Genomic DNA, 126,305 nt, shown 5'->3' on the forward strand with positions numbered 1-126,305 from the left:
AATCATTTAATTTGTTGTGTGCAACATTTTCCATCCAGATACTTTATTTAACTAAAGAATGCTTCATTTTTATTAAATCTCCTCATAAAATTAGAAAATATGCTGAATCTGCCTAGAAAAACTTGGTGCAAGGTAGTTCTATTGGGAGGGGGAGGAGGCTGGTGACGGACGGACGGGGTCACCTCGGTATGGCTCTGACTAGGACTTAGTAAGAAGTCACGCTCATTGCTGCTGACTTATCGTCACACACACACATGCACTGCATCTGACGCCATCAGCCACAGTTTATATCACAATTGTCTGTCAACTAAGTCACAGCGATAAGTCGATAATCCTTTCATCTGCTTTCCATGTATTATTTTTAGCTCAGACAGTGACTACTGCGAGTTACCTTGAGCAACTTCTCTGTTGACATAAGGTGTGTTTCTGATGTGTCTTTCAGCTAGTGATGCAACCACGAATTAAGGGTCAGACTCTAGAAGTTTATAATCGTAAGATGTAATGTTATTTTGAAGAAGAATCTAAAATACCGCTTGTCTACGCTACTTTAACACGCAGTGCACGAACTCACGAGGCAGGGAGGTAAACCAGATCCTGTTCAAACTACGCGCACCGAGCGAGGTGGGGAAGTAGTATACATTTCTGAACCGGCTCTCAGGAGGATGGCAGCTCCAGCCCCGTCCGACGATCATAATTTAGGATTTCCATGATCTCCGTAAACCCATTACGGGAAATGCCGGGAAACTTCCTCTGAAAAGGACAGGGCTAATTTCCTTTCGTATCTATCCCGTATCCGAGCTCGCTGTCCGACCCTAATGACCTCGTCGTCGACGGTACGTTAACCCCTCACCTTTCTTTCTTCTGATCACTCACGGATTTACGACCTTTTTTCTGGTATTCTGGTATACTAGCCATTCCGTGTATGGTTTTCAGGCGGTTTTCTGTCCTCATTTACGGGTACAGAAACAGAGAGGTGTGCGAATAGTTAAAACACAACACCACACAGAAACAGAGTGTACAGGTTTCGTAAACTACTTGCCTGCCTTAACTAACAGCAACGACGGCAGCTAAAATACATAACTGACAATTGTTGAAAACAAATAAGACGCGGACTCCATGATCATGGGACAGCGGTAGGACGAAGAAGTTTGACATATCAATGTTGATTACATCAGCGATAGTCAACCATCCACTAGTGGGCGTTCTAGCTTTCGGATGGGCGGTAGGCGGCAAGAATAAAAAAAAATTTCCTGAAGTTTTAAAAAAAATTTCCTGAAGTTTTCATAAAACTTTCACATGAAGTGTTTGGTAAGCAATTATTATTAAGTGTTGTAACTTGCTGTAGATCTCCATACAAATTTTATAAAGTAAAGTTACTTCCCTACTTTATAAATCTCTGTTACTGTGGGACTGGTGGGTGGTTGGAGAATTTTACTACTAACAGACAGCCAAATGTGAGCGGTAAGGTTGACTACCCCTGGGTTATGTCACACAGGAATATTTGAGGCATTGTCTGAAGTTCGATTCGTTAAGAGACGCACTTAGGGGCATGGATCCGTCAAATAACAACGTTTTCCATTACATATTCTGCATGCATCCACTTTAAATCAAATACACCAGCTATTTCGTATAATATTTCTGACCGCCTTCCTACACTAATGTTCAATAAGGAAAAAACTGAATTTCAATGGCTCCCACTTTGATTTTCAGAAAAGAACTCGCCAAAGAAGCCCTGTCACTTTTATTCGAAATGTTCAAAACATTAAAGACGACACAGGGCTCTTTATGATGAAATATTAAGTAAGTTTGAGCAGAAAAGATCGCTGAACAATATTAAAAAAGAACTCATTCTCTCTCAGTCATTGATATCTTTAAAAACCGTAACTCATTTCGAGCCTTTGAGGGCCGTCTTTAAGTGTATAACATCCTCATGTCACCGCTATTTGTTCATAACAGCTCGCACGTGTCCTACTATACTAATGCACTTTAGTTTGAACGTGAATTGACCGTGATTAAAGTAAAGATTTGTACAGAAGTTACTCACTAGTTTGTTACTATCTGTGGCGTCTATAAGTACAGGTAACTTACGTTGTGTAACAAATTCTCTACATCATATCGATTCGCTTACACTTGTTAACTTTCGAATACCTGGTTATGAAGAATAAGAAAAAAAAAAAAAAAAGGAAACATTTCGAAGAATAGCTGCGTGCAAGGATATTGCATTGTTTCCTATTCTGAGACAAGGTTATAGTTAAGATGATAGCTTTCTATAGATTTCAGAGGGACGCTTAGATTTAGGTTTTCTAAAATTACTGAAGAAACTGTGGTTGTTAAAATGAGTTTCTTCATTCATAATGTTCTAAGAAATTTTCTCTTGGTCCCTAAAGATTTAAAACCTATATCTATTTTTAGTTTTTGGCGTAAAGTCGACCCATCATTCAGCAGTATCTCAAGTCCACAACCAACTGATATAGACTTGTCTTGAGGTCGTTGATTTATGCAGAGTCTACGCTTCGTATCATGTTTGAGAAGATACTGACAATTGAAAAAACAAACAATTTTGTGTGATCTTCACTGGTTATTATTCAGAGCCAAAAATATCCAGACACATTAGTCTAATTGAGTGTGGCAGTAGTCGATGTTGCCACCACACTACTTATCAGAATCGAAGATGCATTGTGTCACCTGAAGCCGTCGCTCCCATTTGCCGTAATTCGCTGAAAAACTATTGGCTTGTGACGTCATTCTTATGGCCTCAATTAATCCATATGTCAAAATTAATATACATATATATTCAAAGTCTTTGCATCAAACGTCTAGAGGCTATAGTTCACGTTATGAGGAAAATCTTTTGTTAGATACGAAGTGTCCGCCGACGCTTCTCGAAGGTGCTAGGAGTCTTTTCCGGCCTGGAGACGACAAGATTTCACCTAACCAGCAGAGTCTACAAATCATGTGTTCCGCATCTGCATACCACCTATCCCAGTAAATTAACAGGGCGACTTTAACCTAGAAAACTTAAAAATGAGTCTAGAGGCTATAGTTCACGGAGGAAGACATTTCAGAAACGAATCATTAGCTCGTCCTACCCCTTTCACATAGGGCAGATGACTGCATTATAGGCGACACATAATGCATTCATACGCTGCAGAAGCCTACGCCCTGTAGCCTCTCGGGCCATAACAAATAATAAAAGGACGGCTTGTGTAGTAGAGGAGTTTCAGTGTTGCCTACGGCATGATCGCGTGATGCAAAGACATCGAAACACCCTTATATCGAAGATTGCATTTGATTAATAGATTTCTAATCTGGACACTGATTATGACAGGGTCAAGTGTTTTACAAGTATTTTGTAAGTCAATGTAGCATGTCCATATCGATGTTTTAAATAATCATGTCAGTTTGATAGCGTCATGTGTAATTTTTGTATCTGAACCGATTGTGAGCGAACAGTGATGTTGTAAAGATGTATCGCAGAAGTTAGGTTATTATTTTTGGTGCGCGCGGAAGCGCAGTAGCAGACAATGTTAAGCTGTGTTAGAGTGAGACCGCAATAACAATGTTACGTTTCAAATGTAAAGTCTCAATTTATCAATGCGTTTAATGAACACGATTATATCAAGATTGTAACGGAAATTGATTTTAGAAGGAGGAAGTGTAATGGAATGTCAAACGTAAATATAATGACGTAACTTTTTTTCCACTATTGCTGCGCCATCGGACTAACTTGGTTATTCTACTGAGAGTTGCTATATTTGAGAGATAGGAAAGTGTATTCTTGGGATGTTAAGACGTGCATTAACTTTAAAATCATCCATAGCACTTCTTCACAGTATACAAAAAATATTTGTGTTGTCATTTACGCGCATATTTAATTTTTTCCAACATTTCTCTTGCAATATTTAATTGATCATGGAAGCAAGTGTGTTAAGAAAATACTTCAGGGCCAACTTTGTCATTCATCTACATCTACATCCATACTCCGCAAGCCACCCGACGGTGTGTGGCGGAGGGTACCCTGAGTACCTCTACCGGTTCTCCCTTCTATTCCAGTCTCGTATTGTTCATAGAAAGAAGGATTGTCGGTATGCTTCTGTGTGGGCTCTAATCTCTCTGATTTTATCCTCATGGTCTCTTCGCGAGATATACGTAGGAGGGAGCAATACACTGCTTGACTCCTCGGTGAAAGTACGTTCTCGAAACTTTAACAAAAGCTCGTACCGAGCTACTGAGTGTCTCTCCTGCAGAGTCTTCCACTGGAGTTTATCTAACATCTCCGTAACGCTTTCGCGATTACTAAATGATCCTGTAACGAAGCGCGCTGCTCTCCGTTCGATCTTCTCTCTCTCTTCTATCAACCCCATCTGGTACGGATCCCACACTGGAGAGCAGTATTCAAGCAGTGGGCGAACAAGCGTACTGTAACTTACTTCCTTTGTTTTCGGATTGCATTTCCTTAGGATTCTTCCAATGAATCTCAGTCTGGCATCTGCTTTACCGACGATCAACTTTATATGATCATTCCATTTTAAATCACTCCTAATGCCTACGCCAGATAATTTATGGAATTAACTGCTTCCAGTTGCTGACCTGCTATATTGTAGCTAAATGATAAGGGATCTATCTTTCTATGTATTCGCAGCACATTACACTTGTCTACATTGAGATTCAATTGCCATTCCCTGTACCATGCGTCAATTCGCTGCAGATCCTCCTGAATTTCAGTACAATTTTCCATTATTGCAACCTCTAGATACACCACAGCATCATCTGCAAAAAGCCTCAGTGAACTTACGATGTCATCCACCAGGTCATTTATGTATATTGTGAATAGCAACGGTCCTATGACACTCCCCTGCGGCACACCTGAAATCACTCTTACTTCGGAAGACTTCTCTCCATTGAGAATGACATGCTGCGTTCTGTTATCTAGGAACTCCTCAATCCAATCACACAATTGGTCTGATAGTCCATATGCTCTTACTTTGTTCATTAAACGACTGTGGCGAACTGTATCGAACGCCTTGCGGAATTCAAGAAACACGGCATCTACCTGGGAACCCATGTCTATAACACTCTGAGTCTCGTGGACGAATAGCGCGAGCTCGGTTTCACACGACCGTCTTTTTCGAAACCCATGCTGATTCCTACAGAGTAGATTTCTAGTCTCCAGAAAAGTCATTATACTCGACCATTATACGTGTTCCAAAATTCTACAACTGATCGACGTTAGAGATATAGGTCCATAGTTCTGCACATCTGTTCGACGTCCCTTCTTGAAAACGCGGATGACCTGTGCCCTTTTCCAATCCTTTGCAACGCTACGCTCTTCTAGAGACCTACGGTACACCGCTGCAAGAAGGGGGGCAAGTTCCTTCGCCTACTCTGTGTAAAATCGAACTGGTATCCCATTAGGTCCAGCGGCCTTTCCTCTTTTGAGCGATTTTAATTGTTTCTCTATCCCTCTGTCGTCTATTTCGATATCTATCATTTTGTCATCTGTGCGCCAATCTAGAGAAGAAACTACAGTGCTGTCTTCCTCTCTGTGAAACAGCTTTGGAAAAAGACATTTAGTATTTCGGCCTTTAGTCTGTCATCCTCTGTTTCAGTACCATTTTGGTCACAGAGTGTCTGGACATTTTGTTTTGCGCTTTGACATAAGGCCAAAATTTCTTACGATTTTCTGCCAAGTCAGTACAAAGAACTTTACTTTCGAATTCATTGAACGCCTCTCGCATAGCCCTCCTCACACTACATTTCGCTTCGCGTAATTTTTGTTTGTCTGCAAGGCTTTGGCTATGTTTATGTTTGGTGTGAAGTTCCCTTTGCTTCCGCAGCAATTTTCTAACTCGGTTGTTGTACCACGGTGGCTCTTTTCTATCTCTTACGATCTTGCTTGGCACATACTCATGTAACGCATATTGTACGATGGTTTAGAACTTTGTCCACTAATCCTCAACACTATCTGTACTTGACACAAAACTTTTGTGTTGAGCCGTCAGGTACTCTAATCTGCTTTTTGTCACTTTTGCTAAACAGAAAAATCTTCCTACCGTTTTTAATATTTCTATTTACGGCTGACATCATCAATGCCGTAACCGCTTTATGATTGCTGATTCCCTGTTCTGCGTTAACTGTTTCAAATAGTTTGGGTCTGTCACCAGAAGGTGTAATATGTTATCGCCACGAGTCGGAGCTCCGTTTAACTGTTCAAAGTAGTTTCCAGATAAAGCACTTAAAAAATCTCACTGGATTCTTTGTCCCTGCCACCCGTTATGAACGTTTGAGTCTCCCAGTCTATATCTGGCAAATTAAAATCTCCACCCAGAACTATAACATGGTGCGGAAATCTATTCGAAATATTTTCCAAATTATCCTTCAGGTGCTCAGCCACAACACCTGCTGAGCCTGCTTTAACCGTGACCACCCAAATTATTTCACATTTCGGATCTCTGTCAATTTCCTTCGATACTATTGCACTTCTTATCACTATAAACACGCCTCCCCCTTCACTGTCCAGCCTGTCTCTGCGGTATACATTCCAATCTGAGTTTAGGATTTCATTAATGTTTACGTCTGGTTTCAGCCAACTTTCTATCCCTAGTACTATATGGGCGTTGTGACTTTATTAATGAGAGCAGTTCTGTGACCTTTCTATAGACGCTCCTGCAGTTTACTATTAGCACATTAATATTGTTATTCGCTGTTGCATTTTGCCTACTCCTACCTTGCCGCGTCTCAGGAGGCGTCTTGTTGGGCCTAGGGAGGGAATTCTCTAACCTAAAAAAACCCCATGTGTACTCCACATGTACTCCGCTACCCTTGTAGCCGCTTCCGGCGTGTTGTGCACGCCTGACCTATTCAGGGGGACCCTACATTTCTCCACCCGATAGCGGAGGTCGAGAAATTTGCACCCCAGATCTCCGCAGAATCGTCTGAGCCTCTGGGGTAAGCCTTCCACTCGGCTCCAAACCAGAGGACCGCGATCAGTTCTGGGAACGATACTACAAATAGTTAGCTCTGATTCCACCCCGCGAGGGAGGCATTCCGCCTCCACCAATTCCGCCAACCGCCTGTACGAACTGAGGATGACCTCTGAACCCAGACGGCAGGAGTCATTGGTGCCGACATGAGCAACAATTTGCAGTCGGGTGCATCCAGTGCTCTCTATCGCCGCCGGTAGGGCCTCCTCCACATCTCGGATGAGACCCCCCAGCAAGCAGACAGAGTGAACAATGGCCTTCTTCCCCGACCTTTCCGCTATTTCCCTAAGGGGCTCTATCACACGCCTAATGTTGGAGCTCCCAATAACTAATAAACCCCTCCCCCCGTGTGCCTGCTCGGACCTTGCTGAAGGAGCAGCTACATGTCCACTCACAGGCAGAGCGGGCGACGCCACACGGCCAGCCTCCACATTGACCCTCCGCCTCGTGCGCCGCGAACGCCGCTGAACCCGGCACTCCCCTTGGGGAGAGGGTGGCCCAACCGCGCCCGGTACCCGCGAAGATGTCTCGACAGCAGGGACAGTGGGTGAAGCATGTAACACCTGACACCTGGGGTGTACCTTGCGACGCACCAGACTCCCCACTGCCGCTACACTCCGTGGCAGCAGCCTGAAGACGGCTGACTGCGGCCATCAACACGCTCAGAGACAGTTTTTGGGATCAGTTTTCAAAAATAATTATCGTAAGCCTTATGTCAAACTTAATTATTCGGGCAGTTTATACTGTTCCGAAATTCTTGCAGTGAGACTGCTAACTTTCGCAGTATGAAAGACTTCCGTTCACATTATAACAATTGCTGCTTTGCCTTCACATTATGACAGTTCATTTATTATTACAGCTCAGAGCTTACAATAAGAAACAGTGCGTTAGTCATACTTTTTTTATTTAAAGAGAACTTTCAAGTTAGTCAGGATTGCTTAAGGTACCGTCTTTTTGTTGAAACGAGTTACCTGTACTAAAGTAGTTTGACCTTGTATGTCGACTAATGGGCCGTACAAACGTTCCCCAATCGCGCTGTCATCGATTGAGGAAACTTTAAGCGTCCTGCATTCGATTTGGGTAATAACACTTTTGTATGTGATGGGCGTGAAACGACTTTCAGTGAAATAATATTAAATAATTTCTCTGAAAAATACTTAGAAAAAATAGATCTGAAGCGCACTCGATTGCGTCACGTTGCACTTTGCCGGTCTGGGCTCACAGTGCGCATTTAAAGGTGCCTAGATCAATGGTGTCCCACCAAATGGGAAGTTACTGTCATTCAATTTCTTCACGCTGACAGGTTACACCTGATTTCATGCAGCGTAATGAACCGTGTAAATTTTACTTTTCATTATCTTTTCTTAAAGAATTTACTTTATTTACTAGCGATTCACCAACAACATTAACACATTTAATCACACTAGGTGAGCGTGGAAGTAGTTGCCAGGAATTAACTGATGGAAAATGAAAGTACCTTTAACAAATGTGAATTTTATTCCTAAAAGCCTTTTCAAAAACAGATTTAAAATTACAATCAGAAAGCACCCTCTAAATATCAAGTTACAATTATTCAGAGGCAGAATAACAAAATTTTATTTTACAGTAGGAGCTTTTGGAATGAGAATCTTCCGCTCCCTTTCAACTCGGCCGTAGTCACGACCGCTCACAACGACCTCTGAAAAACTACACTGGTGCAAATCTGCAACACACCAGATTACTTTAAACTAAAAATTTTAACAACTCACAGAAACACATTAACTATGCACCGCGTAAGAGGGATGGAAATGGTACAAACACTCCCACTAAGAAATTATTTGCCACCAAAACTGCAATTTGTTTTGAAAAGGTCTCTTACGGTGGAAGGGTGGAAACTTTATAAAAATGACTAAATAAAACCCATGAAATTCAGACTTACATAAAATGTACAACATGCTCTACATTACACATATACCGCCTCGCAAGATGATAGGCAAGATAAAAACATATTTCAGGAATTCGGCTTTACCTTAATTCTATAAATTCGTTAACACCGAATCCGACAAACATGATCGAGGCAGCTATTAACGTACGGCAGATTGACCCCCGGGGGGGGGGGGGGGGTTACTAAACAACCCGAACCGCAGATTGCACTAAACCTTCCCAATTCCACAAGGGAAAACCACCTAATTCATAAATAACCACCTTCTCGCGTATGGGCAAACGGAGAAGAATGGTGGGACCACCCAAAAACAAAGCGGCTGGTGACCTCACCAAGAAATCAAGCAGAATTTAACAAGTAAATGAAAGAACATATCTCCAACCACTTAACTTCTATTAAACTGCGATTTCTGGCGAAGACCTGGCGCAGCACTCCCAATGCTCTCCCGAACCATCCGCTGCCAGCCGCTTCCACGGACGCAGGAAGGCGCGCCGATCTCCCGTCTCACGGCGTCACAGCTCACCCCGGCCAGCTCGATGTCGTGGGTTCGCTCCCGTTGCTCTCGTGTGAACCGCGAAGCCACTACCCCCTTCTATACGGCGCTGCCCACTGGGCTCACGGGGGGACCTCACATGCGCCGATGCTCAAGGCCGACAAGTCATCTCGTGTCTCAGTGCGCGACCGACCAACCGATTGATCCAACAACCAATGACCGGTGCCCGAGCAACTTGAGCAGACTGGCGGCCTAACGCGCAGACTCAAATGCAGGAACTCAGACCCGACCGGGCGACCACTAGCTGAGTTCTGTTACTGGTGGAGTGGCAAGACTCTCATTTTCTGGCTTTAAAGTTGATCCAAAGGACAGACACTAACTGCCGCACAAATGCAAACGAGAGACAGACCAGCAACTGTTGATGATAGAGTGACCTAGCCTCACTCCGACCTTAACGTACGGCAGACCGACCGACAGACGGACGGACAGACACTGACTGCCCGACACTGAGCCGGATGACCAACTGACTAGAGTCTGACTGACAGACTGACCAAGTGCGGAGCTCATAGCACCCCTTAAATGCACGTGAACAGGCAGCTTTTCCCCTTTCCCACCAGAGGGAGACACTAAAGCTGCGATTTCCACAGCGACTCCACCGTCAACAACGGAGGGCGACTGCTTTACACTACGCGCTGCGCCGCGCTTTTCAAAACAGCAATTTTTACTACGGCTCTGTCATACATGTCAGAAAAGTGTGGCAATGCTGCACGACGTACAGACGTTCATGATGCAGGTAGTCAGGGAAGAAAGCAAGCGTCAACCGGTGGTCTTGTTCAGTGAGTGGATCAGGCGATTCGAGAAAATCGTCTACGAATGGCGATTCTTAATAAGAGAAGAGGTATGTTGTCATCAGGCATTGTCCTTCATGACAATGCTCGGCTGCACACTGCAGCTGCAACAAAGGCGCTCCTGCAGCGTCCCTTCGCTTTTCATTTCTTTGCTCACATGAATCAGTGTGTATGAGGAAAGCAATTTTGCACAGACAACAAGCTGAAGACCATCTTAGAGAAATGGCGGAAAGCATAGGCTGCCTTCTATGATGAGTCTATTGGAAAGTTGGAACAACACTACGACAAATGTCCAAGTCCGAACGGCGACTATGCAGAGAAGTATCTGGAAGATGTCGCTAAATGTTGAAAATAAAACAGTTTTTATTTTCACTGTAGTTTCCATTTCGCGACTGATCTGACCTTGAAAAAAAAATAGCCCTCTTATTTAGACGGACAGGAACATGTAGAGGAACTGTTACTCAACTTTAGAAGAATAGCTGACGAAACACTGGATAAGTTAATAGCTTATAGAACATTGCATGATGGGAGAGACCCTCGTTTGTATAAAGTCTCTGCATGGGACTTTCTAAAGAAACAGCTACTAATCCACAATGCGTATAAAAAAAAGCATGGAACTGTAGATAGAGAGATGGTAAATGAAACCCTTTTGGCTGACGGAAGAACAATGCATGAATTCTTCAAGGACAACCGTAGCAGAACGTTATCTAAGCACATCCAATAAAACTTAAATTCTAGTCACATGTAAAGACTGTCAGCAACATCAAACTTAATGTCCAGAAATGTATGACACAGAAATTGAAAGTGAGAGTAACAGAGCAAAACTAGAAATCCAAAAATACGTTTACAACAATTGCTTTACGAAAGAAGATCCACTTTCATTCTGGAACCACGGTAAAGAGATTTAGTGTCAGTAGTATTTAGAAATCGCTGAAGTTAAGAAAGGTGACAGGGACCGATAGAATCTATATAAAATTCTATACAAAATGTGCCACTTAGCATTTCAAAAAGAAAAAATGAAAACTGTGCCCAGTAATTGGAAGTAAGAATAGGACTTAAACTCTCTACGTGAAGGGTACTAGAAGAGATCCAAACCTATGAACCACTTTCATTGAGATACATCTGTTGCAGAATCTTAGAACAAATTCTAAGCTCCTGTATGATGTGGTGCAGGGGGTGGACAAAACTATGGAGACAAAGAAAACACAAGGTATTACCGTGCCTAATACGGTGTAGGAACTGCTGGCATTCAAAGCAGCTTCCATTCGTTTTGTAATGAATACGTGCAGGGCCTGCGTGGTTTACAAAGGAATCTTAAACCAAGGAATCTTAAACCATTATTCCTTCAAAATAGTGGCAAGTTCAGCTAAGGATGACGGAAGTAGATAGCGATCTTCTCCCCAAAGTAGATGGCAAACGGTCAGTAATATTAAGATCTGGTGAGACGTGACAATTCACCCGGGACGATGCGAGCTGTGTGAACAGGAGCCCTGCCGGCTTGTAACACGCCATCACTATTAGGCAAGAAACATTGTTCCGTGGGATGGACCAACGCTATGGAGTATATCAGCCAAAATGGTCACATTATCCTAGGCAGAGTAACCATAAGGCCAAACAATGTAACGATATGGCTGCCCATATCCTTGCCATGTTTCACTTTTCGGACGAGAACCCGGCCGGAAGTTGGGAACAGTGTGAAATAAGACTCATCCGACCAAATGATTTTCTTCCGTTACTCCACAATCCAGGTTTTACGGCCTCGAAACAAGTTCTCCCGTTACTAGGATTAGCATTACTGAAGACTCGGTTTGGATGTCCAGCTCGAGGTGCCTTTCGTCATCCTCTTATTTTTTTATCACAGTCCCCTTCAGTGACCTGTCACGATCACTTAACACACACGTTCGTCCGCGTTGTGACTTAGCGGATGATGTTTTTTCACTGTCCTATATGCAGTATAAATCTTTGATACGGTGATTCTTGAAACATCAAACGCATCGGCTACCTTGGTTAACACAAGCACGCACCGTTCAGGCACCAACAATCTGACCACGACGGGCGCTTGCAACGTATTGAGGACACTGTCAGATATAACAGCAGGCTTGGCTGACATCTGGATTTATGTTCAAGCATGAATTTCTCGGGGTATTTCCATATTTTTATCCAACATCTGTGTCTTGAATAGAATAAGCTCTTCTATGTCGTCAATCCATATGGATTCTGGAAATATCGGTCACGTGAAATCAAACCCGCGCTTTTTTCACTTGGCATCCTCAAAGCCATTGATCAGGACAATCAGGCAGATGCAGTGTTTCTTGCCTTTTGAAAAGCGTTTGACTCAGTGTCACACCATCGCTTATTAATGAAATTACGATCATATGGGCTGCCAAACGAAATCTGTGAATAGATGAGGATTTTTTGACAGCTAGGATATAACATTTTATCTTGGACGAGAGTCACTGACAAATTTGGAAGTAACTTCATACGTGTTCCTCAGAAGGGTGTTGGACATTTGCCGAACATTTTGTACATAAATTTTGTTAACCCTTGTTGATCCCGAAGGAGACCTACATGTGCACCTTGACGGATAGAAAAATTATGTAACGTAAATGTTCTCTCTGCTGATCCCTGGTGGATAAACGATTGTCAAATGGTGAATGGAAAAGCTAAAACCTGTTCTTTCCAGCAAATAACTATTCATTCAATGACTTGTGAGTCCCGACACCCATCAACACGAATAAAGAAATTGTAAATTAAAAAAAGCTCTGTTAATACGGCCTCTTTAACGTATTGTTGGATTTCTTAGTTATTGGCTACATTACAGTCCAAGGACTAACTAATGCACCTGTCACATTAACCCTAAAGAAATTCAGTCAGGAGTTTAATACATGCAGGCAGAAATCTGCGGTGAAGTAATGTTCGCAACTCACAGTGTTATAAGTTTTAACAAACCAAGTTCATTTAAAAAATAAAGTAACACCCATCACAATTAATACTCTTTTACTACTGCAGCTATAACCGTCTGAGCGAGGGCTTAAATAAACGACCGAAAATTCACGAAAAATATTTAATGTCCTTTAGGACAAAGCTAGAGTTAAAGTTCAGTAACCGCGAAGCAAATAAATTCCAGATCACCCTCAAAATTAACTACAGAAAAACCGAGCGAGGTGGCGCAGTGGTTAGACATTGGACTCGCATTCGGGAGGACGACGGTTCAATCCCGCGTCCGGCCATCCTGATTTAGGTTTTCCGTGATTTCCCTAAATCACTCCAGGCAAATGCCGGGATGGTTCCTCTGAAAGGGCACGGCCGACTTCGTTCCCCATCCTTCCCTACTCCGATGAGACCGATGACCACGCTGTCTGGTCTCATTACCAACCAACCAACTACAGAAAACTTTTTAAAGCTTAGACTAGATTGCCTAATGCAACATATTCAAAGTCCACAGGTAGAAATAATATTACAGTATTCGCTATCGACACACGCAAATATCACAAGTCCACAACACAACAGTTTTACCTGATGCAAAATATCCCCGCAAGCTGAAAATATTTCAGAGTGTTCACTACCGACACATATGTAAATCGTTAAGTCCGTGACCAAATACACACATCAAATAAAGCTTTGCATCACCCCGGTTCCGAGAACTCCTGAAGATAGACGTTGACTGTGGATATTGCATCACAGACACAGTCCCTTTGACTGTTCAGTGATGTCACTAAACCCGCCCAAAGTTGTAAACCACCATGCATGAGAAGCGCCTATTAGACGGAGGGGGTTCGAAAGCCGATAAGTTCCAGTCATTCCACCAGGAAGGAGGTACACGGCTCATGTTGCCTGTAGTTCAACCATGCCTGGACGGTCATTACCGCTGTTCGATCGCGTCCTAATTGTTACTTTGAGCCAGGAAGGTCTCTCAACCTAACTGTATTTACTTAGTGGTGCTGCTGCTACTTTCAATATTCCATATCTTACTTACGTAAAAATTCATGTTTTCTGCATTGAATGTACATTTCAGCCCGTAATTTAAAGCAGGTGATATTTACAACAAAATCTACTTTAGCAGTTCAACAGTGCTTACTGAGACCTGTCCGTAGACACTACGTTTGTAAGAATCGCTTAAGGTGCTATAGGGACATTAAATTTTGAAAGTCATTGTATACATATCATATTTAACATTAAATAACTTAGGCCGGCCGCGGTGGTCTAGCGGTTCTGGCGCTGCAGTCCGGAACCGCGGGACTGCTGCGGTCGCAGGTTCGAATCCTGCCTCGGGCATGGGTGTGTGTGATGTCCTTAGGTTAGTTAGGTTTAAGTAGTTCTAAGTTCTAGGGGACTTATGACCTAAGATGTTGAGTCCCATAGTGCTCAGAGCCATTTGAACCATTTTTTTAAATTACTTAAAAAGTACATTTCATAGCGAGGATGCACTTCACACACGCATTCATCTCAGTTTTGTCTTCGTAACCATGTTACTGTCATCCCTGTCGTTAGTTGCGCTTAGTTTTTGTTAAACTTAGTCTGATTTGCTATTTTATTCTGTTCAACTAATTCAGTTTTGGCAGATGCCCCTCCAAGTTTCACACCAACAGCCGGATTTTTCCGACCACGCGGACCTGAGCCTCCACCTAGCTGACCTGCCGTATAAATTTCCCAAAACCCAGGAATATAGAGCACCCTGTAAAATATTATATGAGTCATAATTGGAATGTATCATGTCATGCAAATAACTGTGTCTAGTGAAGATTGGGGATATGAATTGGAATGATAACACTCAGTTGTAAGAAAAACGGGTTCATTGGTAGTAAACTGCAAAAATCCACTTGAGATTGCTTACAAAATAATAGTGCGATCCATCCTAGAATACTTTTCAGGTGTGTCGGGTCCATAAGAATTAGGTCTAACATGTGCTATTCAACGTTTTCAAAGAAGAGTAATTCGAATGGTCACAGGTTGATAACTGTCTGATCATTATGCTTTTAGTATTGTATATGTGGCGTAGCGATCACGAGAATAATAGGTTAGGTCACATACACAGGCATTTTGACAGTCATTTTCACCTTATTCTCAAGATTCTAAAGCGAGATACACAACTGTGGCAGCGAAATGCGGCGACAGTTTACCTCGAATAGAAGTTCTCTAAATTTAACTAAATGGAATTTGTGAAAACATCTTCACATTCATCCAAAGATTCCTATTTCAATTCCCCTGAGCATCTCTGATACACTTTTGAACGTGGTACATCGACCTTCCAGCAGTTTGTCTTGGAATTCATTCGATGTTTGCTGTCATCAGCAGTTCAAATCATTAAAATGGCTCGGAGCACTATGGAACTTAACATCTGAGGTCATCAGTCCCCTAGAAATTAGAACTACTTCATCCTAACTAACCTAAGGACACCACGCACACCCATGTCCGAGGAAGGATTCGAACCTGCGACCGTAGCAATCGCGCGGTTCCAGACTGAAGCGCCTAGAACCGCTCGGCCACACTGGCCGGCCGTCAGCAGTTGACAAGGACTCCAGACTCTGAAGCGGTACTACAGGATGAGTCACACTAATACCGTGTATGCGATTTTCTGTACGGATGGAGCACATATCCACAGAACCCTTTTAACATAAGTAAGTTTTCCATTTTCCTTCCCTACTACTTATTCCCAGTTTGCCCCTTTTCATGTCACTTCTTACTTTACCTGGTATTTTAGATTTGATGAGTTTTCGAAGTTTGTTTCTGATGCTGTAATCGGAGATTATTAATTCCTTTTTAGGGTTTCGCACCTCAATTGGGAAAAAGACTGAAATCTTATAGGATCACTTTGTTGCCCGTCTATCTGACTGTCTGTCTGTCCGACTGTTCAAAACCCTTTTTTACGGAATGTAATTTATGTCACATGTTAAGGTCTACGGTCCCCTGGCAATGTAAAAAAGTAAAGCTTCTAAGTCAATTCAATGAAAGATACGGCCAGTTACGGCACATATTTTGACGTTCAAAAATTCATTCGTCAAAACCTGCAGGGTACTTCCGTTTGCCTAGAATCATGAAATCTGCAAAGAAGCAAGGTTTCACACTACAACGAAAAGAAAAATATTGAAAATCGTTAATTTGTTATTATAACACACGAAAAAACATTTTGTTGTAATTTGTTATCAGGCTGTCTGTGTGTCCGTCCGTCTCTTAGGACACCTTTTTCTCAAGGACAGATAGGTGTATCAGGTTGAAATTTGTCACGTACTAAAATATGTGGTCTCTTTGAGGTATAAAGAACGTCAATATTTAAGCCAATCCAAAAAAGGTACGTCCATTTATGTCACATATTTTGATACTCGCAAACACAGTCATTAAAACCTGTAGGACACTTCCTCTTGACGCACCATCATGAAATTTGGCAAGACGAAATATCTCACAGTACAACTAAAGGAAAAAATCATAAAACTATTAATCAGTTATTATATCAAGCGAAAAAATATTTCTTTTGTCATTATGCGACTTTGGACTTGAAAATAAAACAGTCTCGAAGATCTTGCAATCCATGGGACCGATATCTTGGCAGTGTCAATGTCGTTAACATGCTAAAATCGTCGAGATCCTCAGTTCCCTGAATAAATTAACTGTCTGTATTCACTGAACCCTCAGAGAGAGATCCTACTCGCACCTGGCCAATTATTTGTACCTGCATTACATTGCATTTGTCCTCATTTAAAGACAGCTGCCATTCATTGCAACGAGTGAAAATTATGTCCAAATCTTTCTCCATTTCCTTAGGATCGATTCCTGACGTACGATTTTTCGAACTCAATGATGTCTTAGACAATTTTGGGACTGTTGAGTGCGAGTATTATGTTTGAGAGTTGTACTTATTCTCTACATTTTGTTATTTCACTAGTTGAAAAGATGAAGAAGAACAAGATATTTGAGATTAGAACACCTGGAGCGTAATTGAACGACTTAACAAAATGGAGATGAACTGTAGTGCTACAGGCTGGAGTATCAGCCGACTGACAGAGGAAGAACAACAATGCTGCTGTAATTTGTTACTTGGAAAAAAACAGCAAAGACATTTATTAAGTGGGATTGCAGAGGGGAATTAGTACAAAGTTTTGTAAGGTTACAATGACCTGTAGTTCGCTGGGGTAGTTACGTTATCGTCAAATTATTTGCGTCTAACTCATAACTTATTTTCTCTTATTTCTATAGTTCAACATGCTACAGGCAAATATAGTCTTTGATCCAGTGTGCAATTCTGATAATCCATCCAGAGTACATCAAGAAACTGTACGTAAGATAAAAAAAAGGGAATGAAGTTTAAATACGCAAAATAGAGTCCATTTGCGTATAAGAAGTATTTCCCACTATTATGTCTCGCAAGATTTTTAAAAATGTTTTGAGTTCCTATTACGATCCGAAAGGTACGCGACTTTGGATGAAGTTCTCTCACGCACGCAAACAAAGATAACAAGATGCCTTGATGCGACTTCTGTATCAAGGCACTGCTTTTGTTGCTCACTTGGCGTGGCGACAAATTTAATTCCTCGATATCCGAAACCCAGTAAATAAACCGATGATACGAACGTCGATAGATTTATGGGAATGCCGGAGATACCGCCACCTTCTGCTACTTAAATGTGTACGTAGCAGTAAATGACGGCATTGAAGAGATTTAAGTTGGCTTTACAAAAAGACATTACCAGCTCTGCGTGTTGAAAACAATATGTTGGTGCAACACACCGAGTATAAATCAACATGTTGAGATTAAAAATCTGTCAATAGATTTGATAAGAGGAAATGTTTGGTGCCTCAGAGTCCATAGAGCGGGAGCCGAGATTAGTTGTGCAACTCCAAGTGGCAACAAATGTGATTCGTGGTAGGCAGCGCCATGTATTTGCAGTTTCCACAAATGCATTGAACTCTCATCGTTTATTTGCAAGGAATTGCAGTTTCTGAAAAAAAAGTCACCAGGAAACCAACAAAAAGCTGCTGCAGAGACAATAGTTTCTATTAACAATTACTGCCGTTAAAGTGATCGTTGTTGGTTGTCATAGGTAACAATTAATTGGCGTCAAATGATAATAGTTTGTGCAACTTACCAGCATAGTAAGTATAGCATGTGTGCAGTTTGCGGCCTTTCAAAAAAAAATAAATGTGATGGTGGTGATGTTGGGTGGCCCTCAACTACGCACCCTCAGACTCAGAGTTGAAATATTAAAAGTTTTCGCTGGTTTCGTTGTCTAGGGGCTGGGATACGTAGTTGCCGCATTACAAGCCATATACTGCTGAGCCTACAGTATACGATAAAAATACACTCATGAATCGAATGGTCGAAGGTTTCTATCACTTGGCAATTGCGAATTATGAAAGTAACATATAAATTTATAAATGAAAGATTGTAATTAAATAAAATCTGCACGTACTATCTTAACGACTTTAAATGATGAGTATGAAAGCAGAAGAACTTTTGAGAATGAGGTATATTTCTGCAAAACAGTTATTGGTGTCTATGGTCCAGCAATTAAATAACACCGAGCGAGGTGGCGCAGTGTTAGCACACTGGATTCGCATTCGGGAGGACGACGGTTCAATCCCGCGTCCGGCCATCCTGATTTAGGTTTTCCGTGATTTCCCTAAATCGCTCCAGGCAAATGCTGGGATGGTTCCTTTCAAAGGGCACGGCCGACTTCCTTCCCTAATCCGATGAGACCGATGACCTTGTTGTTTGGTCTCTTCCCCCAAAACAACCACAACCAACCAACCAACAACCAACCAATTAAATAACAGTTGAATAACAGAGAAACAATAGATTCCTACAGTATGTAATTAGTTATGAACAACAACTCAGCTCGCGAGTTATTCACTTCTAAACGCACACTATGTCTTCATTGCAGAAACCAGGGAAATCTCACAAGTGCACAAGTCGGCACTCCAAAGTATTTCTATCTACCGCTACCACGCGCAAACGGCTCCACTCTCTCCAAGTCTCTGCAGCGACCGTCGCGTCCAGCAGCTCCCCTGTCCTGTGCGTTACTCTTCCGAACTCCTGCATTGCTCGGAACTACCTCGTGTCCTCCAGAAACGATGCTCCTCCCCAACCTCCATACATCTCTCCTAGTAACGAGCGCTGTGATTGGCTAGAGCGCTCCCTCCATTTCTCCAAGCCAACGTTCACTCACAACATATTGAAACACATACGAAATACTGGATATACATGTAAATAACTTGAAATTAAATAAATATTCCTACGACTGGACCATAAACACGCTCTAACACACATTAGATACATAAACAAATTAAATAAAAATATATCAAAGGAATAGAACAAAAGGTAGGCCAGTAGCCTAATGTCTTTGTGCTTTCTAGAATACAGTAAATAATTAACCGATTTCGTCATGAATAGTGTGGTGTCACAGCCAGACACCACACGTGCTAGGTGGTAGCTTAAATCGGCCGCGGTCCTGTAGTACATGTCGGACCCGCGTGTCGCCACTGTGTGATCGCAAACCTAGCGCCACCACAAGGCAGGTCTCGAGAGACTGACTCGAACTCAGCCCAGTTGTACGGACGACAGAGCTAGCGACTAGACGTACGAAGCCTTTCTCTCTCATTAGCCGAGAGACAGAATAGCCTTCAGCTAAGTTAATGGCTACGAACTAGCAAGGCACCATTAGCCTTACAGTGATTGTAATTAAAGTCTCCTTTGTGCGATGTACCACAATGATTGATTAAAGATAAGTATTATACTAGCTACGTACTTTTCTTCATAGCATTAATTACGTATCCTGTTCCAGTACTTCACGCCCGTCTGCGTTAGTCTAGCGTGCCTTTTAAGCCACCTCTATCTACAAGGTGTTGGCCCAGCTGCCGACACATCACATGGCGACGAGTCTACAAAGGATCTTGTGTTTTACTTTGCCCTAATTTCTTTGTGTCATGGCTTCGCCACAATCTCCAGATGTACTGTCCGAATTTCATCGCTTGCAGAATCAGCAGATGCAGGCGTTATTGGATGCTCTTGGACAGCTCGTCCAGGGTCAACATGCGCTGCACACCGATGCGGCCGCCGCCGCTTCATCGCTACCGCAGCCACAACATGCTGTTGCACCTCAATTCAGACCCTTTGATGCAACCCACGAGTCCTGGCAAGAGTGGTCCCGTCAATTCGCCTTCCACCTCGCCGCCTACAGAATTCAAGGTAATGAGCGGCAGCCGTTTTTGCTTTCTTGTGTCGGTGTGTCCACCTACCGTGTGATAGTGAAGTTGTTTCCCCGGCGCGACGTAGCAACTCTGTCCTACGAAGAACTTTTGTCTGCTTTAGATGCCTATTTCAAGGAAACAGTCAATGTCGTTGCAAAAAGGTATACGTTCTTTCGTACAAAACGTACGGCTGGTCAGACTAATAGGGAGTGGGTTGTGACATTGCAAGGACTTACTCGGGAGTGTGCGTTTGAATGCGAATGTGGACTTCCTTATTCAGATACTATGGTGCGTGATGAAATAGCACAGAACGTTTCTGATGTTCGCATACGGGAACAGATTTTGAAACTAGTTAATCCCTCCCTTCAACAAGTGATAGACATATTGGATAGGCAAGACACACTTGACTTTGCGCAGGACTCATTTGCACCTTCGCCGGCAGTGTGTCACATTAACCGGCCTGCCGGGCCCGCTGCACGGGACGCTCAGCGGCCCTCGCGCCCGTCAGCGCAGCGGCAGCCTAGCTCGCAAACACGTGCGCCGCGTAAGCAAGCTAATGCAGTGAAATCATGCCCGCGGTGTGCAACTCGACATTCGCGTGAAAATTGCCCGTCACGCCAAACTATTTGCTTTTACTGTCATAAGAAAGGACATGTCCAAAGTGTTTGCCAGAAAAAGCTCAGATCACTCACACCAATTCCAGGCCCTTTGCTTCGCGCCGGAATCGAACCAAGGAATCTCAGGCTCGTGAACCTTCGCCCATGGATATTCATGTAGTTCATTCCACCCCGTCCGGTGACAGTGTTCATTCCACAGAAAGTGTGCGTTGCGGTCGACGGACGTCCCGTCACGTCGCACGTGATTCTGTCCCAGTGTCTGTTCCAGTTGCACAACACAGTCGCTTTTGTCGTCAGCAGGACAATAAACTTTTTGTCGACTTAGACTTTGCAGGCAAAGTGATACCATTCCAGCTCGATACCGGAGCTGCAGTTTCATTGCTCAATCACGACACATACAACCAACTGGGCAAACCTCCATTGCGTGCCGCAGATGTTCAGCTCAATAGTTACTCAGGCCAGAAAATACCAGTGTTAGGACAGTGCAGCCTTCTTGCAACATACAAGGGACAAACAAAACTTGTGTCATTTTACGTTCTTCGTTCTTCTACTGCAGTGAACTTGTTTGGTTTAGATTTATTTCAGTTGTTTAACTTGTCTATAGTAAATCAGGTCCTCTCAGTGATTCACACTGTGCCTTCCGCCAGTGTTTCTAGTCTATGTGAAGAATTTGCGGACATTTTTGCACCGGGCCTTGGTTGCGCTAAGAACTATGAAGCACATTTGGAACTGAAAGCAAACGCGCAACCGAAGTTTTTCAGAGCGCGCAATGTTCCCCACGCATTGCGTGATGAGGTCGCAAGAACATTAAACGATTTAGAATCTCAAGGTGTAATTGAACGTATGCAGGCTTCTCTCTGGGCCTCACCCTTAGTAATTTTGCCAAAACCTTCCGGAAAATTGAGACTTTGTGTGGACTTCAAGGCAACTGTGAATCCACAACTAGTAACTGCTACTTTTCCTTTGCCCCGCCCGGAAGATCTTTTTGACAAACTGTGCCCGGGAAAATATTTTTCAAAGTTGGACCTAGCAGATGCGTACTTGCAAATACCTGTGGACGAAGAATCCCAGCGCGTGTTGGTGGTAAACACGCATCTTGGCTTGTATCGCTTCAAAAGACTGCCTTTCGGATGTGCATCCGCCCCTGCATTGTTTCAGCAATATTTACAAAGTATTTGTGCGTCGGTCCCTACTGCTGCGAACTATCTGGACGATATTGTGATCTCCGGAAAGACAGAAGCCGAACATTTGCAAAATCTCCGAACATTATTTCAGGTCTTGCGACAAAATGGTCTTCGCTTGAGGAAGGACAAATGTGTGTTTTTTGCTCGAGATTTACCCTACCTGGGCCATGTCCTCAATGCCCAAGGAATAGATCCGAGTCCAGAGCACCTCCGTGCCATACAGGATTTGCCGTCACCGCAGAACTTGAAACAGCTGCAAAGTGTGTTGGGGAAAATTAATTACTACCATAAATATGTTCCCCATGCCTCTTCCATTTCAGCTCCGCTTCATCGCTTACGCCGTAAAGGTGTTCCGTTCGTCTGGACGACGGAATGCGAACGCGCCTTTCGCCAGTTGAAATCGGCGTTGCTTTCACATACTTGCCTTACGCCGTTCGATCCCCAGAAACCCCTTTTGTTGATGGTAGATGCATCGGATTTCGGGATCGGTGCTGCGCTTGCGCACAAAGATGGATCGCATGATCGCCCTATTGCCTTTGCGTCAAAATTGCTCTCATCTGCGCAAAGAAATTCTTCACAGATAGAGAAAGAGGCTTTAGCTCTCGTGTTTGGTGTTACCAAGTTTCACGATTTCTTGTATGGTCGTCACTTTACCATCATCACAGACCACAAACCTTTGACATCGCTTTTTCATCCGAACAAGCCGGTACCTCCGCGTACGGCGCAGAAATTCATTCGCTGGTCTCTTTTCCTCTCGCAGTACCGCTACAATATCTTGTATCGGTCCACTGCTAAGCACAGAAACGCTGATGCGTTGTCCCGTTTGCCTGTTGCTGAGGATAAAGCATTCAATTCTTCCGAACTTGCTTGCATGTTCATTGATGCGGAAACCGATGACGTGGACGAATCGTTTCCGATTGATTTTCGTCGTGTCGCTACAGCCATGGCTGCTGACCCTGTCCTTGCTCCCGTTTTGCGTTTTGTTGCTACGCAATGGCCCTTGTTCAAGTCATGGATCGAGGATCCGCTGGTTCGCCGATTTTTTGCTCACAAGGAGAGACTTTTTGTACGACGTGGTGTTTTGTTGTTGCGTTCGGATAATGATCAGTCCCGAGTCGTGGTCCCACGTTCGTTACAGTCCTCTGTCTTACGGCTTCTTCACCACGGACATTGGGGTATAGTGCGTACGAAACAACTTGCTCGTCAGCACTGTACTTGGTTCGGAATCGATGCTGCGATTACGAATATGTGCTCCTCTTGCGTGGCGTGTGCCGAACAACAATCCGCACCGCCGCGGAAATTCTTTGCATGGCCGAAAGCCACTTCCCCTTGGCAACGCTTGCACATCGATTTTGCTGGTCCATTCTGGAATGCTCGTTGGTTGGTGGTGGTCGATGCTTTCAGTAATTTTCCTTTTGTTGTCCGGATGTCTTCCACGACGTCTTCTGCCACAATCCAAGCCTTGTCTGCTATCTTTTGCATTGAAGGTCTTCCGCAGACTATTGTTTCCGACAATGGCCCACAATTCATGTCCGCAGAATTTCAGTCCTTCTGCAAGGCCAATGGTATTCAACATCTGACGTCCGCGCCGTTTTCGCCTCAGTCAACCGGTGCCGCAGAACGATTGGTCCGGACTTTCAAGTCACAGATGTTGAAATTGAAAGACTCGCATTCTCGGGAGGACGCATTATTGCTCTTTTTGTCCTCGTATCACTCTCAGCCCCGCGATGGTCGCTCGCCGGCTGAGTTGCTCCATGGTCGTTCTCATCGAACCTTGATGTCTTTGCTGCATCCGCCGCATCAGGTTCCTGTGCAGTGGCAGACTCCTGCATTTGCTCCTGGCGACGTTGTCTTCTATCGCACCTATCGCGGTTCACGGCGTTGGCTCGCAGGGCGCATTCTTCGCTGCCTCGGCCGCGCGATGTATTTGGTTTTGGGGGCCTCTGGTGAGGTGCGTCGGCATCTCAATTAGCTGCGCCTCTGTCGTCGCCCGGGTTCTGCCGCTCCCCGTCTGCTTTCAGCGACGGAGCCGTCAGGTCAGCACCCTGGGGACCCATTTCCTGGCTCGCCTCATCCCCAGGTGTTACCGACGCTGCCTTCCGTTTTGCCTCATGGCGTCGCGCCGCCGCCGCAGCCGCCGCAGCCGCCGCAGCCGCCTCCGGCGCCGCCCGCAGTGGACGCTTCGCTGCAGCCGCCACGCGCCTCTCTGGGTCACGCGCCGCCGATCGCTTCCCGTGACCAGCTGTCCTCCGCCATGGAACTCTTGCCCGCTCCGGACCAGATGTCGTCATCGCGCGTCGGATTCTCCGACCACATGGAGGTCGACCCTTCGGCCCCTCCTGTCTCTTTACGGGCGCATACACCGCATGTTGACGTGCACCCTGGACTAGGTTTTCAGGCGTTTCCTAGCTCCCCTCGGACCGAATGGCCGGGTGCGGGTGGCACAGCCTCGCCTGTTGTTAGGCTCCCCACCTCATCGCATACGTCAACATGGGGTCCTCCCCACGGCGGGCGGAAGCCTTATCTCACGACCGTTCGCCGATTTGCGGGGGAGGAATGTGGTGTCACAGCCAGACACCACACGTGCTAGGTGGTAGCTTAAATCGGCCGCGGTCCTGTAGTACATGTCGGACCCGCGTGTCGCCACTGTGTGATCGCAAACCTAGCGCCACCACAAGGCAGGTCTCGAGAGACTGACTCGAACTCAGCCCAGTTGTACGGACGACAGAGCTAGCGACTAGACGTACGAAGCCTTTCTCTCTCATTAGCCGAGAGACAGAATAGCCTTCAGCTAAGTTAATGGCTACGAACAAGCAAGGCGCCATTAGCCTTACAGTGATTGTAATTAAAGTCTCCTTTGTGCGATGTACCACAATGATTGATTAAAGATAAGTATTATACCAGCTACGTACTTTTCTTCATAGCATTAATTACATATCCTGTTCCAGTACTTCACGCCCGTCTGCGTTAGTCTAGCGTGCCTTTTAAGCCACCTCTATCTGCAAGGTGTTGGCCCAGCTGCCGACACATCAAATAGTATACAGGGTGTTACAAAAAGGTACGGCCAAACTTTCAGGAAACATTCCTCACACACAAATAAAGAATAGATGTTATGTGGACATGTGTCCGGAAACGCTTACTTTCCATGTTAGAACTCATTTTATTACTTCTCTTCAAATCACATTAATCATGGAATGGAAACACACAGCAACAGAACATACCAGCGTGACTTCAAAGACTCTGTTACAGGAAATGTTCAACATGTCCTCCGTTAGTGAGGATACATGCATCCACCCTCCGTCGCATGTAATCCCTGATGCGCTGATGCAGCCCTGGAGAATGGCGTATTGTATCACAGCCGTACACAATACGAGCACGAAGAGTCTCTACATTTGGTACCGGGGTTGCGTAGACAAGAGCTTTCAAATGCCCCCATAAATGAAAGTCAAGAGGGTTGAGGTCAGGAGAGCGTCGAGGCCATGGAATTGGTCCGCCTCTGCCAATCCATCGGTCACCGAATCTGTTGTTGAGAAGCGTACGAACACTTCGACTGAAATGTGCAGGAGCTCCATCGTGCATGAACCACATGTTGTGTCGTACTTGTAAAGGCACATGTTCTAGCAGCACAGGTAGAGTATCCCGTATGAAATCATGATAACGTGCTCCATTGAGCGTAGGTGGAAGAACATGGGGCCCAATCAAGAGATCACCAACAATGCCTGCCCAAACGCTCACAGAAAATCTGTGTTGATGACGTGATTGCACTATTGCGTGCGGATTCTCTTCAGCCCACACATGTTGATTGTGAAAATTTACAATTTGATCACGTTGGAATGAAGCCTCATCCGTAAAGAGAACATTTGCACTGAAATGAGGATTTACACATTGTTGGATGAAGCATTCGTAGAAGTGTACCCGTGGAGGCCAATCAGCTGCTGATAGTGCCTGCACACGCTGTACATGGTACGGAAACAACTGGTTCTCCCGTAGCACTCTCCATACAGTGACGTCAACGTTACCTTGTACAGCAGCAACTTCTCTGACGCTGACATTAGGGTTATCGTCCACTGCACGAAGAATTTCCTCGTCCATTGCAGGTGTCCTCGTCGTTCTAGGTCTTCCCCAGTCGCGAGTCATAGGCTGGAATGTTCCGTGCTCCGTAAGACGCCGATCAATTGCTTCGAACGTCTTCTTGTCGGGACACCTTCGTTCTGGAAATCTGTCTCGATACAAACGTACCGCGCCACGGCTATTGCCCCGTGCAAATCCATACATCAAATGGGCATTTGCCAACTCCGCATTTATAAACATTGCACTGACTGCAAAACCACGTTCGTGATGAACACTAACCTGTTATGCTACGTACTGATGTGCTTGATGCTAGTACTGTAGAGCAATGAGTCGTATGTCAACACAAGCACTGAAGTCAACATTACCTTCTTTCAATTGGGCCAACTGGCGGTGAATCGAGGAAGTACAGTACATACCGACGAAACCAAAATGAGCTCTAACATGGAAATTAAGCGTTTCCGGACACATGTCCACATAACATCTCTTCTTTATTTGTGCGTGAGGAATGTTTCCTGAAAGTTTGGCCGTACTTTTTTGTAACACCCTGTGTATCGGTTATATACAAAGACATAAATGAATATATTTATAAGCATGCTGCTACCGTTTTTTCGTGTAACTGTGGAGTACTTATGACCTGATGTGATCGCTAGTAATCGGCCACTTTGACCTCCAATAACCCATGTACTATTTACGTTACATGTCTGAAATTCATACCAATTTAGGTTTACACTAATAGCTTTCTAAAGGCACGTAGATCGACGTAATCGGACGAACCGCTTAGATTTTGAAAATTCGTTGCTGGGTGTTACTTATTTAATTTATCGTCAGATACCATACTTTAAACTAATAAATATACTAAAAATCTGATTACACCATCAGAATCGTCATGCAAATAATGGTAATGTACATGTTTCTTTTGGAGGTATCATGATTCATCTGGCTTCTATACGAACTGTGAAATGTCTGTCATTAAGGTTTCACAAAGTGCGCCATCTTTGGAACGCCCAGCATGTCTCCTTCATCGGCACAGCGTCACAATGGAATTCCCAGCCACACGGCTGGACCATGCGTTGGGGCTTCCCCCACCAGCCGGCTAACTTTCGGCACCACGTGTTTGCTGCCGGGCCCCGGCTGGCCGAGCGACCTGTGCGGCCACGCCAACTCCGACTTAGAATATTTTCAGGGCGTCACCATTCGCCTGTTACCTCACAAGTTCCCCAATGGAGAAAAACGACAAAATCAACACGAAAATGAAATATCTGCTTCTACGTAACAAACAAGGACCGGAAATGTTTGAGTAAAGGAAGTCACCACTACTCTTGTTGTTCTTGTTGTGGTCTTCAGTCCTGAGACTGGTTTGATGCAGCTCTCCATGCTACTCTATCCTGTGCAAGCTTCTTCATCTCCCAGTACCTACTGCTACCTACATCCTTCTGAATCTGCTTAGTGTATTGATCTCTTGGTCTCCCTCTACGATTTTTACCCTCCACGCTGCCCTCCAATGCTAAATTTGTGATCCCTTGATGCCTCAAAACATGTCCTACCAACCGATCCCTTCTTCTAGTCAAGTTGTGCCACAAACTTCTCTTCTCCCCAATCCTATTCAATACCTCCTCATTAGTTACGTGATCTACCCACCTTATCTTCAGCATTCTTCTGTAGCACCACATTTCGAAAGCTTCTATTCTCTTCTTGTCCAAACTGGTTATCGTCCATGTTTCACATCCATACGTGGCTACACTCCATACAAATACTTTCAGAAACGACTTCCTGACACTTAAATCTATACTCGACGTTAACAAATTTCTCTTCTTCAGAAACGATTTCCTTGCCATTGCCAGTCTACATTTTATATCCTCTCTACTTCGACCATCATCAGTTATTTTGCTCCCTAAATAGCAAAACTCCTTTACTACTTTAAGTGTCTCATTTTCTAATCTAATCCCCTCAGCATCACCCGATTTAATTTGACTACATTCCATTATCCTCGTTTTGCTTTTGTTGATGTTCATCTTGTACCCTCCTTTCAAGACACTGTCCATTCCGTTCAACTGCTCTTCCAAGTCCTTTGCTGTCTCTGACAGAATTACAATGTCATCGGCGAACCTCAAAGTTTTTACTTCTTCTCCATGAATTTTAATACCTACTCCGAATTTTTCTTTTGTTTCCTTTACTGCTTGCTCAATATACAGATTGAATAACATCGGGGAGAGGCTACAACCCTGTCTCACTCCTTTCCCAACCACTGCTTCCCTTTCATGCCCCTCAACTCTTGTAACTGCCATCTGGTTTCTGTACAAATTGTAAATACCGTTTCGCTCCTTGTATTTTACCCCTGCCACCTTCAGAATTTGAAAGAGAGTATTCCAGTTAACGTTGTCAAAAGCTTTCTCTAAGTCTACAAATGCTAGAAACGTAGGTTTGCCTTTTCTTAATCTTTCTTCTAAGATAAGTCGTAAGGTTAGTATTGCCTCACGTGTTTCAACATTTCTACGGAATCCAAACTGATCTTCCCCGAGGTTCGCTTCTACCAGTTTTTCCATTCGTCTGTAAAGAATTCGCGTTAGTATTTTGCAACTGTGACTTATTAAACTGATAGTTCGGTAATTTTCACATCTGTCAACACCTGCTTTCTTTGGGATTGGAATTATTATATTATTCTTGAAGTCTGTGGGTATGTCGCCTGTCTCATACATCTTGCTCATCAGATGGTAGAGTTTTGTCATGACTGGCTCTCCCAAGGCCATCAGTAGTTCTAATGGAATGTTGTCTACTCCCGGGGCCTTGTTTCGACTCAGGTCTTTCAGTGCTCTGTCAAACTCTTCACGCACTATCTTATCTCCCATTTCATCTTCATTTACATCCTCTTCCATTTCCATAATATTGTCCTCAAGTACATCGCCCTTGTATAAACCCTCTATATACTCCTTCCACCTTTCTGCCTTCCCTTCTTTGCTTAGAACTGGGTTGCCATCTGAGCTCTTGATATTCATACAAGTGGTTCTCTTCTCTCCAAAGGTCTCTTTAATTTTCCTGTAGGCAGTATCTATCTTACCCCTAGTGAGATAAGCCTCTACATCCTTACATTTGTCCTCTAGCCATCCCTGCTTAGCCATTTTGCACTTCCTGTCGATCTCATTTTTGAGACGTTTGTGTTCCTTTTTGCCTGCTTCATTTACTGCATTTTTATATTTTCTCCTTTCATCAATTAAATTCAATATTTCTTCTGTTACCCAAGGATTTCTATTGGCCCTCGTCTTTTTACCTACCTGATCCTCTGCTGCCTTCACTACTTCATCCCTCAGAGCTACCCATTTTCTTCTACGGTATTTCTTTCCCCCATTCCTGTCAATTGTTCCCTTATGCTCTCCCTGAAACTCTCTACAACCTCTGGTTCTTTCAGTTTATCCAGGTCCCATCTCCTTAAATTCCCACCTTTTTGCAGTTTCTTCAGTTTCAATCTGCAGTTCATAACCAATAGATTGTGTTCAGAATCCACATCTGCCCCTGGAAATGTCTTACAATTTAAAACCTGGTTCCTAAATCTCTGTCTTACCATTATATAATCTATCTGATACCTTTTAGTATCTCCAGGATTCTTCCAGGTATACAACCTTCTTTTATGATTCTTGAACCAAGTGTTAGCTATGATTAAGTTATGCTCTGTGCAAAATTCTACAAGGCGGCTTCCTCTTTCATTTCTTCCCCCCAATCCATATTCACCTACTATGTTCCCTTCTCTCCCTTTACCTACTGACGAATTACAGTCACCCATGACTATTAAATTTTCGTCTCCCTTCACTACCTGAATAATTTCTTTTATCTCGTCATACATTTCATCAATTTCTTCATCATCTGCAGAGCTAGTTGGCGTATAAACTTGTACTACTGTAGTAGGCATGAGCTTTGTGTCTATCTTGGCCACAATAATGCATTCACTATGCTGTTTGTAGTAGCTAACCCGCACTCCTATTTGTTTATTCATTATTAAACCTACTCCTGCATTACCCCTATTTGATTTTGTATTTATAACCCTGTAATCACCTGACCGAAAGTCTTGTTCCTCCTCCCACCGAACTTCACTAATTCCCACTATATCTAACTTTAACCTATCCATTTCCCTTTTTAAATTTTCTAACCTACCTGCCCGATTAAGGGATCTGACATTCCACGCTCCGATCCGTAGAATGCCAGTTTTCTTTCTCCTGATAACGACATCCTCTTGAGTAGTCCCCTCCCGGAGATCCGAATGGGGGACTATTTTACCTCCGGAATATTTTACCCAAGACAACGCCATCATCATTTAATCATACAGTAAAGCTGCATGTCCTCGGGAAAAATTACGGCTGTAGTTTCCCCTTGCTTTCATCAGTGATTTTCCTTATTGGGTCTCATTTTGTAGTAGGAAACACCAAAGATTAAGAACAATAACTCAGGTAATATTTGCACAAAAATAGGACAAAGAAAGAAATGAAAATGTGTAACAGTCCTACCTTTTTCCACATCTCGATCTGTGTTTTGAAAAGTAGTTCATTAACGTTAAGTTCTGGAATACTTTCAGAAATTAGGAACAACAAATACATTGCATTGCTGCGACAGCTTGTACTCACTGCTTAATTGATAGTCATACAGCCTATCAAATACGTAACAAAATGGTTCAAATGGCTCTGAGCGCTGTGGGACTTAACTTCTGAGGTCATCAGTCCCCTAGAACTTAGAACTACTTAAACCTAACTAACCTAAGGACATCACACACATCCATGCCCGAGGCAGGATTCGAACCTGCAACCGTAGCGGTCTCGCAGTTCCAGACTGAAGCGCCTAGAACCGCTCGGCTACCAAATACATAACAACTGAGACCGTAATAGACCATCGGTAGCAGACATATGAAGCACTGCGGTAAAGAAGTAGTGCAGGAGCACAACTCTCCTTAGCTCATCGTATCAATGAAATGCGTCAAGTATCTTGATTGGACTAAAATTGTAGTCAAGGTCAGCAATGTTTGCCTACTAAGCCCTACAGTCAACTTCTCAGTGCTGATGCCTCAGCTACCTTAATTCTACTCTTAACTTACTGCATTGGAATGAACTTTTCCCCTAGTTGGAAATGTCCGCAGCTCATGGTCTCGCGGTCGTGTTCTCGCTTGCCGAGCACGGGGTTCCGGATCTGATACCGGCGGGGTTAGGGATTTTCACCTGCCTCGTGATGACTGGGTGTTTGTGTTGTCCTCCTCATTTCATCATCATTCATGAAACTGGCGAGAGTGGACTGAGCAAAGGCGGGGAATTTGTACGGGCGCTGATAACCGCGCAGTTGAGCGCCCCCACAAACCAAACATCATCATCATCATCATAGTTGTAAATGTGTCAGATATAACTGACGATTGAGTCAAATCTTGTGTTCAAATTAAGCATGAATTTCTTATTTGATCCTGATAATTTCGGTGCACTTTTTCACTCTCTCAGCAACTTGTGTTATATGTTTAATAACCATTTCAAAAATTTTGGGATTACTTTTACCTTGAGGCCCTGGTTGCTATATCTGATGCTGTTAATAGTAATCAACAGTTTAATTTTTATCCACTGATAATGTTTGATTTTACCCTTCGCTTGGTTTGGTCGCATGTCACACATTTTCTTCATACCGAGTACAACAGCAATGAATTCATTAAAAGAAGGTGGCATTTAACATTTTTGCACTGTCGATTTTATTTATTCACAACTAGTTTCAGCCTTTAGGGCATTCTCAAGTGATTTTGTGGTTCTGCGCAAGAAAAGAATATATTGTATTATCTCTACAACTAGAAATGTAGTGTGTGAATCGAACGTACTGGAAATAAATTTACCTGCAATAGAAAACTATTCCTTACGAACTGATATGATAGCATCTTAAATTTTCTTTTTTTATTCGTGTTGCTTCACAAAAGCTGTCTTGTTGGTTCGACAGTTTGATATGAACATAGGCATTCTATTAATTAAATTGTAAAGCTATGCATGGAATAAATGGAATAACAGTTTCAAATAATATGACTGGATCTTCCGAGTGTGTTTGAGGAAAGAAAAAAATAAAAACAAGTAAGAAATAAATCAGTATGGAAAATAAAATGAAATGAAATGATGAGGTAAAGTTAAATTTCAAATTTCATCCTTTGTGTAGATAGTTTCTGATTGGTGATTAGCGGAATGTGACAGAAGTTATCCAGGAGTGTTTTGTTCTGAAGATCTAAACTGACGGAAAAAATTGAAACGCTAAGAAGGAGTCATGCGACATAAATGAAAGTTGGTAGGTGTCTTTCCACATCTGAAAGATGGTGTCTATTCAAATTTAGGGCCAGTCGTATAAGAGCGGCACTAGTGGTGACACTAAGAGTGTGCCAATCATGTTTGTCAATTACACGCAGCAACGGTGGTGGGCGTTAGTTACCTTTGAAACTGGGTGTGGTGAGTTAATGTTCGTCAAGAATGCCTTTAAGGTGACAAAGGCACCTTTATCAATACCTCACTGAGTTTGAATGAGGTTCTGTAACAGTACATGTAAAACGGTTGGTCATGAAGCATACTAGTGCACATAGTGCACAGAATCTCGTTGGGCTATCATACGGCGTAAAGATGGAGTATAGTTTAATTCCTTTTTTGCGTATTGTGTGTCTAGTTTCCTTCTTTTCTGGTATTACGACAGATGGACTTTACACAAAGGCCAGAAACGCGAGCAGCGACTCTGAATGAAACGGCGGAAGCTTTAAAGGGGCAGATAACCGCGTTGTTACAAACTACAGAGCAACACGGGCAAGAGAATGAAACACTGTGTAGGAGAATAGTCGTTGGGGGCCAATGTGACAGCAGCTAACCTCATAGTGCGATTTTCGGGGAAAGCAACCGAAGATGTATCTATAATTATTAGTTATGTAAAGGCTGCCGCCAAATTTGGAAGATGGTTGGAAGAAATGTCCTTCGATATACCTAGATTAAGGTTAGTGGATGACGTGAAAACATACGTTATGTACCATTTGATGAACTGGCTAACAGTCTAATACAGCGCTATCGGAAGCTGAACAGGGTAAGGTTATTTAGGGAAAAACTTATTGGACTATCGCAGAAGTACGGCGAATCAATGGAATCCTTCTCTGACAGGATTAGGAAACTGGGCTCTCAAACGCAGAATGCGGAGGCCGATAAAGTGATTATGCGTGAGCGAGAGTATAGGGCTCTGGATGTGTTTCTACGAGGTATTTCTGTTGATACATCAAGGAGTGCCAGAATGGAGAACGCAGGCGACTTACCTGCTGCTATTAGAATTGCCGCGCAGTTGGAGGAGATCGATATTGATACACAAAGACTGAGCGATTCCGGTGTCTTTTCCTCTGAAATGTTTTATATGTGAGCGCAAGGGTCACATAAGGAAACAATGTCGTCAACACGAATGTTATGAATGTGGGTCAGAAAGCGTGTGATTGTCGAAAGAAAGCAGCGGAGGGGCAATTTCCTAAAAATCGGTAGTTAAACGGGAACGGGGGTGTCTCATCCGTCGGACGGCATTCCCAGTAGAACACGAGACTACAGAAACGTGTGTAGAGACGGAGTGTTGTTTGCTAGACAAAGTAAATGGCGCAGAACATAAATTTCTTGCGGAGACAGAAGTTCATGTGTAAGTAGTCAGTCTGGGTCTCTTGGCCAGAAAAAGACTGCAAGAAATCTATTCGCAGTTGCGAATATTGACAATCATCACCAGTATATTGGATTGATAACAGTGAAAAGTTGTGCCAGAACGGGGCTCGAATGTGGATTTCCAGCTTATCGCGAGCGGTCGCCTAAAATCTTACGCAGTCCTAGCACGAGTCACAACCAGACCCAAACTTCTGTATATCGTCAACCACGTGTCTACAACTTATAGGCCGGCCAGTGTGGCCGTGCGATTCTAGGCGCTTCAGTCTGGAACCGCGTGACCGCTACGGTCGCAGGTTCGAATCCTGCCTCGGGCATGGATGTATGTGATGTCCTTAGGTTAGTTAGGTTTAAGTAGTTTTAAGTTCTAGGGGACTGATGACCACAGATGTTAAGTCCCATAGTGCTCAGAGCCATTTTTTTACAACTTGTACTCGTACATTCATTATATATACTAGTATTCCATTACAGGGCAAACATTTTACTTGAAAGCACTTGCCCGATGTCGGCGGATAAATATGAAATTCAAGTGTCTGTGTTATTCCGAACATGCATGTCTGAAGGAACATGGCATCGTTATTCGAAATAACACAGGCACTGCAATATCGGAAAGAGACTGCGGTAGCCACGGTATAGGTTATCGGAGTGAGTGATACTGACGTGAAATCAATGGGGACAGAGCTGTTCAGTTTAACGTGGAAGTAAGTGTTTTCGAGAGAATGTAGAGGTACTTCTACATGTTGGTGACAGGTGTTGTGCGATTCTGGGACTCGACTTTCTTGCTAAACGTCACCTAAAAATTGACCTTTTGCAGCGTGTAATTGAAGCTGATGGGAAATTGTTTCCGCCAGCGGCACTAGCTAAAAGTGTTACACTGTCGCAAGATTTACCGATCGTGAAGTTGGTATCCAATAAATTGCTGACACAGGCCTAAAGAGCAATTCACGTGATACGATACCGTAGGTACAGGGAAATTGATCTGGATGAGCACAGATTCAGACCTACCTAAGGATTTATTATATGTTGTAAAGCCATTGGAAACTAACGAAGAAGTGGAACAGCCACACTGTTTTGTACGCAGAAGTATAGCATGCGTCAGTGAAGTGGATGAGGATTTTATGTTTCCGGTCGGTCGTGATAATTTTGGCAAGGACGAAGTGAGTCTGCCAAAGGGATTACTTAATTGGTAATTTCGCTTTTTTGGAGGCAGATGACCTGCACTGATCAGTCACAAGCAAACCGTCAATGAATCTGCATTGTGCGAGGAAATGAAATATCTACAGGGAAATGCTAAAGAAATAATGGAACCTTTGTTGCTGCAGTTCATGGATTTGTTTAATCCGAGGCGTCCGTTACCAGCAACGCCACTCACGCAACACAGAATACCAAAAGGGAGTAATGCTCCATTGTACCAGAACGCATATCGAGTTCCGAAGTGTATGTAGCAGATAATAGAAAAATTTATCGACCAGCAGCTAGCTGCCGACATTATTGAGTATGGTGAAAGTCCATGGCGGGCACCCGTAATTTTTATCTCAAAAAAGTCACCAGATAGCACTGTTGTTGTTGTTGTGGTCTTCAGTCCTGAGACTGGTTTGATGCAGGTCTCCATGCCACTCTATCCTGTGCAAGCTTCTTCACCTCCCAGTACCTACTACAACCTACATCCTTCTGAATCTGTTTAGTGTATTCATCTCTTGGTCTCCCTCTACGATTTTTTCCTTCCACGCTGCCCTCCAATACTAAATTGGTGATCCCTTGATGCCTCAGAACATGTCCTACCAACCGATTCCTTCTTCTAGTCAAGTTGTGCCACAAACTTCTCTTCTCCCCAATCCTATTCAATACCTCCTCATTAGTTATATGATCTACCCATCTTATCTTCAGCATTCTTCTGTAGCACCACATTTCGAAAGCTTCTATTCTCTTCTTGTCCAAACTAGTTATCGTCCATGTTTCACTTCCATACATGGCTACGCTCCATACAAATACTTTCAGAAACGACTTCTGACACTTAAATCTATACTCGATGTTAACAAATTTCTCTTCTTCAGAAACGCCTTCCTTGCCATTGCCAGTCTACATTTGTTATCCTCTCTACTTCGACCATCATCAGTTATTTTGCTCCCCAAATAGCAAAACTCCTTTACTACTTTAAGTGTCACATTTGCTAATCTAATTTCCTCAGCATCACCCGACTTCATTCGACTACATTCCATTATCCTCGTTTTACTTTTGTTGATTTTCATCTTATACCCTCCTTTCATGACCCTGTCCATTCCGTTCAACTGCTCTCCCAAGTCCTATGCTGTCTCTGATAGAATTACAATGTAATCGGCGAACCTCAAAGTTTTTGTTTATTCTCCATGGATTTTAATACCTACTCCGAATTTTTCTTTTGTTTCCTTCACTGCTTGCTCAATATACAGATTGAATAATATCGGGGATAGGCTACAACCCTGTCTCACTCCCTTCCCAACCACTGCTTCCCTTTCATGCCCCTCGACTCTTATAACTGCCATCTGGTTTCTGTACAAATTGTAAATAGCCTTTCGCTCCCTGTATTTTACCCCTGCCACCTTCAGAATTTGAAAGAGAGTATTCCAGTCAACATTGTCAAAAGCTTTCTCAAGTCTACAAATTCTAGAAACGTAGGTTTGCCTTTCCTTAAACTAGCTTCTAAGATAAGTCGTAGGGTCAGTATTTCATCACGTATTCCAATATTTCTACGGAATCCAAACTTATCTTCCCCGAGGTCAGCTTCTACCCGTTTTTCCATTCGTCTGTAAAGAATTCGCATTAGTATTTTGCATCCATGACTTATTAAACTGATTGTTCGGTAATTTTCGCATCTGTCAACACCAGATGGTAGAGTTTTTTGTCAGGACTGGCTCTCCCAAGGCTGTCAGTAGTTCTAATGGAATGTTGTCTACTCCCAGGGCCTTGTTTCGACTCAGGTCTTTCAGTGCTCTGTCAAACTATTTACGCAGTATCGTATCTCCCATTTCATCTTCATCTACATCCTCTTCCATTTCCATAATATTGTCCTCAATTACATTGCCCTTGTATAGACCCTCTATATACTCCTTCCACCTTTCTGCTTTCCCTTCTTTGCTTAGAACTGGGTTTCCATCTGGGGTCTTGATATTCATACAAATGGTTCTCTTTTCTCCAAAGGTCTCTTTAATTTCCCTGTAGGCAGTATCTATCTTACCCCTAGTGAGATAAGCCTCTACATCCTTATATTTGTCCTCTAGCCATCGCTGCTTAGTCATTTTGCACTTCCTGTCGATCTCATTTTTGAGACGTTTTTATTCCTTTTTGCCTGCTTCATTTACTGAATTTATATATTTTCTCCTTCAGATAGCACTAAAAATACAGATTTCACTGTGACAACAGATTTCTCAAAGCTCGAACAATTTCCCATGCGTATTCGATACCAAACACAACAGATGCTCGCGATAACTTGGGTCATGTAACTATTTCTCCACAATGTATTTAAAAAGCGGATATAACCAAACAGAAGTAGCGCCAGAGGATGGAGTACAAACAGCATTTTCTGTCCCGTGGCAGGGGGTGGTGGTGTGGGGGGGGGGGGTAGGGGGAGAGGGGAGGGGGGCGCGCTCTCACCGCCGCAGCCCACCCGGTTCTCTCCTGACGGACGTAGTAGGAGTGGACCTCTATAACAGGAACGTATGGAAAACAGTGACAAGAAGAAAAGACAGGATGATAGGACATGTGTTAAGACATCAGGGAATTACCTCCATGGTGCAACAGGAAGATGCAGAGGGTAAAAACTGTAGGGGAAGACAGACATTTGAATGTATCCGACAGATAATTGAGGATGTAGGCTAGAAGCGCTTCTCTGAGATGAACAGGTTGTCTCAGGAGAGGAATTGCTTTCGGGCTGCATCAAACTAATCAGAAGACTGGAAGAAAAGGTCCTACAGATGTACTGTTAGCAGTCAGCTATGATACTGATGTACTCAATCAAGTTGATTTTAGTATGCGGCAGCAAACCCGAAAAGATTTGCAAGACTTATTACTCCGGGAAAGCTTACAAAGTCACAGCAGTCAACTTCGTAGACCGATATCATCTACCCAGTATCCATCAATGAACCTGCCACGCATAAGACCGAGCCTATGTGATCATTCCATTACGTATCCCTACAAATCTATAAGGCCATCTGTTTATAGGATCTGACTGACTTCAATCGAGATGTTGTCGTAGGGTGCTACGTCTTTTCTTTTCTGTTTTGCTTTGTTTTGTGAACTGCACAGTTTTACCTTGATGAACTTTTAAAGCGAGTTGCCAAACTTTGAACCACTTTCATATCTTATCAAGATCTGCGTGAGTATTTGTGCAGTTATTTTCAGACAGTGCATCTTTATATGAAAAGTCTAAGGCTGGTACTGATATTGCCTGGCAGGTCATTGATATACAACAAGAACAAACAGTAAACATTCCAATATACATCCCGGGGGCACGCTTGAGGTTACTTCTACATCTGTCGATGACTTCCCTCCGAGATAATATTTTGTGTCCTCCCAACCAAGAAATCCTCAGTCCAGTCACAAATTTCATTTTATATCCCATATGATCGTACTTTCATTACTTAGTTTTTGTAGTGGGTCAAATGATTTTCAGAGGGCAAAGAGTTTGGTTCTGTGGGAGCTCAGAATTTGTTTCACAATTCTACAATAGATGATTGTCGAAAATATTGGTGATAGTATCTTGGATCACTTCTACAGCCCTTCTCGCCGGCCGTTGTGACCTATGCTTTCCTCCAACTATTGGGCACAGTTATTTTGTTCCAGGAATGTGCGGTGTATAATATGGTTAAAAGAAGGGCTGCTTTAACGTGGCTATCCTCAAGGACATCTAGTATATTTGTTACCATTAAATACAGTATATTTCCATCGTGAGTGGGCTTCCGAACTATTGTTGTAGGTATTTTTCAGATAAAGCATTTAGAATTTTTTTATAGTATGTCTTGTCACGGCTATTGCGTATAAAACTGAAATTTTCTCCGTCAGTTGTTAGATGGTTACATTCTCCTCCAATGATGACAGTTTGGTGGGGGAACAAACGTATTAGCATACTGAGATTTTCTACCAATTTTTGGTTACATCTGGGAGTTAGAGTGGTGTTAGACAGAAGGGACCTCATATACGTTTTCCCCATCCCTGATACTAAGTTCTGCGCTTACGATCTCGTATGCGGTTTAATTTTCGATCGTGGAGGATTTGAGTTTCTTGTCTACCGCAACAAACGCGTCGCCTCGATTTCCCATTCTCGTATTCTTTTGATGTACATTTAGATTGCCACAAAAAAATTTCGTTGCTGTCAACTTTGTGTTTTAACCAGTTTGTCGTACTCAGTATTATGTGAGCTCTTCTGCGTTTTAGGAATGCTTCCAAGTTTTCGGGTTTGGTGTAAATACTTCGGCAGCTGATCACGTGTAGAGAACAGTTTGTGGGAGGGGGCTTTTTTTGGCTTTTACGTTAATATTTCAGGAACTCCTGCGCCTATCATTATCTGGACTACATGGAGTTTCGCCTAGTCTAAAAAGAAGAAAAAAGAAGCTTTCGTGCATCCCACACATGGCCACTTATTTGGTTAGCAGTGTCTGACGTGTTTTGCACAGCAGTCAAGTTTAGAGGGACCTTACAGGTTTTAACCCTGTGGTGCAAATAGAGTAAGTCGCATCATAGCTAGTTGCTGGTTCAAGCCTTCTACTCGACGCAGAATCAAAGGGTCACGATCATTTCTCATAACAGTGTCGCAGATTGTGAACCTCGATGAAATGCAGTGAGCCACGCTCATCTCCTCAACCTCCTCTGCCAGTTGCTGGAAAGATCCAAATTTGACCTCGGAGTTGGGGCAACAAGAATTGTTTGTTCCAATGTGCTCCATGTTCACCCTGTTCACTCTGCTCTGGCAGCCTTTTCAACAGGTTTAATGGGCCTGCATTGAGTGCAAGAGGTGATCCTTGCCATCCCTTGCTGTCAAAGAATGACACCACCAATAATGTGGCCTGACACTCACAGAAAATTAAAAGCACGCACCGGACGCAGCGTGCAGCAATGATAAAGAAAATATTCTGTGTAAAATTGTTTTCCACGATATAAGATGTCAAAACATTGAAATACATAAGTTGAAAGTCTCAGCTCATACACATGACTAGCAGACAGTCAAACTCCTCCATATACACTGCAGGCCCAAGGAAACTTGTGTGGGCATTCGTAGTCAGATACAGAGATATGTAAAAAGGTAGAATACGGCGCTGCGGTCGGCAGCAAGTGTCTGTCGCAGTTGTTAGATCGGTTACTGCTGCTACAATGGCAGGTTATCAAGATTTAAGTGAGTTTGAACATGATGTTATAATCGGGGATATCCCGTATGACCTATTTACGAGTGTACCGTGAATATCAGGAATCCGGTAAAACATCAAATCTCCGAAATCGCTGCGGCCGGAAAAAGTTCCTTCAAGAACGGCACCAACGACGACTGAAGAGAGTCGTTCAGCGTGACAGAAATGCAACCCCTGCGCAAATTTCTGCAGATTTCAATGCTGGGCCGTCAACAAGTGTCACCGGGCGAACCATTCAACGAAACATCATCGATATGGACTTCCGGAGCCGAAGGCCCACTCGTGTATCTTTGATGACTGCACGACACAAAGCTTTACGCCTTGCTTGGGCGTGTCAACACCGACATTGGACTGTTGACAACTAGAAGCATGTTGCCTCGTCGGACGAGTCTCCTTTCACATTGTATCGAGCGAATGGACGTATACGGGTATGGAGACAACCTCATGAATCCATGGACCCTGCATGTCAGCAGGTGGAGGCTCTGTAACGGTGTGGGGTGTGTGCAGTTGGAGTGACACGGGACCTCTGGTACGTCTACATATGACTCTGACGGGTGACACGTACGTAAGCATCCTGTCTGATCACCTGCAACCATTCACATCCATTATGCATTCTGACGGAGTTGGGCAATTCCAGCAGGACAATGGGACACCCCACACGTCCATAATTGCTACAGAGTGGCTCCAGGAACACTGATCTAAGCACTTCCGCTGGCCACCAAATTGTGCAGACATGAACATTATTGAGTATATTTGGGATGTCTTGCAACGTGCAGTTCAGAAGAGATCTTCACCCCATTATGCTCTTGCAGACTTATGGACAGCCCTGCAGGATGCATGGTGTCAGTTCTCTCCAGCACTATTTCCGATAATAGTCGAGTCCATGCCACGTCGTTTGCGGCACTTCTGCGTGCTCGCGGGGGCCCTACACAATATTAGGCAGGTGTACCAGTTTCTTTGGCTCTTCAGTGTATGATTTATGCAGTAGAGATTATAAATTCTTCATGTGTAACATATTACTGCGTGGTTTTGGGCTCTTTGCTTTCCGAGTAGCGTTCGTTAGAGATGTTAAGACTTGCTTCATTGCCGGCCGAAGTGGCCCATCGGTTCTAGGCGCTACAGTCTGGAACCACGCGACCTCAGCAGTTAAGTCCCATAGTGCTCAGAGCCATTTGAACCATTTGAACTTGCTTCATTCGTTAGACATGTTAAGGCTTGCTTAAATGTGTGAATCTTTGAGATGACCTATGCAATTAAATCCACTAACAAAAGTAATCGACTGTGTCTGTGCAAATTTCTTGTGACCGCAAGACCCGAAATTACTGTTTAGTTTCTGTTATCAGATAGTCTGGAGATAGAAATCATAGTTGAATTTAAGTGTATTACTGAAATCATGGCTCTCTTCAGTAATAAACTAAACAGTGTGAAGAAATACAAGAACAAAGACACCCAATTACCGTTATTCTATTTTATAATTGGCTGATTGTCATTTGTATGGGATTGATGTAGTGTCGGATACTATATCCTTACTCTGTCATGCGTACTGTGCGTTACTTAGAATAATATTCGTTCCAGTATTGTAGGTTATCTATGTGTAGGGAATTTCAGGGTGAAAATGTGTTTCTTTTACAATTATCTTTTGTGAGTTAAGACAAAATACAGATAATTAAAATGCCGACTTGCCTTGTGTTAACTGCTCTTTGTTTGAACATTTTTCCAAGCAATGAGATGAATGTACTCGTAATTTATGAATTGTGCTACAGAGTCAAAAATCTACAATTTTACGTACTCGTTTTGGGAAGCCTGGCAATTTGTTAGACGTTTGTCAGTTCCTCGAGGAGATTTTTAATTGTGTTGGCGTAGATGAGGCTACAGACTGAATGTTTATAAATACAGAATGCCCTGCGATGTGTAAAGTGCAACTTGTGGCTTATAATCTAATCTAGAAACCAATTCGTGAGACTTTCTGTTTTCATGTTATAAGAACAAATATGGAACACGATGTATTTCACTCCGCACCACTTGCTGAAACATCGAGATTTACTTTTATTCTGATAGTTGTTTCATTTGTAAGCAACTCACTAATCTGATGACTGAGTTCGAAAATCCTTTAATTTAGGCGACGAACTACACTCTCATCAGCGCCTCTTGGTGGTAGAGGACCTAGGTTTCGTCTCCGGTGATGTGCAAGAAATGGCCACAGAAGCTAGTCATACGCATCGGTCCCAGGCTGTTTCAAAGGGGTCGGGTGCTTTGTGAAATTAGAGAACATCATATACAGTACGGTGTGCTGAAACACGACATTGTTACTGTCATTCACTGTCTCTCGGCAGTTTTTTTACCACTCTGCCTTCTGAGTCACACGATACACACGACACGAACGAGGAGCATCGAACACCGGTGTCACGCCATGTGCAAACTCGTGAATCCATTCGTATATTTATTGATGAGACAAATATGCCCCATTATACTGAACCTTGAACATGCGGTGAAATTCAGTAGGTTGACAAATCGTGTAATGTGGAGACCAATCCATGGGAAAAGTTTCAAAAGAAAGATCGAACAGCAAGAAAGAAGACGTGCGTCTCTGCTGACAGCAGCTTAGATGAACTGTTTTCTAGTTGAAGTGTAGTAATTTCTAAATTTGTGCAGTTCACAAGGAAAAAAAAAAGATGTGTCAGTATCAAATGACTTGATTCATGCATTGTGATTTCTGAGGGAATTAATTACATTGCTTCAAATGTATATACATTTCTGGACGGAATCTGAAAATAAACACGTAGATACGCTTTGTCAGCTGATGGTAAATTGATTAACTGCATTCTATTGCCATAGTCTGATACACAAAATACCCTGTAGCATTCAGATTAATACTAGTTAGCACAGTTATTAATACGTAAGTAAATGCATATGTTGTGTGCTGGGATACTAAAACTATGTACATTGCATTGTTGGTAGCTCGTTGCTCCCAGTGAAATATGTTTCAGCCATCAGTAGACTGCACAAAGCGTTGATTAGCTAAAGGTTGACACCATAGATGTAAATACTTGATCCCATATTTTACCGTTCAGAAGTAATAGAAAAATTTACTCGTGGTATGTCACACAGTTTGTCAGTAATATTTTTTTGTCACGTGTGTGCTTAAATGTCTCCAATCAGTTAAGGATAGTGTCTTGCACAGCACCAAATACATTTTCATTAACACATCTTGGAAAAAGTGTCAAATAGCTTCAGCTACACAATAAAGGTCTAAAACTAACTTCTCAATGACATATCACTGCATTTGGGACTTTCAGCATTATTAACCCAGTCAACAACCGCAATAAAAATGAATTATCACTGTTATCCCGAGTTTTACACTGCCTTATATTCTGATGTAAGTTCTTCCATTACACGTTTTCCTGAGTTTTGATGTCTGGCTGAGTCAGGAATCGACGGATTCTCAGAACAGTTTCCCAGATATAATATCAGCGCACGCCACAAGTTCCGTGTGCAGTTGTTCCAGTGTTCACAGGCCTGTGTAGCCGCAGCTCACTGAACGTCCACACAGATCACTGATCAAGGGAGGATTTCCAGCTGCGTGTGCCGGTTGATCCAGTCGAGGTAGGCGGCCACCATGGTGAAGCCGGAGGTGGCACCCTCGCAGGTGGTGGTGCCCTGTATGAAGCTGGCGACGCCCACCAGCGTATAGTTCCCAGTGGACTCGGCGCGCTGCATCGGACTCCCGAAGTCACCCTGCGGCATGAAGTCATTTTCAGTACACGTACACGTACACGTTTCGAAGAATATAGAAAGCTACGGAACAGAGTGAAACAATGCATTCGCATTGCTTAAATCAGGCACGCTCGCTCCCTTGTATGCAACGATCTGACGCCCACAACTCTATGGAAGAATCTCCGTAGCTTGGGGGTCGGAAAGGCAAAATCGGAAACTGCTTTTCATGTCTCAGCTAACGAATTAAATGAATTCTTCTCTGCACCTCTGAATACCCACACGGCTGATAATTACCGTCCACAAGAGTCCCCCAACTGTATAACTAACAATGATACCTTCCATCTAAAACACGTAACAATAAATACGGCAAGAAAAGCAATAATGAGAATCTCTTCTGATGCGATAGGTAATGACAGTATCAGTATAACCATGATTAAGAATGTTGCCGATATCTTAGTACCTGTCTTAACTGACATATTTAATTTTTCTCTCGTGAACGGAATATACCCCACTGCATGGAAAAGAAGCATAATTCGACCCATCCCTAAGATCGAAAACCCGCAACTGCCTAGTGATTACCGACCACTTAGCATACTACCTGCTGTTTCCAAAGCACTTGAATATATTGTTCATGATCAAATCACTGAACACCTGCATGAATTCAGCCTATATGACAAATTTCAATCCGGTTTCCGTAAACATCACAGCACAAACACTGCTCTAATTAAAGTAACTGATGACCTGAAATATGCCATCGACAGCCGAAAGGCAACAATATTGACGCTACTAGATTTCAGCAAAGCTTTTGACACTGTTAACTTTGACATATTGCTCAGAAAAATGCAGCAGCTTAATTTCTCAGATAGTGCTATGAGATGGTTTGAAAGCTACTTAAAAGACAGACAGCAATGTGCGTAAATGAAAAATCTTCCTGGAAACATGTCTCCTCGGGAGTGCCACAAGGATCAGTGTTAGGACCACTTTTGTTTTCTTTACATGTCTACGATATTTCGTCGGTTCTGTCCTCCTGTAAATATCATTTCTGTGCCGACGACCTCCAGCTCTACCTGAGCGTAAGACCTGAAGATGTAAACACTGCAGTCGCTCAGATGAATGATGATCTGTCTTCAGTAGTGACATGGGCGAAAACCTGGGGCTTAAACTAAATGCAAAAAAGACACAAGTAATATTAATAGCCCATCAGAAATTAATAAGTTCAGAATTCCGCGAATGACTGCCTCCTATCCTGCTCGACGGTATTCCAAAACCATATCAGAAAACAGTTAAGAACTTAGGTGTAATTTTGGATGAGCAGTGTCCCGGAAGACGTCCGTTGTCTCTATGCTCTCAAAGTTCCGGAACGTATTTCCACAGGACTTGAAACGCTAGCTCGTGCAAGCACTCGTTCTACCGAACCTACACTATTGTGATGTAATTCATCAAGGCATGATTAGTAAAAACAAAAGACGGTTAGAACTAACCATGAATGCCTGTATGCGTTACATCTGCAACATTCGCCGATATGATCATGTTAGTGCTTCATACTCCCAGCTAGGGTGGCTGCGGCCGAACAAATTGCGTGACTTCCACACTCTATATCTACTTCACCGGCTCCTCGTCGCGCAAGCACCCCAGTACCTTGCTTCAGAGATTAAATACGTTTCATGCCATCATAATTGAAACTCGAGCTCACTCTTCTTTGGTATCCTAACTGTGCCCACTCACAAAACAAAAAAACTTTTGCAAACTCCTTTTCAGTTGCCGCTGTCCGCCTCTGGAACAAACTACCCCTTACTTTGCGCAAAATTCAATCACCTGCTGCTTCTAAGAAGAAGCTGAAGCATTTCCTACTACCATCCTCATAACGTTTTCCACAAAGTTAATGTACAAGGCCAATCCTCTCCTCTGTCAAACAGCAAAGCTAGTGTCTCCTGTCTTGCTCCTTTCTCTTCTTCCTCTTCATCTATCATTATTAGAAACGCAATCTTCTTTTCCTTTATATTTCCTTAACTATGTTTCACCATGTCTCTATACTTCTCCTCCCTTCACCATCAGTCTCCCTCATACTCCCTGCTGATAGCACTCCTATCTACAATCTGTCTCTTTCATAATGTCTAATTATAACAGTACTTACCATCTACGAATATAAACTCTATATGTATGTATTTTTTCCAAGTGTGCCTCTGTAATTGTTTATTTCACTTTTTGTACTAGATGTAGTTTAATGTGCCTACGAAAACATATGAAAGTAAAATAAGTAGAATGCCTGGTTAGATGTAAGAGAGGGCCTGATGGCCCTAAACTTGCCAGGTTAAATAAATCAATACATAAATAAATAAAAATAAATAACTAATATTGGCGGACGAGGCAGAAAAACTAGAGCATGGTAAAGAACGACCATATATTTTTTCTTGGAATCACGCGTTTCAAACCACTATAATGATCGCCAGCAAGACGCTCTGTGCGCACCATAATCTGATCAAGAGGATGAGGATGCTCCTATGTAATGCGGAACTGACAACTAGATGTCAAGAGAAGCCGACATGCTAGTATAAAAGGAGACAGGAAGTATTGTTCTGTCATTTGAGAAGCAGTAACAGTGTGTCTGTGAGGGGACTTGAGGACTTCGAACGTGGACTGGTACTCCATGCCATCTCGGTAACAGATAAACCAGGGACGTTTCATCTCTTCGGCAGCTGCCGAAGTCGACTCTTGGTGGTGTGGTTGTAAAGAGGAAACGCGAGGGAACAACATCAAGAGCACGCAGACCCCATGTGCTGCCGGACAGGGAGTATAGAGCACTGCGAAAAGTGGTTCACATCTACATCTACATGGTTACTCTGCAATTCACACTTAAATGCCTGACAGAGGGTTCGTCGAACCATTTTCATACTACTTCTCTAGCATTCCACTTTCGAAAGGCACGTGGGAGAAAGAAACACCTAAATTTTTCCGTTGGAGCTCTGATTTCTTTTATTTTATTATGATGATCATTTCTCACTACGTAGGTGGGTGTCAACAAAATATTTTCGCATTCGGAAGAGGAAGTTGGTGACTGAAATTTCGTAAATAGATCTCGCGGCAAAGAAAACCGCCTTTGTTTCTGTGATTGCCGCCCCAACTCGTGTATAATATCAGTGACACTCTCACCCCTATTGCGCGATAATACGAAACGAGCTGTCCTTCTTAGCACTTTTTCGATGTCCTCCGTCTATCCTACCTGGTAAGGATCCCATACCGCGCAGCAGTATTCCAGCAGAGGACGGACAAGTGTAATGTAGACTGTTTCTTTAGTGGGTTTGTCGTATCTTCTAAATATGTTCTGCAAACAAAGCACAGTCTTTGTTTCACCTTCCCCACAATATTTCCTATGTGGTTTTTTCAATTTAAGTTGCTCGTAATTGTAATTCCTAGGTATATAGTCGAATTGACAGCCCTTTGAATTGTGCGATTTATCGTATACTCAAAATTTATCGGATTTCTTTTAGTATCCATGTTGATGAGCTCACACTTTTCTTTGTTTAGTGTCAATTGCCACTTCTCGCACCATACAGAAATTCTCATTTTGTAATTCCAATTGATCGTCTGATGATTTTATTAGACGGTAAATTACAGCGTCATCTGCAAACAATCTAAGGGGACTGCTCAGATTATCACCTAGATCATTTATGTAAATCAGGAACAGCAGAGGGCCTATGACACCACCTTGCGGAACGCCAGATATCAATTCTGTACCACTCAATGATTTACCGTCTATCACTACGAACTGTGACCTCTCTGAGAGGAAAACACAAATCCAGTCACAGAGCTGAGACGGTATTCCATATGCACGCAATTTGATTAACAGTCGCTTGTGAGGAACGGTATCAAAAGCCTTCTGGAAATCTAAGAATGTGGAATCGATCTGAGATCCCTTGTCGACAGCACTCATTATTTCATGGGAATAAAGAGCTAGCTGCGTTGCACAAGAACGATATTTTCTGGATTCATGTTGGTTATGTATCAATAAGTCATTTTCTTCAAGGTAATTCATAATTTTCGAGTACAGTTTATGTTACAGAATCCTACTGCAAATTGAGGTCAGTGATATGGGTCTGTAATTCAGTGGGTTGCTCCTAGTTCCTTTCTTGAATATTAGTGTGACCTGTGCTACTTTCCACTCTTTAGGAACAGACTTTTCGTCAAGTGAGTGGTTGTACATGATTGCTACGAAAGGCGCTATTGCGTCTGCATACTCTGAGAGGAACCTGACTGGTATACCATCTGGACCGGAAGACTTGCCTTTCTTAAGTTATTTGAGTTGTTTCGCAACACCTAAGATATCTACTTTTATGTCACTCATGCTAACAGCTGTTCTGGTTTCGAATTCTGGAATATTTACTTCGTCTTCTTTCGTGAAGTAAGTACGGAAAACTGTATTTAGTAACTCCGCTTTAGTGACACCATCATCGGCGATGTTTCCATCGCTATCGCGCAGTGGCGGTATTGACTGTTTTTTGCCACTGGTATACTTTACATACGACCAGAATCTCTTTCGGTTTTCTACCATATTTTGAGACAATGTTTCATTGTGGAAAGCTCTTGAAATCAACGGAAGAAATCACTCGTGAGTTCCAGAGTGCTACCAGTGGTTGGGTAACACAATGATTGTGCGTAGGGATTTAAGAAGAACGGGTGACATTGGTCGAGCAGCTCCTCATGAGCCACAGATTTCTGTAGGCAATGCTAAGCGACGCTTGAGATAGTGTAGAGAGGGAGGCCACTGGACATTGGATGACTGGAAACGAGTGATTTGGAATGATGTATCATTCTGCACCCTCCGGAAATCGGCGGAAGGATTTAGGTTTATCGAATGCCTGGAGAACATTATTTATCTTCGCGTCTAGTGCCAACAGCGAAGTACTCGTATGGAGCAAGTAATGGGGCTGGAGTGTGGTCTCCGCACTGCGCTTAAGAAAACGCTAAATGCAAAATTATATGAATACATTTTACAGCAGTGTGTACTTCGTACGGTACAGGTACAGTTCCAAACGATCGTCGTATCACCGTAACAATGCATCCTGTCATAAAGCAATACCTGTGAGGCAATTGTTTCTGAACAATAACTTTCCTGAAGTGGACTGACCTGCGCCAGGTCCTGACCTGAAACCAATGCAACATCTTTGGGGTGAGTCAGAACATCGATTTCCCTCCAGATACCAGACCCTCCAACACCCTGACAACAAAACGTTCTCTGATTTAGCCTCTTGAGAAAGAATGGGCTGCCATTCCTTCACAGATATTCAGTGTCCCCATTAAACTTCAAGCCGTCTTATGGCTAAAGATGGACACTTTCCTTATAAATGTCCACAAACAGGAGTTTGATCAGATAGTATATGTAGCCCGAGAAGCCCGTCTTCCTGGTTAATCTTCAGCACATTCTAGGACTAACCGAGGTGGGCCTAACATTGTCTTGGGAGGAATTAATACTGTAACTCGTTTTGCTGGTGCTTAAATGTGACTTCTTTCCAATATTTATGAACAGTGCGGCAGCGCCTGCTCAAAATAATACAAAGCTGCAAAACAGTCAGTTGTTCTAACGTACGTACATTTGTGTATTACATGCATCTAAACCTGTAAGCTATATATCTCAATTCAGATACATACTTTTATCACACAATTCAGATACACACTTTTATGCTGTAACTTTGTGGACTGTTACAACACGCTGCTTTCCAAATAATGCCTTTTTTCATAATTATCACTAATTTATCATATATAGCTTTCGTTGTTGATTTCTGCAACACGACGTACGGCAGTAGCATTTTTTCGAAGAGTGTCCATCATGTACATTTTCATCATCTAATTTGACAACGGCCTTGGACGCTGAAAGCTGGTTTACAAAACTATTGCAACTGCAGACGGAGTTTGCAGACTGCAGCGAAATTTTTCTCTTTGAGCCATGACATGTAATGATATTCTAGTCACACCTCCATCAATTACCGCGAGATCACGGGTATTGCCTCCCTCCATATGCTTTCTATGTTCCTCCTGAATTCAGCTCGATACGAAGCTCGAATTTTAGTTAACATCTACTATAAATATTTCGTACGCCGAATGATCGTGGGAGAACTGCAGCCTCCCGATATTCTACGGGTGAACCTGAAACATTCATTTGCCAGACATGTGTCATTTTGTTAAATCCATATCCTGTTTGTTTATTACGCCGATTATTTTTTTACTTGACTTATTTTCATTATAACTCATTTGACGTAGTTTATAACTCATTTACCGGCCGGTGTGGCCAAGCGGTTCTAGGCGCTTCAGTCTGGAACCGCGCGACCGCTACGGTCTCATGTTCGAATCCTGTCTCGGGCATGGATGTTTGTGACGTCCTTAGGTTAGTTAGGTTTAAGCAGTTCTAAGTTCTAGGGAACTGATGACCTCAACAGTTAAGTCCCATAGTGCTCAGAGCCATTTGAACCATTTGAACCTAAACTCATTTGACGTAGTCCAAAGCTATTGTTTGAGCATTTGATAAAATAATTTAAAAAAGCTGAACCACTACCACATACCACGAGTTGTTTTTATTTCTATCAACGATTGCATAGAACGACTGTTGTGGATTGGTAAGACAGCCAATCCACTAGGAGGAAGCCGAAAGGCACGCGTTTAATCTCACGCAGGCTGGCGTGAGGTCTGGAACAGGACACGGAAGTGAGAATAGCCAAAAACGTACGTAGCTGCTGGAATACTTAACTTTAATCCATAATTGGTGAACATCGCTCTTGACGGTACATGTTTTACAGCATCAATAGTGACTGGTAATGGCGCCTTGATTGGACATGGCACGATAGTAAGGATCGAACTAGAGCCAAAACGGAGCAAAAATCGACAAGACAGCGTTATAAAATGTGGACATGGCACGATAGTAAGGATCGAACTAGAGCCAAAACGGAGCAGTATCGAGTGTTTCATTTACGCTACGACACTAACTGACACCGCCGGCCGGTGTGGCCGTGCCGTTTTAGGCGCTTCAGTCTGGAACCGCGTGACCGCTACGGTCGCAGGTTCGAATCCTGCCTCGGGTATGGATGTGTGTGATGTCCTTAGGTTAGTTAGGTTTAAGTAGTTCTAAGTTCTAGGGGACTGATGCCCACAGATGTTAAGTCCCATAGTGCTCAGAGCCATTTGAACCATTTATGAGTAACTGACACCAGTTGTATCTAGCCTGATAACCATGTTTCGCAGCGCAGACATAGAGAGATGTGCAAGGAGAGAGCAGTGAGGTTCTATAATGTACAGAAGGGGGTGTGGAACCATAACGGCTCCAGTGCCGTGGTCAGTTGCGGTAGATGTCTCTGCTGTGGAGCCCGATCCAGGTGGTCCCAGGGATTCGGGATTGATTTTAAATCTGGGGAGTTTGTAACCAGGGGAGTGCGGTAAACTCATCCTGATGCTCTTAGAACTATGCTAATACACTGCAGGCTGTGTAACACGCTGCGTTGTCCTGCTGGTAAATGCCATCGCACCGAGGAAAAATAAAATGCATATAAGTGTGGACATGGCCCCCAAGGATAGATGTACACTTGTGCCGATCCATTGCGCCTTCCAGAATGACGAGATCAGCCAGGGAATTCCACGAAAACATACTCGGTGTTTGCTTTCATGCGTTTCACGCCGTACACGACGAAGGCCATCTGTCCAGTGGGTCAAATAGCGCGATTCGTCTGAAAAGGTCATCAGTCACCCTCAGTGGACGCCCAGTTGCGGTTTTGGGGTGGAAATTCCAACGTTCATTGCCGACGAATGAACCAGGCGCCTGCTGCGGAGGTCCACAAGCAGTAACGTTGCCGCGCGGGGTAGCCGCGCGGTCTACGGCGTTTGGTCACGGTCCGCGCGGTCTATGGGCGTCTGGTCACGGTCCGCGCAGCTCCCCTCCCCCTTCCCCCTCCCCCCCCCTCCCGTCACAGGTTCGAGTCCTCCCTCGGGCATGGGTGCGTGTGTCGTCCTTAGCGTAAGTTAGTGTAAGTTAGCTTAAATAGTGTGTAAGCTTAGGGACCAATGACCTCAGCAGTTTGTTCCCATAAGACCTTACCACAAGTTTCTAATTTTGCAGTACCGTTTGCTGAACGGTCGTTGAGGAAACACTGTTAGTAGCCACTTGGTTCATTTGGTCGGTCGGTTGCTCAAGAGCTCCACGTCTATTTCCCCATACAAATCTCAGCGCATTGGATAGTGCCTTTTTCTTACGCACAATATACTTTAATCACGGTGGTACCTGAAAAGTTTACAAACTTGGCCGTTTTAGTAAAGCCTCCTTTCTTGGCCTGAAAGCCAACAATCCTGCCCTTTTGCAGATATATCGATCCGTTTCCGCATTATAACGACTGCACTGCACTCTTTCCGCGACTGCCCCCCCCCCCCCCCCCCCCCCCCCACCATCACCAAACTCGCCACCCGACATGCTTTATATACCTGCCGTCTGTGAGTGTTTATTGCTCGTTGACGTCGAACATAGACGATGATTGCATGAATGTCACTTACCTGTTCAAAATGGTTCACATGGCTCTAAGCACTATGGGACTTAACATCTGAGGTCATCAGTCCACTAGACTTAGAACTACTTAAACCTAACTAACCTAAGGACAACACACACATCAATGCCCGAAGCAGGATTCGAACCAGCTACCGTAACAGCAGAGCGGATCCGGACTGAAGCGCCTAGAACCGCTCTGCCGCAGCTGCCGGCTCACTTAACTGTGTACCAGACAAGTGAAACACCCACAGGAATGTAATAACTACAGTTCCAAATAACACTGGTACTGATAGGTATGAATACAACCGAACCGTCACGTTAATAACTCATCGTTACAAAATAGTGACGCGGATTACTTACAGTAGGATGGGAAAACTAGTAGAAGCCGAACTCGGAGATCAGTTTGGCTTCCAGAGAAATTTAGAAACACGCGATACAATACCAATCCTACGACTTATCCTAGTAGACAGGTTGAATAAAGACAAACCTACGTTTGTAGCATATGTTGAGTTAGAGAAAGCTTTCGATACTATAGACTGGAATACACTCTTCGAAATTTTGATGGCAACTGGGATTGAATGATTATTTACAACTGTTACAAAAACCAAACTGCAATTATAAGAGTGGAAGGACATGATAAGCAAGCAGTAATTGAGAAGGGAGTAAGACAAGGTTGTAGTCTATCACTGATGTTACTTAATCTGTAGATTGAGCAGCCGGCCAGGGTGGCCGAGCGGTTCTAGGCGCTACAGTCTGGAACCGCGCTACCGCTACGGTCGCAGATTCGAATCCTGCATCGGGCATGGATGTGTGTGATGTCCTTAGGTTCGTTAGGTTTAAGTAGTTCTAAGTTCTAGGGGACTGATGACCTCAGAAGGTAAGTCGCATAGTGCTCAGATCCATCTCAACCATTTGTAGATTGAGCAAGCAGTAAAGGTAACCAAGGAGAAATTTGGAAAAGGAAATAATGCTCGAGGAGAAGATTTGCCTACGACACTGCAATTCTGTCAGAGACATTAAAGAATTTAGGAGAATAGTTGAACTGAAGAGGCAGTGTCTTGAAAAGAAATTATAAGATGAAGAAATTATAAGATGAATATCAACAAAACTAAAACAAGCATAATGAACTTTAATCAAATTAAGTCAGGAAAAGTAGCAAAGCAGTACATGTGTTATGCTATTTGATCAGTAAATTAATCAATGATGGTCACGCAGAGAGGATGTAAAATGCAAAGTGGAAATAACAAGAAAAAGTTTCTGAAAAAAAGAAATTTGTTGAAATCCAATGTAAATTTATGTGATAGGAACTCTTATCTGAAGTAGTTGTCTGAAGTTTAGCGTTGTACAGAAATGAGATAGGGCGGTAAGTACTGAAGAGAATAGAAGTTGAAGGTTAGACGGGTACATCACACAGCTAATGTTGAGGTACTAAGTCGAATTGGGGAAAAGAGACATTTATGACAGAACTTGACTACAAGAAGGGACCGGTTGATAGCATACGTTCTGAGGCAGCAAGGAACTTTCGGTTTGGTATTGGAGTAAAGTGTGAAGAGTAAAAATATAGAGGGAGACCAAGACTTGTATAGAGTAAGGAGCTTCAAAAGTTCTGTAGGTTACGGTAGTTATGCAGAGATGAAGAGCCTTACACAGAACAGTCTAGCATGAAGGGCTGAATCAAACCGTTCTTTGGACGGAAGACCACAACAAACAACGACTATCAAATGGTTCAAATGGCTCTGAGCACTATGGGACTCAACTGCTGAGGTCATTAGTCCCCTAGAACTTAGAACTAGTTAAACCTAACTAACCTAAGGACATCACAAACACCCATGCCCGAGGCAGGATTCGAACCTGCGACCGTAGCGGTCTTGCGGTTCCAGACTGCAGCGCCTTTAACCGCACGGCCACTTCGGCCGGCCAACGACTATCGCTATAGCCTAAAATAGTTACTGTAATATGAATTTGAAATTTCTCTGTAACTGTCCCTTAAAAATAAGTCTGTGCCCATAGAAAACTGTGAAGAGTCTGGTTACATGCTAGAGAGATCCTAAACGCTTTGTGTCAGCCAATATATATAAGATGATGATGATGATGATAAGGTTTTAAGGGCGCACGGTATACACAAGAGAATAAATAAATATGCAAGGTGGTTTTCGTTGCGTACTGAAACGCCACCTGCAGAAAGTACAAATAGTTTTCAGACGAAAATTCCTCTTCCGCTTTCTCATTTTTCAAGTAATTAATATCGAACTTTTACGTTTATACAAAGGTCTTTAGAAACAGCTGTGATCAGAAAAGCATCACATGCAGATGTCTGGAAAGGCAGCCATGTGGGACACTTCCAGATTCGTACTGACAACGAGCACTGTGTGCAGTGTATACAAGGAGAAACATACCACATTTGTCGAAAACACTAGTCTGCGAACTCGGCTGGACGAACCTGCAGGAAATATGGTGTTTGCAGAGTAACGACCTTCTTTTGCCGGGTTCACTGTTAATACTTTTCATCCATTTGAGACCAACTTGTTTCATGTAGATGAAACATCTCTATGAAAGAATTAACATGTCATCATTTTAGATATGAATTTTTTAGTTTTATTTTTTAAATATGTTCGCCTTTGACTGTAATGTTTACTGTAATATCCATAATTGCTATTTCGTCCTTAAGTCATTTTCAAGCGGTTAAAGTGCTATCAATAAGAAACACTTAAGTTAGAATGTCTAACTTTAGTGTTTATTATTGATTACTGTTGGACTACTTGAAAATGACTTAAGGATGAAATTGCATCTGAGAAATTATAATAAATAGCGCAGCTGTTTTCGAATATGCTGTCATTTAAGAAGGACCATGAGACTTTAATCCCAGAACAAATCCAGATGCTTAATTAGTTATATGTTCTTGCATGTTTTCGTTTTCGAACTACAGAAAGTAGCGATAGCCGTATAAACATTTGTTTTTGGAAAAATGGTACGTACATCACATTTTTATTTCCTTCAGCGTTATCTATAAATCATCTGATTTACCATACTCACCGAAAAGTCATCCAGTATAAATAACATATATCTGCCATACGAATATGATTTTTACAAAGAACATGACTGAATTGTACTATTGTACAGGGTGCTGCAGCTGCCCCTGCCGTTAGATTTATGACCTTCGAAAGCCACGTGCGATCGTTTTGTAGGAAATTTAATGTAGTTAAATTATGTGCTGGGATACGTTTTCACCGAATGCCTCCGTTTTCCAGTTATTCAAGAAAAACTTACAAAAGTGACCTTCAAACGCGTTTTTCCTGGATATCTCGAAACCGTGGCCTCCAGTGAAAGTGTATCCCAGAACATAATTCAATAACATTAAATTTCCTGCAAAATGGCCAGTTTATATGTAGGACCAATACCTTGTGCATAGTGAGCGAGAGAATATGAAATATCGCAAGTGGTTTTTGAAGAAAAACGTACAGAAGTGACCTTGAAACGTATTTTTCTTGAGTGATTTCAAAGCAACGGCCTCCAGCGAAAACATATCCCCGTACAAAATTTCAATACATAAATTTCCTACAAAAAGTTGCTATTCATTTTTTCTGTAGGATAATAGTTTGCACGTAGCTGGCGAGGCAATATGAAAATCTTGGACGTAGGCGTCGTGGGTTAATTAAAACCCATGGGTGGGGGCAGCTCAATCTCCCTGTTTTTAGTGAATTTCTGTTTCACCAGTTACCAGTTTTGGGACCAGCCTGTAAACATGTGAGGTTGTCACTTGGTATTTGGGGGTTTTTCTTCAGATGGCGTAGACTAGTGATTCATCTGTACTTACCGTGCAGAGGGCCTCGTTGTAGCGCCCAATGCCGCAGTAGGACCAGGCGGGGCTGCATATGGCTACTGGCTGGAAGTAAGCGTACCACATGGTCTGCGCCGCTGCACCGCCTGTCAAACAGCGCCAGAGGAAACTTAGGCAACACTACACAAGGAAAGCCTGGTCAAGCAACTCTACATACGTCGCAACTGAGGTAGCTTACAGTCAAACGAGCCAATACAGATTTACGAAGCTACCTTGATACATAACACTGGTTTACTTTAGTCACTGAAATCCTGTCACCGTTTGAGGATTCCTTCAAACTGAGAATCTGCAGAACCTACCACTAGAAAATAAGCTGAATGTTTAAAGGCCGATGACATTACTTTTCATTGCAGAGCCATTGAAGCTAATTCCATGTTGAAAATCAGCGTACTATTACACTAGAAAGTGAAAAACTCGCCAATAAAAGCATGTGGCGCATGAAAAAGAAGTCAGCTAAGACACTGTACCAGTTCTCACTCTACTAATGAGCGAGGTGGCGCAGTGGTCGGCACACTGATCCTGAATTCAGGGAGACAACGATTCAACCCGAGTCAGAACATTCAGATTTAACTTTTCCGTGATTTTCCTAAAACGCTCCATGTAAATACTGGAATCGGTCTTTTGAAAGGCCACGGTCCATTTTCTTCCCCATGCTTAAAGCAGTCCAAGGTTTGGCCCCATCTCTAGTTAGTTTCATGTTCAACGGATCATTTTCCACGATATATCGTAATGATGTGGAACGAGTCATTTTACATTCACAGCGCAAAGTAATTTGTAAATATGGCTACATGCTGACCATTTCAAAGCTCTTTTTTATTTTTTTTTAGTATACCGATGTAGGTCAGTAATTTCTACCCATCACCTTTTACACGTCACTGTAATAGAAATTTTCCTGCGGAATAGAAAGTGTTGTCAAGGAGAAACCTTTTCAATTTGTTTTCAGGTTTCACTTTGCTGTCTGTCAGACGTTTATATACATAGGTAAGTTATCAGAATTTTAGTTGCAGCATTGTGCAGCCCTTTTTGTGCTAAAGACAATCGTAATTTTGAGTCATCATTGTTATTTTCCCTTCTGGTATTGTAATTATGCATATCATTGTTCTCTTTGAGCTGCAGTGGATTATGTATAAGAATCTTCATGAGAGAATAAATGTACTATGAAGCAGTAATAAGAATGCCCAACTCCTTAAAGAGATGTCTACAAAATGAGCATCAAATACAATTCTTACAGTACGCTTTTGAGCTATGTAGACTGTTTCTTTAAAGATAAGTTACGCCAGAGCGTACTCCATATAATGTTATTGAATGAAAATATGCAAAATATGTCAACTTACTGATTTGTCTCTTCCCAAGATTTGCAATGATTGTAATTGAAACTTTGGCTGAACTAATTTATTTTGGGAGTTCCAAAACGTGCTTTTTCCAGTTTAAATTCTCATAAATATGGACACTTAAAAATGTTGAAGTTCCTCGTCATGTGTTACACATGTCATTGAGATATACCCCTTAGAAGTGCAGGATTTAAAATATTGCGTCTTTTTAAAATTGAGAGTAAGGTGATTCACAGAAAAGCAGTCAATGACAATTTTAAGAACTTTTTTACCTTCTTCTGTTTACTGTATTTATGCTTGCACTGATTAAAATACTAGTATCATCTCCCCCCCCCCCCCAAGAAAAAACTTAATACTGCTTGTTGTGTATTAGACAGAAGATCGTTTAGATACACGAGAAACAATAGTGGACCTAAGACTGAGCCTTGGCAACCTCATACGTGATCTGGTGACCTACTTGTAAACGGACGATAATCCCTAATCCCTGCCCTTTCTTCTTTCCTTTTCGCGTAAACTAGCATTTTAGATTTAAAGATTGCCGGGCGTGTAAATGAATATACTAAACTGAAGTTCATAAGTGCACTGTCATTTAAGATTAAAATCGCGTGTTAACATTTGAGAATCCCCATGTCAGCATCCAATACAAACAAAGAGCTCACTGGTTTTTCTTGAAGCATATTCTGTAAGTAAAAAGTTAGACACGTTCGGAAACATTTGCACCTATCAAGAAACTTAACCTTCCACACTGTCTCACGGCACTACTCCATGAGAAACTGCGGACAGTTTCAGAATCTAATTCTGCACATGAAAATCCTGTACGCCGCAACCCCTCCTCCCCTTGTTGGCCAGATACTGATGTTGAAAATTCCTTTCGCGATCAGAATTCGATCCTGCTACCTGTGGGTCGAGGGCCACGGCAAAGCTGTTCGATAGTGATCTAGGGCACGGTGGCAGGATTTTTCTGGGGCGCTAATTAGGACAGCGACTGACATTAAGTGAGAAAATGACTCAAATGGCTCTGAGCACTATGGGACTCAACTGCTGTGGTTATCAGTCCCCTAGAACTTAGAACTACTTAAACCTAACTAACCTAAGGACATCACACACATCCATGCCCGAGGCAGGATTCGAACCTGCGACCGTAGCAGTCGCACCATTAAGTGAGAAAACTGAGCAGAAGTTTTGCACTTGCTGCCAGAGCTGACTACGAAACTTCGGTGATACCCACCTGTTGCCTGGGCTCCCCAGGCGGTGACCATAACGTCGACGCCTTCAAAAGTGCTGTCCACGTCTGAGTACCGCGGCAGCGCGGCAGGCGTCACGTATTCTGCAACAGAGGTGGTTAAGGGGGCGTGCAGAAGAAATCTGAATATTTGAACATTGATTATAAATAGCTGTCTGAAGTTCATGGATCTGATTTCTCCACCTCTCTGTTTAAGAAAGTGGCAGTATGCCGTTGATATAATTTACTGAGCCGCATTCAGCCGTATTCTGTCATAGTCCCACTACTGCTCTCGCTCAGTTAATGATATACCATTTTATTGGAATAAGGAAATGGAATAAGACTTTTGATCAGATGGTGCAAATATCGTTGTCAATCGAAGAAAATAAACTAGACAAAATAAACATAGAAAGAAAGTCCTTTACTAATTTATGAAGGTTAGTAATTTATTTTGCACAAAAGGCCTTGCTGAAAACTTTGAAAAAATACACAGTTTATTCACTTTTGCAATATAAAATGTACCATATTTCCAGTTAGCAACAAGAAATTATAACATTCTAGAATTTTCTAACTTCTTGCGTCAATATATTCAGTAAAGCTTCAGCTGAGTAAATGATATAACAGACCTGCTACAACGTTTACTTTCAGCTTGAATTGGCATGAAACGAATTTTCAAGTTTAGGTTCATAGACATCAATAAGTTTATATTTTACTCAACTTTGCAATATTTTTAAATATTACTTCACTTAGGCAAAGTGCATTCATTAGATAAAATATAATAGTGAGAATTGTGAGGCGGTTTCACGTTATGTGATGATTTGATAGCAAAAGAAACATTCACAAATACTGTAATAGAAGCAAGGTAATCTGCTCTTCCCTCTAGTGAGGCTGACACAGGAAAGAGTGAAATAAAACTCTTTCGCTATTTTCGTACAGAAATAAGTGTGACAGGAAGCAAAAGTTTTATCCAGTGTGTATTGAAGTTCTTTCTCCTTGTATTTCTTACATATCATAGAGCGACTCTTGAATAAGAAGTTAATTACAGACCTGCAAATGGACAGAATGAAGACAAGGATATACTCATTAACTGTATGTACAACTTTTGTTTAACTGACATATTACACATCAAAATGTTCATCGTGAATATGATCTGTTGTCCATATAGCTAAATTAACTACTTGCTGAAAATGAAGAGGAGCCAACGGCCTTGCAGCAGTGGTCACACCGATTCCCGTCAGATCACCGAAGCTAAGCGCTGTCGGGCTGGACTAACACTTGGATGGGTGACCGTCTAGCCTGCCGAGCGCTGTTGGCAAGCGGGGTGCACGCAGCCCTTGTGAGGCAAACTGAGGAGCTACTTGACTGAGAAATAGCGGCTCCGGTCTCGTAAACTGACATAAGAACGGGAGAGCGGTGTGCTGACCACATGCCCCTCCATATCCGCATCCAGTGACGCCTGTGGGCTGAGGATGACACGGCGGCCGGTCGGTACCGTTGGGCCTTCATGGCCTGTTCCGTGGGAGTTTAGTTTAGTTTAGTTGGCAATGAAGGGGCATACTCCTTATAAACTTGTCGAAACTTGCGTTAAAGAGTTGGAAACAAAGAATTCTACGACGACACTGTAGTGTGTTTGTCAATTTTATTCGAAACTGCTTCAAAATGTTCTACAACAAAAATTATCCCACAAATCAAATTGAGACTTGACTGGTGTTATATTGTGCAGCATGTACCGACGTAACAAGAACAAAGTATCATTTATGTTAAAGCCTTCTCAATATGAGGCGGACAAATATTCTCCTCGCCCTCTTAAAATTCCTGAAAAATGAGATACCATTGTTTTAGATGATGGTCTTTGACAATAACAAAACGCTAAAGGAAATGCATGTAACACTTGGTGACAGATGGACAGGCGAATTGGCCACGGCCACTATCCACCGACGACAAAAGTAAGCAGAAGAGACGAACTCTTGGCAGTCATTATGAAAACTGACACACCACATCAAGTTTAAAAATAACATACGGGTGAACAAAAGTCTGTGGTGATATTTCAGTAATTATAATTGAAAATGCTAGAAAGTAGCAATGTTTAAATTTAATCGTATTACTGCATAACTTTTCAAGTCGATTTTCTTATTGTGCTTTTATCATACATTCTATGTAAGCATTGAATATAAACCACATAGAGATGCTATTTAAGGACTCAGTCCATCTGGTAATTTTGATACCAGAGATCAGTTTAAAATATCATTTCATATACCAGCCTTTTAATGCGATTTAATACGTTTTCACGTGAGTAGGCAGCACCGATTAGACGTATAAAGAATGAAATAAGGCTTTACATTCGTCTAGCGCCGTAATAAAACAAATAATGGGACACCAACCAGCTTAGATTTCAGCTTCTTTTGGGTAACCGGCAAGCTAAGTTGAACTCTGATCTTCCCTTCCCACTTTCACTAGGTAGCTAAATGTTTTCAGATGCGAGAAGCAGAAGGACACGCGGAAAGCTGTGAGTGATAGAACCACCAAAAGTAACATAGAACGTTTATTACAGAGTCCATGTAACACAGAAACAGTCGCCGTTTTATATACAGTGGTGTTCATAAGCAGCTACTTGTATTTGTCTCTAAATAACGTGTAATTGAAATACTGTGTGAAACAACAATGATAGATGCGATACATACGGTTGAAGAAGACTCTTCCGGGCACACTCAGGAGTCCGATGTTGTGCCTCAACGTGGTGGCGTCATAGCCGGGGTGCTCCAACCCTGAGTTGGTCACGATGACCACTGAGTAGTCGTCCGTCGTTACCAGGTCAATTACTCCCAGGTATATGGTCCACTCCATGTACCTGCGGCAATTACAGTGTGTGTTAGCCGGAGACAGGGCTCACTGCTGATCATCACCAATGTGGTAATATGAATCAAAACAATACAGCATGAACCAGTGTGTGTGTGTGTGTTCCTGATCGACCAGGAAAAATAACAGAGTTGTTCACGAATACGTGGAAAAGTGTTAGCACCGGTGCACTGCTTCTACTGCACTCGGCATTTGTAACCTGCAGTTTGCGCAAGTTCTTTGGAGAGAGCTAATAATTTTCACGCTATCGTGATGTTAATCAAAGTTGCAGGTGATACCAGAAGGTGTAATGTAAGTAACAGGGAGCAAATGGTGGTAATATAGAAGATTCTTTATAAAGATAATGTCTGATACTTTTCTTGAAAATGGTTAGCGAATCACGCTTGCTGTTTCAGGTGGAAAAGTTTAATGTTTGTCACCACATTTTTTATTTATTTTTTCCGTTTATTCCTGTAGGACATATTAAGTTCCGTTCAGCTCTGTATTTAGTCTGGTTTTGAAAAAAATGCATAAGGCTATATGTTGTGTTATTGATGATGTCACTATAGAAAGACACGCCAGTGGATTCGATTATACTTGTGGCGATAGGAACAAAATCGTTTATCATTCTTGTTTCAGCTGAAACACGTATGTTGTGCGGCAGCGATGCTGAGACATTGTAGAATCTCTGACCAGAGCAGTTGCGCTTGACTCGCAGTAGCGAGCAGTCAGTCTGTCTGTAGCAGTCAGTCAGTCTGCAGTAGTCAGTCCTCAGTAGTGCTTGGAGTCGGTTGCAAGCAGTAGCGGAGAGCAGTCGGCGGGCGCCGGCATCGCAATGGTCGAGATTCAGGACGAGGTATAATTTATTTAAATAAATAATCATGCAGCTTTGCGCTCATCAGATAATGTAACGAACACTCATTGTAATTTAACTTTCAAAATCGCCCCCAATAATAATTTTGATTTAAAAGCAATTTTAGACACAATCATTCAAATTTCCTTCCATTTCCTTTTAACAAAGATTTTTAAAAGGTACTTCCAATGCTTTTCATGCAAGCACCAGAGAACAATAAGAGCAGAATTTTGACATGCAGTTTTACTAAGGTAAGAAATTTATTCTCGTTTCGCACAGGGCAAACACCGACTTTTCGGTTGAATTGAGTTTAGGTTATCATTACAGTTTCATTATCATGGGATTAGCGTTCATTATTTAATGGGAACTTGTACTTGAGTCAGATAGCGAGCTTTCATTTAATTGTCTTTGCCATTAATATTCTTGTGGGGAGTTTATACTTAACTATGGCACCATTTCTAATAAATATAGTCTTTTTAAAATTGTTGTGGGGAGGTTACACTTGGTTCTATTCCGATTAACATTTGAGTATTGACTTCTAAATCTTGTGGGGAGGTTACACTTAGCTGTGGCTCCCATTTCTATTAAGTATTGTCATTCTAAATTTTGTGGGGAGGTTACACTTGGCGACACCCAGTCCAGGATCGTATTTCGTGAGAATCTTTTGAAAAACAATCAGATATCTGCTCTTATTTGCTTAGATATAATTAGAATTGGCGCAACGCTTTTACTAATTTGTGACTTTCTTTCCTTAGATCATCGGCAATTCGTTGCTCTGTTGTGTTTGTGTGTTGTTTTTGCATTGTGCTTATTTGTTTTTGTGAATAATTTTGACTATTGTGAAAATGCCGCGAAAGACTGTGAATAGTGTATCGCGAGGTATTTTGAATGAAATTTCCGACTTAAACATGACCGATAGCAATTGTGACGCGCAGAGTAGTGATGACAATGCTGTGTTCACTAACAGTCAGTGCGTTCCAACCGCTAATGACGACTTTTACCTTAATGATGAACAAACGAACTCAATTGTCTCCTCTATTAATTTGACGACAATTGATGACGCGGGGAGCTCTATTGTAATGAGCGCTGCCCAACTTAACACACCCAGTTTGGAAAATTTAAATAACGTACAGACAAATTTCTCAAATGAAAAAGAACAGGATACACAAAGTACGCCGGATTTATTTAATTCCGAAATAATGTCTGACAGTACACATCCGACTGACAAACCTTTTAGTAAATCTCAAAATAACCAAATGGTTACAGAAAGCGAAACAATTCCAGATCTACCATTAAACAGCACAGATAATAGGATAGGTAATGTTACTGAGGATCCAGTCATGGCATTATTGCGACAAGTTCTTGAAAAACAAGACAAACAGAGTGAAGAGTCCAAACAACAGAATGTAAATCTCAAACAACTTAATGAACAGGTCAGACAACAGAGTGAAGATAACAAACAATTTAAAGACAGTTTCAGACAACAGAGTGAAGATTTCAAACAACTTAGTGAACAAAACAGACAGTTGAATGAAAAATTAGACAACAATTCCAGACAGTTAAATGAAAAATTAGACAACAATTCGAGACAGCTTAGTGAACAAATTAAAGCCGTTGCCGCGCAGTGTCATGACACTAAGGAACAGTTACGCGAGGAAATTGAGGCTTGTTCAAAAAAAAGTAGCGAAGAAATTAGGTCTGTTGCTCATGAATTAAGAGAAATGCAAACAGCCACAACAGAAACACTTAGAGCGGAAATCAGTACAGTCGCGAAACAATGCTCCGAAAAAGCTACGCAATTACGCGACGAGTTTAAAGTAATGACGGTAGAACTTTCGCGCACAATGGATGAAAAGATTGATGCGAAGTTCGAACAACAGAACACACAAATTAACGAACGTCTTAGTCTTCACATAGAAAACAGTGATACGCGTTTCCGCAAATTTATTGAGGATCAAAATAAAGTCAAACGTCAAGTTATGGAAACAATCACTGCTCAGAGACAGGAAGACAAACGTAAAATGTTTGCGAAAGCAAAAACATACGTAGACAACAATATTGCCACAGTTTCGGACAAAATTAATACCATCGAACAGTCAAACACAGAATTACGTGACGAAATTTCTGATCTGAAATCGAAAACAGACACATACATAACAGATTTTCAAACAGTGACCGATAGACTCGAACAATTAGAACTAACACAGGATTCCGATGTCGTGAAAGCTGATGTTAAAAAACTGAACGAAACTACACGTAAATTGCAAAACCAGATTAATGCCAATGACACTAAAACCGATGATCAGGTAAAAATACTGACTGAAAAATGTGATGAATTGGCCAGTCGTATTGACGTCATCGAAACTACTAATGACAATAAATCAGACGATACTTCACCGGTTGCATTTAATCAAACACCGGAATTTCAAAATTTACAGCAGACAATTAATGAGATCGATTCGTCTAATAACACATTGCGTCGAAAACTGTCAAGTTTACGGCAGGAGGTAGCAGAGATAAAAAATATTTCGGTTAATAACTCATCACAGCAGACACCACTTTGCGAAAATTTGTCAGAGTCACGCAGCGCGTATAATGTGAGCAACTTACAGAGACTACAAGACTTAAAATCCGGAAAGCCACGCGACTTAAAATCAGAAAAGCCACGCAACTTGAAATCCGAAATGACACAGACAAACAGATTCTCACACAAACCTGAATGTTTTCTTAAATTCAGTGACGAGAACGTACATCACGAGCAATTTTTATTTGTAAGAAAATCTAAGGAACATAATAATGACAGAGCACAGATACACGTTTTGCACCGTATACGACAATTTATTTTTGTATTTTCACCGCTATTACCTGTAACGCAGAAATTAGCTTTGAACTGGATACGACAATTTGCTTTTGCATTTTCAACAGCATTGCGTGTAATACAGAAAATAGAATTAGCATGGATACTACAATTTTCTTTTGAATTTTTACCACCATTGCCTGGAACGCAAAAACTAAAATTTATTCGCAGTGCGTAATAGACCTCAGGGGATTCATTACGCTTTAATGAATATGTGCCGTAGCGAGCATAGGGCCCCGAGCTGTAGTAGTGCTGTTTCATCTTTAGTTTTCTGCACTGCTGCCTTCTCTTCTACTATCCTTTATATCTATTAAAACAGCTCTTTAACTTTTGCTCTACCTAGAATTAAGAATATGTACTGAACACCGGATATGACAATTTTACCGAATGTGACAATTTTCATTAGGCACTCCAGAACTACCACCGTAATTTTAATAACAGATAAAATCGTAATCATCAGTATGTGTAAAATTAACAGCAAACGCATTTTTTTGGTAACAATAGACGTTTTTCACCGTAACAGCATGAAAGTCAGCCGCTTAGCATACCTAACCAACAATGGAATCCACAAGGTCAACCTGGCTTTAATGTTTCGCCGCATGCACGTATAGTCCCTGATACAACAAATGGTAACGCACGGCAGCAAAGGAATAACTACGTACAGAGAAGACAGTTTTTCAATTCCAATCGCAATGCACCGTATAGGAACGACTATTACAATAGACGTAAAAATAATGACGATAGCTTTCAGCGTACATCTAACAACAGTCGGTCATACCAACAGCAAGATTATCAACAAGAACCTATTCTCATGAATGAACCCGACAGTAGGTATCATCCAGAGCGTAATACGTCTGGAAGAAGTAATAGAACTGTTCAAATTGTAGAAATGCCACAACATCCTCGTGATGATAATAATAACACGTCAGATAGAATCTGACTAGATACTGTACAGGACGCATCTTCCAATAACACAAGCACTAGTTTTGACACGCAAAATGTTGTTCACGAGAATGTAATTACGTTTGACGACATCAGAGACACTCTTTTGCAGGAAAAACCAGTTGTTCAGAAAACTATTTCACATCCTGTCATCGAAATTAAAATTGGTTCATCGAAATTTTCAGCGGTAATAGATTCCGGATCACCTATGTCAGTCATTAATGAGGAAACTTTCAACGAGTGCAACAAAGAGAATATTTATCCTACATTTCCTTTAGGCAAAACGAAAGTGAAAGGAGCAGTATCGAGTAAAGGAGTGGATGTAAAATTACAGACGCATTTATCATTTTGTATTGGAGGTCATATTTTTCACTCAAATTTTTGGATTGTTCCTTTATTGACAACAGACGTAATTTTAGGTACTAATTTTCTCGTACAACACGACGCAGTGGTTGATTTCCAAAATTCTTATTTAATGTTAAAAGATGAAAATGTGCAATTAGCTTTAGAATTTCAACATTCTTTATCTGCAGAAGAACAAACAATTAACTGCACAGAGGTCATTTCCGCAACACGTAACATAAACTGTAATTCCGCATTGTTCACCGACACGTACGTACATAACTATAACACTCCAGACGAAACTGACTACGACGTAATGCAAATGATTTCTGATAAAGTTAAACAAAGCAGTGCAAATACAGACGATGAACGAACGCAATTACATAAAATTCTTTTACAACAAGCTCCAGTTTTCGACAACATTCCTGGTACTATGTCCGGCTTTATGTACGAATTTCAAGTCAAACAGCACGACACATTTAAAGCAAAGCATTATCCCATTCCATATATCCACAGAGAACAAGTTAAAAAAGAATTGCAGGATATGCTCGATCAAGGAATTATTGAACCAGCAGTTAGCCCGTACATAAACCCGCTGCATATTGTTAAGAAAAAAGATGGCTCACTTCGCCTCGTACTTGATTCACGTCACATTAATGACATTATTATTAATGAAACAGATCGACCACAGACATTAGAAGAACTACTACAGAAATTTCACGGTACAGCTATTTATTCTACACTAGATTTGAAATCGGGATTTTGGCAAATACAACTTCATCCGAATTGCAGAAAGTATACAGCTTTTCTCTGTTTTGGTGACTGTTATCAATTTTGTAAATTACCGTTCGGCCTAACTATTTCTTCTGCTGCTTTTATTCGCGGTTTGAACACAATACTTCCGACAGAACTTAAAGACAGAATTACGACGTACGTAGACGACATTCTTATTGCAGAAGCTAACTGGTCTGAACATAATCTGATTTTAGAACGACTATTGCAAACTTTCCATGCACAAGGACTTACAGTTAACCTCAGTAAATCGCATTTTGGCAAAACTTCTATAAAATTTCTTGGACACGTAATTTCAGCAGAAGGCATTGCGCCTGATCCAGAAAAACTTCAAGCTCTACGTGACATTACTGTTCCTACAACAAAGAAACAATTACGCAGTTTTTTGGGCTTAATTAACTTTTTTCGTAAATTTATTCATCACTCTGCTTTAGACACGCCTAGATTATGCCAATTAACAGGTAAAAACACTATTTGGTCATGGGATAAGCAAGCACACTCTGAATTCGTGAACCTGAAACATGCTTTGTTGAATGCTCCACTTTTATCGCACCCAGACCTTACTAGAAATTTTTCTATTGCCACCGACAGTTCTAACACAGCTTTAGGCGTACATATTTTCCAGGAAATTGAAGAAGATGGCTCTACAGTAATTAAAAACATCGCATTTGCAAGCCGCATTTTGTCACCTGCTGAGCGAAATTATTCCGTCACAGAATTGGAAACGTTATGTGTTGTATGGGCTTTCACAAGATTTCGGCACTTTCTTTATGGCAGACACACGACCGTTTACACAGATCACAGAGCTATTCAATTCTTACTTTCGGCTAAATTCACTCACGACAGGTTAAGTAGATGGAAACTTTATTTGCAGGAATTTAATTTTACGATTGTTCACATTCCCGGCACACAAAATGTTATAGCAGACGCACTTTCTCGTTCTCTCAGCAACAATCAGCAAGACGTAGCAACCAACTTCTGCAAAGCAAATTTCAGCGTCATGTACATTCAACAAGTTGCGTTTGAAAATTTTATTTCATCATCATTACAGGACATAGCAAAAGAGCAAAGTAAAGACAATGTGTGGAAAGAAATTAAACACTTTTGGCACGATAAGAATAATGTTACGATTAGGAACCACTACACTGTACGCAATGACATTCTGTTTCGCCGTTCTCATCCAGACAGCAACAATTGGTTATTATGCATTCCTGACGAACTGGTTAACAAATTAATCTGGTACACTCATTTAAGCTACGCACATTATGGAGCAAGAAAATGTTTTCTTATACTGAGACAGAACTGTTATTTTGCCAGCATGGAAAAACGTATACGACGAGTTTTAGCGTCATGCAAAATTTGCCAGAAAGCTAAGTCTGACACCACTTCACACATTCCTCCATTATATCCCATTGTACCTGTTAAATTAAGACATATGGCCGCAGTAGACATTTTTGGTCCAATTCCGAGAACTAATAGAGGTTTTTGCTACATCTTTGTCGCTGTTGAACTCACTTCAAAATTTGTTACCTTCACTCCGTTACGCAAAGCTACTGCTAAAACTGTTTCGAAAGCATTTGTAAAGCATTTTTTATTTCATGTAGGGCATGTGATGAAAGTAATTTCTGACAATGGATCACAATTTCGTTCTGCCATATGGATACGCATGTTACGAGCTAGAAACATTTCTCCGATCTATATATCCAAGTACCACGCCTCTTCGAACCCTTGTGAACGACTAATGAAAGAAATTGGCAAACTGTGTAGAATATACTGCCACAAAAGACATGTTAATTGGGACACACACATACACTCATTCCAAGATGTAATTAATTCCATTCCAAATGAATCCACTATGCTACCTCCGTCTGTTATACTGAAAAACGTTGAACCACCAAACAAAATCAAAGAATTAGTAACATTTCCTACATCTCGTCGATTACGACACCACGAAATAATTGACATTGCGCTGAACAACATCAAACGTGCCGCAGAGCGCCGGAGAAGACAGCAAAAACAGGTTTGTAGACACCGAGACTTTCACGTTGGACAGAAGATATTAGTACGTACACACTATTTATCCAGCAAATTAAAAGGTAAGTGCAGTAAATTTGAACTTCTATACGCAGGTCCATATCGGATTCGCAGCATTCCTCACCCCAATGTTGTACACGTCGAAACTCTGAGAACTAGAAAATCGAAAGGCAACCATCATGTGTCAAACATTAAACCCTTTATCGAATGAAACCACTTTACGATGTAACATGCTATGAGGCCGTCTACACATTTTATGACCACTTATGCAATTATATTCACATGACTAATTACTGATGATTATCGTATTTTTTCTTGGCAAGTGCCCGGCAAGGTAAGGTTAGCAGGTCGCTCTTCTTGTCGTTACACACTAGACCGTGCATTTTTTCAGATGAACTTACGCATTTTATGAATAATTATGCAATTCTCTATAATGACGCATTAATTTTATCAAATTCTCTCTCCATTGAAGTCCTTAATTATCGCATCTATTAACTACACTACATATAAGCTGAACACAACGAATGTCACATTTTGTCTTTCTTATGTATGTACGATTGTTTTCATGTTTTGTTTGTATGCACTGTGAACTAGTTAAGGTATAACACACACCATTTGACTTTGACATTTTGCCTTGTGATATCTCAACATCGTGACTGTTTTACATTTTCCTCTTTTGCTGCTGCATTACGATATTCTCTGTACACTTTTTGCCTTTAAACACTGTCTATGCTTTTGACATATTACGTTTTCTGTCATGTTATGCTGTATGCTTAATTGAGTCACCATTAACCAGTCACTATTTAATGGGTATATGATTTAAATGCAAGACATTAATCTTTGTTCATCAATTTCAGAAATAAATGATGCGTACAGGAAATGAATTAAACAGAAGTGGGAATTTCACCTATGGAATAAACGAAAGAAGATGCAATAAGCTAATGAGGACGAGTAAATGGATCAGAATTAACAAGCATTAACCAGAATATATTATACACATCGCAGAATAGCAGTCTTAACTAATTTTTTCTTTCAGAATACAAAGCGATTGATGCAAGCTGTCAGACAGAACTACACATTTTAGTTTTAAGTGATGAAATATGCTAGGGATTAGGAATAGTTGTGTGATGAATAATGAAATGATTTTTGCAGATGATAATGAATGCTGATAATGAACAATGATGAAGAATATGGTACTATGAATAATGAAGTTTTTGTTTACAGGTGATGATAATGATGGAGTTATGATGATATGAATAATGAAGTTTTTCTTTACAGATGAGGATAATGTTGAAGTTATGTATTTATGCTATGTAGTTATTTAAGTATTTGTTGCAGTTTACTTTGACAGCAGGTGTTATATTGCGTAGTAGGATGACTGAAGGTTTTGGAAAGGACAGCTATGGAACACATTTTTTATACACATTTCACTACCTGTTAATTCGAAGTTCACTACTTTTCAGCATAGTCTGCGTTTCTTCTTTCAGTTCAATAATCCATTTTGTATTTTTCTTTCAGGAAAAGCTTTTTATGATAGTTACTAAACTTGTTACTTATTATACCTGTTCTAGTACTTGCATTTTTCTTACCCACTTGTGTCTATCATTTATAAATGTGATAACCTTGCTACAGCTGACTCATGACGAATGACGTTACACAATCTTTTCATTTATAGGAACAACCTAGAAGCAATTTTTTCTCTTATTTCTTCTTGCTTTCCCTTATAATTACCCAAAGCAATGCATTGCTAGCAAAAAAAACAAAATGTATTAACAGTCCCAGATAATGTCACTAGTTTATGATAATTCTGAATAACACTGATCAGCTCTGAATAGTATGTTACTTGAATAATGACTTCTTAATGATACCAAAACATAATTGCCACTATCTATTGTAATGAGAGTACTTATTATGCCCATGCTTATTAATGCTACTAATGTTTTGTACTATTCAATACTTGCTGGCCACTGAGTGCCCATAATTAATGTAACTTATAATGCCCATGCTTATTAATGCTATGACTGTAATTAACTGATTTTTCTAATAATGATTTCTTAATGATATGAAAAATACTGAATGATGAATAATGTTTTATACTATTCAATACTTGCTGGCCACTGAGTGCCCATAATTAATGTAATTACTTATTATGCCCATGATTATTAAGGCTATGACTGTAATTAACTGATTTTTAATAATGATTTCTTAATGATATGAAGAATACTGAATGATGAATAATGTTTTATACTATTCAATACTTGCTGGCCACTGAGTGCCAATAATTAATGTAACTTAACGTTTTGTTAGTGTTTTCAATGATGACTTCCCATATTAATACTGAATGATGATAAATATTTTGTACTAATCGAAAGTTGCTAGGCCACTGAATGTTAATAGTTACTTGTAAATATGTCATTTGAATGAGGAAAAATGTTTTGTAATACTCAATACTTGATGGCGATTGATTACCATTCTTGTCTTTAAATTAATTAATGAACATTTTTCTGTAATACTACATTCATGGTACAGAAATGTTCAATGACTAGAGTATGGATACCGCAAACTACTTATGTAATCACTAATCAAGACTTGTGTGTTAGTTAATGTCCTTCACCTTCTGACCTAACTACCTGAAATTATTGTAACATCCATTTGTCTTGTCCATCCTCATTATCATGGAGCACTATATTTGGTTTTTGCACTAATTCTACGTTGGTGTGCCGCCTCTTAAAAGCGTGGTGTTGACACGACATGCTGTCCACCACTGTAGGCGAAGAAACTACTTATGTAATCACTAATCAAGACTTTGTTATGGAGCACTGTGTGCCGCCTCTTAAGAGCGTGGTGTTGACACGACATGCTGTCCACCACCGTAACCGATGAAGACGTTATTCTGGTCCCACTGTTTGGTGTACCTGGTATACTGCCAAATGATAGTATGGAATACTACTACGACGTTTCACTGTCTTGATAAGCTGATAAATACTTCTGGGAACGGAACTGCAGATTGTATCACTTAGTTGTGATTCTGTGGAAAGATATGGACTTTCAGTGCAGCTATGTGCAAACTAAAGTGCTACAACCATGATGCAATCCTTCCTTTCCTATCCTAATAGTGAAAATCATTTTTTTACTAACACCATTTATGTTCATGGCCTATACATTTTTTTCTCGATTTGTTGAACTCTAGTGCGAGTACACTTGTGTCACTTGTCGACATGATTTTTGCCATTTGTTGTCAAAATACTAAAGACATTTTCGATTTGTTTTGAAGTGCAGTATGTGTGCACTCTTGTCATCTATATACTTTTTGTGATTTGATGATTTTTTTCTACTCTTGCGTTTATTTGTTATAAAAATGTTCAAAAGTTTTCAGTGCATGTGCACTTATGTGAATATGTTTTCAACTGAACTACAGTGCCTGTGCACTCTTCTCAATTTTCGATATGATTTGTGTTCATTCTGTATACCTTTTATGATTTATGCCATTTGTTACTCTTGTATATACATTTCGTCTTTTACTGATATGTTCTCCACTGCAGTGCATGTGCACTCATGACACTTGTCAACATGATTTTTTTTTTTTGCCTGTTATGAAACTGCTAAAGAATTTTTTAGTGTGTGTACACTTTGTTATCTGTCAAATAATTTGTATATACATCTTTCCTGATTTGTTTTGTACTTATATTTTGTCTTGTCTGTAATGTTTTGTAATCGGTGCATGCGCACAACATTTAATTCATGTGATACATCTAAATATTTTGTTAATTAAAGGAAAAATTTGTTACGATGGCAAGTCCAAATGACTCACCATCGCTGCCAAATTTTTGCCCCCCCAGTGGAGGGTTATGAAACACGTATGTTGTGCGGCAGCGATGCTGAGACATTGTAGAATCTCTGACCAGAGCAGTTGCGCTTGACTCGCAGTAGCGAGCAGTCAGTCTGTCTGTAGCAGTCAGTCAGTCTGCAGTAGTCAGTCCTCAGTAGTGCTTGGAGTCGGTTGCAAGCAGTAGCGGAGAGCAGTCGGCGGGCGCCGGCATCGCAATGGTCGAGATTCAGGACGAGGTATAATTTATTTAAATAAATAATCATGCAGCTTTGCGCTCATCAGATAATGTAACGAACACTCATTGTAATTTAACTTTCAAAATCGCCCCCAATAATAATTTTGATTTAAAAGCAATTTTAGACACAATCATTCAAATTTCCTTCCATTTCCTTTTAACAAAGATTTTTAAAAGGTACTTCCAATGCTTTTCATGCAAGCACCAGAGAACAATAAGAGCAGAATTTTGACATGCAGTTTTACTAAGGTAAGAAATTTATTCTCGTTTCGCACAGGGCAAACACCGACTTTTCGGTTGAATTGAGTTTAGGTTATCATTACAGTTTCATTATCATGGGATTAGCGTTCATTATTTAATGGGAACTTGTACTTGAGTCAGATAGCGAGCTTTCATTTAATTGTCTTTGCCATTAATATTCTTGTGGGGAGTTTATACTTAACTATGGCACCATTTCTAATAAATATAGTCTTTTTAAAATTGTTGTGGGGAGGTTACACTTGGTTCTATTCCGATTAACATTTGAGTATTGACTTCTAAATCTTGTGGGGAGGTTACACTTAGCTGTGGCTCCCATTTCTATTAAGTATTGTCATTCTAAATTTTGTGGGGAGGTTACACAGCTTAACTCTGGGAAAACAACCTTAAAATAGGAATGAAAAACAGGAACACAGTTTCGAGAATCATGACACCAGCTATTCTCACTGAGACAGGGTGCCCACACAAGAGAGAAAACAGTTGGTTTGTAGCTTTGTGCAAGCTGAATTTAATAGCTTGTTGCAGGACGCAGTGATCGAAAGAATGAAACAGTAGTTGGCGTGGAATGAATAGGGAAGGCCCCAAATAAGTAAGCAGACGTGGTGAACTCCAGTAAATGTACAATATTGGGTTGTATAAGGTTTCATCAAATCTGAGATCAATCCATTCAATAGCTTTCCTCTAATTAATTGAAAATCGTAACATAAAATTATCTCAGTATGTTGAGATAAAAGAGAATAGCTCAGAAACTTAAATCTAAAGAGTATGGAAGGTACTAATACTAAAGTTACTTTTGTGTGAAATATATTAAGTTATGCTTAATTGTGTTAAGAATTCACTGAAACTATGAGATTATGTACAATATTAAGGAATCTATGGTACTCTGAAATGGGTAAATGATGTAATCAATAAGAGAGAGTATTCTACCTAGAGGGTAGTTATACATAGGAACTCACGATGTTTTTTTAGTCGGTACTTCACCGTAGCGACTGATTTTGGAATCACTTACAGGAAGGCACTCTAGAGACCGTCATAAGCAGTTTCCCCCATTTTCTACACACGTAAGTTGTTATTAGACATCGGTACGTTTTGCGTAGAATTTGTAAATATTTAACGTTCTAGACATTTAAGTGGTGTATAACATATCAAAGCCATTTTGAATATATTGCTAATTCTTCAGGTACAGAATTTTATGGTGACTAAAATGCTATACGTTTCAGAACATTTATGGCATTGGACGGTTAAGCTATACTTCGTCGGTTTTGCGCCATCTTTTACCTCGGAACAGAAGAAGATCCCTACCCTGAAAGACATGATATTTGCAAATTTGACCAGTCTTGAAAATGGCAATTTGTATTTGTTGCCAGTAGCATCTGTTTCAAAAAATGTTTTGACTTGTAGCTGGTTTTTCATAATATTTGTGCATAATTTATTTTCTCTTACCGATTATTAGTGTGCGGTAGAGTATTAAGGTAGACGATCAAATAAAATATTTACGAGTTTTTCTCGACTGCAAACTATTAAAATATCTGTCGAATATTTTTTTATTCGTAACATTTTCCTTGAAACATTTTCAAGTATGGAAAAAACTTTAATCTTTCGAAGTAATTTTTGTAACTTAAGAAAAAGACTTACAGCATATAAAAAGTGATTGTCATCACTTAAAAAAAGGCAATAACCAAATACAGGGTGTTCATAAATTCCCGTTACAAACTTCTAGGACTTATAGAGGGGTCTCATTAGACACTGAATTGGAACCCATGTCCGGAAACATACCGTTTCCGTGCTATAGCCATTTGAAAATATGATACTAAGGAGACCACATTTGTAAGTAATTCACTACGCCTGACCTAGTATATAGCTTGTTTTACAATTCCACTCATTAGTAACAAAAGAAACAAAAAGGAAACTTAGTGAGTTTTCACAAACACTGTTGTGCATAGTTAAACTTCCATTTCGGGCGTACGGCGTCTCCTTGGAGCACCGCCGGCCAGAGTGGCCGTGCGGTTCTAGGCGCTACAGTCTAGAGCCGAGCGAACGCTACGGCCGCAGGTTCGAATCCTGCCTCGGGCATGGATGTGTGTGATGTCCTTAGGTTAGTTAGGTTTAAGTAGTTCTAAGTTCTACGGGACTGATGACCTCAGAAGTTAAGTCCCATAGTGCTCAGAGCCATTTGAACCATTTTTTGAACCTTGGAGCACCAAAGTCACGTCTGCTGACGGTGAAGGTACCCATTTCTCGAAGCCGTTGCATAATTGTGGCGAAAAGGGTATGCGACGGAGTCGAGCGTTGGCGTTGTGGCAACGAGCAGCTCTTCCATTACAGTGAGCTTCTCCATTCAGAAGGATCATGTCGGTGTATTTCGGAAACGTGTACTCAGTCACGTTGCTCTAACAATCACGGACACGTGAATGAGGCTCGAACCAGGTCAGAGAGGGAGGGCAGACGTCAAATTACATCAGCCGATCCGACGTGAGCACCTCCACCATGACTGCCATGTTGCATACCTACCTACCAAACAAGTTCTTAAACATCTCTAGCACGAAATGGTACGTTTCCGGACATGGTTTCCTATTTAAAATAGTATCTACTCAGTCTCGTCTACAAGTGCTAGATGTTTGTAACGAGGATTTCCGAACACCCTGTGTATTAAACTTCTATTACAGGGCTGTATAGCAAGGAAGAACACTCTTCCCCTGATATGTAACAAAGACTGCGGATATAGGCAGAATAGATCAAAGAAATTTGATCTGTGACCTCTTCAAAAAACGGAGTCTTCTTTGTTTTTGCAGTCGATGCTGTGGATTTTTACTGTACACATACAGGGTGAACATCAATAAAACCGAGAAACTGCAGGGACGGACTCCTGACTCGAAATAGAGGATAAAAGGTCCTATGAACACGTGTCCAGAAATGCAGCGTTGCCATGGTAGATAGCGCTGACGAATGAAGGTCCCTCTGACCACATACCGTGTGTTTCTCATATCCTGCAGTCTGTGCGATTGACGCAGCGTACTGTAAGCAGCAAAATGGTCTGGTATTCATGTGGGGATCAAGCGATTGGTGTGTCTGTACGGCCAAGCACATGGAAACGGTCGAGAGGCGGCACGGCTATACCAAACCAAGAAAAAAAGCATCCTCATAGACACCAACCACATCACAAAACATTTCAAGCTCTTTTTGGGCGCTTGTGAGATCATGGGTCGTTTCAAACAGGAGAACGTGGACGGCGGCGGCGGACTGTGCGTACACCAGATTTGGAAGACTGGGTTCTACAAACTTCCTGGCAGATTAAAAATGTGTGCCGGACCGAGACTCGAACTCGGCACCTTTGCATTTCGCGGGGAAGTGCTTCGAGTCTCGGTCCGGCACACAGTGTTAATCTGCCAGGAAGTTTCATATCAGCGCACACTCCACTGCAGAGTGAAAATCTCATTCTGGAAACTGGGTTCTACAGTTTATTGACACGAATCCTAGTACAAGCTCCAGCTGTTGTCAACATGGTGTAAGCCCAAGTACGAATATGTTTATGCAACATGACAACCGCTACCATCCGTATCAGCTGAAGTCCCATGGAGACCACTTTATCATCTCTTGTGACGTGGGTACAATGCAGGGAAGATTTGTCGCTGCACGCACACTGTCCGCTTCCGGACACATGTTCATAGGACCTTTTTTCCTCCACTTCCAGGAATCAGTCCCTGCAGTTTGTCGGTTTTATTAATGTTCACCTTGTATACGGTCCGCATCTATCTAAATGAAAATGATACTGAGCTACTGAGTTGTAGAGTGTGGTGCCCGATATCTTAGTCCTCCTTGCACGATATTTCGGTGACGCGTCTCTTCACTTTCATGAAGTGCTGCCTGACTGAACTTCGTATGGAGCGTTAATTTGTAACCTCTGACTTCCCGCTCCGTCCGCGCCATCTGACGTTCCCAGTGACCATGTCTCGCATGCCAGTTCCCTTCAATTGAGCGCTGGTCTTGCCAGACATATTAATAGTGAAACTTCCTGGCAGATTAAAACTGTGTGCCGGACCGAGACACGAACTTGGGACCTTTGCCTTTCGCGGGCAAGTGCTCTACCAACTTAGCTACTCGAGCACGACTCACGCCCCTTCATCACAACTTTACTTCTGCCATTACCTCGTCTCCTACCTTCCAAACGTTACAGAAAGCAAAGGTACCGAGTTCGAGTCTCGGTCCGGCACACAGTTTTAATCTGCCAGGAAGTTTCATATCAGCGCACACTCCGCTGCAGAGTGAAAATCTCATTCTGGAAATTAAAAGTGGGTTGAATATCCCATCTCCGATAGAGAGTTTTAGGACGTTTGCTGTGGTTGTAAGCCAACTGCCGCAACTGGGATGCTTCACTACTACATCGCTGCTGTTTATCTAAAAGAACCGAGGCCGGATCACGAAGACCCCACTCCACTGCGTAGAAAATGAAAAAAGAAAATTGGTGTGTACGTTCGATTCCGAAGGGATAACAGCTACTTTTGTCAAACTTCCTCATCTAGACAAATATGCCTGCCATTTCTGCATAAGGTGCTTAATGCCACCTAAGAAGCGAACCCACGCCATTTAACAAGAACTTTAGTCATCCTGTTGGGAAAAGACGCTGTTCCTGTTCGACTCACAACCAGTGAGTTAGCGTATAATATATTCGTGGAGTAAATTTGTCTGTTCTTCAAACCAATAATATTGGCCTCTTGGAGACTCATAACATGTGCACAGTTCCATCTGGGGATTAACTTCATATCTAGAAGAGGATAGAAAATAAAACTATTTCTATCGAGTTAATTTTTTTCTTTTTAGTGCAGACGCTGACAAGAAATACTTTAATAAAACATTTTAGGATCCCGTTGCGACAGAAGTGATTAGAGACGCCTTTGTACTCGTGGTTTCATATACAGAAACAAGAATGAATGTCATCTAACAATGCGTTTTACCTCTGAAAACTGGTAAATACGTGAATAAATAAACCACCAGATAAAACATTAGTGGCCCCCTGGAGAGATCACGCTGATATCGTGTAACACCACCATTAGCCTTTAAAATGGTCCTCTTACGGAGAGAAACAGAGTTCGTAACTTTTCAGCTGGCATTACATATCCAACTGAATTCACTCATAGATTAATAGGTCATGTAGAGCTACCAAATTGCTAGATGCTAACTGCTACGCTTCATCCACTGTTAAAATCAATCTTAGACAGTTTCAAAATGTCTCAAATGGCTCTGAGCACTATGCGACTTAACTTCTGAGGTCATCAGTCGCCTAGAACTTAGAACTAATTAAACCTAACTAACCTAAGGACATCACACACATCCATGCCCGAGGCAGGATTCGAACCTGCGACCGTAGCGGTCACGCGGTTCCAAACTGAAGCGCCTTTAACCGCACGGCCACACCGGCCGGCTAGACAGTTTCTATGGAATCAAGATTGAATTATTTAATGAACCAGTCGATCTGTGAGAGGGTGCGTATGTATTCGACAGACCAGGTGCATATGTTCTAAGGTCCGTGATCGTGTTTTTCTCGCACTTACAGGCGGTAGACTGAAATATGGAAAAGGTGCGAGAAATGTGTGCCTCAACAAAAATGCAGATGGTAGCCAAACTCGCAGGTGCGCTGTTGTAATGGCCACGAGCAGCACCTGTGCATTCTTCTCCTTACGCTGCAAGTGCCAGTCTTGCTCAGAAACGTGTTCTATGTTGTTGTGAATGTCTTATGTCAGAGCTCAGTGTATTCGCACGTCCGTAAATTGTTGGTGCTCCTGTGCTGCGTACTTGCGTAAGTAAGGTAGCCGAAATGTCTGGTATATCGAAGATTCACAACGCATACAGGAAATGCGGAAAAACATCATCCGATAAGCCACAAAACGCACGAATGTGTGTGGTGAGTGAGCGTAACGGATGATTATTGAACAGGACTGCGTGAAAAAATAAAGAGGACGTAAGGCTGCGAAAGGCACTGAAGAGTTGAATGTCGCACTCGCGAATCTTGTCAGCACCAAAACAACAGATAGGGAGGTCCGTAAATTAAGAATTGCTGGGTAGGCGGTAATTCCAAAACCACTCTTCAATGATTCAAACGCCCGTAATAGAAAAACGTGGTGCCGAAGCCACAAAACCTGAACTGTGGATCTATGGAAGAATGTCGTTTGGTCGGACGAGCCCTGTTTCACACTGTTTCCAACTTCTCGCCGATTTTTCGTCCCAAGAGTGAAATATGGTGGGGATTCAGTGTTGATTTGGGCATTCCGTGAGCCCCATGGCTTCCGAAATGTCAAACTCCCGCCAAGGACTGTGTGTCTATTTTGTACGATCGGTTCCATCCCATGGTACAATAATTGTTCCCGAATGGTGATACTGTGTTCTATGACGACAGGTCCCCTTTAGTCTTTATAGAAGGATGCGTGATCGTTATCCATCTCCATCATCGTTATCGGAACTTGCCGCTAGTTCGCAAGAAATAATGTTATAATATTCCGTTTAAAACTGTACAGGGCCACTACGTATCCATTCTGAGACGAATAGAATCTGTTTTGGATGCCAACGTACTGAATTACGCTTGGTAATGTGTTGTTTTTCGTGTTCCCATATTTTTCTCCACCCCGTGTATTTCCATGAATGTTCCTTTCAAGTTCGGCTAAAACCGATACATCTCCCGCCCATAACAGGCTGCAGCGTTTGCGCCTGGATGGCACACGCTGTACTTTTGCTACTGACGGTATAGTTTGTTTCATTTATCTCGGCCTCTACAAATAATTTTTTCCCATAAACAAATATACAGGGTGATCAAAAAGTCAGTATAAATTTGAAAACTGAATAAGTCACGGAATAATGTAGATAGAGAGGTACAAATTGACACACATGCTTGGAATGACATGGGGTTTTATTAGAACCAAAAAAATACAAACGTTCAAAAAATGTCCGACAGATGGCACTTCATCTGATAAGAATAGCAATAATTAGCATAACAAAGTAAGACGAAGCAAAGATGATGTTCTTTACAAGAAATGCTCAATATGTCCACCATAATTCCTTAATAATAGCTGTAGTGAGGAATAATGTTGCGAACAGCACTGTAAAGAATGTCCAGAGTTATGGTGAGGCATTGGCGTCGGATGTTGTCTTTCAGCATCCCTAGAGATGTCGGTCGATAACGATACACTTGCGACTTAGGGTAACCCCAAAGCCAATAATCGCACAGACTGAGGTCTGGGGACCTGAGAGGCCAAGCATGACGAAAGTGGCGGCTGAGCACACGATCATCACCAAACGACGCGCGCAAGAGATCTTTCACGCGTCTAGCAATACTTTTTTTTTGTTCTAATAAAACCCCATGTCATTCCAAGCATGTGTGTCAATTTTTACCTCTCTATCTACATTGTTCCGTGGTTTATTAAGTTTTCCAATTTATACTGACTTTTTGATCACCTGGTATGTTTAGCTGCAAGGAGGGCATTAGCCAGAAAGACAGCCTTTCATGCAACTTTGTTCGTTAAGAAGAAATGGTCAGCAGTACGTCTTTTTTAAGTAGCACTCTTCTCAAGGCCTATTCCGAAACATATCAAAATGTAGCTTATGAGCAAAACTTACGCTCTTAAACAAAAGATAAGAAAACAATGCACCACGTAGGAAGAATCCGAATGGAATGGAAATCTTTAGATGTGACGCACATATAGAGAAAAATAAATGATTACAGTTTCAAAACAGCTGGATGACTTATTGAAGAGAAAGAGCTTCACCAATTGCGCGAGTCAGTAGTGTTAACCGCGTGGAGTGGTCGCGCCGTTAGAGGTGCCATGTCACTGACTGCGAGGCCCCTCCCGTCGGAGGTTCGAGTCCTCCATAGGGCATGGGTGTGTGTGTGTGTTCTTCTTAGCATAGTTACTTTAAGTTAGTTTAAGTAGCGTGTAAATCCAGGGACCGATGACCCCAGCAGTTTGGTCCCTTAGAAATTCACACACATTTGAACATTTGAGTAAAATGTTGTTCCACCTCTGGCCATTATGTAAGCACTTATTCGGCTTGAAATTGATTCATAGAATTGTTGGATGTCCTCCTGAGGGATATCATGCCACATTCTGTCCAAGTGGCGCGTTAGATCGTCAAAATTCCGAGGTGGTTGGAGGGTCCTGCACACGCTCCAAACGTTCTCAGTTGGTGAGAAATCTGGCGATCTTGCTGACGAAGGTAGAGTTTGGCAATCGCGAAGACGAGCAGTAGAAAATTTAGCCATGTGCAAGCGGGCATTATCTTGTTGAAATATAAACCATGGATGGTTTGCCACGGAGATCATCAAAATGGAGCGGAGAATATCCTCAGCGTACTGTTGTGCTGTATGGGCGCCGTTGGTGACAACCAAATTGGTTCTGCTATGAAATGAAAGGGGGCCCCAGACCGTCACTCCTCGTTGTAGCGCCGTACTGCGGGTGACTGGTTGATATCCCACCGCTGTCGGGGGCGTCTCCAGATACGTCTTCACTGGTCACTGGGGCACAGTCTGAAGTGGGACTCATCACTGAAGACAGTTCTACTCCAGTCAATGAGGTTTCAGTCCCCGATGACCAGCGATGACCTGTCTGGAGACGACGCGGACAGTGGTGAGATACCGACTTGAGTGTCACTCGCCGTACGGCCTGACAATCAGGAGTGATGGTCTGAGGTGCCATTTCATTTCGTAACACGTAACAGGAACCCTTTGGTTGTCATTTGCGGAATCTTTCAGGCACAGCGACTCGGCGGCGACAGTATACACCCCACTTTGTTGCCCTTCATGGCAAGCCATCCTGGGCTTTTATTTCAGCATGGTAATGCCCTCCCACGCACAGAAAGAGTTTCTACTGCTTGTCTTCGTGCTTATCAAACCCTACCTCGGCAAGCAAGGTCGTCAGAGCTCTCCCCAGTTGAGAAAGTTTGGGCATATTATGTTCAGGGCGCTCCAACCAGGCCGGGATTTTGACAATCTAACGCGTCAATTGGACGGAATTTGGCACGATATCCCTCAGGAGGACATCCAACAACTGTGTCTATCAATGCCAAGGCGAATAACTGCCTGCCTAAGGGCCAGAGATGGGACAACACGTTGCTGACTTGCTCAATTGGTTAAGGTTTTTCTCTTGAATAATCATCCAGTTTTTCTGAAACTGTAATAGTTAGTCAGTTCATCTATGTCTCATCTACCAATTTCCGTGCCATTTGGTAATTTCTTCGTGGAGCCTCAGTCCTTTTTTTTTTTTTTTTCGTTCAGCGCACTCACGAGTAGATGCACTGGCCGGCGGTGAGCAGCCAGCCGTCGGTGATGAGCGCGGCGCCGCACGCCGTCGTGCCGGCCACGTTGACGTAGGCGGCGAACGGGAACTGGCCGCGCGCCGCCGCCCCGCCGCCCACGAGACGACCCGTCCTCGCGGCCGCGCCGTCTGCAACAAGTGAAGCTGAGTGGACAGAAGCAGCTACAGAACGGCAAAACTGATTCAAGGCTTTCAACCTCCAGGCGTCTTTGATCCGTGTTGCCGTACAGTTACTATTGTCGCGTCACGATGTCCACTGTCAGATGGGTAAAGGGGACGCGAAGAGGAAAAATTACTAGTGCGTTTGCGCATCCCGAATAACGAAATTCTAAGGGCAAAATTCAGCCATCTCATTCTTATATGGTTAGTAGGCCAATTTTGACAATTCATGTAGTGTAAGTTGCTGTGACTTCTCCTGGCACGTTGATAGTAGAGATGATAACGATATATCGATATACCAGAAATGCCTAATAACTCTAACGTGCATATACTCTTACTAATAATTTCGTACATGTAACCACTCTTTTTAATATATCCTTTCAATTCTTGATGTTGCTGCAGTATATGTTTAGGTCTTCCATTTTAAGACAGGTTTGATGCAGCTCTCCACTTCAGCCTACATCCATTTCAACCTGTTTACCGTTGTCGAGCCTTGATTTTCCTCTGGAAATCGTATCCCCACACTTCTTTCTAACCACAAATCAACAATTCTTCTTTGCGCCAGGGTGTCTTATCAAATAACTTATACATTTGGTCAAGTTGTGCAAACTATTTTCTATTTGATATTCTAATTTTTGCTGGGGATCACAGTCATCAAGAAGTTTGTAAATGACAACATTTCACCATTTGACTGTATCTATGTTTATTTCGTCCACTACAGTGATTTGAACTTTGCAGCCACTTTCAAAAATGGTTCAAATGGCTCTGAGCACTATGGGACTTAACATCTGAGGTCATCAGTCCCCTAGAACTTAGAACTACTTAAATCTAACTAACCTAAGGACACGACACACACCCTTGCCCGAGGCAGGATTCGAACCTGCGACCGTAGCAGCAGCGCGGTTGCGAACTGAAGCGCCTAGAACCGCTCGGCCACTCCGGCCGGCGGAGCCATTTTCGACTGCTATACATCATCCCTCAGTACATCTCAAACGTGTCACTCCAAAATCTACATACATCGGTCTGTACAGTTATTGTCATGTGATCAATACGTACAAATAACTTATAAAATGGGTGTCCTTCGTCCTTGTTGTGGGGGTACTACAGCCGTCACCGCATCCTGCAACCCTGTTGTCAGATTCCTCGACCTCGCCATGTTTCCTCATTCTGTTTGATTCCTCTTTCTCCATCGCTTCTTGGATACCACTTAGCCGCACCCTTCGTTGTCTCCCTTTTCTTCTCCGTCCAGAAGGTTGCCATGAAAGTGCTCTCTTGGACCATCTGCCTTCATCAATTTTTTGACGAGCCCAAACCATTCTAGATGCCTTTTTTCTATTTTATTCGTAATACTATAATGAGTTTGCATCCTTTCTCTTATTCTCTCATTTTTTACCTGGTTCTCAAACGGTCCATTTCTAAAGCTCTAAGTCTATTTTTATTTCTTTCTTTGAGTTCCCAGCACTCACTTTCATAACCTGTTATTGGTTCCGCGATGGGTTTTATACATGAATTTTAACCTTTAAACACATTTTTGATGTCCAAAGTACAGGGTTTCGTTTGTGGATAGCTACCCTTCTCTGCTTGACCTATTGTTGTATATCTCTGTCATATCTTCCTTCACGTGATAGGATACTACCCAGGTACATTTCTGTCACATCTTCCGTCACTTGATAGGATACTGCCCAAGTACTTTAATAACGCGTCTGTCAATGTCCATCTTACATCCCTCTTCTCGGCTACATAGATATTCTGCCTTCTCAAAATTAATTTGCAAACTCCACTTTTTATACTCTTCCAACAATTTCCTAAGCATGTAAGACATATCCTCTTCGTCATTTTCTGCATAGAAAACTGCGTACATACACTGATTCCCTGCTTCAATTTCCATGCCTTCGCCTTCTCCATATGAGTCTTAAAGGGTGTGGGAGACAGAGAGCATCCTTGCATCAGACTTTTAGTTATTCTGAAGGCCTCTCTAGAAATTTCTTTCCCTACTTTAACGACACATTCTCCTGTCTTATAGAGATTTATGATACCTCTTACATAGCTTTTTGGCTGTTCCCTTGACCACAACACCTCAAACAACAGCTTTCTCAATATCTATGAAAACCAAATGACTCATTAGATTCCCTTACAAATGTGTATAAAATCGTAATTATGTCAGTATTCTTATTAAAATGCATCAGCTGATAGAGAGAAATCAATTGATTGTGGTAGGCATAAAGATTTTCGACTAATAAATACATCCAAATTAAAGAGAAGACTTGGCTATGGACGCCAACTCAAGAAATTTTTCTCTAGTTCTATGACATCTTCCACAGCCTTCGTGATCTCAGTATAACTTCTCTGACGATCGAAGTGAGTGCCACTGTCTGTTGAGAAGGAATGTAGTGGACTCTTTGTATGATATTCCTCTTTCCATTTGGTAACCAGCGAAGGTAATATACATGATGCTTCTGGTGAATTCGAAGAGGGATTAGACACACAATGCCTCAAGAAAGTCACGGTCTGGTGTTGAGACGAAGAAAGTTCCGTGTCATTAATTGAAAAATCGCAATCGCGGCGTGGAATAAAGATACATTCAGACCTCTGGGCACCGCACCCATTCCCCGTGCACGTTTGCTTGATTCACATGCAGGAAGAGGCGAGCTGTATGCCTATTTCTCAACACGTGCCAATGCGTGATTCCATTCACAGTATTAGACAGAAGCACTGTTTTCAAGACGTTCGCTTTGGCAGCAGCACAGTGAGCGCAGGCGAAGAAGGCAGATTAAGAGTTCCACATCCTATCGACAACACAGACAAAGACGGAATCGTAGAAATAAGTGCAAGTGCTGTATTAATAACTACCTTTTGCACAGTAATGCATGTGTGAGTGTGGGGGAAGAGATAATGATGCCAAGTAGTATACTGTTTGAAAACTTTATTCGTATTTCAGCGAGTGATTTCTAAGTTATGCTTCATCTTATTGAGTCATTGATAGAGGAAGAAAATACGAAATACAGAGGTTCAATACTAATGGAGACAAAGTTAAGTATGACTTATTTCTAGGCTCCAGTGGAATCAAATCCCATTACAGTCGCTGTCATGATCACCACTACCACCACCATCATCATTCATCATCATCATGTCGGGCTCGATGGACTAGCGGCAAAGCGCATGCCTGAAAACCGAGAGGTATCGGGGTCGAAACCCGGCCAGAAGAATGAAATTTTCAGTCTTCTTTTAGCTTTCATCTCTCAGTGATGTGAGGATACGCCAGGAACAACATGTGGTTCGGATTCCACGTTACATTGCAGGTCCCATTTCTATGTTGGGTGACTGGGGTGTGCTAGGGACACGTAAGTCGGCAAAGTGGCGTCCATCAGAAAGACTTGCACCCTACCATTAAGAAACATGCAGTCATCATCATCATCATCATCATCGTCATCATCTATCACCATCAAATAAGTTTGTCAGATTCCGGTGAAGTTACTGGAAAGTTTCATTCAGGTGAGCTGATGACCACTTAAGGTTTCTTCCTCCAGAAAAATGAACAATTGTACTGAAATGCAGGAGGATCTGCAGCGAATTGACGCATGGTGCAGGGAATGGCAATTGAATCTCAATGTAGACAAGTGTAATGTGCTGCGTATACATAGAAAGATAGATCCCTTATCATTTAGCTACAAAATAGCAGGTCAGCAACTGGAAGCAGTTAATTCCATAAATTATCTGGGGGTACGCATTAGGAGTGATTTAAAATGGAATGATCAATTAAAGTTGATCGTCGGTAAAGCAGATGCCAGACTGAGATTCATTGGAAGAATCCTAAGGAAATGCAATCCGAAAACAAAGGAAGCAGGTTACAGTACGCTTGTTCGCCCACTGCTTGAGTACTGCTCAGCAGTGTGGGATCCGTACCAGATAGGGTTGATAGAAGAGATAGAGAAGATCCAACGGAGAGCAGCGCGCTTCGTTACAGGATCATTCAGTAATCGCGAAAGCGTTACGGAGATGATAGATAAACTCCAGTGGAAGACTCTGCGGGAGAGACGCTCAGTAGCTCGGTACGGGCTTTTGTTAAAGTTTCGAGAACATACCTTCACCGAAGAGTCAAGCAGTATATTGCTCTCTCCTACGTATATCTCGCGAAGAGACCATGAGGATAAAATCAGAGAGATTAGAGCCCACACAGAAGCATACCGACAATCCTTCTTTCCACGAACGATACGAGACTGGAATAGGAGGGAAAACCGATAGAGGTACTCAGGGTACCCTCCGCCACACACCGTCAGGTGGCTTGCGGAGTATGGATGTAGATGTAGATGTAGAACAACCAGAACGAAGGTAAGTGCTTAGCGTAGGAAACATCTCAGCTTTGGCACATCAAGAGCCACAGACAGACTCTTCTTTGACTTTTATTCGTTGCGTACCAGTCGGATGTTCTTTGAATTAACCACACAAAAATAAGGAAGTCCACAACAGCTCTCTTCAAATTCTATGTGTTACTTCTTAAACTAGTCGTGCTTTGTCCTAAAGCAAAGGAAAATTCGAATTCATATGAAAAACTGAACATTTGAAGACTGAAGCATCCCCAACTCTCTTGTGGTTCCCTTTTTAGGTACTCCACGTCGACGTCTGCTCGTAGATACGTATCGTCGGTAGGTTTTCCGGCTTTACTTCCCGACGTGACAGCGACGACTCTCCGATGAGGTGCGGGCCTTGTGTTTTGCTATTACTGCGAGTCTTGTAAATATCGCTTTTATTTAGTAATTTGCCCGGCTAAGACTCTCCCCTTTTATGATTAAGACAGCCTGTGACACCTTTGGGAGGGAGTGGGGATGTCAAAGAGTCACAAAAGTTCATATTAAGCAGTCCGTAAAACACGTAAACGTTGACTTCAGGTACGTTTTAGTTAATCCCTACGCTTTCCGCTAGATGGTGCTGATTTACTACTGAATAGCTTTGGTTCCGTAAAACCTTCACTGATTAGTACTAGGTAAATGAAGTAAGTAAAACACTCTTGTATTTCACTTTCACTCTATATTCAAGGATTAAGATAGTGATGGATGATGGTCTATTTAAAAGGTTCCTAGCCTGGAGGAATCTAAATAGTCCGCAAATACCGATATGCACGCGCTCTACGTCCAGATTCGCAACTAACGGCACACGACACTTTCAAAAGTCCACACGTTAATATCTGAATATCGGTACCTCTGAATTCACTCGTATCAGCAGATAATTTGAGTTTCTGTCGCCTATATGTCCTTAAAGTTCCAATCTAGCACTAAAGTCCTAAAATCCCCTTAATACTCCGTTGTTACGAACAGTCAGAGATCGTACACCACATCACTTTTAATCTCTGTAATATTCTAACAGTTTATCGTGAATCTTAACACGATAAAGTCCAATCTAATTATTTCCTCGCTGACTGACACGGGTTCCCCGCCCTTTAACGAAACAATCAAGGAAAAAAGGCGGCAATAATGACGATCAGGCCTTTTTATAGGTTTTTCATCACAAGGGTTTAACGTCACTGCCTTCTCCATGACGGAGCTTTCGTGGCTTTGCTGTACTTAGACGGTAAACTACTTGCTGATATACTATAATTTTGATCTGCAATTACCGAACTCTGATTCTACACTATTTTCCCCTCTAAAAATTCTATTCTTAATTTTGAATTATTGTTTCTATAGCTTTTATCACTGTAAACTGAACCGAGGTGTTACAAGATCAGCAATAGTAAAACAAAGCATCAAATGAAAAGGACCGTGGTTAGGCACACCCTAGCCAGTTGCAGTACATGTACCTTAAACCACGTATTCATAATAATTTTCTCAGGAAACGGCAACCACTGAGCCATGATCTATTAACCTCGGCTAAAGAGTAATTGGTAGTGAAGGTAATGGAATTGTGTGTGGGGCTATAGCAAAGATGGTCAGCCATCATGAATTCAAAAAGAGAAGAACGCTCAGAAGCCTGACACAGTGTAGGGACAGCGAACAGCAGTTTGGGAGAGCCGTCGTAAGTCTGTCCTTCACTCCAAATATAGCCTCGCGCTAACTCCATTACACGAGTGCCTATTTTAGGAGTTGCGCTAGTAGGAACTATTTGTTACACGAGTTATCGGTGCATCTAATAGTTTTCACTGATATAGTTCCACCATGATACGATTAACTGATATTCCCTTGTTTTGGGTGTAGTGGCACCGTGATACCAAATGACTCACTGCTCAAGACTCGCTGCAGCACATGGTTGTTGTTGCTTTCAGGAAACCATTCAGCCGATTGGCTGTAATTACATACGGCAATTTACTCCGGTGGGAGTCACCTGCAACATGAACTGAATTGCTTCTGATTCCGTGACAGATGTTTCACCACTACTCTATCACAATAAGTAGCCTATAGAGGATATTAAAGTATGTTGTTGTCTCACAACACTGTCATTAAAAATTCATGTGAGGTAAGACCCCAATCAACACTTTTTACACAGTTTATCTTGTTCACTGTTTTATCGTTATTAAACTCTGATCTTCAGGCCGTAAAGAGGGACTGTAATGACTAATAACTCACATCGGTGTACTGAAAGAGTACTTAGTGACTGACAGCAAGGGCAGCTAAAAATGACTTGATATTGCTTTGGGCACTTACCTGCTGCTGAATCCCCCCATGCCAAGTCAGTGTAGTCGGATCTCGAATTCTCCACCAGTGGCCCCTAGAATAATTAGTATGTTTTAGAATGCAAAAAAAACTCTAAAAATGTTACGCAAGTGTAAAATGGAGTTAAACATTTCCTATGAGACAACATATAGAGAAACCGGTTTCAGTCTTGGACCATCTTCACGGATAAGGGTTAAAATGGTTTAAGCCATCATATTACATTTCTCATTACTTAAATAATACGTATAGTATGTATATCAATATACGACACACGACTTTCAGAAGGAAACATACGAAAACTAGAAGTACACATAGCAGCAGTGAAGAGAAGATGAGGACTATCTTTCTCAGTATTGCTCTGTGTGTATTTACTATTCGTATTTTCTCTTATAAGAGTCCTTTGTCGTATATTGATATTTACGACATGCTTTACAAATTATTTAAGTAATTAAAATGTTATGGGGTGGCTTAAACCATTTTAACCCTTATCCGTGAAGATGGTTCAAGACTGAAACCGGTTGACATTTGGGTTTAAGATAAAAACAGCTGATGGTCTAACATGCATTTTATATACATTACTTTACGACTGTTGATAGTCACCTTCCAAAAATATCTCTTACGTGGGACAACCTGCCAACCACAATACTCTACTTCAACCAGCACACATGTTACGTCATAAAGTTGCCCGATGAGTGGACTAGTAAACTCTATGTTTCTTTCGATGTCAACTGGCATTCTTGTCAAAGTTGTATATTCGTTTTGCACTAAATGGTATGTATTTTGTTTTAAATGTCTTTGTTGCTCAACCATGTTTTAACATAGGTCCTCTTTTAAGACACTTGTATAAACTTACAAGGTTGTAAAAAAATTTTCTGTGACCAATTTGTCTCCAGGCCATCTGAAGATGGGCAGAGCCTGAAATGTGCAATGATTAATAAGTGTCTCTAGAAACAACCTGTGACTAATATTTTGCGACAAAACAGCTATTTGATAGCGATTGTCATCAATTCCTTATGGAATCAAAGTTGGTTTGTAAATTTTGTTATTATTATAATTGTAATTCAATCAACGTACTGTAAAAGTAACGTTTAAAATCAAATCATGAATTCACCAAAGGCTCCTGTGTTAAGTGTATTTACTAATGCAAGTCCAGCTTCTCTCAAGTAACCATCTTTGAGTCACGGATGATCATTAAAAAGCTAAAGCTCGGCCTATGGCGCTGTCAGACCGTTTACTACCGACGGCTGGCAAGTCTTTCTCCGTCAGTGGCACCATTCAGATGCCCTGTGTGGTCAGCGCACCACTCCCTCCCTATCCGTAGTCACCTTTCCAGACCTCGGAGCCGCAGCTTCTCACTCTAGCAGCTCCTCAGTTGGTCTCACAAAACTTAGTGCATCCCGTGCAGACCTCTCCTCTCACCTAGCCAAAATCGCTGATAGTCCCGATACATACTACATTATGTTAAAGAAAGGTACCCTCGCCTAAGTTACATAATTATTATCAGTTGCAGCATCTGTCACTTATACATGCATTAGTTATCTCACATATTTTTCTGACTGTCAATAAGTGCACCGATCGACAGTTCATTGTAGTGTTCAATATGATTTTGCGAAATGTATATGGATGGAGGTACTATGTCGTTTGCCTCTTATTGGAATGGACGCACCCTGATGAAAACCACTGTCGTGGCCGCATGTTACCGATCAACACAGACAGCTGACAGTAGAAATACGTGCTAACCGACCTGATCGGCCACCACTGAGGCGAGCAGGACACACAGTAGCTGCTTCATCGCGAATCAACTGCTCGGCGCTCCATCGTGTGTGGTATTTATCAGCATACGTGCTAAGAGGCGCCTCGTGCTGCTGAACGTGACACGGTATCCTTATCACTTACAGATTTTTGACGGCACTGTTAACAGTGTGCACATATAGATAGGCTTGCCTTTTGTGGAATGTCTCGAGATTAAATAGGATCAAACCCTTATCCGCTGTGTTGCACATGGACACTGACCGTACTAGATGAGGTGAGGATATGTTCAGACACTCGACGAATACAAGACCAGAGCGCCGTTCGACTGTGTTCGACCTTTCTGAATTCGTTTCAGGTAACTATTGGAGTGATTTCGGTTCACAGCACAAGAACATCTGTTACATAAAAAAGTTGTATTTTTCTTGGTCATAAAAAATGGCACGTAAATGTTATTGAATAATACAGTCTGTTCTTTCCCCTTAATCGGATTTTCCACGTGACTAAATCTATGTGATCTCAGCTGTGGAAAAAGTAAGTCCACGTAGACAGCTGAGGAAACAATTTCCGTAATTTGTCGAGCTCAGGCGCATGCATCGAACACGGGCACGCTTTGGGAATCTCTTCCATGCTATCCCAGCCCTCTATCGTTCACGTAAAACGCTGAATGCTGTAAGGGCGGATTTCGGCGATCAATGTGTTGTCCAACTGTGTCACGTATGCCTCGACATTCTTCACATGGCACCGTAGTTTCTTTAAGTTCTTTTGTCATGCTTATACAGTCACAATCAAATTTTTTTCTTTCGAAGACCGTGGCTGAAGTCGCAACTGTGGACAGACCTTCTTCATTTTCAGCATTGCAGTGTGAGACAAGTGCAACTATTAGGTGTGAGTAGCGTCAGTAGCTTTATAAAAGTGGTTCAAATGGAAGTGTCAAGTACAGAGCTCTTCCATGAGATGATGGTTCAAATGGCTCTAAGCACAATGGGACGTAACATCTGAGGTCATCAGTCCCCTAGAACTTAGAACTACTTAAACCTAGCTAACCTAAGGACATCACACACTTCCATGACCGAGGCAGCATTCGAACCTGCGACCGTAGCAGTCGCGCAGTTCCAGACTGAAGCGCCAAGAACTGCTCGGTCACAGCGGCTGGCTGCTTTACAACGGGAAGGAGTTCTTTTCTAACCAAGCTTTACTTATCTGAAGTAACTAGGGACTGCATTGTCGGTACATCGCTTTGTATTTCTGGCTTGCCATCCTGACTTAAGTTTCAGGAAACCAGAAGCCACATTCGGGGCGCAAGCTGTGGGATTCAATAAAGTTACAGTATCGAAGTTTTTTGACTTATTGACTGGAGTTATTGACGAAAAAAAATATAACTCCCGAGAAAGAATTTACAACCGTGATGAGACGAGTATAATTGACGTACCGAAGCAGCACTCAAAAATTATTGCAAGTAAAGAGCAGCTTCAATTTGGAGTGCTCACATCGACAGAATGTGGGAATACAGTAACAGCTGAAATTTGTTGTTGTTCAGCAGACGGAAGATTCATGTTTCCGATTTTGATGTATCCCAGGAAAAAGGAACAACAATGAAGCGAATCTGGTTTGCCAGCAGGTTGGGTCGAAGCATTTGAATCTGGACGGATATGGTTCAAATGGCTCTGAGCACTATGGGACTCAACTTCTGAGATCATCAGTCCCCTAGAACTTAGAACTACTTAAACCTAACTAACCTAAGGACATCACACACATCCACGCCCGAGGCAGGATTCGAATCTGCGACCGTAGCAGTCCCGCGGTTCCGGACTGTAGCGCCTAGAACCGCACGGCCACGGCGGCCGGCTTGGACGGATACAAGCAAAATATACTTAAGCTAGTTCCACAAAGTCACCAACTTCTACTATACAAAGATATAAAATCTTGTTCTGGTGCTCCTTGGTGGGTATGTCTCTCGTATGAAAAACCTGAAGGTGACGCAACTACCTCGGAACTGTTTTACTGTGCTTTCCGCTACATTGCTCGCATAAACTTCGACCACTGGATACAGCATTTACGAAAAGCTTGAAGGTTTATGACATCGTCAGTGTGGGGGCGATCTTTAGTGTTACGAACAATGAATTAATCTTCAACTGCCAAGATCGTTAAAATCATTTATTCATGAACATTACCGGTTTCGGCAAATCTGTTACCGTCTTCGGATCTGCAAAAGATGGGTCAGAAAACGCTAGCAGACAGCAACTAACATAACAGCACAGATAATTATATCCAAAATTTGTAGTACATGGAATAACAATATGTTTATCTCAGTCCTCGGGACCGATGACCATGCAACTTGGTCTCTCCCTCCTCCTACCCCCACCCCCTTTTAAACCAGCCAAATATCTCCTCCTTCAGTATAGTAACTGGTGCTATATAATTCATGTTCGTGTTGGTATCGTGAGCTATACCAGAAGTCGGCATGTCAGTTTTAAAATAATGTTATTGCGCCGATTACAACTGCTCGCATACATCACAATTTGGTAGCTGACAGATCCTAGCGTAAACTTTCTTAGTGATACAAAGTACATCAGATGGTGCAGTGGTAATACGAATCGTATAAAAAGCATGTTTGCTAAGAAAAATGTGAAATATTAGGTGTAGCTTCCGGGGTAAATAGATACTCTGTATATTTTCCAGGTGATTCGATTACACATAGGCGTCAGGTTGTTGAGTTGTGGACAAGCTCGTGTAAACACCGCAGTTGATAGCAAAAGAAGAAACATCAAATAGCTCCGCTGTTGATGTACACACTCTGAATGTATTCTTGATGAACTATCATATCTGTGCCTGTAAATATCGAACTATTCCTGCATGTGTTAAAATCAACGTACCTATGATACCATTAGATGTACGCAGAGAGCTTTTAAATGCTTATAAGTTGCCATATTGTTTGTGACTTTGTATAAAGAAAAATTTGGTAAAGAATTTTTATAAAATGTTTTTAAAAATTTTCTAAAATGAAAGAGATAGGTTTATATATAAATTTTGCTCTATGATGTGGCACATGACTTTACAGACAGTTTTTTGAATACTGTGGAATACTGACTTGGCTTCGGAGCAATAACTTGTGTGTCCATAGCTGTTACTTTAAAACTGACATACCGACTTATAATATAGCTCACGATACCGATAAGGAGAAACATTGTACAGCACTATATATTGTATTGAAGTTGAAGATCGCGTAGTGATGCAAACATAGATATGTTGATATTCCATGTATTGCAAGTGTTGGATATTATTATGTGTGGTGTTATATTAGTTGCTGCATCCTAATATTTTCGGTCCCATCTTTTCCATATCCGGAGATGGCAACAGATAACTGTCGAAACCGGTGATCTACATGAATAAATGATTTTAGCGATCTTGGTAGCTGAAAATTTATTCACTGTTCATGAATCGCTTGAGCTTGTGTTATGAAGACGAAGTGAGAAGGTGTTTAAGGTTGAACCCAAGAAAAGCCGTCACTTTGTGGCAAATCTCACCGATGTTTGGGCAAGTTTTTTGTACGTTGCGAACCTGAGAACTGAAATGAAACAAACAAACAAAAAAAACTGGTATTTGGCCAACGAATTTCAACATCTTCTCAGTCGATGTATTCCTACCAGCTGCGACGACTTGTATTCCGATTGAGGCAGCAAGCACTACAACCATAATCATTCTTTGAATCGTTCAGCAAATCCTCCTACTGACTCCTCAAATCTACCTCCTGAACTCGTGCAAACTAATTGCAGTGCTATATATAAACCAGTGAACTGGAACGCGGATCTCGTGTACTTTGATGCCTGATACTGCATAAGCGCCCATTAATATCTCCACATGGTCTAGCTTCTCTGCTTTTAGTCCGAAAAATGTTACACCGGTACCCAGAGTTACACAAGGGCAGAGACAAGTGACAAGTAGAAGAGGTAAAACGGCTATTCTCACATCACCTCCCTGCAATAATGAGACCCAAGAAACAGTCAAAAAATCCCTGGAAGCTAAAGAAGCTAAAGAGAATAGAGCAAAGAGCAGACTGCTAGCTCTAGTAGAGAAGAAGAAAATGAAAGGAAAAGGCAAAGGTCTTAAATAAGAAGATGAAGACAAAAGGAAAAGAAATTAACTCTATTTGCACGTCATAACTAGAAGCAATGGGCTCATAATTTGTGTGCTTCCATAGACATTGAGGACTGTGAAGCCCAGCTTATCTGTGAGAATGTGTCATCGCAGACATTAAAATAAGTTCGTCTGTTCCGCCCCATGTAAGGAGCGGAAACGACTTAGACAATTTCTTAGTTTGTCGATATAACGAACGAAATATATTATTTCATGTTATCTTCATTTGCAAACTGTATTACAAAACTGTTTGGATTAACGGTTCTTAATTTTTCTAAAAATATTTTCCTCGTTGAACCTCAAAAATTTGGTCCAGACATAATGTGGGCCGTTTTGCCCCAGTCTCCCCTACTGTTGCAAAAGTTGGTCTCACTACCATGTTCCGCACAAAAGGAGACAACAAATCTCTTCCCTGGCGTTATCAACGATACTTACCTTTCACAAGCTGAAAATTGTGTGTACAAGCAGAGAGTGCGATGTTCGTTACTAATCCGTGGGAGAAACTGTATTGTTTCGTTATCTGTATCGCAGATGATCATTGATTTGACAAGGAGAATACTGGTAATAGGTGTGCTAATATAACGCGTAAATTGTGCTTCAAGATTGCGTACGAGATTTCAGTATATGACTGAGGAGAGCATAAATGAGTTACCATAATACTGAATTCCCCTCCTATGAACCATGGACCTTGCCGTTGGTGGGGAGGCTTCCGTGCCTCAACGATACAGAGGGGTAACGGAGGGGTATCTGTTGAGAGGCCAGACAAACGTGTGGTTCCTGAAGAGTGGCAGCAGCCTTTTCAGTAGTTGCAGGGGCAACCGTCTGGATGATTGACTGATCTGGCCCTGTAACACTAACCAAAACGGCCTTGCTGTTTTGGTACTGCGAACGGCTGAAAGCAAGGGGAAGCTAGAGCCGTAATTTTTCCCGAGGGCATGCAGACCAGTCTCAGGACTGAAGACCACAACAACAAAAATACTGAATTCATACTCTGTATCAATCTCAAAATAATCAGACAGTAGATACACAGTACATGCGCCTTAGATGAACGGGACACTTAAGGTACCTTCACACTGAAAACCAGCTCCAACAAACTCGGTTCACAACTGTTTTCAACTCGAAGTTTGACCTAGTTTTCAACTGTTGTCAACAGTTGTTTGAAGTCGTGAGTCTGAACAACTATTTGAGAGAAGTTTTGTCTCGAGTTTTTAGTTTATGGTCAGTGAGCAACAACACGACAGAGTTTTGTGACTTTTGCATGCGCATTTGCCGTGTCGTCTGCTGTGTTTCTTTCTTCGTCTGCTGCGTTTCTTTCGACAATGGCAACTCACGAGTCGTCAACAGATCGAACAATTCACGTTTCGTTAGAAACTGAAATGAGAAAACCTCTGTAGCATCCTTCTGATTCTTCATATAAAGACAGATATAAAGGGAAAGATTTTTTGAAAGAAGTTTCGGATAAAATTGGTGTACCGCTTATTGAGTGTGAAAGCAAATGGATAAATATGAAAACACAATACAATCGTGAGCATTGTAAAATGGTCAAAACTAAAAGTGGGTCTGGCACAACTGAGATCTACGTCCCAGAATGGATATTTTACGAGCATATGAAGTATTTGGAGGGCGTGAACAATCCAGGGAGAAAAATATTTACAATCGTAAGTAAAATGTCATTTACTAGCGTAACTGAAGCCGTAAGACTTTTGGTCGGAAATTTTGTAATTACAACTGTATTTTCACCGGAAAGTTATTTATTTATCTTGTCATATCATTTTGTCAACATCTCATACAAAGTAGTTCGCAAATTAATGGCTTACATTGTTAATAACTAAAGCTATAAGAGTTTTGTTCGGAAGTTTTTAATTACATTTGTCTTTTCACTCGATATTCATTTATTCATATTTCTCTTTCCATTTCGCTTTACCAACATCCGATACAAAGTAGAGTGCGGATTCATCCCTTATATTCTTTGCTGTTCTTCTTGCGTTGCCTCCCTTTCTCTGAAGATATTTATTTTGTGGAGACATCCTTCAGCGGCCATCTGAAACCTTGCCTGATTCTGGATCTTCCACATCAAAACTGCCAGGTGGTGAGTAAACTGTGGCACTTTCTTTATTTCTTCTAAGAAAACTGTGCAAAGACACAGTTGCAGAAGTTTCTAACGTTGCTTTTTTAGGACTTAAGTGCATCGTTGTAAGACACCGAAAAGCTGCTTACAATATTCCAAAAAAATTCTCCACAGTTTTTCTAGCGCGAGATATTTGGTAATTAAACATTCTTACCTTGCTGCCTTTCTCTTGCCATCCTGCTTATGGTTTCTTCATGTACTCTGAAAGAGCAAAAGCATCATCTCCCACCATAACAAATGGCAAATCTTCGCTGTCACGCCATTTCCATTGCTTTTCTGTAACAAAAAATAAAAACGCCGAACGTGTGTTTACAAGAGTTTGAAACTGTTGTCAACATTTTTCAGCAGTTACCAAAAATTGTAAGTTAGCAAAACTCACAACAGTTGCAAGTTGGTCAAACTTCCAACACTTGCATACTTTTGATGTTTGGAGTTGGTTCTCGGTGTGAAGGTACCTTTATAGCATCGCTTTGTTGTCCGTCTGTTTGTCGGGAACGGATAGACGTATCAAGATGAAATTTGTGTAACATGTTAAGGCGTACGGTACCTTGGCAATCTATAAAACTGACGTTTCTAAGTCAATGTAATCTAGATACTGCTATTCATGACACGTATTTGGACACTCGCAAACTCATCGAGCAAAACCTATAGGGTCATTACCGTTGGCCTAGACTTATGAAATTTGTCAAAAAGAACGGTTTCACAGTACAACAAAAGGAAATACATATGAAAACTGTAAATTTGTAGTTACATCACAGGTTTTTTTTTTTTTTTAATTTCTTATCTGACTCTGTTCCTCCGTCTGTTAAGAACCCTTTTCTCAGGAACTGGTAGACATAACAAGTTGAAATTTATGTCACATACTAAGGCCTACAGTCCTTTGGCGGTGTAAAAATCTAAGTTTCCATGTCAGTCAAAAGATACGGCCATATATGTCACATTGTTTTATACTCGCAAACTCAATCATCAAAACCTGTAGTATACTTCCCGTTGGCCTAGAATCATGGAGTGTATCCAGAAGGAATGTTTCACAGCACAGCCAAAGGAAAAAATTTCGGAAATTGTTTACTTATATTTACATCAGACGAAATGAACGTTTTTCCCATTTGTTAGACTGTATGTCTGTCAGACCGTCTGTTAAGACACTATTTCCTTAGAACCATGTAGAAGTAACAAGTTGAAATTACACTGAACCGCCGAGGAAACTAGTGTAGACATGCGTATTCAGAGATATGTAAACAGGCAGAATATGGCGTTGCAGTCGACAACGCCTATATAAGACAAGTGTCTGGCGCTGTTGCTAGATTGGTTACTGCTGCTACAATGGCAGATTTTCAAGATTTAAGAGAGTTTGAACGTGGTGTTGTAGACGGCGCACGAGCGATGGGACACAGCATCTCCGACGTAGCAATGAAGTGGGAATTTTCCCATACTGTCATTTCACGAGTGTACCGTGATAATCAGGAATCTGGTAAAACATCAAATCTCCGAAAATCTTTGCTGCCGGAAAATGATCCTGCAAGAACGGGACCAAAGACGATTGAAGAGAATCTGTCAACGTGACAGCAGTGCAACCCTTCCGCAAATTGATGCAGATTTCGATGCTGGGCCATCAACGAGTGTCAGCGTGCGAACCATTCAATGAAACGTCATCGAAATGGGCTTTCGGAGCCGAAGGCCCACTCGTGTACCATTGATGACTGCACGACACAAAGCTTTATGCCTCGCCTGGGCCCGTCAGCACCGACAGTGAACTGTTGATAATTGGAAACATATTGCCTGGTCGGACGACTCTCGTTTCAAAGTGTATCGAGCGGATAGACGTCTACGCATATGGAGATAACCTCATGAATCCAGAGACCCTGCATACCAGCATGGGATAGTTCAACCTGTTGGAGGCTCTATAATGGTGTGGGGCGTGTGCCGTTGGACTGACATGGGACCCCTGATACATCTAGATACGACTCTGACATGTAACACGTACGTAAGCATCGTGCCTGATCGCCAGCATCGATTCATGTCCATTGTGCATTCCGACGGACTCAAAGCGGCTCCAGGAACACTCTTCTGAGTTTAAACACTTCCGCTGACCACCAAACTGTCGAGACATGAACATTATTGAGCATATCTGGGATGCCTTGCTACGTGCTGTTCAGAAGAGATCTTCACGCCCTCGTACTCTACGGATTTATGGTATCAGTTCCCTCCAACATGTAACGTACCCTCTCTGTTATGTTATTGTTGTTTTGTGTTATTGTAGTTGTAGAGATATGAAATTATTGTAGCGGTTTGCTTAATAAGCCGTACTTCGGAACTTTTTGACTTTAAATGGAGCCTGAAACTTACATAATAAATACTTCGCGTGAAGTGCGATTTGCGGCATAAACAAAAATTACTTGCGGAGATGCAATCCACTGAATATCAACAGAAAAGCTTTAGAACAATGCGCACGACTTACTAGACACATTAAGAGGGTACGTACATTCGCGTGCGAGTGGTTGCGATCTGATGAGAAAGATCTATCTTAATTTTTTTTCGTAAAATAATTACGTCATAACACACTCTGAGATTCGAACGTACAATCAGGATAGAGGCACGTACGTTCTGTCATTGCTCGTGGCCTGGGTAAAAGAATTGCAATTATTTAAATTTAAGAATATTTCTTTTTCTATCGGACTCCTATTTTTATACGAAAAGGAAGATTGCAGGTTCTGAATGTCTCGGCAAAAACACATCGAAATTAATCTTAGCGGCCACCAAAGGAAAGTAGTGAGCACAATCACGTACCTCTATTGTTGAGCAGCGCCGTCGTGAAGATCGTCGCCTCCATCTAAAATTCGCCTTCTCGAATTAACAGAATAATTTGTACTCCATTGGTATGGGATTTAGGCTTGATCTTGACATAAATTATAAAACGCATTTTTCATCATTTAACACACACATAGATATGAAATTATACATTACGTCTTTACGCCAGCACATCAGAACAAAAAGTAGTTAATACTAGAAGTAACAAAAGAATCTCGAAATTAGTCCTTCGTCTATCAAGGCTAGAACAGTTTTTCAGAGTATTCCTCTGGTATGACAGTCGAACAAATTTTCTTCTTGTATCTTTGAGATTAAATTGGCTCTGAGCACTATGGGACTCAACTGCTAAGGTCATTAGTCCCCTAGAACTTAGAACTAGTTAAACCTAACTAACCTAAGGACATCACAAACATCCATGCCTGAGGCAGGATTCGAACCTGCGACCGTAGCGGTCTTGCGGTTCCAGACTGCAGCGCCTTTAACCGCACGGCCACTTCGGCCGGCTGAGATTAAATTACAACATTTTTTAGTTCCTTTTCATCGCCCCCTTGGGCGAATTGTTCGAAGAAATGTCAATTTTCCGGGCAATGAGCCCAAACACTTAACACTTAACACTTGACTGTTATACACACGTAATGGGACTGCACCGTCAGTGTCTTTCTTCCCATATCTTCATTCTACAAACATGGTTTCGATGCCAGTTCTGACACATGGCAATGAGGGTAAAACATATACATTAGGATACACAGAACACACACATAAACTACATACTATACACACAAAAACTTAAACATTGTCTTTACATATTATTTCACATAAAATCATCACATCTGGATAATTATACACAGAATTGTTACATACTCCTTTTACCTTCTTTCTCTTCTTTTCTTTCTTTTTTATGTCGTATAGTATACACAAAATTATTTTATTATCTCTTTGTACATTGCATTATACAAGGGTATTACATTGTTTTATAGATAATATATCGCCGTATAAACAGCCTTCTCGTTCGCATGTTGACAATAAAATTCATTTTTCATAAGTCTTTGTCTCTTGAGTAAAAAAAAATTACAGGAAAGTCGCATATTTATTGGAGTGTACGGATCTCGGGTGTAGGGCTAGCAGAGGTGTCTGGGGCAGCAAGAGGCGTTAGTTCTTGCTTAGAGTTGCTTGTGCTTTCCACGGCTTCCCCCTTCTACGCCAAGATCTGCTAAGTGACATCCTTTTCGTATTTTACTATTGTCTCGTCATGGGTAATATAAACATGTAACAAATAAAAATTAACATGGATTAGTACTTAATACTAATATATGTATATACATAAACATAGGCGTTGTTCAAAGGTAACGTGGGACGTGAATCACGAGCTGTGGTAGTCAGACTTTATTTAGTGTCAGGAAACTGTTTTTCTACATGTCTTGGCACTTTGTTGGGTGTCCATTTAAACGTAGATATTATTTTGCATTTAAATTGTCCTGCTATGTTACGCCGTTACCCAATAATGCGTCAGATGCGCATAACTGCAGACGCAACAATCAGTATGATGGCGGGCTGCGCGCCGTTTGGAGCTCAGCAGTTGAGTGGGGTGGGCCCATGGGTGGGGTGGGCCCACCGCCGTAAAGCGATGCCGCGCGTCCCGGTCCATACTTTTCAGTGTCTCGTGCAGTGTTCGTAGAGTTTGCGAAAAACCAACCGCACTTGTTTCAACTTGCCGTACACCTTGGCTGTGGGAAGGGACCACTGGGTGCCTTCTAAGTTCACTGCACAAAAGGTAAGTACTGCACTTCACTATTTGGCTTGCAACGGCACACTGTCCTATATAGTGCACAAACACTCGTACCGTAGCAGGCTTCCTCGATTCGCTATATCTCTTTTACCTCGAAGAAAAAGGTTTGTGATATGAAACGTACTTTCATTTGTGTATTTGCGTATAGCTCACAGGTCACTGTCACTGAACTCATTGTCACTGGGTAAATATACACTGTCCTGTTCATTATCCAGTTCGTTCAGAAACAAAACTGTAGCTCATGATACCACTAGCTTGTCTTTTATGATAAATGCCCACGTTCGTTATTTGTTCCTGTGTTTCTATACGAAACTAAGTCGGCGTACATTTTGCTCACAACGTTTTATTACATAAATTGGTAGGTGATTGTGTTCTCAGAGAGTACGTGCCTCTAGTACTACATTTCGCGGTCGCCACACTGTCTGACATCTCATAGAGCGTAGGAGAACACGCTTGAGAACAACAGCACTTTCTAACTCTATGTCGTACTACTGATGCACTTATGTATTGGAGGCAAAATTGTTCATTTTCTACCCGCGAGTTACTATGTAGGGGGAGAGGGGGATTTTTTCATCCTTTCGTCACCCAAGTTTGTAACAACGCATGGTACACACATCATAGACAAACAAATAATAAAAAAATAAGAAAATACATACATAAATAAATCACTATACTTAAATTGCTAGGTAGTACAAACAACAGATTAATGATGAAGCTTGGCTGCCTCTAAAGTCTGTGCTTGCGTATATGGTGTTTCTTTGTGTTCATGTTTGTGTTACTTTTTCCTTCCATCAAATATCTTCTGCTCAGATTGGACAAAATATTATAAACAAAGCAAAAAAAATTAGTGTACTGCATCCCTCTGAAGTCAGCATACATCCTTAGTGTTTTCATACTGAAAAAATAGATAATTAAAATCCTCTGGCGTTACTTAGTGTCACGTAGTGTATTTCTCAGTGATCTTGGTAATGTTTTATTACGTCAATCGTCAGTCATAGTGACATTAATGTAACGTAGTGGCTTTTCTCCGCCGATTGAAGTCTCGCAGTATCTCGCCGAGCGCCACCTGTAAATAATTGTGTTTGTTTCGGCGTTACCACATTTTTTCGGCTAGTTGGTTTCCTGTAACTTACCTTTCACATATTCGTTTATTTTGTTATAAGAGACAGTGTTATGTTTGCCTCAGTTAACATTCACAAATCGTATCTCAACATCGTACTTGCATTCAAACATGTATATAAAGTTGGAAAAAAAAATTATCTGTATGACAGTAAGATCACACAAGTTTTTATTCATGAATCCTATCTTTAGGTGCACTTTCCTTGGATTAGGTTACTGTGCGTATGATATATAGTACGCTAAACTTTCATTAGCAGCTAGAAATCATTTTTATAATTGCAGCATACAAAAAAAATTAACATCATTTTTATGCGATACATTTATAGATAAAACCTTGTGGTGTGTATGCGTCAAAAACACACAATACTTTCTCAGCAACCTAGTGTACTTGCGTCACATATTTATCCTTTGTACCTTAGGGAGTCCAATATTTTTCTGTAACTTACCCAGTACCTTATTGCTTTGATATACAAATGAAAACCAAAATACCACTGTGACCAAACAAAAACATTCCGTCAAAACTTACAAGTACACTTCGTGTTAAACATCGCTAGTCACCAACTGACGTGTATGTCCTAGCTTACCTGTGTCTTGCGTCCACGTTCACTGGCAAATGTAAACAATAATAGTGAAATGTTCTTATTCATTCAGCTGCATAAGATGTACTTTCTTTATCCTAATCGTGTTGGTTCTCTTGTTTACGTGTGCATTAACAGGTATGGCGTGTGATAATTATAGTAGAATTTTCTTAAGTCTCTGTGTTCATACAGTCCTTTGATCTTGCCATTGTGAGGGTATGCAAGTAAATAACATCCGTCGTGCGGAATATGTACAATTACGTACGGACCAGTATATTTTATTTGCCCCTTAGCGTTTTTCTTAGCAGACAAGGAAGATTTCACATGAGTTTTGACTCCAAATCTGGTAACACCATGTAGCTGTTTATCATAATGCTTCTTTCGGCGTTGGGCTTGTGTGATAGAGATTAATACTTGCCTTATTTTTTCATTTAGATCTACAGGTTGTCAAAGAACAGACGGGATAGGGTTTACCCATTCATTATTCTCTTTCTTATTGCATATCAGATCAGACGGTGTAACTGCAGTATCGTATATTGGGAGATTGTTTACCACGTGTTCAAAAACGTTTAAATATTCAATCCACTTAGATTGCTTGTTGGCTACATATGTCCTCATAAACCTATTCAATTAACGGAAAATTCCTTCAGTTGGGTTGGATTGCGGGCTATACCTGGATATCAATATTTGTTTAAACTGTTGTTATTTCAGAAATTGTTTCCAAGCATGGCATGTAAAATTGGTTGCGTTATCTGACAAGATCGCCTGTGGTTTCCCAACAGACGGGAAGTAGTCGTTTAGCAAACGTCTGACAATAGGCTTAGCTGCAGTTGTTTTCGTGGCATACAATTTCACATACTTTGAAAATACATCATATACTCCAATAACATATTTTACACCTCCCCTGGCAGAGGGTAAAGGACACATAGCATCTATGCATACTAGCTCTAGCGGGTTTTTTGGTAAAATAGGGTGCAACTCTGTCTCGCAGTTCAGATTGACAGGCTTAACCTACTGACAAATAATTCAAGTTTTCAATATTTGTTGTGTGCGTCGAAGCATATTGGGAAAATAACAGTACATATTTAATTTCTTACAGCACTTGCGGGCGCCGTAGTGTCTCTAAGCGTAGTGAGTATGCCAAAATAAACTTTTCTCATATGCTTCGGGTACACAAACGCACCATATATCGCTATCTATGTTTCTCCTATCGAATAATACATCCTTATGTAACCTGTAATGCTGTTTTATAGATAAAGGGGGTTTAACTGGGATCTGACTTTCCTCCAGCGGTCATCTTCTTCCTGTAATTTGGCCATATTATTGCACATATCCAAAAAATATTTCCTAAATTTGGTGTCCTTGATGAGCATAACCTTAAATTCTGCGTTCTCTTCTACCAATTCTTCGAACTCAGGTAAACCTTATGGTAATCTTGACAGTGCGTCGGTGATTACGTTATCTTTGTCATTCACATATATAATTTCAAAATCATAAGACTGCAAAAATAACGTCCACCGCGCAAGGCGATTGTGTAGCAACCTACAAGTGAACAAAAAGCTTAATGCCTGATTGTCACTGTAGACTCGTATATGCTTGCCAAATAGATAATAGGTGAACTTCTTAAAGGCCCACACAATAGAAAGGGCTTCTAATTCTGTTGTGGAATGCCTGCGCTCGCATTCTGATAGAGTACGGCTAGCGAAACTAATTATCTTAACATTGTCGGAGCTAGCGCCTTCGTCCAGTTGAAATAGACAGGCTTCTAGTCTCGAAAATGAAGCATCCACCGCTATACAAAAATCTTTGCTCATGTCAGGGTGTTCTAGGATATTAGAATTAACCAAAGCGTGTTTTATTTTATCAAAATAGATCTGGCATTGAGGCGTCCAGATCCACTGTTTTTCCTTCTTTAACCCTAGCATTACCAACGTATTTTTTGTTACATGTAATACCAACGGGGGGGCCTCAAAGGCCCATAAAGAATACCACAATTTATTTTATCATAAATCAAGTTTATTTACTTCTGATACCTCTAATAACAATTCAAAATGCTTAGACATTGTTTTTGTATACTGGATAATAAAAGATGTTATTATAATAGGAATAAAATGAACAAATCACGAGATTCAGTTTATATATTTTTTGGAATAATGTTTCAAAATAGTGTTTTCTTATAAAAACGACTTTTTTAATTCGATACACTACATGAAGCAAACAAAATTTACTGTCTCATTCTGCAACGCATTTTTCACACAACACTGTCTTCCCGCAGTGTTTCCCACAGACGTGTTTGTGGCACTGAGAGCAGGTAACAGTTGACTTTCCCAGCTCGTTGTACTTGATCTTTCTAGATGCAGCTTCTTGGCAGCATAGGTGGCACCGTCCACGTGTTCCTGGTTCTGCTGTTGAGGATGATGGTTCTACAGAGCAGCTGAGCTTCCGTTGTGTGATGCTTTCCATTGCCATTATTACTGGCTTCTGAAGTCCATACAAATTTTGTGCCCGTTTATCTACTTGAGATCTTATTAGTTCGAGACCTAAGTTAGTGATAAAAACTCTTCCGCGGTTTAGCAAATTCTTTTTCCAATTCGGAAAGTTGAGGAGGAAGAGTGAATATGCATTTATTGCTGCTATGTCAATGAGTGTGTAGAAGAGGGACAAAGACCATCTTCTTGTTCCTCTCTTTGTGCTGTAGTGTCTTGCCATCTGGTCTATGGTGTCCACGCCTCCCTTTGTAGAATTATAAAAAAGATTTATGTTAGTCTTTTTTGAGTCTTCATTCAACACCCCTTCTGAGTGATAAGTTGAAAGCATCAACAGCAGTCGTTTTGGCTTCTCGCGGACTAGCGTTGATGCAAGAGTAACTGGTGGCCTCTGTGTCTGAGGGTCAGTATAAGCAAAGATGGAAGAGTGTAAACTGCGGCCAGTTGTAGTCTTCAGCTCTTCAGGTATGTGTCGTCTGTTAGACTGTAGGGTGCCAACAAGTGTGAGGTGAAAATCATTCCATAGAGTCTCAGCAAGCTCCACTGAAGTATAGTACCGATCTGTGGTAACATTACGGCCTGATTTTTCAATAGGTTTTATTAGTCTCTTTACAATTTCCATCGGTCCATTTGAATGCTGTGTATTTCCTAACTTGCCTGTATAGATGTCCATGCTGATCACATATCTAGTCTCAGAATCAGACAGCATTCGAATTAGAATGCCGTATTTTCCAGGTTTTTCTTTTAGAAACACCTTGAATGGACAGCGACCACGGAACAAAGACAACATCTCATCCACTGTTGTATGTAGACCAGGAATGAAATACAATGGAAGTGAAGAATTGAAGCTTTCAAAAATTTCCCTCATTGGAGCAAACTTGTCAGTCTGGCGACGAATTTCTCTTGTGTTCTTATCATGAAACCTCAATATTTTAGTCAATTCGAAAAATCGGGTCCGACTCATTGATCCATAGTACACTTGTCGGCCCTGAAGCAAAGACCATAAATCTTGGACAGGTATCTTATTGTCATGATTTGAACCCATGATTAGCAAAAGTCCTATATAACAAAATAACTCATCTTCATCTGTGTGCTGAATACCTAGTCGAGAAGCCTCTTCATTTGAGTGTAGTTTTATTAGATTCATAATTTGAGGTGTAAAAAAGAGCTCTATAGCCTCTTTCGGAGACGCAATTCTTCCTTGTTGTCCTAGCCCCATTCTTTCTCGCACTATATTTTGTACAGAACGCCGATATTGTCGAGATGGCTTCGTAATATACTCTCGTCCACTTTTTGCAATGAATTTATCACATTCCGTATCATTATCATCTGGTGGATTGGCTTCAACCTCATCTTCATTCTCAGACGATGAATCAGTTCTAATTTCTTCCACATCATCATCCACTTCACTTTCCTCTAAATCTGATTCGTTCAAAACTTCTTCTAGCACTCTTTCAATGGAACTATCACGTAAACGATGTCTACTCATGTTGCTGGTTCAACAGCAGCAGAAACACTGAAAATAACAATGGTCCGCTTCATAATAATATGTCTGAAGGCAACAATGCCAAAATTCGTTTCATGGTAAGAATTTGAAACGAGAGACTCAACCTCGTAAATCTTTCCTTGCTATTACCAACGGGTGGGCTTCTAAGGCCCACAGAGAATTAAATCAAGTAAATGAATTTTAATTACATTTTTATTCCGAAATTCTGTAATGACTCAATAGTACATTCAATAACGAACAATTACCTTTGCTTTCAAGTTCATATATCAAAGGGTGTGGATACAACATAGAAAAACTGAGTCAGTGGGCCTACGAGGCCCCCCCGTTGGTAATGCTAGGGTTAATAGACCCCGTAATGCGGGGCTATTGAGCAACTGGTTCGGTACGAACCGGCGAAAGAAAGAGCACAAACCAACAAATGCCTTTAGCTGTCGTTTTGTGCGTGGCGCGGGAAAGTTTTTTATGGCTAACAGTTTTTCTGGGTCGGGTATTATCCCTGCAGGTGAAATTATGTGACCGAGAAATTTTATATTTTTTCTCGCAAATTTTGATTTCTTAAGGTTAGCTGTGACTCCAGCCGCTGAAAACCTCTGTAGCATTCTTTCCAAAAGCTCTATATGTTCATCCCACGTAGGTGTTGCTATTAATATGTCATCTATATAAACTGTGAGTTTGTCAAGGAGGTCAGGTCCTAAAACAGTGTCAAGCGCAGTTATGAAAACGCCGGCACTCACGTTCAGTTCGAACGGCAGGACACAATACTGGTAGGACCTTCCCGCAAATATGAATGCTGTATATTTCCTACTATCAGGTGACAGTGCGATTTGCCAGTACGAACTACGAAGATCATCACTAGTTAAATACTGCACCCCATGAAAACGCTGCAGCTGTTCTTCCAGGTTTTCAGGTCGAGTGGTTACTGGAACTATAATCTTATTTAATCTCCCTGGCAGTAGCGGACTGCAATAAGGCGATAATGAAGTCTCTTTATTTCTTGAGCCACTGCCTCTCTTTGTGACCAAGGTATAGAATAAGTGTTCTTACAGAATATGTCGTGGGGCCGGACATCCATGCTATACTGATACGTCCTAATGATTCCGGGCCTTTTATCAACCACACGTCCGCCCCCGGTAGCTGAGTGGTCAGCGTGACAGACTGTCAATCCTGAAGGCCCGGGTTCGATTCCTGGCTGGGTCGGAGATTTTCTCCGCCCAGGTAATGGGTGTTGTGTTGTCCTAATCATCATCATTTCATCCCCATTGACGCGCAGGTCGCCGAAGTGGCGTCAACTCAAAAGACCTGCACCAGGCGTACGGTCTACCCGACGGGAGGCCCTAGCCACACGACATTTCATTTCATCAACCACACGAGCATAGCGTAACAATACACTTCTAAGATCACCCTTCTGTTGTTGTGAGATTTCCGAGCATTCAGATATTTTCTGTTCAATCTCATGCTGCTCTACCTGCTGACACCACAGTTCACGTGAGTCGCTAGATCGTGAAGTATTGACCTTTAGGATTTGGATGTGTATAGTTCGACAAGATCTGTCGTTCCTAATCTTGACTTTTATTAAATCCACACAACAATTCTTTCCGTTAATATACAAATGACACTTTCCAGATTCCAAGTCAATTTTAGCACACTCTTCCCCTAAGGGAACCTCCCCATCGCACCCCCCTCAGATTTAGTTATAAATTGACACAGTGGATAGGCCTTGAAAAACTGAAAGATCAATCGAGAAAACAGGAAGAAGTTGTGTGTAACTATGAAAAAATAAGCAAATTATACAAACTGAGTAGTCCAAGTGTAAGATATGCAACATCAAGGACTGTGCAAGCTGAGGAGCGCCGTGGTCCCGTGGTTAGAGTGAGTAACTCCGGAACGAGAGGTCCTTGGTTCGAGTCCTCCCTCGAGTAAAAATTTTACTTACTTTATTTTCGCAAAGTTACGATGTGACCGTTCATTCATTGACGTCTCTGTTCACTGTAATAAGTTTAGTGTCTGTGTTTTGCGACCGCACCGCGAAACCGTGCGATTAGTAGACGAAAGGACGTGCCTCCCCAATAGGAACCGAAAACATTTGATCGCAAATTCATAGGTCAACCGATTCCTCCACATGAAAACACGTCTGAAATATTCTATACGACACTGGTGACGGCATGTGCTTCACATTACAGGAATATGTTGTCGACCCACCTAACTTGCAACTTGGCGAATGGGTAAAAAGTTTCTTCTACCTTGCCCGATTTAGGTTTTCTTGTGGATGTGATAATCACTCCCAAAAAAGTGATGAAGACATAAGAGTTTGTCACATAAACTGCAACAAATGAATGCAAGTTTCACAGTCGCACAGTTTTCCCTGTGCTCTGTCAAAACATACGTTTTTAACGTTTTCGAGTTTTTCCGTGTGTAGACCGTCAAATCCTGCATGTGTCCAAGCAAATCTGAACATGTCCTGGAATTTTGGAGAGCGAAGTTGATCATGTCTGAGTGCATGAACTTTGATAATTGTCTGAAAATAAAAAAAACTTTCCACTCGAGGGAGGATTGAACCAGGGACCTTCCGTTCCGTAGCTGCTCGCGGTAACCACGGGACCACGGTGCTCATCAGTGTACACGTCCCTTGATGTGGCTTATCTTGGACACGGACTACTCAGTTTGTATATTTTGCTTATTTTTTTCATACTTCCATACAACTTCTTCCTGTTTTCTCGATTGATCTGTGTTCAGTTTTTCATGGCCTATCCCTGTGCCAACTTATAACTAAATCTGAGGGGGGTGCGATGGGGAGGTTCCCTTGTAAGAAATCCATGCCGAAAATGCACCGTTCTGTTAACCCTCCTACTACTAGAAAAATTGACTGAAAAACAATGTCTTCAATCTGCACTTCGACCATGGTTTGCATTTTAATTAGCTTGGATTTACCGCCTATGGCTCCTAATATCCTACAATTTTGTACTGGATAGGTCGGTAAAGTTGTGTGAATGTTAATCTCTGTAAATAGTGCCTTGGACATCACACTAATTTTCGCATCAGTATCCAAAAGGATATGCGTAGGTACTTTTCCTACTACGGCCTGTAAACTAGCTTGTACTATACCATCACCTTCACATGACTGTGGTTCTTCCTCCTTGGTCAAAAAATTATGCTTGTCCGGTCATCTTGGTACCTGAGCAATTTACTATCATGACAGTATGGATCGCCCCCGCGACTATCTATGGCCAACATTGGGGAGCATAATGAGGCCATGTTTAGTTTAACGCTCCGCGGTTCACATCTGTTTGCGTTTCGTTTGCGACTTCAATTATGTTTACCCCTGACGTGTTGTTCCTTAGCTGGGTATTCCTGTCGTGGTTTTGCCCTGAGTTTAGCGGCATATTGTCTCCTAGTGTTTGAGATTGATAGGCTTGGCTGTTAACTGGATATTGCCACTGCGTACTTTGATTATCTTCCGTGTGGTTGCGGCTAAGTTCAGGTTGGAAATTATTGTAACTGTTTCCCCACTGATTCCTATTGCCATTTCTGTTCCAGTTACGTTTTCGGCCTTCGGAATAACCAGAAAAATTCCTATCACAGTTATTTCTTTTTCTATTGTACTGTGGATGGTAGGTCTGGTTGTAGCTGTTGCCGAATTTCCTCCCGAACTCGGGTCTGGCGTCTGTGCTGTCGGGGCGCGATCGACAAAAGCCGGTCGCGACTCAGCCGCGCACGCTACATTGTTACGCCGTAATGCGGCTACCGCTGTCACGAAAATTGTTTTGGTGGGCTTGATTTTGTCTGGCATCCTCATTGATTAAATCGATAGAATCTAATACAGATAGGAAATATTCGAGATTGCTCTCTGGTACTTGTACTAATTTTTCTCGGATACTGAACGGTAATTTTGCCTTCAGGATGCGCAGTACGTCTGTGTGTGTGACGGGCTCGTCCCAGGACCGCGTTTTATTTAAGTATTTTTCAAAATACTTCAGGAGTGTGGATTGTATTGGTCCGGGTTGAACAAAGCTTTCCTTTATCTCTCTTGTATACCTTGTGACCAATACTTAGATAAAAATGCTCCTTCAAATTGTTTTAAAGTTTGACAGTTTTCTGACATTTCCATTGCCCATAGGGCACCATCGCCTTGTATATATTCAGTTACATACAGTATTTTTTGCTTTTCAGACCAGGTCTTAGGCAACACATTCTTAAATGGTGTTCGCAGCTCGTGGTCGTGCGGTAGCGTTCTCGCTTCCCACGCCCGGGTTCCCGGGTTCGATTCCCGGCGGGGTCAGGGATTTTCGCTGTTGTGTGATGTCCTTAGGTTAGTTAGGTTTAAGTAGTTCTAAGTTCTAGGTGACTGATGACCATAGATGTTAAGTCCCATAGTGCTCAGAGCCATTTGAACCATCTTAAATGACTTTATAAAAATTACTGGGTGGACGGATTTTTTTTTTTTTCTGGGATAAACACTTGGAACTGCCTGTGTTTTATAAGGCTTTCCTCTAACAGAACATCCGACAAAGTTGGATCGGTTGTCTGGTGTCTCTCTCGTTCGTCGCGGTAATGTTGGTTACCGTAACGACCTTGGTTTGGTGAAAACACTGGTACATCGGGACAAAGATAACTGTTGGCTGCATCGTCACTCTTGCCTATGCGTCTGTCATCAAATTCCTCTTCTCGATGTTGTTCTCTCTCGTTCTGTGTATGGTGTTTACTCTTTAGTTGCTCGTCTACATGTTTTTTCCAGTCAGGTAAGTCCTGTGTCAGAGTCTTTAGTAACTGAGCGCGGTCAGTTTGTAGTTTAGTTACGGACGTTTTCTGGGTAGTGTACACCTGTTCTACAGTACGAGTTATTGTTTTTTTCAGTTCTGTCTCTAAAGTATGGTTGATATGTTTGTCTTTTTCCTCTAAAAATTCGTCAAACTGCTGTTTTTGTTGCTTCGTCATGTCATCAACTTGGTCTACAGCCTCCTGCATTTTGACACTAAGCTCGGTCTGCTGTAAACTCATAGCTTCAAAATTTTCGGTTAAGATACGGATCTGTTCTGGCATATCCTTAACTGTGGACTTTAAGTTGTCAATGTCTTGGTTCATGTAATTAAATCTTCGCGTACTACCTCTATCACTTGATCCGCTACCTCTCATTTTAACTGGGTCAGTTGAGTCGTCAGGTTGTTTTGCATGTCGGTCAGGTTCTTCACGTCGTTTTCTATTTGGTCCATTTGTGTTGTAATATTTTCTACACGCGTATTTACAGTACCTATTTGTGCTGTAACATTATCTATCCGCGTGGTGACATTTTCTGTGGGAGCGTGCATTTGTGCTGTAACATTTTCTGTGTGAGCGTGCATTTCCGCTGTAACGTGAGCGTGCATTTGTGCTGCAACATTTTCTACACGTGTGTTAACAGTACCTAGCTGAGCTGTGACGTGAGCTGCAAACTGTGACATTAAATTCGTCTGCATCTCTCTAAACATGCGCATGAGGTCTGGTTCTACTGGGTCTTGTTTATTGTCAGTATTCGTGTCTGTTTCTGTAGTCGACATATTGTCGCCCGTCGCTTGCGACTGAGCACTGCCGGTCGCTGCGACTGTGTTTCCAGTACGTTCTGTCTCAAGGTTATGTAAAGGTTGGACTATCGGGTTCCTCATCTGACGAACTATCCATGGTTTTGGTTTGAGATCTGTGTTTCACCATGCCGATTCGCAACACAGAACAGCGTGCAGCCGAACTTCACTATCACTACAGCTCGTACTACACGTAAATAAAACACAGATGGCTTTGCGCTCGTCCGTGAAAATTCACGTAGTAAAATATGTCTCTGGCAAAACAGAAGACTGATAAATGAATCTTTTCTTTTTCGCGCGCAATTGATAAATTTTGTCCGCCATCTTGTGATGCATATACATATAATAGCAAATAAACTATTGCAATTTTTACGTAAAAAATGGAAAATAATTTGGAAAAAGGAACTGATGCGTTCTACGCAGTGGGTGTCGAAAAAATGAAAAAAAAAACAATCCCACATTTACTTTCAACTAAAGCGTAGTAGTGCTGCTGCCCTTACCTTACGTGTTTTTTCGGACGGTTTTGTAGTCAGAAGAATTGACATTAAATGGTCCAACACTTCTCTCTCAAACATTGGTAATTTCTATGGGCTTTTTCTGTTTTGGTACGCAGCTCGCATAGAGAAACAATGAGTTGTAGTATCAATAATGGATGGCAAAAATGGCTTAAATATTACAACTAAAATTTCTTCTGATTTTTACTGAAATAATCGTCATGGCACTCGGTCGCCATTGTAACGTACCCTCTCTGTTATGTTATTGTTGTTTTGTGTTATTGTAGTTGTATAGATATGAAATTATTGTAGCGGTTTGCTTAGTAAGCCGTACTTCGGAATTTTTTGACATTAAATGGAGCCTGAAACTTACGTAATAAATACTTCGCGTGAAGTGCGATTTGCGGCATAAACGAAAATTGCTGCGGAGATGCAATCCACTGAACATTAACAGAAAAGCTTTAGAACAATGCGCACGACTTACTAGACACATTCAGAGGGTACGTACATTCGCGTGCGAATGATTGCGATCTGATGAGAAAGATCTATCTTAATTTTTTTTCGTAAAATAATTACGTCATAACACACTCTGAGATTCGAACGTACAATCAGGATAGAGGCACGTACGTTCTGTCATTGCTCGTGGCCTGGGTAAAAGAATTGCAATTATTTAAATTTAAGAATATTTCTTTTTCTATCGGACTCCTATTTTTATACGAAAAGGAAGATTGCAGGTTCTGAATGTCTCGGCAAAAACACATCGAAATTAATCTTAGCGGCCACCAAAGGAAAGTAGTGAGCACAATCACGTACCTCTATTGTTGAGCAGCGCCGTCGTGAAGATCGTCGCCTCCATCTAAAATTCGCCTTCTCGAATTAACAGAATAATTTGTACTCCATTGGTATGGGATTTAGGCTTGATCTTGACAGAAATTATAAAACACATTTTTCATCATTTAACACACACATAGACATGAAATTATACAGTACGTCTTTACGCCAGCACATCAGAACAAAAAGTAGTTAATACTAGAAGTAACAAAAGAATCTCGAAATTAGTCCCTTGTCTATCAAGGCTAGAACAGTTTTTCAGAGTATTCCTCTGGTATGACAGTCGGACAAATTTTTTTCTTGTATCTTTGAGATTAAATTACAACATTTTTTAGTTCGTTTTCAAGCACTACTTCAGACATTAGTCGAGTTCATGCCCCGTCGCGTTGCAGCACTTTTACGTGCTTGTGGGGTCCCTACGCGATGTTAGGCAGGTGTATCAGTTTCTTTGGCTCTTCATTGTATGTGACATACTGACGTTTTATAGTTCTCTGGTGGTGTAGAAAAGTTTAGCTCTGAACTCAATGTAATGAAAGGATACGGCCATTTGTGTCATACATTTTGATACTCGCAAACTGACTCATCAAACCGTATAGGGTACTTCCCCTTGACCGAGAACCGTGCAGTTTGGGGAGAAATACTTTTACTCTATAAGTAAAAGAAAAGAATTAGAAAATTGTGAATTTGTAATTACATCACACAAAAAAAATATTTCTTTTTTCATTTGTTATCCGACTTCAAACCCGAAATTAAAACGTTCTCGAAAGTCTTGGAATCCCTAGGATCCATATCTCGCCTGTATCATTGTCTATAACAACCAAAAATTGTCTAGATCCTCGATTCCTGGAATGGATGAACTGTTTACATACGTAATTAGGTTTGTACGGAACTCTCAGTACGCGAGTCGTATTCGCACCTGGCTATTTTTCTTGGATGACAATGCGCGACAGCATCCACCAGTTGTTAACCGCACTGTTGGAGGAATGAAACTCGCCTACCACAAAAGCTCCTTACTAACCACAGGAGGACGTTGCAGAGCACGCAGTGCCGTCCGTGGTGTTCACACACCGTATTAAGTACCACGTCCAGCCTTTTGTAATGTCGAGGAGACCACCATAAATCGTGCTGACTACAGTGTAATTCTTGTCTTAGAATAAAAACATCATTTCTATTCGTCTAGTTGCGTATTTCTTTCAGTTAACTTCCGTAGTATACTGTAGCAGTTCTTTCTATGTATTCCTCATCGAGTTACGTTGCTTGCCAGTGACATCATGCGGAACTTAATTTCGTTCTTAGGTTTTGCACGCCAGTGTATTATCGCAGAAGTAATTTAGAAGTAGCTCCACTACTCCCGTTTCATATATTGTTCTGGAGAGACTTCCCTTGGTTGTAAGGGAAATGTTGGAACCGGTGATCTATTCCCAAATATTATCAATTCAGAAGCCCTTTGCTTCACTCACATCTAATTATGATCTGGCTGAACAGAATCGAGTCTCCGAGTAGAGTGGACCAAATCCCAGGTAGCGCTCTCTACATCCCGGGATATATATGTAGGGTGTATCTGTAATGAATGAAGAAAATGAGAGGGCTGGTAGAGTGAGTCACAACAAGCATATTTCACATGTCCGTATCTCTCTCAGCGTACGATGCTAGGCGTCGTTGAACAGTGTCACGCGCTGCCGAGAGGGTATGCACAAACATATCATCCGAGTTGGCATGGTAACAGGCCCACAAGGCAACGATTTCAATATATTTCTGACGTCAAGATAAAAGAGACGTCTGGTCGACGTTTTATGACAATTATTTGCGAACACTATAGTCGACCAAGTAGCAAACATTCCAGGCGGGACAACGCAACAGGTTATCCGCCTCTTACTGAGACGTGAACGCGTTGCTTCTGGCTGTGTAAATGCCTGTTCGATAGGTGCTGTGTAGAGGACAGCACCTGTGCACACTGCGGAGTCTGGTTCACCCTGCGTCAGTTCGTCATCTAATGGGAACACTCAATTCTTTGGAGGAAAAGGCAGACATGTACTGTACTTACGGGGGGCGGTGGATGGAAATGCTCACACTGCCCAAAGTTTGTACGTTTGGTGGTTCCCGAATCTTCGAGTGCCAGATCCATGCACATTCACTGCCACCCACAACAGGCCCCTGCGACGGACGGGTTCACTTGAGGTGCGACCAAATTCGCTTATGTAAATCCTATGGAACCCATCTGGGTAGCTATCGAGCGCCATCATGGAGTACGCAAATCAGCGGCCCGTCATTTACGCTAATCACATGACCTGTGCGTAGACATCTAACGCCACTTATCTCCACAAACCTACCAAAAGTCTGTGAGATCCCTGATACGCAGGGTCGGTAATGTATTTCGTTCCAAAGACGGACAAGCGAGCTATGAAGCAGGTGGTCATAGTGTTTTGGATCGTCGGCGTGAGCGCTCGCGCGCGTGTGTGTGTGTGTATGTTTGTGTGTGTGTGTGTGTGTATATATGTGCGTGTATATACGGGGTGTATCTGAAATGAATGTAGAATATGATAGGGCTGGCAGAGTGGGTCTTACTTCACATAACAACCATGTCCACTCACTTAGCATACGGCGCTAAGCGTTGTCGAACAGCGTCGCTCGCCGCCAGGAGGGTAGGCACACAACGTGCCATCCGAGCCGTCATGATAGCACGTCTGCAGGACAACGTTTTCAATGTATTTATGGCATCAAGGTAAATGTGAAATCGCGGTGAAGTTTATAACCTTTATTTGAGAACAGTTACAAAAGGTGCACGAAATTACTTTCTACTGATTGAATGCACTGCGTGCAACGACGCTGGGGTGACTTTCGCACCCTTTCAAACACTCCTGGGAAAATGTAAATTGCATCGGAGGCTGCCATAATGCGCGCTATTAGCTCTTCATCAGTCTCAATGGGTGGCCCCAAAAGAAAAAATCCTTGGGCGTCAAGTCGGGGGAACTTGCAGGCCATTCCAACGGCGCACCGCGCCTATGCATTTCTCGCCAAAGGTTTCATCCATTCGCACTGCATGTGCGAAGTGCGCAGGTGCACCGTCGCGCTGGTACCACATTCGCAGTCGCACGCTGAGTGGAACATGTTCCAAGAACGCCGGCCGAAGTGGCCGTGCGGTTAAAGGCGCTGCAGTCTGGAACCGCAAGGCCGCTACGGTCGCAGGTTCGAATCCTGCCTCGGGCATGGATGTTTGTGATGTCCTTAGGTTAGTTAGGTTTAACTAGTTCTAAGTTCTAGGGGACTAATAACCTCAGCAGTTGAGTCCCATAGTGCTCAGAGCCATTTGAACCATTTTGTTCCAAGAACTGTGGCAGATCATGCAGTGTAAGATTTCACTGCTGGTACTGACATCACTGAAAACTTCTGGGCTAATAGGTCGTGGTCGATATATAAAACTTTCTCCTAACTCTTCCTCTCCGACTGCGGGAGACATCTTCAGTTTGCCACTTCGCCTCTGCAGATGTCTCCCGCAGTCGGAGCGGAAACGTTAGGAGCAAGTTTTATACATCGACCACGGCCTATGAACTCAGAAGCTTTAAGTGATGTCTGGCACAGTTTCTCCTAAAAAGATTAAGTATCTGTTTGCGTTCAGTCACTGGAAGAACGTGCATGGACCGATCAGCTTACCGCCAACCGAGCCGGCCCAAATGTTGACAGCGAAGCGATCTTGGTGACCACGAACATAGCCAGAGTGATTGTTGATTATGTCTGTTGAATATCCCCTTTCGTGTAAAGGATGCCTCATCCATAAAAGCCGGCCGCTGTGGCCGAGCGGTTCTAGGCGCCTCACTCTGGAACCGCGCGACCGCTACGGTCGCAGGTTCGAATCCTGCCTCGGGCATGGATGTGTATGATGCCCTTAGGTTCGTTAGGTTTAAGTAGTTCTAAGTGCTTGGGGACTGATAACCTCAGATGTTAAATCCCATAGTGCCCAGAGCCATTTGAACATTTTGTGGTGTCACCGCTAGACACCACACTTACTAGGTGGTAACTTAAATCGGCCGCGGTCCTGTAGTACATGTCGGACCCGCGTGTCGCCACTGTGGGATCGCAAACCTAGCGCCACCACAAGGCAGGTCTCGAGAGACTGAGGAGACCTCAGCCCCAGTTGTACGGACAACATAGCTAGCGATTGGACGTGCTAAGCCTTGCTCTCATTTGCCGAGAGATGGACAGTAGAATAGCCCTCTGCTAAGTTAACTGGCGACCACCTAGCAAGGCGCCATTTGTATCAGTGCCTATAGCTTACTAATATTCAAGAGAGATGTATTCCAAGGACTAATTAAAAGTTAAGTAACAAGCATCTACGTACTTTTCTTCTTATTCATTTATAAGTTCTCATGTTCCAGACTTCACGCCCGTCTGCGTTAGCCTTGCGTGCCATATCGGCTACAGCATTGTGTCTAGGCTGTATGGTCTAGACACAACATTATTGGCGACGAGAAATAGAGTTTGTATTAATTCGTTTGTGTCATGGCTTCGCCACATTCTCCGGATGTACTGTCCGAATTTTATCGCTTGCAGAATCAGCAGACGCAGGCGTTATTGGATGCACTTGGACAGCTCGTCCAGGGTCAACGTGCGCTGCAACCCGATGCGGCAGCCGCCGCTTCTTCGCTACCGCTGCCACAGAACGCTGTTGCACCTCCCTTTCGGCCATACGTGGCGGCCGAAGAGACCTGGCACGAGTGGTCTCGCCAGTTCAACTTTCATCTAGCAGCCCACAGAATTCAAGGTAAAGAGCGGCAGCCGTTTTTGCTTTCTTGTGTCGGTGTGTCTACCTACCGTGTGATAGTGAAATTGTTTCCCCGACGCGACGTAGCAACTCTGTCCTACGAAGAAATTTTGTCTGCTTTAGATGCCTATTTCAAAGAAACAGTTAATGTAGTTGCAAAACGGTATACGTTCTTTCGTACAAAACGTACGGCCGGTCAGACTAATAGGGAGTGGGTTGCAACTTTGCAAGGACTTACTAGGGAGTGTGCCTTTGAATGTGACTGTGGCCTCCCTTATTCAGATACTATGGTGCGTGATGCAATAGCACAGAACGTTTCTGATGTTCGCATACGGGAACAGATTTTGAAACTCGTAAATCCCTCCCTTCAACAAGTGATAGACATATTGGATAGGCAAGACACACTTGACTTTGCTCAGGCATCGTTTGAAACTTCGCCAGCAGTGTGTCACATTAACGGGCCCGCCGGGCCCGCTGCACGGGACGCTAGGCGGCCCTCGCGCCCGTCGCAGCAGCGGCAGCCTACCTTGCAAACACGTGCGCCGCGTAAGCAAGCACATGCAGTGAAATCATGCCCGCGGTGTGCAACTAGACATTCGCGTGAAAATTGCCCGTCACGCCAAGCTATTTGCTTTTACTGTCACAAGAAGGGACATGTTCAAAGTGTTTGCCAGAAAAAGCTTAGATCAGACAATCACACAAATTCCAGGCCTTTTGCTTCGCGCCGGAATCGAACCCAGGACAATCGGGCTCGCGGACCTTCGCCCATGGACATTCATGTAGTTCATTCCCACCCGTCCAGTGACACTTTAGCTAACAGTGACTGTGTTCGTCCCACCAAAAGTGTGCGTCGACGTCGCCGGAATTCCCGTAAAGTCGCAAGTGCTTCTGTACCTGTATCAGTTCAATTTGCACGTGACAGTCGCTCTTGTCGTCAGCAGGACAATAAACTTTTTGTGGACTTAGACTTTGAAGGCAAAGTGATACCATTCCAGCTCGATACCGGAGCTGCAGTTTCATTGCTCAATCACGACACGTACAAACAACTGGGCAAACCGCCATTGCGTGCCGCAAATGTTAAGTTACATAGTTACTCAGGACAGCACATACTTGTGTTAGGACAGTGCAGCCTTATTGCAACATACAAGGGACAAACAAAACTTGTGTCATTTTACGTTCTTCGTTCTTCTACTGCAGTGAACTTGTTTGGTTTAGATTTATTTCAATTGTTTAATATGTCTATAGTAAATCAGGTCCTATCAGTGAATCAGACTGTGCCTTCCGCCAGTGTTTCTCGTCTTTGTGAAGAATTTGCAGACATTTTTGCACCGGGCCTTGGTTGCGCTAAGAACTATGCAGCACATTTGGAACTGAAAGACAACGACCAACCGAAATTTTTCAGAGCACGCAATGTTCCCCACGCATTGCGTGATGAGGTCGCCAGAACATTAGCCGATTTAGAATCTCAAGGTGTAATTGAACGTGTGCAGGCTTCTCTCTGGGCCTCACCCTTAGTAATTTTGCCAAAACCTTCCGGTAAACTGAGACTTTGTGTGGACTTCAAGGCAACTGTGAATCCACAACTTGTGACTGCTACTTTTCCTTTGCCCCGCCCGGAAGATCTTTTTGACAAACTGTGCCCGGAAAAAAAAAATTTTCAAAATTGGACCTAGCAGATGCGTACTTGCAAATACCTGTGGACGCAGAATCCCAGCGCGTCTTGGTGGTAAACACGCATCTTGGCTTGTATCGCTTCAAAAGACTGCCATTCGGGTGTGCATCCGCCCCTGCTTTGTTTCAGCGATATTTACAAACTGTTTGTGCGTCGGTCCCTACTGCTGCGAACTATCTGGACGATATTGTGATCTCCGGAAAGACAGAAGCCGAACATTTGCAAAATCTCCGAACATTATTTCAGGTCTTGCGTCGGAATGGTCTTCGCTTGAGGAAGGACAAATGTGTGTTTTTTGCTCGGGACTTACCCTACCTGGGGCATGTCATAAATGCCCAAGGTATACATCCGAGTCCAGAGCACCTCCGTGCCATACAGGAGTTGCCTTCGCCACGGGATGTTAAACAACTACAGAGTGTGCTGGGTAAAATTAATTATTATGCAAAGTTTGTGCGCAATGCTTCTTCCATTTCAGCTCCACTTCATCGCTTACGCCGTAAAGGTGTTCCGTTCGTCTGGACGACGGAATGCGAACGCGCCTTTCGCCAGTTGAAATCGGCGTTACTTTCAAATACGTGCCTTACGCCATTCGATCCCCAGAAACCCCTTTTGTTAATGGTTGATGCATCGGATTTCGGGATCGGTGCTGTGCTTGCGCACAAGGATGGCTCGCATGATCGCCCTATTGCCTTTGCGTCCAAATTGCTCTCATCTGCGCAAAGAAATTATTCCCAGATAGAGAAAGAAGCTTTAGCTCTCGTGTTTGGTGTTACAAGGTTTCATGATTTCTTGTATGGTCGTCACTTTACAATCATCACGGACCACAAACCTTTGACATCGCTTTTTCATCCGAACAAGCCTGTACCTCCACGTACAGCGCAGAAATTCATTCGCTGGTCTCTTTTTCTCTCGCAGTACCGCTACGATATCTTGTATCGGTCCACTGCTAAGCACGGAAACGCTGATGCGTTGTCCCGTTTGCCTGTTGCTGAGGATAAAGCATTCAATTCTTCCGAACTTGCTTGCATGTTCATTGATTCGGAAACCGATGACGTGGTCGAATCGTTTCCGATTGATTTTCGTCGTGTAGCTACAGCCACAGCTGCTGACCCTGTCCTTGCTACTGTTTTGCGTTTTGTTGCTACGCAATGGCCCTTGTCCAAGTCACGGATCGAGGATCCTTTGGTTCGTCGTTTTTTTGCTCACAAGGAGAGACTTTTTGTCCGACGTGGTGTTTTGTTGTTGCGTTCCGATAATGATCAGTCCAGAGTCGTGGTCCCACGTTCGTTACAGTCCTCTGTCTTAAAGCTTCTTCACCAAGGACATTGGGGTATAGTGCGTACGAAGCAACTTGCTCGTCAGCACTGTACTTGGTTCGGAATCGATGCGGCGATTACGAATATGTGCTCTTCTTGCGTGGCGTGTGCCGAACACCAATCCGCACCGCCGCGGAAATTCTTTGCATGGCCGACAGCCACTTCCCCTTGGCAACGCTTGCACATCGATTTTGCTGGTCCATTCTGGAATGCTCGATGGTTGGTTGTGGTCGATGCTTTCAGTAATTTTCCTTTTGTTGTCCGGATGTCTTCCACGACGTATTCTGCCACAATCCAAGCCTTGTCTGCTATCTTTTGCATTGAAGGTCTTCCGCAGACTATTGTTTCCGACAATGGCCCACAATTCATGTCCGCAGAATTTCAGTCCTTCTGCGAGGCCAATGGTATTCAACATCTGACATCCGCGCCGTTTTCGCCTCAGTCAAACGGTGCCGCTGAACGATTGGTCCGGACTTTCAAGTCACAGATGTTGAAATTGAAAGAGTCGCATTCTCGGGAGGACGCTTTGTTGCTCTTTTTGTCTTCGTATCGCTCTCAGCCCCGCGATGGTCGCTCGCCGGCTGAATTGCTCCATGGTCGTTCTCATCGCACCTTGATGTCTTTGCTGCATCCGCCACATCAGGTTCCTGTGCAGCGGCAGACTCCTGCTTTTGCTCCTGGCGACGTTGTCTATTATCGCACCTATCGCGGTTCACGGCGTTGGCTCGCAGGGCGCATTCTTCGCTGCCTCGGCCGCGCGATGTATTTGGTTTTGGGGGCCTCTGGTGAGATGCGACGGCATCTCAATCAGCTGCGCCTCTGTCGTCGCCTGGGTTCTGCCGCTCCCCGTCTGCTTTCAGCGACGGAGCCGTCCGGTCAGCGCCTTGGGGACCCATCTACTGGCTCGTCTCATCCCCAGGTGTTACGACGCTGCCTTCCCTTTTGCCTCATGGCGTCGCGCCGCCGCCGCAGCCGCCGCCGGCGCCGCCCGCAGTGGACGCTTCGCTGTAACCGCCCGGCGCCTCCCAGGGTCATGCGCCGCCGCTCGCTTCCCGTGACCAGCCGTCCTCCGCCATGGACCTCTTGCCCGCTCCGGACCAGATGTCGTCATCGCGCGTCGGATTCCCCGACGCAATGGAGGTCGACCCTTCGGCCCCTCCTGTCTCATTACGTGCGCATACACCGCATGTTGACGTGCACCCTGGACTAGGTTTTCAGGCGTTTCCTAGCTCCCCTCGGACCGAATGGCCGGGTGCGGGTGGCACAGCCTCGCCTGTTGTTATGCTCCCCACCTCATCGCATACGTCAACATGCGGTCCTCCCCACGGCGGGCGGAAGCCTTATCTCACGACCGTTCGCCGATTTGCGGGGGAGGAATGTGGTGTCACCGCTAGACACCACACTTACTAGGTGGTAACTTAAATCGGCCGCGGTCCTGTAGTACATGTCGGACCCGCGTGTCGCCACTGTGGGATCGCAAACCTAGCGCCACCACAAGGCAGGTCTCGAGAGACTGAGGAGACCTCAGCCCCAGTTGTACGGACAACATAGCTAGCGATTGGACGTGCTAAGCCTTGCTCTCATTTGCCGAGAGATGGACAGTAGAATAGCCCTCTGCTAAGTTAACTGGCGACCACCTAGCAAGGCGCCATTTGTATCAGTGCCTATAGCTTACTAATATTCAAGAGAGATGTATTCCAAGGACTAATTAAAAGTTAAGTAACAAGCATCTACGTACTTTTCTTCTTATTCATTTATAAGTTCTCATGTTCCAGACTTCACGCCCGTCTGCGTTAGCCTTGCGTGCCATATCGGCTACAGCATTGTGTCTAGGCTGTATGGTCTAGACACAACACATTTCATCCCTAAAAAGTACACCGTTCGGAACCTTTGCAAAAACCACCGGCAGAATTCAATTCGGTGTGGAAAATCGTCTGGGTTAAGGGTGTGAACCTTCTGAAGGCAGTAGGGGTGCTAATCATCGTCATGCCACAAACACAAATTGTGGAATGTGTTATATGCTTTTCCCATGCAACACGTCGCCACTTGTTGAGGGTGTGTTTTCTAACAGGCCTGGTGTACGCACTGTGCATTGACAACCGCATCCGTCAGGCCTTCGTACAAGTAACACAAAATGAACACACCGGGTTCCGATGTAGGCCTTAACTCATGTGCCATTGCGAGAACGTGAGTTCATTATAATGTTCCTCAAACCACGGTAACACGGTTCTGTCTGCGAGATACGGACAATCATACTGCTGAAACATGACATCGATGTCAGTGAAGACACCAAGCATGAAGGGATTCGGGTGGTTTGCAGCTGTCAGCGTATCTTCGATTACTATCCCACGCCCCATGCAAGGGCAGGAGAATGTCTCCCATAGCATGATACTGTTCCCACCAGCCTCCATCCGTGGCGCGTTGCACGTTTGGAGACGCAGTCCACCTCTTCAGCTCTACGGCGGCGTTTTTTAGTCATAGACCTAGTTTAGCAAAAATGTGATTCACCGGAAGAGCCAACACGTTTCCACAGATGGACGGTCGAACCCCCACGGTCCAGTGCCTACTGCAGCTGTAACTGAGGATGTCGTTGGGTAAACATGTGAACACTTCAGGGCTGGCCTGCTGCGGAGCTCCATGTTCAACAATGTACACTCAACGGCGTTCTCCTAAACACTTGTACGTGCACCAGCATTGTGCTCTTTCTGCTGAGATGCCACATATCACCATCCATCTCGCTTTACAGAACAGACAAGTCTCCGAACCCAATGTTCTTTGAAGAGGCATGGACGTCCAACCATTTAGCGCCTAATGGTAGTTTCTCTGTCCATCTATCTCTTTCCACAGACGCACGCGACAGTAGCACGTGAACATTCGACCAGCTTCGCATTTTCGAGATACTCGTTCACAGGCGATGCGTAATGATAATCTGCCGTTTGTCAAAGTCACTCCCCATTTGCAGCCCATATCTTCGCTAGGGTAATCCTCGTCCGCGTCTGATCCGCTTACATACTTTTGTTACCGAGTCACGTGCCCGCAACGCCACCAGGCGGCACCCAGCGCCGCGGTAGGCAGTGGTCATAATGTTTTGGCTAATCAGTGTGTACTCTGAACGTCTTGAGGTCGACGGTGAAGTAAACTGTGTGGCAGAAAAAAGAAATGCTGCGTCTTGCTCTTCTTCCTGCATCACTTGCTCGTTGGTTTTCTCTGTCTGAACTGCTATCATAAGATGGTCTGGTTTTTTCCCTTTATTTTAGTTATACTAGTAATGTCTGATTGAAAGGTACTATCTTTCAGATGAATATTATCCTTACTCCTTGTCCTAGCTTTAATTTTTAAATGTTTTTGCG

The 126,305-nt window shown here is 42.3% G+C and overlaps 1 protein-coding gene across 1 annotated transcript; it reads right to left on the reverse strand.

Moving 5' to 3' along the window:
* Window positions 1-43,341: 43,341 nt before the first annotated feature.
* LOC126234516 (elastase-1-like) lies at window positions 43,342-91,825 on the reverse strand. Its single transcript, XM_049943212.1, has 7 exons — window positions 91,778-91,825; window positions 90,025-90,088; window positions 83,203-83,362; window positions 61,639-61,805; window positions 58,964-59,062; window positions 56,381-56,490; window positions 43,342-44,069 (listed from the first exon to the last, which is right to left on the reverse strand). Exons 1-7 carry the CDS (start codon window positions 91,823-91,825, stop codon window positions 43,893-43,895), a joined length of 825 nt encoding a protein of 274 aa, XP_049799169.1. The 3' UTR covers window positions 43,342-43,892.
* Between the last annotated feature and the right edge of the window lie 34,480 nt (window positions 91,826-126,305).

The sequence above is a fragment of the Schistocerca nitens genome, chromosome 2, assembly GCF_023898315.1.
Source record: "Schistocerca nitens isolate TAMUIC-IGC-003100 chromosome 2, iqSchNite1.1, whole genome shotgun sequence".
Lineage (NCBI taxonomy): Eukaryota > Metazoa > Arthropoda > Insecta > Orthoptera > Acrididae > Schistocerca > Schistocerca nitens.

What these genes read in the sequence shown, in the direction of transcription:
- LOC126234516 (XM_049943212.1), bottom strand. Translation starts at nt 91,825, where the DNA reads ATGAAGCAGCTACTGTGTGTCCTGCTCGCCTCAGTGGTGGCCGATCAG. An exon ending in CCTCAGTGGTGGCCGATCAG is followed by an intron (nt 90,089 to 91,777) that starts GTCGGTTAGCAC and finishes TAATTATTCTAG; the next exon opens with GGGCCACTGGTGGAGAATTC. An exon ending in ATGGGGGGATTCAGCAGCAG is followed by an intron (nt 83,363 to 90,024) that starts GTAAGTGCCCAA and finishes CACTTGTTGCAG; the next exon opens with ACGGCGCGGCCGCGAGGACG.